Source organism: Primulina huaijiensis, chromosome 6, assembly GCF_012295235.1.
Source record: "Primulina huaijiensis isolate GDHJ02 chromosome 6, ASM1229523v2, whole genome shotgun sequence".
Classification (NCBI taxonomy): domain Eukaryota; kingdom Viridiplantae; phylum Streptophyta; class Magnoliopsida; order Lamiales; family Gesneriaceae; genus Primulina; species Primulina huaijiensis.
The window spans coordinates 17,760,178-17,901,316 of NC_133311.1; the positions used below are offsets into that span (position 1 = coordinate 17,760,178).

At 33.0% G+C, this 141,139-nt stretch overlaps 18 protein-coding genes and 1 pseudogene across 32 annotated transcripts; 9 read left to right on the top strand and 10 right to left on the bottom strand.

Annotated features, from left to right (window-relative positions):
- Positions 1-13,365: 13,365 nt before the first annotated feature.
- On the bottom strand, positions 13,366-15,909 carry LOC140978710 (probable glycosyltransferase At3g07620). Of its 2 annotated transcripts, XM_073443917.1 has the most exons (4): positions 14,847-15,909; positions 14,636-14,763; positions 14,223-14,571; positions 13,373-14,153 (listed from the first exon to the last, which is right to left on the bottom strand). In XM_073443917.1, the coding sequence occupies exons 1-4, from the start codon at positions 15,252-15,254 to the stop codon at positions 13,500-13,502; spliced, it is 1,539 nt and encodes a 512-aa protein (XP_073300018.1). In that variant the 5' UTR covers positions 15,255-15,909; the 3' UTR covers positions 13,373-13,499. The 2 variants fall into 2 exon arrangements, with proteins under 2 accessions (XP_073300017.1, XP_073300018.1); XM_073443916.1 differs by having other exon boundaries at positions 13,366-14,571.
- Positions 15,910-16,477: 568 nt separating this feature from the next.
- LOC140979880 (probable glycosyltransferase At5g03795) lies at positions 16,478-20,815 on the bottom strand. 4 transcript variants are annotated; one of them, XM_073445497.1, is made up of 5 exons: positions 20,423-20,815; positions 18,963-19,852; positions 18,722-18,852; positions 17,697-18,045; positions 16,478-17,299 (listed from the first exon to the last, which is right to left on the bottom strand). In XM_073445497.1, exons 2-5 carry the CDS (start codon positions 19,803-19,805, stop codon positions 16,643-16,645), a joined length of 1,980 nt encoding a protein of 659 aa, XP_073301598.1. In that variant the 5' UTR covers positions 19,806-19,852; positions 20,423-20,815; the 3' UTR covers positions 16,478-16,642. The 4 variants fall into 4 exon arrangements, with proteins under 4 accessions (XP_073301598.1, XP_073301602.1, XP_073301601.1 ...); XM_073445501.1 differs by lacking the exon at positions 20,423-20,815 and adding an exon at positions 20,112-20,397; XM_073445500.1 differs by lacking the exon at positions 20,423-20,815 and adding an exon at positions 20,045-20,397.
- Positions 20,816-21,413: 598 nt separating this feature from the next.
- Positions 21,414-25,357, bottom strand: LOC140979881 (probable glycosyltransferase At3g07620). The gene is made up of 5 exons (XM_073445502.1): positions 25,057-25,357; positions 23,822-24,949; positions 23,592-23,710; positions 23,081-23,429; positions 21,414-22,515 (listed from the first exon to the last, which is right to left on the bottom strand). Exons 2-5 carry the CDS (start codon positions 24,629-24,631, stop codon positions 21,850-21,852), a joined length of 1,944 nt encoding a protein of 647 aa, XP_073301603.1. The 5' UTR covers positions 24,632-24,949; positions 25,057-25,357; the 3' UTR covers positions 21,414-21,849.
- Positions 25,358-26,501: 1,144 nt separating this feature from the next.
- On the bottom strand, positions 26,502-29,345 carry LOC140979330 (probable glycosyltransferase At5g03795). Its single transcript, XM_073444683.1, has 5 exons — positions 29,119-29,345; positions 28,144-28,804; positions 27,912-28,042; positions 27,477-27,825; positions 26,502-27,412 (listed from the first exon to the last, which is right to left on the bottom strand). The coding sequence occupies exons 2-5, from the start codon at positions 28,741-28,743 to the stop codon at positions 26,759-26,761; spliced, it is 1,734 nt and encodes a 577-aa protein (XP_073300784.1). The 5' UTR covers positions 28,744-28,804; positions 29,119-29,345; the 3' UTR covers positions 26,502-26,758.
- Positions 29,346-33,581: 4,236 nt separating this feature from the next.
- Positions 33,582-41,461, top strand: LOC140979147 (carotenoid 9,10(9',10')-cleavage dioxygenase-like; annotated as a pseudogene).
- A 2,348-nt stretch (positions 41,462-43,809) lies between these two features.
- Positions 43,810-47,107, top strand: LOC140978290 (carotenoid 9,10(9',10')-cleavage dioxygenase-like). Of its 2 annotated transcripts, none has more exons than XM_073443195.1 (12): positions 43,810-43,997; positions 44,168-44,308; positions 44,412-44,517; positions 44,867-45,129; positions 45,220-45,399; positions 45,483-45,561; positions 45,641-45,722; positions 45,798-45,860; positions 45,992-46,130; positions 46,230-46,527; positions 46,607-46,824; positions 46,903-47,107. In XM_073443195.1, the coding sequence occupies exons 1-12, from the start codon at positions 43,881-43,883 to the stop codon at positions 47,014-47,016; spliced, it is 1,800 nt and encodes a 599-aa protein (XP_073299296.1). In that variant the 5' UTR covers positions 43,810-43,880; the 3' UTR covers positions 47,017-47,107. The 2 variants fall into 2 exon arrangements, with proteins under 2 accessions (XP_073299296.1, XP_073299297.1); XM_073443196.1 differs by having other exon boundaries at positions 45,641-45,686.
- A 3,273-nt stretch (positions 47,108-50,380) lies between these two features.
- On the bottom strand, positions 50,381-54,235 carry LOC140979884 (uncharacterized). Its single transcript, XM_073445504.1, has 3 exons — positions 53,605-54,235; positions 51,750-52,165; positions 50,381-51,572 (listed from the first exon to the last, which is right to left on the bottom strand). The coding sequence occupies exons 1-3, from the start codon at positions 54,053-54,055 to the stop codon at positions 50,637-50,639; spliced, it is 1,803 nt and encodes a 600-aa protein (XP_073301605.1). The 5' UTR covers positions 54,056-54,235; the 3' UTR covers positions 50,381-50,636.
- Positions 54,236-57,215: 2,980 nt separating this feature from the next.
- LOC140979886 (protein JINGUBANG-like) lies at positions 57,216-59,609 on the top strand. Its single transcript, XM_073445507.1, has 2 exons — positions 57,216-58,620; positions 59,484-59,609. Exons 1-2 carry the CDS (start codon positions 57,243-57,245, stop codon positions 59,486-59,488), a joined length of 1,383 nt encoding a protein of 460 aa, XP_073301608.1. The 5' UTR covers positions 57,216-57,242; the 3' UTR covers positions 59,489-59,609.
- Positions 59,610-59,914: 305 nt separating this feature from the next.
- LOC140979887 (aquaporin TIP4-1) lies at positions 59,915-61,741 on the bottom strand. The gene is made up of 3 exons (XM_073445508.1): positions 61,490-61,741; positions 60,930-61,171; positions 59,915-60,417 (listed from the first exon to the last, which is right to left on the bottom strand). The coding sequence occupies exons 1-3, from the start codon at positions 61,617-61,619 to the stop codon at positions 60,043-60,045; spliced, it is 747 nt and encodes a 248-aa protein (XP_073301609.1). The 5' UTR covers positions 61,620-61,741; the 3' UTR covers positions 59,915-60,042.
- A 12,933-nt stretch (positions 61,742-74,674) lies between these two features.
- Positions 74,675-84,757, top strand: LOC140979888 (lactoylglutathione lyase GLX1-like). Of its 10 annotated transcripts, none has more exons than XM_073445517.1 (14): positions 74,675-74,849; positions 75,350-75,542; positions 75,620-75,744; positions 75,918-75,982; positions 76,151-76,363; positions 76,447-76,494; positions 80,527-80,634; positions 80,778-80,918; positions 81,495-81,599; positions 81,938-82,039; positions 82,399-82,535; positions 82,910-83,073; positions 84,105-84,261; positions 84,339-84,450. In XM_073445517.1, exons 1-9 carry the CDS (start codon positions 74,714-74,716, stop codon positions 81,534-81,536), a joined length of 1,071 nt encoding a protein of 356 aa, XP_073301618.1. In that variant the 5' UTR covers positions 74,675-74,713; the 3' UTR covers positions 81,537-81,599; positions 81,938-82,039; positions 82,399-82,535; positions 82,910-83,073; positions 84,105-84,261; positions 84,339-84,450. The 10 variants fall into 10 exon arrangements, with proteins under 10 accessions (XP_073301618.1, XP_073301619.1, XP_073301610.1 ...); XM_073445518.1 differs by having other exon boundaries at positions 84,187-84,261; XM_073445509.1 differs by having other exon boundaries at positions 84,105-84,757.
- On the bottom strand, positions 81,542-84,750 carry LOC140979148 (VAN3-binding protein; the record flags this gene model as incomplete). Its single annotated transcript, XM_073444488.1, has 8 exons — positions 81,542-81,988; positions 82,074-82,131; positions 82,294-82,343; positions 82,428-82,592; positions 82,788-83,163; positions 83,244-83,320; positions 84,184-84,241; positions 84,337-84,750. Coding segments are annotated over 8 exons (1,392 nt in total), but the record flags the coding sequence as incomplete, so codon positions are not given.
- Positions 84,758-88,714: 3,957 nt separating the features above from the next.
- LOC140979352 (protein NRT1/ PTR FAMILY 1.2-like) lies at positions 88,715-91,526 on the top strand. The gene is made up of 4 exons (XM_073444709.1): positions 88,715-88,928; positions 89,247-89,464; positions 89,754-90,301; positions 90,553-91,526. The coding sequence occupies exons 1-4, from the start codon at positions 88,820-88,822 to the stop codon at positions 91,379-91,381; spliced, it is 1,704 nt and encodes a 567-aa protein (XP_073300810.1). The 5' UTR covers positions 88,715-88,819; the 3' UTR covers positions 91,382-91,526.
- A 4,334-nt stretch (positions 91,527-95,860) lies between these two features.
- LOC140978871 (protein NRT1/ PTR FAMILY 1.2-like) lies at positions 95,861-98,561 on the top strand. The gene is made up of 4 exons (XM_073444110.1): positions 95,861-96,104; positions 96,277-96,494; positions 96,904-97,448; positions 97,681-98,561. The coding sequence occupies exons 1-4, from the start codon at positions 95,999-96,001 to the stop codon at positions 98,507-98,509; spliced, it is 1,698 nt and encodes a 565-aa protein (XP_073300211.1). The 5' UTR covers positions 95,861-95,998; the 3' UTR covers positions 98,510-98,561.
- A 5,084-nt stretch (positions 98,562-103,645) lies between these two features.
- Positions 103,646-106,580, top strand: LOC140979476 (protein NRT1/ PTR FAMILY 1.2-like). The gene is made up of 4 exons (XM_073444880.1): positions 103,646-103,772; positions 104,060-104,277; positions 104,913-105,460; positions 105,678-106,580. The coding sequence occupies exons 1-4, from the start codon at positions 103,667-103,669 to the stop codon at positions 106,504-106,506; spliced, it is 1,701 nt and encodes a 566-aa protein (XP_073300981.1). The 5' UTR covers positions 103,646-103,666; the 3' UTR covers positions 106,507-106,580.
- Positions 106,581-108,512: 1,932 nt separating this feature from the next.
- On the top strand, positions 108,513-110,886 carry LOC140979889 (protein NRT1/ PTR FAMILY 1.2-like). The gene is made up of 4 exons (XM_073445520.1): positions 108,513-108,758; positions 108,902-109,119; positions 109,217-109,764; positions 109,937-110,886. The coding sequence occupies exons 1-4, from the start codon at positions 108,653-108,655 to the stop codon at positions 110,763-110,765; spliced, it is 1,701 nt and encodes a 566-aa protein (XP_073301621.1). The 5' UTR covers positions 108,513-108,652; the 3' UTR covers positions 110,766-110,886.
- Positions 110,846-114,191, bottom strand: LOC140979890 (bark storage protein A). The gene is made up of 5 exons (XM_073445521.1): positions 113,877-114,191; positions 113,732-113,798; positions 112,959-113,115; positions 111,390-111,641; positions 110,846-111,308 (listed from the first exon to the last, which is right to left on the bottom strand). The coding sequence occupies exons 1-5, from the start codon at positions 114,097-114,099 to the stop codon at positions 110,955-110,957; spliced, it is 1,053 nt and encodes a 350-aa protein (XP_073301622.1). The 5' UTR covers positions 114,100-114,191; the 3' UTR covers positions 110,846-110,954.
- Positions 114,192-117,079: 2,888 nt separating this feature from the next.
- LOC140979891 (la protein 1-like) lies at positions 117,080-120,966 on the bottom strand. The gene is made up of 10 exons (XM_073445522.1): positions 120,789-120,966; positions 120,558-120,636; positions 119,928-120,077; positions 119,693-119,835; positions 119,404-119,552; positions 118,515-118,622; positions 118,020-118,431; positions 117,793-117,940; positions 117,445-117,526; positions 117,080-117,350 (listed from the first exon to the last, which is right to left on the bottom strand). The coding sequence occupies exons 1-10, from the start codon at positions 120,840-120,842 to the stop codon at positions 117,248-117,250; spliced, it is 1,428 nt and encodes a 475-aa protein (XP_073301623.1). The 5' UTR covers positions 120,843-120,966; the 3' UTR covers positions 117,080-117,247.
- A 1,063-nt stretch (positions 120,967-122,029) lies between these two features.
- On the bottom strand, positions 122,030-124,434 carry LOC140979947 (BURP domain protein RD22-like). Its single transcript, XM_073445612.1, has 3 exons — positions 124,354-124,434; positions 124,113-124,221; positions 122,030-123,052 (listed from the first exon to the last, which is right to left on the bottom strand). The coding sequence occupies exons 1-3, from the start codon at positions 124,390-124,392 to the stop codon at positions 122,172-122,174; spliced, it is 1,029 nt and encodes a 342-aa protein (XP_073301713.1). The 5' UTR covers positions 124,393-124,434; the 3' UTR covers positions 122,030-122,171.
- A 7,841-nt stretch (positions 124,435-132,275) lies between these two features.
- On the top strand, positions 132,276-135,665 carry LOC140978725 (indole-3-pyruvate monooxygenase YUCCA6-like). The gene is made up of 4 exons (XM_073443938.1): positions 132,276-133,546; positions 134,366-134,614; positions 134,851-134,973; positions 135,062-135,665. Exons 1-4 carry the CDS (start codon positions 132,851-132,853, stop codon positions 135,269-135,271), a joined length of 1,278 nt encoding a protein of 425 aa, XP_073300039.1. The 5' UTR covers positions 132,276-132,850; the 3' UTR covers positions 135,272-135,665.
- Positions 135,666-141,139: the final 5,474 nt, after the last annotated feature.

The window sequence follows — 141,139 nt, forward strand, 5'->3', positions numbered from 1 at the left end:
CTGGCACCTCTGTCACAAGACCAATCGTCTAATCACGCTTTCTATAAATCAATAGAACAAGCATATCAATTCAAATCAATGCATATAATAACAATAAGTATGTGGTTTAGGGAAACTCAAGTTATATCTAACTCGAGTCATTCTCCCGGGTTCGACATTGACTTATACCTTTCTTTCGTAGTCTCGGTCTGAAGCAATATAAGTGCTGAACTCAAGACTGTCTCTGTAAATCTGAAATGACATATCGAGTCAACATTCCATTCACAATTCAATACCTAGTCTGATAAATCTAAAGTTAATTCAAATCAACGGCATAACGGCACAATCCCGATATCTCCGTCAATACAATAGCAACATATATCAATTACAAACCATAACCCATATCCGTTACAATCTGTAATCAATCAATAATCCAAATCTGATCAATTTCAATCGATAAAGTCAGAAAATCATAACAATTCCAAAATCAACTTGTTCTTCGATTCTACGATGTCTAGTATTCCCATAACACATAATAATGGTCAAATAATAATTTCTCCAATATAATAATTTCAAATGATAACAGAACTCAATAAAACTTACATCATTGTGTAGCTCGTGACGAGAGGATCTCAGAACTGTGCTCGGATCTAAATTCTGATAATCAGATCTGGTATAATCAAATTCTAGGCTATGAAAGAGTTTTGAGGAAATCTTGTTGGAGCTCTCGGTTTTCTTTCTATCAAAATTGAAGGGAAATGCAAGGTGTATATAGCCCATTGTATGGTGAAGACAAGTGTCCTCAAATCCCATAATTGCACTTTAAACCTTGAAGTCTTCACTATTTGCAATTTGGTCCTCAATAACTCTTTTTAATTCCATTTCAATCCTAAATGGAATCTAATTCAACATTCCAAAATTCATAAATTAAATAATCTTAGATTAAAATGGTAAAATCTCGGGCCTTACACATACCATAGCTAATGAAAGTTTCAAAGACTGTGATTGCTGGACATGTGGAGCAAGAGGTCATATCTCGACCAATTGTCCAGAAAATGAAAAAAGAGGTATTAAACGTTTCGATCCGACCCCGGATATTGAAGAAGCAGTTTATTACAGATATACCGATTCGAGGATATCGCCTCAGATGAAAGTATATATGAAGAAGAAGAAGAAGTATTAAGTCAGGGAGAATCCGATGGAACAGAATCAGAATTTGAATGAAGTCGAGGTGTTTCGACACGAAACACATGAGGATTTGTCTGGTTTCTTTAGCCAGACAACAATATCTCATAACATGGTTCAAAGAATAATGAAAGAAAATCCTAGTCTTCAGAGATATCAAAGATTCTCTGCAGGACAGGTAGAAAAGTTCTTAGGAAATCTTGGCCTAAGAAACAGAAAGCATCACCGAATCTATAAAGTCTGCAGAAGGGAAATGGCAATCCCAATGGAACTTACTGGAAATAGAATGGAGATGCAATTAATTTCTTCTGAAGAAATTAAGGAAGAATTACAAAAACTCAAGATAGAAGTAGCAAGGACTATATCCTGGAAGATAAAGAGTATGAATTTGTCCGTTGCAAGCCTATCCCAATGAACATAATTGATCAAATGGATATGCAGATTATAATAAAAGAACATTTGGACCTTGGTTTGACCAAAGCAGGAATTTCACCATACAACAGTCCTGGATTTCTTGTAAGAAATCACGGTGAGATAAAAAAAACAAACCAAGACTGGTTATTAATTATCAAGAGATTAATAATATTCTGGAGTTTGATGTGTATTTTATACCTAGTAGAACATCTAATTAGTTGCATACGCAATGCAAAGATATTATCTAAATTCGATTGTAAGTCTGGTTTTGATCAGATTCGGATGGAGGATGAAAGCAAGAAATTCACAGCTTTCTCCACACCACAAGGACATTATATCTGGGAGGTATTACCAATGGGATTGGCTAATTCACCACAGATATTTCAAAGGAAAATGGATAATCTATTTAAAGTTCATGTTTGTCTATATTGACGATGTGTTGATCGCATCTAAAAATATGGAAGAACATTTTAAGCATTTAGAGATTTTCTCTGATGTTTGTAAAAAAGAAAGACTGGTTTTTTCAGAAAAGAAAGCAGTCATTGCTACAAGAAAGATCGAATTTCTTGGAATAAAAATCGATGAGTCTGGAATAAATTTGCAGGATCATATAGTTGAGAAGGTGCAAAATTTTCCAAACGAGTTAAAAGAAAAGAAACAACTTCAAAGTTTTCTGGGAATTGTTAATTTTGCTGGGCTGTTTATTAAAAACCTAGCAAAACACAGGAAAGTGTCCAGTCCATTATTAAATAAATATGCAAGATTTTTATGGACAAAAGAGCACACAGAAGGACTTGTCTATTTAAAGGAGATTTGTAAAAATCTTCCGAAAATGGCTATTCTTCAAGACGAAGATGATCAGGTATTATATACCGATGCCAGTGATCATTGGTGGCTGCAGTTTTAACTAAGCTCACACCAGAAGGAGAACATCCATGCAGATATTGCAGTGGACTCTTCTCAGAATCAAAACTCATAAGATGTCATACCAACGAAAAGGAATTTTATGCGGTAAAAAGAACTTTTAAAAAATGGCCATTATTTTTACTTGCAAAGAAATTTACTTTGAAGGTTGATAATACACAGGTGAAAGCTTTTTTAAGGAATAGAATTGAGTCTAAACCTGAGAATGCTAGATTATTAAGATGGCAAGCTCTATGTCAAAATTATATTTTTGATATTGTTATTATTAAATCTCACGAGAACATTCTTGCAGATTTTTTAACAAGAGATGGACAACATTGAGGTCGATGTTGCTATTAAGATGCAGAGACATTTGAGAGAACACCTTGAAATGCTTCAGACCGAGTTCAACAAGCAAGCCTTAAACGCATAAGTTGCGGGAAGGCTTCAACAAGCAGATAAGAGAATTGTCTTTGATCGAATCACATGATGTTTACAGAAATATACTCAGTTATGGTCTGTAATACAAAAGCCTCTTATCCAAGGCATTGAGAAGCCACTGGTTTCTCAAATGGAGAGTTTTCGAGTACGAGACTCTATACCTGGAGCAGGGGATTCAAATACCCCTAGCGCAAGTGTTAGGTCGGGATCATCTTTAGATGAGTCGGCTAAAACAAAAATTGAGATTTCAGATCCTTGTCGCGAGTCCTCAAGTCAACCCTTCACCTTGGAGATTGAAGAAGGAGAGATCAACCTTAAACCTAAGACTGACTAAGGCAAATCTAAGGTTGATACTAATGAAACTGCAATTTCTCCATTCCAGATTTACCAACAAAATTGAGAGAAATTAAGAACAAGAGTAGGCATTAACCCAGCTACTAATAGGGTTGATGTTTCAGGAAAATATCATAGGATATGGATGAAATCGAATTCATATCCCAAAGAAATCAAGGCATGGTATGAATTTGGGGCTCTTGCATCAATTTATGCTACTTCACCCAGCTTTCCGGAGATTTCAGCATTACCAAAATGGATTCAAAAAGCGGTGCATGAAACTTGGACAAACAATGATTATTTGTCCAGAGGAGATATTCTAAAGTTGTATTTTTTCAGTACAGCACCAGAACCAGCAGGGAAAGGCTCACACGAAGCCTTTCATTTCATCAAGCTAAGGAGGCCATATATGAATGCTCAGAAATTTATCAAGGATCCTCCTACAAACGAAACACCCCTGGTTTCTTCATTTAATGAAGATGACATCTCTACTAGGAGAGCATGTGGATTTTGGGTCTGTCTCACTGAGATGGGCAAAATCAAGTTTCCGTTTAAGTTTTATCATAATTCGGTAAACGGATCATTCCTGTTAAATACAATGACAGGAAAAACTACAAGCTTTGTAGAAGATATATTCGAGAAGAAAAGAAATCTTCTGTGGAACAGCAAGCTGCCAGCAAGCAAAGAGACTCGCTGAAAATTCTGCAATATGGCTCATGTGGGAAGATGGTTGGAACAGATCTGTCCAGAATGCCCCGAACAGAAAGAGCCAGAATTTGGCAAATGCTTCAAACCTCGATCAGACAAGAACCATCTAGCCGAAACAGGACCAAGTGGTGAAGGACTACATGCACGTTTTCCTCGGGTACCTCGAAATCCAAAGATTCCCCGACAAAGTTAAAATGGACATGTGATCAGTCCACTAACAAAAAGAAAAAGCCATCATGTGAGTGGAATGACAAGGACCACCAATAATCGGTGGTAAAGGACAAAGAACATTGTATTCCTATCTTTAAAGATAAAGGAAATCCAATAAACAAACAAGAAATAATTGGACCTAAAATTTACACTATAAATAAGAGTAAATTGGTACCAGTTAACCACAGTAGAACAAAACCTAAAGAAATTTTATTTCACATACTTAAAGGTTTCAAAAAGAAGAATCAAGAAACTCATAGATCAGCTGGAACCTCTTAGATCGATCCATATTCATTTAAAGGAAAAAAGAAACGAGATTTCAGCAGATATAATACAGACGAATATCTAATGGGTATGTCATGAAATAAAAGCCAAAGAAAGATTGATTGCCAGATTATCCATCTAGAAGAAGACAAGAAGAGGGACCAACCACTCAAAGAAAATGGTCCGCATGCAAGCTGTAAAGGTTTATCAAGATTTGAAGTCCGAGTTTCAAATCCGAAGAAGCCTTCTATAAATATAGAAGGAAGAATGAAGTTGAGATCATCGATCATTTCCTCAATTTCTTTCTACAATAAAGATTGTAATATTTTCTTTCAAGTTTATGTGTTTTGCAAGTTCAGCTACTACAAGCAGCTAAGCGAGTTTCTCCTCCTCTACAGGAGGTTACTATGTAATAATAAATGTTTGTGTTTGAATAAAGAAATCTTTGTTCTAGCCCCTCTCATGTATTATTTTCAAAATTTTATCTTTTATTGTACACCCTAAGGTAGGAAATGAATTAGGGTTGTGCTAAGTAATACTGAAGGAATCTGCATCGGTAAACATCGGTTGCGATTGTGTGGTTGGACTGTGAGGAGCAGTCTGTAAAATACGATGGATATAACCCGGTAGCACTCTGGTCAAATGGTAAAAGATTTAATTTATTTTACGAAAGCATGATAGACCTTTAATTTAAAAAGAAAATCAATTATTTAAAAAAATGGATTGAGGGGTATTTTGGGAAATGGGGTATTGAAACCAAACTTGAAAAAAATTGGGTACTGAATCCCAAGTTACCCTTTTTTCTTTTATCATGACTGGCAGGTACATCATACATCACTTCAATCAAGAGAGAACCCAATCTATATATTATATATGAACAGTAGATCGATGAGTTAAGACCATTAAATTGATGATTTTCAAATACCTTAATATAAAAGGCGTAGATGTTTTTCTTGCATGATTTAATATTTTTCTCAATCAAGGGACATGTCAAACTGATGATAGGCTTGGTAATCAATCGCCATAGACTCGTCGTATGCATCGACTTAATTGGGTATCGGCTTGGGCTCTGAGCAGATTGATCGGGTAGTTCGGTCAAGTTCCAGTTCTCAATACTTTTGCAAGAACTCGAACTTTCAGCATAACTAACAATTTCAACAACTAGTAAATTTTATAGTCGGTCAAATTCAACATCAACAAGCATCGTGCAACAGCTTATATTTTCAGCAACTGAAAATTCAGTAGCCAAAATCTAGCATATCACGTCAACATTAAGCTGATGATTCTGATACAAACCCTTAATTGAAGCATTAAACTAGAAATCATGTCAGTTAATGACAAATAACGACCATTAATTGAGGTTAACATTCAGATTTTTCTTATAAATAACACATGAATTTCCGAGTTGATGTTACACAAATTCTGAGCAAATCACCCAAAACTTAGAAGCAATATTTTGAGCCAAGAGTGGTCATTTTCGAGCAGCAGTACAACAGGAAGAAAATAGACCATGTCCAAGTGTCAACCAAAATTATTTTAGCAAATTACAATAAGTGTGTTTTTTATTTTAAGTTTTGATAATCATTTTAAAACCAACCAGCATATATGTATGCATGAGTTTTGAAATCTGTATTTATGAAGCAATGAAAATTGTGAACTAATGGTAGGATGAACATGCCTGATTCTTGTTATTCTTGATTTCTGCAACACCCTTAAAAGATTAAAATGTAAAGAGATTGATATCAGTTAGCTATGAAATTCATAATATGTTCAGTGAAATTCATAATATGTTGTGTGAATAAAATGACATTTGTTATTCCGAATATATGTTGTTTATGTTTTGAATATATATATATATACACAAGATTTCCATTGAAAATTATCTAAATGACTAGAAGGATTTCTTCCATTTACTTAGTGACAACAATATCACTCATCCACTCAAACCCCTGTCAGATAAGAATTTAAAAGAGATCGAATAAGATGAGCATATCCAGTTCTAGGGTTGTTGAAAAAGATTTAATAACTGCTTCTTATTAATTTTTGATTATGTTTTTCCGCTGCGTTTGTTAAGTATTATGTTATTTTTATGTATATCTTGTTTAAAATTTCCGCCCCTGTAAAACAATATTTTCACATACACATAACAATGTCTGTCACTATGTCAGTATTTTCTGGTGCAACGTCAGTGCTCCGAAAAAAAGTCAGAAATTGAAAAATGTCCTAGTTAGCGGACTAAGACCATAAATTGAACATTAGAAAAAAAATGAAAAGCACAGTAAGTTAATAGAACTAAAAATATAATTATTTTTCACATATGTACCGACTTATTTTTAGAATTTAGATTTAGAATATGTGTCATTATAAATATTGAGGATTTACCTGGAAAAAAAAAAAACAAAGAAAGGAAGAAAAAAAAAGCCGAGAATGGGTCCCCCTATACAATGCCAGTACTCACGCCCTCATTTAATTTCAACCCTTTTGATATCTTTCCGGTTTCATCTTTTGAAACCCTTTTACTCTGAACCTCTCTCTTACCATCCTTCATCAGCACTATATTTTAAATATGCAAAATATGTATTTATGATGAGATATAGAGATAAATTAAAAATACGAGTGACATTGATCGACAGATAAAGTATTCAATTATATTTTTGTACAGAATTTATATAATTAGATTAAAGACAATTTAATAAGGGCATAAAAATAGTTTATTCATTTTTTTTTTAAATTTTTCGTTCATTTTTAGCAACTTTATTAATTAATGCTTTGGATCTTGTTGGATATTTCAAGATGCCACCTTAACAGCCCATTAGGTATGCATATATTTAGCTGTATACATTTTTTTCCTGCTGACCCGAACTTTATTTTAGTTCTCTAAATTATCAAATCAAGATCTATACAATCTAATGATTATTCAATGATATAATAATAGGAAAAATTGTATTTATGTTATTATTATTTTTTTCAGTTTGTGATTTTTGTTTTCTAAGTTATCAAATTTCAATTTTGGTCATTCATATTAAGATTTTTGGAAATTTTAGTCATTTATAATTGAAAGTGATGATGTGTGTAGTAGTCATTTGTAATTGAAAGTGCTGATGTGATACAACACACATCATCATCACGTCGGAAAAAAACTAAAAATGCTAAAAACAAATATAGTAGAATACGACTGAAATTTGACGATATAAACGATTAAAATTACCAAAAAAAAAAAAGAAAAAGAAAAGACATTCGAGACAAAAAACAATTTTCTCGATAATATATATAAAATTTATAATGTAACAAATAATCAACTCCTGACGATAGGTTAGATACGGAAGGGGAAAAGAAAATAATTATTTTTTTTGGCACAATAATTTAAGAACTTAAATGCATGTCATTTCATTTGTTTGTTTATGTAGGCTTTGAGAAATATGTTGTCCTTTAGAGATTACTTCGTATCTTTACTACAAAATTTGGAGATTTCCTATGGTTTTTGTTGGTGGAGTATTATTATATGGGGTATAATTTACGCCATGATGTAGTAATTAATTATATGTTCGAATAATTTACGATGTGAAATGATTGATTTATAACTTGTGGATTACCTTTGAGCTGGCCCCAAGAAGCAGCAAAATGGACTTCTTCGAGATTTCAGCAATGGGTCCAATTTATTTTACAGAAAGAATCATATAAAACAGTAATTTTTGGCATCAACTTTATTATTTATTATATAACTTGAATATTTCTGTGCTAAAAGTTGTTATAAATGCCTTGTTGACAGAAATGGAAATTGGTTGAGTAAACAACTGAATATTTTATTTTGCTCGATTTTGACATCTTTCAGATAGAGACCGCAAATCTCATTCTCACACTCAAATCATTTTGATTATTATTATTAAAATATAACAACCTGTATTTTGCATTTTTGTTGAAGGAACATTTTTTTTCAATTTTTTTTATCCGAGTGTTGACTTGATATCAGATATATCAGCAATATTTAGCGTTACTCGGTGTTATTTCAACAATGCGATAAAAGGAAAAAACTAAATTTGAAAAAAAATAAAAATTAGTGGATTAAAAACATAAATCAGTTTGAAAAACTTATTTTGAGATACTCATGATGTATTGGCATTTGAAAATTTTGATGTAAAAAATCTTCACCCACGATAAATAAATACAAGGCTTTGAAATTAATAATGACATATATATTTATTCAAAAATAAATAAAATAATGAGACATATAGCAACTTAGTCAGCATATATAATTCATTAGCAACTTGCACTTAATATTAAACTCAATTGGAATTAATAAATTAAATTTTATGCTCTGGATTGATTATTTAAGGGAAAAAAATATATTTAAATCAAGGATTCAAGATCGTCAATTTAATCGGATTTAGAAGATCGAATGAATTGTTAAATAAGGCCGACATCAGAATATATATTCCCATAAGTGTCGTAACTAAGACCTACTAGGGTTATTTCCTGTGGGGCAAATCCTTTTTTGTTGTTTCTTGGTTTAATCAATTACACTTACACATACCTCATGTTATATCTACTCTTATAAATTGTCTTAAAATTGTTTAAAACTTTGAAGAATCTGTTATACTATTAGATTTTGCTGATTAGAAGTCAGACCGAATTAATTTTGACTAATTAGATGACCAAAACCAGACTAATTAAATTATAGAATCAGTTTCGATATTTTACTGAAAATCTTTTTTTCCCCTAAAAAACAATTATGAGAATGAGTTACACTTGGTGTGGGAGGGGTTCACATGCTCCTGCTTCAAGAAATTTATTTGCGAGACATACAATAATTAAGATTTGTACCCATTAATTAATTTGGACCCGTTCGGTATAAGTCCTATTACTATCTAACATTTTCCCACACCTTACACTGGCTTTAACTCTTGTGTATCCCCAATTATTTTGTTCATAACTCTATTCACATGCCTGTCCCATATATCAGTAAATTCAAATATATCGTGAGAAAAAATAAAAATAAATGTACATAATTTCAATATTTAATATGTCGGTTCGATCGCTCTACCAAGCAGGACAATTATTGTGCATCCAACAATCTTCCTCCCAATAATTGCACTCATTACAATCAATGGCAATCGAACTCGCGATCTTGGCTATGATACCAATTGTAGGACCGAGTGTTTATCGCTTTATCAAAAGCTATAGTTGGTGATAATAGTGTAACTCAAATCTTTTAAACCGCACAGCAGTTCAAGCACCACGATTCGATCACTCTACCAAACAAGTCATGAAAATTATTGCATTTTGGTACTTAATTATTAAATGGTATATATGTACTTGTCATAGCAATTAATTCCTTTATCCTCTCCTTTTCAAAAATGTGTTAAATGCTAGCAAAAAATTTATGAGACTCCGGTAAAGTTCGACGATACTAATTCTTTTTTTGTGCATACGGCATGATGAAATATGTGACTTGGCCGGGTCTCGATCATCGCATTTTGTATGAAAATTTGTAATAATATAGAAATACTATTATCATTTTGTTGTGATTTGGCTGTCTTCAACATTTAAGCCTGGAATTAATACTCGCAGTAGATACATTTTTTAGAATTAGAAGCCAAACATCGATGATGTTTTTAATTAGGAATATTCAAACACATGTATTTCAAATGTTAGAACGATAAGTCGGATGATTATGCCCAGTTTTCTTATATGAACATTAGACATTGAATAAAATTTCTTTTACTAAACAAAAAAAAAAATTAGCCCCAGCTTAAAAATTCTTTCTTTAACGTAGCGGAAACATAAAAATTCTTCCTATTTCTGAATTAATCAATGACAAGATTTTTTCAAAAGAGCAATATTATTATATATATAATATATAGTCACACACACACATACATATATAAATGACACACAGACATATAGCAGAAGTATTTTCATGAAAAAGGCCGTAAACTCCCAAGTTTGACTGCACACACACACACACACACACACACACACACACGTGTATATACTGCTGGCAGAATTTAATTTCTGCTATTTCATCTCTGGCTGTGGGCTTTCATTCTGATCTTACAATGATGAAGGATGCTGCAACAAATAGTTTGAAATAAATACGATGCTTTATCATATATATATATATATATATATATATTATGTATTGTTCAAGTCAACGTCAAAATTTGTGTATTAATACTGCAAGAAATTAATGAACAAAAAATGTAATTACGTCAAAATTTGTGTATCAATACTGCAAGAAATTAATGAACAAAAAATGAACAAAAAAATGTAGTTACGTCAAAATTTGTGTATTAATACTGCAAGAAATTAATGAACAAAAAAATGTAATTAATGTTTGAACATAATATAATCGCAATACCGCGATTATTCCAACGAACCATATGCTCAATACACACACACACACACACAACTATGAATCGAGATGTAATGGGAATTAAAATGATTCAAAATTGTGCTATAAATTATAAGTTTTACATCAGAAATTTAAAATCTTAGAGACGAGGCTGAGGTAGTACTACTGTTTCTTTGTATTTCTGGAAAATACTTAATTCTGTTTTTATCAGAAATACAAACAAATATCTCCATATATTTTCAAATTTCCCATGGAATCATTATTTAATATTTAACTTTCATCCAACATAAATTTAAAAGTTCGAAGATTTTATCATAACATCTATACTATTTTTAAATAATCTTAAAAAAAAAATCAATGGTTTAATAAATTCCGACATTTTCACATTTCAGAAAAAAATATTATAACCAAAAATCTCCATATGTTTCAAAATTATTTCACAACTGTTACTCTTCGTTGCACATCAGATAAAACCTCGAATTAAACAATAGTCTACAAATCACACCGATAAAATATTAGGTTTCAAATCTTGGAAAATATCTCACACAAGAGAGAGGGGCTGTTTGGTACTTGGTTTTGAAAAACATATGGAGTATGGAGTAGTAGTGTAGAGGCCCCCCTACATATTTAATGCGCCCACCGTCTTGTGTGGTAAATGGAACTAATCTCTTTTCTTCATTAAATGCATGCCCAAACTTACTCTCCAATTTACGCCAGACTCGAAGAAAAGGGACCAGTGTTCTCAAAATGGGACCGAAATCACAAATTATGTGTTATTCCTCTAATTTGTTCCCCAAATTTTTTTTTTTAATTCTCTAATTTGTTGACAAACACAAATTAGAGAATTTTAGTTTTATAATGTTTTTATGAATTTAACAAGTGTACCTATGTACGTAGGAACCATAAAACGAATAATATGTACGCGTCTTCTGTTCTCTGATGGAGTCTTATCATTTTTGATTTTTTGTAATGTCATTGTAAGATGTTAATGCTGACTTTTAGAAGTGTCTAAAATCGTACATTTATGTCTTATTGTTATTATTATCAAATCAAGGACAAATTTAAATGCTCTTAAAATCATTTATATTGACTATTATAAATATCTTTTATGCTTATTTATAATGACAATAAAAATGTCGATAAAGTTTATTTATAAAGTTAATTAACTAGACTATTGTGACATGTATAAATGTCTCATATGCTAATTTATAATAACATTGAAAATTGTCACTATTTATTATTTATAAGGGCATTTTGAAATGTCTTTTATATAAAGTTTTCAATCACATATATAAATTTTTATGTATTAGTTTTGTCACGCCTCCGAACCGAGATGAGTGTCACTGATGTTGCTATTAAATATACATTTGGAAAAAAAAAAAAAAAAGCTTCAGAAATTACAAATTTCAGAAATTCGAAAACCAGTCTTTCATTCATAATACTAACATTACTTTGTCATCACAAATTCAAACTAATAACATAAGTCTAACGTAGCGAAATAAGATAATAGAAACTAAACAACAACATTGACATTAATGCTGAATTTTTTCTGCTGAAACTGACAGACTACTGAATTTATCAGTTGCTGAAATTGTTAGTTATCTTGAGTTCGGGTTCTCACAAGCACGATACTATCAATGATAATTCATGTATACAACAAATTAACATGAAAAAAACCAAACACTTTTATAGAAATCAAAATACTAATACATGATTGTCATTGACTCATATTTGTCTATAATTTCCTAATGACTATTTGGGCCAATATTACGAATAAAACACAATTGATAAACTTTTTACTTCTTAATGCCTATACACCAAAAAATAGTACCAGCCAACAACAAAATCTAATAAAATAATAAAAAAAAATCAGCAAACTTGTTTCTACAAGCCCATTCAACCAGCTTATCCATCGTAAAAATCCGATATCCAAAGCTTGTCACCTACAATAACAATTTAGATACTTGCATAAGTAAAATAAAACAATAAAAACACAAAAAGAACAAATAGATAATTAAAATGATTGAATATAATATCAAATGGGTAACAAACTATCTTTATCCAAATGTATATAATAAAAATATTCGTCAACTGCAAATACAATTGATATATGTTTAAACATGTAATAATATAATAAGCATATAAACAAAAACTTATTAAAATGTCGAATTTCACACCAGATGACAAGGCCAAACTATCAATCCTCCAAGTACATCCTCAAACCTTTGTAAAAGATAAGATCTAATAAAACTTTCTTCTCGTTTGAGGTTAACTTATACTTATATTTCACACAAATTTGGTCCCAACATTTGTTTAACTGATAAGTATTTGGATCCATACCATAGAGCACTTCTTTTGCCACAATTTTTGTTGAATCAAATGGACATTGATCAAGACTTAAGCTTCATTCTACATGAAAGTGCAACATATAAGATTTTGTTCAAAACAAATACTTTGGCAAGAAGAATCATAAACAAGAGAAGAAAACATGATGAGCAAATAACGTGGATCTGCATGATTTGTACTTGTAGTTGATGGTCGAGTAAAGATTGTATGTTGTCTTAGTTAGTGTAGGTACTTGAAGATTTGGATTGAATAGAACAACATCTTAGCATCCTGGAGTGGTAAAAAGTGTCTTCGAAGTCCAAAATTGGTTTGTGAAACATATTTGGATTGAAACTTTAATTCTAGTATATTTAGTCGTAATGCATTATATTTGAAAGATTCTGTTATACCATATCGAATGTAGAATCATGTGAAACATATCATATTTTACTGGCTCAACATGCCATAGAAAATGTCTCTGCACCTCTTTCACTCCCTTTTGCATTTCAACATACTTCTCATCAGGTATAGACATCAATATTTTCTTCAAATCCGGAATCTCCCGCTCTAAGACGAAAACGGCGAAGGATTCCCATTCCAAGATTTCAAAAAATGGAGGAACGTAGTTATCAGATATAATGACGGGGACACAATCGAAGAAAATCGACTCCACAACACGAGGGCTATGCACAGCATAACCTCTGGCACATATACAATACTTACTGCTCTTCATGTATGTAGTATAGTTCCTATCACCTTTGACATGAGGTATTCGTCCTAGGATTCTCATGTCCGAATCGTTTCCCCAGTGTTCTAACAACGTTGGACGAACATTTCCATGCATGTAACCGGCAAAGAAGGCAAGAATTGGCCTTTTTAACGACGGTACGCCTCCAATATCATTTAGTGGATTCTTGGCTGATCGAACGTTTACCGTAGGGAGAGAAACGTCCTTGCCTAGGACAAAACCTGCTCTGATATCAGCATTGCAGAGTGCTCTTATGCAATTAAGCATTCGGCCTCTAGTTTCTGCAGGAGCCTGTGGTTTTCTCTTTTGGTCAGCTTTTATTAGTATATATGAAATAGAATTATTACAAGAGAGGTTTACCCAATCGTGGCAAGCAGCCAAGAAATGGTCTTCGCCATTTGTTCGGTTCCAAAAGGGGTGTTTCTGTATAAGCATCTCCACATAGTTCTTCATGAACTCTATTAGGTTGTCTCGACTGTGCGAATGCGGGACGTAAAGCGTTAACTCGAGCTGTCTTGAGCTAAAAGGTATGTAGAATAAATGAGCTTTTGCGGGATCTGTTGTGACAAATTTCTTATTGGATTCCAAGAGCTTCAAGAACCATCCCTCGGACGCGTATATCCCCTCGAGTATGGACTCGTGGAATATTGGTTTTTCCCCTTCCTTGTAGATGTAAACTCTCAGCATCTTATCCATCAACTCATAGCTCCTATATCCAAACCAGTATCAAATATAGAACGAAATAGATACTTTAATTAACAAATTAATCATACATTTTGAACTCAGAAGCGTGTCTATAGAGAGGCGCATAGAGCCCTGAATTATAATTCAATGGTGCGTTTTCTATCTCCGATTTTGCACGAAGAAGCTCCTCGTCAGACGATGAAAACATCCTAGGCATCTGCAGAAAAATTGAACAAAGAACAAAATATAACAAATCCATTAAAATTAAGTGCTACATCATATAGTTTGAACCTTACACACCTTTGGATTTCGGTTTGAGTGACTCTGCAGCAACAGCTCATTCATCTGAGATATTGAAACTGTATTTGTAGCATTTTTTGGACTTCCCTTACTCAAACTAGCACTAGACCTTGAAGAATTATGTGCTAAATTGTACTCGTTTACACCACCATTGGTACCACGAAAATTCCCCTTATTTCTACCTTCCATTGTATGATTCAAAATCTTAATACTATCTGCGGTGTTACCGACCACTGCAAGATTTCCGGTAGATGACAGGGATGACAAAACATTGCCATCTTGAAGCTCGAGAAACCGAAGCAGAACGAGTACTAAACCAAATGCCAATCCAAAAATCCATAACAAACGCCTGATTTCTACCGTACTCCAGCATAAAAATCTAGATCCTTGATCCATAGTCCTGGACATTCCCTTTTCGATAACAAAACTCGGGATGTTTTCTACACATTTACGGAAGCTTTAACTTCCAACCAATCCAGTGTTAGATCACACATTAACTAAACAATATCAAGCCCATTTACAGAAATCAGCTGAATCACGCAAACGATCCGATTGGTTTCTCAAGAGATAAATGGTACAAGTTACACTGCATGAGATTCAAATAGAGCTCAAATACCCACTTTCCTTTTTTCTTGAATTCATTAACGGCAATGCAGAACTGCAAAGACTAAGTGACACAGAGAGGACACCCTATCGTGCTTCAAGATGCGTTCTTGGAGTGACATATTCCAATGATAATCAAAATCTTGGGGCATAGCATGGAATGAGAACAAAGGTATCTTTTAGTCACAATTTTGGCAAAATCTACGGAGCCAATTTGGTACACAGATCATAAATTCCAGGTGATATAAACTTTTTATCTTCATTTTCATTTCTATTTTGTAAGAAACTAAATATACATAAATCCCACAAAAAAAAAAAAAAGTAGCCAAAGCGATCTTGGATCCACGTTCGATCAATGCAGACTTTACTTTTAACATTTACATTGTATGTGCAGGAAAAAAGAGATGGAAAAAAATCAACATTAGCACCTCAAGAAAAAAAGCTATTAGATTGCATGCATGAATTTTTTTTTTTTTTTTTTTTTTTNTATAGACGAGGCTTTGAACTTCCGCAATGAACCATTTTAGGAGTAATACGTAGATGTTAGAAATTTCCTCCCTCATTAATCCTATTATTGCACAATTAACCGCAGACTTTCCATTTATTTAGTTGCTCATTTTTTCAAGCCAGCGAAAGTTCAGATCTTGAACTAGTGGATATGATAGGAGACACAAGTCAAGAAAAGTAGGTAGAATTATTGAATGAAAACGAAGTTTGACGAGAAATCAATCACGCGTCGGTGCATATTAATACATTTGCGTTGGCTCGCCCTTTTGCTAGCTATAGTTTATCTTTTATTAATTTTTTTTGAAAATAATGAAAAATAGTGAGAGCCCACCAGCGGTAGGACTTCTATTTAACATGAACATACGAGTTCAATTCAAATAATAAAAGAAAATCACCAATAATTTTTGGGTTGAAGCAAGCATGATGGGTCTTTGGACACCCTTCACAATAATTATACTTGTTAACCTACGTTTCTACTGTTGCACATCTTCCCAGTTTAGGTATCAAGATTAGAGAAGAGATAAACTAAAGTGGAAAATATATATATATATACCTCAGCCAATTTATCGACACCAAAAGAATTTCGTACCTCCTCCCGATCTTTACAAACTTTCATCTGGGACCAAACTTCTATAACACAAAAATGTACATTTTTTACAGCTTCCAAAATCAGCGAGCACTATCTGTCATGTTCGGAATACTCTATTGTGCCATATTGAATGTAGTATCATGTTAAAAACATCATACTTCATCGGCCTAGAATGCCAAAGAAAATGCTGCTGCACCCGTTTAACCCTCTGCTGCATCAATCGATACCTTGTCTTCGAAATAGACAGAAGTATATTTTTTAAATTTGGTATGTCCTTCTCCAAGACAAAAACAGCAAAGGATTCCCAGTTCAAAGTCTCAAAAAATGGTGGCACAAAATTATCAGATATGATCACCGGAACACACTCGTAGAAGATGGCTTCAACTACTCGGGGACTATTGACTTCATAGCCCTTGGCACATATGCAATATTTGCTGCTTTTCATGTACTGCACATAGGTCATCTCGCCTTTTGCTTTACGCAATGGACCGAAGATTTTCATGTCGGGATCTTTATTTTCCCAGTAATTTAACAAAATGGGACGGAGGTAACCGTGCATGCTACCAGCAAAGAAAGCAAGAATTCGTCTCTGAGAAAATGCTTTGCCTCCTAGTTGTCTGAGTGGATTCTGAGGTGACCGTACATATGTTTCAGGAAGAGAGACGTCTTTTCCGAATCGAAACCCTTCTTTGATATCACTGTTGCATAAAGATCTGATACAATTAGCCATGATATTCCAAGTCTCTGCTGGTGCCTGGAAACACAAATATTTAGTGTAACATTAAACATTCAACTAACTTCCAAACAGTAAATCTCGATTGCTATTGGTAACCCATATTTTGATGCTATTCTACATTACCAATAATAAAAATTAGTTTTAGAATATATAATTACTAACACTGAACAATCCTTCCACAATTTCACCAATTTATAACTCAATGAATCAAACAAGACCTCAGATCTGATACCTACGAGCACTTGGTCCAGTATCGAAAACTATAGGTAATAACAATGGAGCAAGTTCCATCTGTTGAATGTACAACAAGCCAAACACTATATTTTAATTATAATGCCACGTTGATAACCAAATAGAACAGAGGAGGCAATTTTTATTATCCAACATGACTAATTAACTAATATAAGGAACGAACCCAATCATGGCAGGCGACGAGGAAATGGTCAGCTCCGTCTGTTCTATTCCAAGAGTCATACTTTGTCTTGACCGTGTTGACATAATCACTTAACCGTTGTATCAAATTCTTGCGATTATGAGAATTAGGTACATATAACGCTATCTCTAGCTCACGTGAACTGAATGGTAAGTAAAACAAGTGAGCTTTATTCAAGTTTTTTGTAAGGAGTCTTTTGTTTGACTTTAGCTGCTTCATAAACCATCCCTCAGATGCGTATATTCCTTTAAGAGGTGGCTGATGGAATATAGGCCGTTCTCCTTCAGCATAGACGTAAACCTTGAGAACCTGTTCCATCAATTCATAGCTCCTGCAAATGAAAAGTTGGATATATTTCAAAGAGCGTAATTCATAGAATTAGTCAAGCAACTATTGTGGAGGAATTTCCTCAAAGTTTTGCTGTATTCTGAAACTTCTTTTCGCAATCTTAACATATAAAACATTCTTTACAAGTAGACATATTCCTAATGTATGCATCCAAAATGCATTTTACCAAGAGCATCGAAGGAGGCAAATATGTTGGTAAATAAATTGAGCTTTACAACAACAAATACCCCAAGTAAAATTCATTTTAAAGCAATATTAAATAACCCTTGAAAATGTCAACGTACTAAAAAACGACGACTAAGCGGTGAACGGTCGTTCACTGCCCGATTTTTAGAAAGATGGTGCCTCTAGGATTTGTTACTAGATTAATATATATTAAATATTATTTGACATATTTGTCTATCAATTTTTTATCTGATAAAGAAAATAAATATGTCATGAATTTTGAGTTGATTCCGATGTAGTTGAATGATTAATGAAATATGAAGATGAAAATGAAAAATTAGATATTTATTCTAAAAAAAGGCCTAAGCATCTAGCGGGCGGGTGGCTGTCTGCATACCTTTTTTTAGAACACAGGAAAATTCTATATAAGAAATTAAATATCATACAAAACATTGAACTAGTCGAAAATCAATATCTTGGCGGGGTTCAATTACCTTTTGAACGCTGAAAAATTTCTATACAAACTAACATCAAAGTGAGAATCTTTTTCTATGGTTGCGGCATTCTCAATCATGGACTTCGCATTCCGTAATTCTTGGTCAACAGCCGAAGACCATCTTGGCTTCTGCAATCAAATACATGAAAAAAGGGTCGAAGCCACAGAAAATAGATATGGTGTGACCAGTGCAAGAAAACATCTGAGATGGGGAAAAACAATTTGTATGGTATACATACCACAGCCTTGTATGAAGCATAACCACTGAGCAGCATATCGTTCATTTTAGATATGGGTACTACCATACGTTTTGGTTCCTTGACTCGTTCTTTTGTAGCTGGAATGCTGCTGACGGAAGAATCATTCACTAGATTAGAAAGGTCCAGAATCTTGGGACTCTCATTCTTTGTAAGCATATCTTCTGCATCTTTTCCCATTGTAGATGTACTCAGAGCAGAAGAGTTCACATCATTTCTAGAATTTGTTTCCAAATTTTCGGGAGATGTGGAGAAAAATTGCAAATTTGGGGGAGGTGAAGCACCTGGACCCATTACAATATCATTTTTTGGTGAAAAATCACTATCGGAAGTATAGTTTGATACTTGTAGTTCGAACTCTGGAGGATTCTCTTGCTTCAAGCTATTATCTTCAATTACCCCAAGAACTTTTGTATTGTTGTTAAGTTCCAAGAAGTCGTTGGAAGGAAACTCATCTTCGGGATCTAGATCATCATCCAAGGTATCACCAAATTTTTTTATGTTCTCAGGCTCAGAATCACCTTTGGCATTCAAGACTCTACTGACTATTTCATCAGAGGCTTCTGTATCAGTAGATACCAAATCAGCCACATTTACATTGGCTGCATCCAAGACACTATGATAAGTCGAGTTTCTCGAACTATTGTGGTAAATGAATGAATCCTGTCCTACTTCGATTTTTCCTGCAGAAAATAAAGATGATAAACTTTTGAAGTCTTGAAGCTCGAAAAGTTGAGCAAACAAAACCAATGCAAAAGTCACTCCCGCCATCAACAACACACTCTTGACCCTGACCAGGGACATGTACCCAAACTCAATTCCCATGCTAACAGCTCAGATTGATTGGAAACCTAAAACGTTGTCATGAAATTCTGCAGACAAAAATTCAACATGTCAGTAGAAAAAGATTGTCATTATTGCACACAGAATTATCAAATTTGAAATCATCGGGTACCGAGGAAGTGTCTTATAAAGGCTTGGAAGAAATTCTCCTCCATTTATGCTTCTTTTCTAAAAGAAAATTTAAGCAAATTCATTGACGATCATGTTACAAAAGACCTAACTTTGACGTCTAACTTGAGCAGAAAACAAAGGGGATTTAAGGCTTAAAAATCAAAATCATCCACTGACCCTGAACGGTCTTCGCGCTTTTAACCTTTCTCCGGTGATCAAGCAATTAAACAACCAAAATAACAAGAAAATGTTAAATAAAATCAGCAAAAAGATCTTAATCATCTTCCCAGTTCCACAATTGGCACAACCATACAAACATAAACAGAACCTAAAATTCAAGAAATCATGAAAAAAAATTCCCTCTTTACATAAAACAAAACACTCTATGTTTAACGAAACAAACCATGAAAAGAAATCAGTAACTTCAAACTAAACAAAATCGACAACAAATTCAAAGAAAATTATTCTGCATATGATAGAAAGCTTACTAGGTACCAGAGGCCAAAAAATCGACCCCGATGCAAGAAATTATTCGCTGAGTATTTGAACTCCAAGAATTGAAAGCCAAAAGGGATATATAGCTCAAACTCCAGGAAAAATTCAAATGCTTGTAGAACCAAATACAAGAAAGGAAAAGACAGCACAGACTAAAAGGATGCTCTACTTAGACACGCAATTAAACTACTATTAATTACAATTAATTAAGGCTGTAATAATATAATACAGGCAATAATTGAGAAACCATAGACATCAAACATTTGATGATTCCAGAGAAATTTTGTGAACTTTCTTTCCCATTCAGGGCATTATGATCAGTTAATCCCGGGGGTCTTGAAAGTAAACGAGAGCGGTCAGAATTTTTTTTTTTTTTTTTTTTTTTTTTGAGTAAGGTCTGTGGGAATTTTAAATTGCTTTGGATGAAATCTTGTCTTTCGTTCAAAAATTGCCTAATTGATTTTTTAAAAAAATGTCTTATTGTTCATATTTATTTCGTGTGTTGAATATTCAAAATTCTTATTACATTACCGAGCAGTAATTTTGTGTTCTACTTACAAATTTTTTTTCCCTGTCATGGATAAATTGATAAATTTAATAAATAGTAAGTTTTGTTATTAAGAATTATGACTTCAAATACAATATAATGTATATAGTAATATAATAAAAAGAGGATAATTGATACCGTATAGATTTTGAGTTTAATGAATAGATAAACGTTTCATCAATGATTAGAAGCTCATATCTTGTTGCCAACATTTTTCGTGCGATCTTGTGTTGTCTAATGTAATTTACCTTACTAATGTAATTTACAAACTATTATGTTAATTCGAATGTTTACTCATTACATATTAAAAGATAACGGATTCTCACGTCATAAAAAAATAAAATATAACCGAACCTTCTATTCTCCATTAGGTCTGCCAATAGCATATGACCAACCATTTGAATAATGTAAATTGTAAATTACAAGCTACCAATGGCTTCAATAAATTTCTCAATATATATATATTCCTCACCAACCAAATTATTCAAATGGCTTTATAATCCAAGAAAATCCACATCATGTTCTACGGACAGGATAAAAAAATCCCACTTCATTTTTCTCACAAGAAAGTACAGGTATCATATATACATACAGCAGGGAGACAAAATACCCTGTAACTCTCTAACTACTCGGATAATAATCCTAAATATTGGTTGGCACATGTGCAGATGTAGATGTCGTTCATTTACAACGTAGAACAGGTCCTCATTCCACTAAACAAGTTCTCATTTCACCTAATATGTGCCTTTCAGTGTATCCAACCAAGGCTTGATCACCGAAAGCACAGATTTGTTGCTCAAAAGTTGCGTGTTTCTAGCAAGGAATACTTCGCTTGAAGAAGAAGGATCTTTGAGACAATGGTGGTATTCTTGTTCAGCCAGGTCTCATCTGGAACACTCTAGTGTGCCATATAGAATGAAGTATCATATGGAAGATGTCGTACTTGATGGGCGTTTCATGCCAAAGAAAATGTGTCTGTACTTGCTTAACCCTTTGCTGCATCTCAATATATCTCTTTTCGGGGATTGAGAGGAGTATTTTCTTAAGATTTGGAATATCCTTCTCCAAAATGAAAACGGCAAATGACTCCCAATTCAAAGTCTCGAAAAATGGAGGGACATAATTGTCGGATATTATTACAGGAACACACTCATAGAAGATGGCCTCCACGACTCGGGGGGTGTAGGCTTCATAGCCTTTAGCGCTTATGCAGTACTTGCTGCTCTTCATATACTTGGAATAGCTCATTTGACCCTTTACCTTATCTAGCTTACCGGAAATCTTCATGTCGGGATCTTTGTTTTCCCAGTGACTTAACAAAATGGGACGGAGATAACCATGCATTCTCCCGGCAAAGAAAGCAAGGATATGTCTCTCGGAAGGCGGTTTACCTCCGAGATCTTTAAGAGGATTCTCAGACATGCGCACATTGGTTTCAGGTAAAGAGACGTCTTTTCCAAATAGGAATCTTCCTTTGGCATCAGCATTGCACAAAGCTCTAATGCAGTTGGCCATGATCCTGCTTGTCTCAAAGGGTGCCTGAAAGAATAAAGCTAAGGATTGATATACATAATTATTCACGTGAATGTACTGGATAATTACTTATTATTGAGTTTTAAAGAGTATGTACATAAATGATTCCACAAATGTTCATGTGAGCAGTAACCGTACAAAAGTTGTTCCCAATTATTGTTCACGTGAACGATATGATTGTCCGTCTATCAGGATTGCATGTTAAAGTCCATGGTCAATTTACTATTTGTCTGATCTTTGTTTTGAAAATACAAGTTCTTCGATGGAAGGTGAAACATTAGGCCTATACCTCCATACTCTCTATCTCTTTGGTCATGAATACAACATCCTTCAAGATTATTCTTCAAGAAATTTGTGTGTTTCAAGTTGTGACACTTGAATTTAGATTTTCATGTTCAACTCGAGAGGGAGTGGTCGATCAACGTAAATCTGTCATATTGTAAAGTGTCTCTCTCCATTGTACTTATACTAATTTAAAATTTCACATGCAAAAATTCTGATACTGGGGAAACAAAGTAACTCCAATGCTAATTCAGTAAAACATATTTTATAGAATATACAGGAGAATTACCCAGTCGTGGCAGGCTACAAGAAAATGGTCGGCTCCGTCGGTTCTATTCCAAAAACGATACGTTGTTGTGATATTCTGGAGGTAGCTACTCAAATATTGAACCAGGTTCTTCGAACTGTGAGAATCGGGTACATATAAAGCCTTTTCTAACATCCATGAGCTAAAAGGCAAGTAAAATAAATGGGCTTGATCTGCGTTTTTAGTAACAAAATGCTTGTTTTCTTCCAGCTGCTTCATGAACCATCCTTCAGAGGCATATATTCCAGTAAGCGCTGGTTGGTGGAATATAGGCTGTTCTCCTTCAGTATAAATGTAAATTTTGAGAGTCTTCTCCATCAGTTCATAGCTCCTGTAAATGATGATTCAGACTTTTTTTTAATCAAAATAATCACGAAACTCACACAAAATTAACTGGTTACAAAATGGAATCTGGTAACCACGATCAAATATCAATATAAATCAAATCATCCAAGAAAATGAGAAAAAATTACAGTTCATTTTATATATATACCTTAAAAAGGCAGAATAATTGCGATACACATGAGGGTCCCCTTTCCTGATTTGTGCGTTTTCAATCAGTGTTTTTGCTTTATGTAACTGCTGGTCCACCTTGGAAGGCCAGTTTGGTTTCTGAAAACAAATATATCAAGCAAAAGAAAGATAAAAGATTAATAAATTAATGATGGTAGTCTGTGGAATCTTGTTCACAGAGATTGCTCAGATTTTCAAGACTACACATACCATGGGCAGATAAACTAGATAGCTTTGAAGTAACAAGTCGTTCATTGCAGATATTGGCAGTACTTTAGCTGGTGGTCCTTTTAACCTTTCTTTCTTAATTGGGCTGCTAAAGATCGTACTAGAAAGGTTATTCAGTGTTAGACCAGCATCATCAGTTTTCACGTATAATTTTGGCGCATCTTTTCCCATTGAAGATGTATCGGGATTAATAGATTTAATGTTAGTACTGTGATTTGCAGTCACAGACTCTGGAGATTTGAAGGGAGCTGCAGAATATGATGATGGTGCAGAGGGAGGAATAACATTCCCGGACAATAGATGGTTCAATGAAGAATTACTTCTTGTATGATTTGATACTGGTAAATCATAACTGTAATCTCTCCTCTTCTCCGGTGCCAAGGTCTTGTTCTGTATCGGTATCACATCAACTTTGGGCTCATTCATTTTCAAGAAGTCCTCAGATGGAGATCCATCGCCAAGACTAGAAGTTTCATTAGAGTAGTTATTAATATCCGCACTCAAATTATGTTTGCCATCTGCATCATTTCCACTAGAGAACTTTTTCGCATTCAAATCCTCTCGGACCACGCTCATTGTGGAAGAATTTGAACCACTCAAAAGCGCCTGGTTTTCCACACTTTTAAACTCACTAGAAGAACCCCTAGTCGGTAAGTTGCCTCTGTATACTACTTGAGACTTGCCAAAAGATAATAAATATGACAAATACCCATAAGGAAGCTCGAAATACTGAACCAACAGAACAACAGAAAAGGCCAGTGCCATTAGCCAAAGCAGTCTCCTAGCATCCATTAGATAGATATAATAACCTTTGATAGTTAAACTCGAGCAAACGACTAAAAATTAGGAGAGGCCGAATGCCCTTAAAGAATCTCAAGCCATGTTTCCAACTTTCTTGTGGTTGATTTCATTCTAATTCGACAGACAAGTAAAAGCACTACAGTAGAAATCAAATATCGGAAACTGATCCATTAATTCAAGAAACTGAGAGGCGTTCCATAAAGTCAAATCTCAAACATAAACACATGAAATGAAATTACTCGGTCTCCACGGTCTTCCAACCAAGAAATCGAATATTAAATTACCAAACACATTCCTTCGAGATGTCACCTTATGAATTAAACACCAAACGAGTTAAATAACGAAATCCACTGGACCAAAAAATACGCAGCAAATCCCAGAATCACAAAGCCCAAATACTTAAACAAGAAACTTACTCACAAAACCCAGTTCGCAGAGCAAAAGAATAGCTCAAGAAATAAACAAATGACTGAGAAGAAACTGTGGAGTGCATCGATCAAAAGAACCAAAAAAGAAACAATAGGATCACTTGAATGGTTTATTAGTTGTTTAGTCGAGGCTTTTTGACAACCAAGACCAACACGAACCGCTAGAATTAAGCAAGGAATTGAAAATTTTAATAATGGAGATTTAGCATTGGAATAAGTGCTAGCAGCATTAACTGCGAAAGAATTAAAAATACAAACTTGGAGGAATGAAACACGAGAATCAGCATGTGGAGGGGGTGGGAGCGTGCGACTCACAAGATACCCAACTACCTTTTTAATGGGTCTCTATCTAAGTTTGAAGTCCAAAAAATAACACCAAAATTTTTCTACCGATAAATGGTAGATAAATTTTATGATATTGATATCTAATTCGACTCAAATCATATTATATTTTTTATGTTAAAAATATTATTTTTAATTAGATATATATATCGAGAATATTTGTCTCACATATATAAATTTTGAAACCGTGTCACAAAAAAGCCTACAAAAAACACTATTTTTCTTTATTTATCATAATACATAATTGTCTATATTTTTTTCCCTAATAAAGCACTTAATTAAATAAACTCTGCTAAATAATAGCTTTTCAAGAAATTTATTTTGCATTCAAATCGATGCCATTGCTTTTGAATTATTCAGGATAAATGTATTTTTAGCATGGTTTTGGAAAAACAATTAGAAGCATGGTGAAACATCGACATCACACATTTAAATATATTTCTCTCAAAACTTAACCACAGAAAGCATATTCAATTTTCGATATGATTTAATTAACCTTTTTGGCAAAATAATAAGAGAAAAACTTGTGTGAGACAGTTTCACGGATCGTATTTTATGAGACGGATCTCTTTCATTCATGAAAAAATATTACTTTTTATATTAAGAGTATTACTTTTTATTGTGAATATCGGTAGGGTTGACCCGTCTCACAGATAAAGATTCGTGAGACCGTCTCTCAAAGAGCTACTCGAATAATAAATATACATAATAAATTTATGAACAAAACCATAACTTTTATATTTGAGAAATGAAGGAATCCTTCAGGGAAAGAGTTTTAGATCACTTGAAGATACAATCTAAAAATTCTAGTATGTTTATTTCATCAAAAAGATCATATTGATCATTTGGTAATGCAGCGAATCAAATCACGTACTTTATAGGTAAATACTTTAAAGTTAACAAATAATATTTCCAATTCAAAAATTTTATTTTTTGAAAAACGAAATCATCAAAATTAAAATTAAATAAATTTAACTAGAAATAAAGGAAATCTAATTAGGTCTCTCCTCGTCTCAAACTCACCACTCGTTTTGACTTGATAGAGTCTCAGAGAAGAAGCATAGGCCTCAGGTAAATCTGTTAATGATCCTTCCAAATGTTCTGCCTTTTCAATTGATTAATGCCATAATTGAAAAATGTAATGTCACAACATTAAGCTCATCATTCCACAAAATTTGGTCCTAAATACAATGAAAAGTTCAACAATATGTAGCATACATTTTGGGCAAAAAAACGATATTCTATTGCATTTTTATGAAATACATGAACCATATTAATTCGAAATTTTTCTATAAAACAGACGGTCTCGGCTCATCGGCGCCGCGCACCAAAAGCTTGTTGTGTCAGTTCAAAGTGGCGGTATTCGGAACACCCTATTGTACCATAGTGAATGAAGTATCATATGAAAAATGTCATATTTCACAGGTGAATTGTGCCAAAGAAAATGCTTCTTCACCTGGTTAACTCTTTGCTGCATCACAACATACCTCTTTTCCGGTATAGACAGCAGTGTGTTCTTCAGATCTGGGATATCCTTTTCGAACACGAAAACAGCGAAAGAATCCCACTTCAAGATCTCGAAGAACGGAGGCACGAAGTTGTCTGATATAATCACGGGCACGCATCCGTGTATAAGGGCTTCCACCACTCGGGGGCTGTTGACTTCATACCCTTTGGCACATATGCAGTACTTGCTGTTTCTCATGTGCTGAACGTAGCTAGCCTTTTTCATCCTTCCAAAGATTTTCATGTCCGGATCTTTATTTTCCCAGTGTTTTAGTAACACTGGTCGAACATAACCATGCATTTGGCCCGCGAAAAAGGCGAGGAATTTTCGTCGGGAAGGAGACTTGCCCTCGAATTCTTTTGACGGATTCTGAGGGGAATGGACATATGTTTCGGGCAGAGACACGTCCTTCCCGAATTGAAAGCTTTCCTTCGTATCAGCGTTGCATAAAGCCCTTATGCAGTTAGCCATATGCTTCTTCGTCTCCGCCGGAGCCTGAAAAAATTAACTTCTTCTCATAAACTACATAAACAACTATGAAAAATTCAAGTCGACATACCCAGTCATGGCAAGCAACTAGAAAATGATCCTCCCCATTTGTTCGATTCCAGAAAGGATATCTGCCCTTGATTGTGTCGAGGTAGTTTTTCAGATATTGGACTATTTCATGAAAAGAATGAGAATCCGGCACATAGACATAGTCCACCAACAACTGAGAGCTAAATGGTAAGTAAAATAAGTGGGCTTCTCCCGGATTTGTGGTTATGTATCGGTTGCTTGCTTGCAGGAGTTTCATGAACCATCCCTCAGAAGCATATATTCCCTTCAACCTCGGTTGGTGAAACACCGGTCTTTTTCCGTCCCTGTAGACGTAAATCTTGAGCTTCTGTTCCATCAATTCATAGCTCCTGCACCAGCAACCAATATGATCAGTTGTTACTTTTACAGTCTCCCTGGAAACATTTGGCAACGAGATAATTGTACTAGGAGCTACCTTACAAATGTTGAAAGATTTCGATAAATAGGGCCGTACAAGCCAGGGTGATCCCTTATTATAGATGTGTTTTCAATCTGGAATCGAGCATCGAGTAACTCTTGATCAGCAGATGAAGACCACACAGGTCTCTGGAATAAGATTCAACCTCACATATTAAACCTTGTCCTGGGAAAATGACTATTTTTAAACAAAATGCACAAATTATACACCAAATTATGACTGAAATTACCTTGGAAAAAGACGAGACACGACTGTGAAGCAACATCTCATACATCTCAGATATAGATAAGACCGAAGCCATGGCCTTCTCAGGCATCTCCTTTTGAGGTGGACTATTATCCATGGCTGAGTTTTGACTTCCTTGAAAGTTGTTGGTTTCATTAACCTTCAGTGTCGAGCTTACAGGACTATATGATTGCAAAGTGACCGATTCCGGTGGTGAAACAACGTTTCTTGGATTCCTCAAGGCATCGGATTCTTCCCTATAAGTAACAGATGGACTGATATCGGAAACACTTTCCAATGTATCAATCGCCCTTTCCGGAGCTAACCCAATGTGTTTTCCTATTGTCTCAATAGTTGCATTATGGTACATTTCCAACGCACTTTCTGGCATAAAATTTTCCTTGAGTCCTGAATCTCCATTATCTCCTCCATTTGTATCATAAAAAATCAAGACAGACTTCCCAGCAGATAACAAGGATAACAAGCTATTCCTATATGGTAGCTCAAAGTGTTGGATCACTAAAACGGAGACAAGAACCAATCCAATCAGCAACACTATTTTCCTGGTTTCCAGTCTACAGGTATACGGAAAACCGTAGCCCATTTCTATGAATCGAGAAACTAACCGAAACCGGCTCGCTAGTCGCCGATGAAATCTACTGGTCCTGCAATATTCCGAAAACCAAATCAAAACAAGGCGTTATTTGAACGGAGAGAACTTTTCAAACCAATTCACGTGTACCTTTTTTATGATCAAAAGTTTTAAGCTAGTCACATGTAACTCACATAAATTCATCACCATTACCAAGACGAGTCTTGAAATGATTAAAACCGAAAAAGACACCCGCAGTATGAGCAAACTCCCAACAAATTAAACAAACGACAACAATAAGGAAAACCAAAAGATCAAACAAAACCCATATGTATATATGTAAAGAAACTGACTGTTCTCAAATAACATGATTGAAAGACGAATTACCCTCAACAACATAAGATTCTGGAACTCGCTTCTTCCCCAGATCTTCAGAACCCAAAATGTATTTTCCGAAAGGAACCAAAAAAGTCGAAGAAAAGCCTTCCAATGTGTGTGTTGCGTGTGAGAGTTGATATTTGGCTTGTCATGCATGGCGGCCGAGTTCTGGTGGCTTACAAGTGTGAGTATAATGCGGTCATTTCTTACAGGTTCAAGCTTCTCGTTGGCTAGTTTTTGGCCTTCTCCTTTCGTTCACATGATGATATAATATATCAAGGCAATTGTATCCATGAAATTTACCATTTTCCAAATATTTGGTAAATTATAGAATTACTATTGTTAGATTATATTATTGTTGGTACTCTCACGGGTTTTGCTTTAACGTCAATTTTTTGTTTCCTAATTAGCTGAGTAATTTATGGCATTAGTTTCGTAGTAAATCATAATTATTTGGTTACTTGAAATAAACACTTCACGAATACCAGTCCATAGCAACAATTTAGTTGACTCAAACATAAATAACGAGTTTATCATTGAAATTATCGAAGTTGAATCCATACATTTCTATCTCGAATAGGTCATATGTGAAACGATTCAACTGGTACAAATCTAGAGCAAAAAAAAAAATATTTTTTCATGAGTCTGATTGGACAGAAGGTTCTTCTCACAAAATTAATCAATGAGATAGTACCATATAAGCTTTTGCAATTAATTTTAAAAAAAATTAAATTCGATAAATAAAATCAAACCGAACTAATCTACGTCGGACTCAATTCCAACGAAAGAAATAGTTCGTTTTTTATATTAAAAAATGGTTTCGCACTAAATTAAATAATGAAAATAATTATTAATATTCCAAATTACTCAATTTAATTTATTTGATAAAAATGAAAACATGAATTACGAATCGACGTGAGTTTCACAACTCATATGACAGTGTTCTGATTCAAAGATGGGTGATTTTAGATGACTCTGACTTTCAGTTAAATCAATTAAATGAAATGACATCTTCTTGCGATTTTTCAATAAATACAGCGATTTATATGTTACTTCTAGAGACACTTTTACAAAATTTGTTGAATTAGCAACGATTTTGTAAAAACATCGTTATTTTAGCGACAGTTTTATCAATCAGCCTTATGATATGATAATATATTTCAAATAAAATATTTATATATCCAAGAAAATAATACTGAATTAAAAAAAATCATATTTTTTTATATTAATATAATCTATATGGATCGGTTTATTTTTATCCAAAACTTGAATCAAACTAATTTTTCGATTCGGTGAATATTAAATCAATCTATCCATGATCCACTGAAAATCGAACCAAACCATGCGATTTGATTTGGTTTTACAGTTTGATTCTGTTTTGTTCAATATCTGAACAGTTTTAAGTGTTTGGCGTCTGCATCTGATAATTGATGTAAAACCATTGTATTTTGTTTGAACATCGTGCTTAAGATATTTTTAAAAAGAAAAAAGAAAAGAAACAAATGTTTCGAATGTGATTTATTGTATTTTTTTAAAACATAATATTTAGTGCATTTAATTTTTAAATATTTGTGCAGACAAAACTGGTTTAAGCAAAATGTGATACAATTTGGAGCACAACAGATGATTTCGTCATGCCCCAAACATTATCCTCAAGTGTCATTGCTATAGCCTATACCTATACATGATATCCTCCTTTGTCTAATCTACTAGTTGTATATATTATAAGTAAAACATGACACTAGATTATAGGTAACACAAATAAAGAATGCATGTATCCGAGTAGTAACATATATGTGTAGTAGTAATTAGAATGGCCAATGACGGAGTCAAGTTTTTATTTCTACTCGGGTTATAATTTTCTAAACCATGGTTGAGTTAATATTGACAAATAGAGCTTCCGGGCTATAGGAAAATAAGACAAAATTTTATGTATAAAAAATATCGAAAAAACAAATCACCCGAGCGGGAGCAACACATGACTCCGTCCGAATGGGTATATTACAAAGGTGATCGATCGAACAAATTAATGCTCGATATTGCTGCTACGTATCATAAAGAATATGTAGCATGTTAAGTTAATAAGTCGATGAACACCATTTCTATCATATTTTATGGCAAAAAAAAGGCATCAAGGTTACAACCATAGCACGACAATAAGAGTGATGTAGTCAAATAAACATTTTAACTGAATTAGGAAGATCCATGTACTTGTTGGATATTAGAGTTCGGATGTGCCGATGTTGCTCCTACGACCCTCAAAGAGAAAATGTAATGGATCATCACACATTTCACTAACAAAATGTTAGAAACGCATAGATTAACCCAACGAAAACTTTCCAATATTCAAGTCGATGTTACCCCAACAGAGAACAAATCAAAAGAGCTTGAATAGGCAAATGATAAAATTGGTTTATTTATGGGCTTTTGGAGTGCTTTACGGGCTTGGACGTGCTTAATGGACTTTGATATGAATTTGGACATGTCTACAATGGATATCGAGTAGTAATTAAATTTAGAGAAAATAATTTTTTTTTCCTGTAACTTTACTATTATTTGTGTTTCAGTTCACTAAATTTTCAATTTTTGTCTCCGTGCATTATTATTTTTTTATTTTTGACTATTTTTATCCATTTACTCTCGTAGTGATCAATTTTCTATTCTAACCAAGCAGTAGAAAAATCTGGTGTAACGAAAAAATCTGAGATCTCTTGATTTATTGTACACTAAGATGCTAACTAAAATCTGAATCATTATTTACCTATATATTTAATTGCATTTACATCTCCAACTAATAAAGTAAAAGGAGGAAAAAATGAGTCTTTCCCCACCAAACCTCCATGTAACCAAGACCAATTATTTGACCCACAAAACCAGACGGAGGAGGCACCGAACGGATGGAGGAGATATACGAGACGAAGGAGAGAAAAAGAAAGTGTCATTTAACTTGAAGAAAAATGTCTTCTATTTCTGGTTTTGGTTCGCTGCATTGTAACTGTGGCACAAGAGCCCAACTGTGTGACTCTTGGACAAATGACAACCTCGAAAGAAGGTTTCACTGATGCCTGTACTGGTAGGCAATTTTTTTTCATTCAATGCCTCAAACAGATTTATTTTTTCAAACATTGTGAAGGCTGTAAATTTTTTGTAGCTTATGCTCGTTTAATGTTTTCGATTTTTTGGCAGAGGGCGGCTGCATTTCAAATGCAGGGTTTCGATTTTATTTTTGTGGCTTACGTTGATTTCAATTATTTTGTGGCTTCATTTGATCGACTCGTGACTTCTAAGGCTGAATAATATGGTGCCAAAGCAGTGGCGGAGCAACAGGCAATGACACCCACACGCGTGTCCAATTTTTTTTTTAAAAAAATTATATGTAAATTTTATATAATTTTATATTAATATGATTTTAGTTCGGGTAAATCAATTTAAAATATTAAAAAATTGTAGAATTTAAAATTCTAGCTGAACCGTATTTTTGGCTCGGCCACTTGACCTAAGAAATCGAGGATCCTTATATAGGTCTTGGTCAAAAGCTAAAAGAAATGATAATTTATGAAAAATTGTGAAATGTAATATAAATAAATGCAATAAAAATCCTCAGTTTTTCATTCGCATCATATTTGTTTTCGGCTAAAATTGTCCACTCCGAGAAGCAAATAGATCAAAATAATTGTAAATTAAAAGATAATGTATTGAAATCAAAAAAATAAAAAAGTTAGTGAACTGAAACCCAAAAATAATAAAATTACTTGACAAAAAAATTCCCTTAAATTTATTTTATTGGGACAAGCAATGACATTGGACTATTACTTGTGACAAAACAAGTAATAAAATCAAACAGAATGCAAATTCATACAAAATTAACTATAAAATACAAGTATATATGCATGCATGTTTGTATACATGAATGTTGTACGTAAATATGTACGTATATACTTTACAAATTGGTGCACTGCTTACTAATATATATGATCGGCATTATGACACCGAGGAAATATGACAAAAAATTAGCAAAAAACAAAGTCACAATCATAAGTCCCTACTTGACAATTCAGAGTGAAATAAAAAATAATCTATGTTTCTACTATATAATTTATTATTTGAGATAATCTTTTCTTTAAATATATTTTTTTTATTAAGATTCTGTGAAATATTTAATTAAGGATTTTGTCTTTCTAGATATGTGATATTTATGATAAGGATTTTATGATATGTTATCATTGTTTAAAAAGATTTTATTTCTATTAAAACTGTTGTTTTCCTATATTGTAAGATTCGTTTTGGAGATAAACCTACGAGATAAGGAAGCTAAAAAGAAAAACCTTGCTATTTCGCCATTTCACGAAATTGACATCAATATGGTGAAAAACACGTTTTTTTCCAGCAGATATTCTACAACATCCTGAGGACTAAAACAGACCAACCAAATATATTTGCTTTCATTTATTTTTAGTATATATTATTATTGTATGCCATCAATCCTCACGGTTCATTCGCCTTTCTATCCACAAAAGGAAAATGCTTCAAGCTCCGTGATTCAAGTGAGCTGCTCCTTGCAAAGGCCTCGGCTTACTCCAAAATATGCTGTCCATTCCCAACTTTCACTCGCATCACCTGTCAGTTTGAAGGTAAACAGACCATACTATATTTAGTATTGTAACAGAGAGATCAATCCCACGCGCTGCACTTTGAAAATATTTTTTACTATATTTAGTATTGTAAACCGAGAGATCAATCCCACGCGCTGCACTTGTAAAAATTTCGCTATTGAGATATTATTTTGTTGGCTACTGAAGTCTGAACTTGTGTTTCGGGAATAAATTAAGGGAAAATCACATATACTACTTCTGGAAAATTCCTAGTTTGCTGATAATCCCTATGTGATTCCAAATAAAAAGCACAAGCATCATAAATCATGATTTAATCAAATAAATTATCTTAATAGCGAAATTGCCCCTAAGTAAATAAATTTTTTGGACTACTTTTAAGGGTATTTTAGACATTTTTCCTCGTAAAAAAATGAATATTCGCAACTATCAGCGCGTGTAATACAAAACATAGAGGGAATGATGTGTACACTACATATCTGGAATCACAATGGTTTAACAGCTCAAAAACATTTCATAAGGGTAATTGATCGACGATTTCGATTGAGAATAAATCTATCAAGCAGATTAAGTCAAGTAATAATAATTAGATGATGAGTCAATGTATCGTACCCACATATATCGATGTTTAAATACTAGAATATGAATTATTTTTTCTAATTTAGACTAATCAAATTAAAGTGAGATGAGATAATCACATAATTAGGGATAAAAATTTTAAATAAGCACAAATAAAATCCGTAAATATCTATAAGATTTGGGCTAAACACGGGATTTCTCAAGGGTGATACATAGAATTTCCACATAAATTAATATGATTGGATATATACATTGATTTAGCTGATATTTGCAATCTTGAACTTACAATCTTGAAAGAGTTTGCTCAACAGAACTGGTTCCCCGTTATCCATAATCTTGAACGAACTGTCAAGGAAGCTTAACTGAAGTTGTTGGATGCATTCGTTGATTTAACGTTCGAGTTTGTTGATCAGCCGTTACTCCCATCTCAGGTACTTTATGAATCATGCTAATTAATTCAAGAAATAAGAAAATATACACGTAAAAAATACAAATTGTTTTTAGTAAACACATTTTCTCGCTGGCCAGAGTAATTTTTCTCCGGTGGAAGAGATCGGAGCCGCTATCGAAGTGATCGGCGCAGTTTCTGGGACGATACCGGATGATTTTACTGAGGGTGTTTATATCAGAAACGGTAATTATAATTAATTCATTCCGGGATTGGATTTAGACTGCTGCTGTTCCCAATTTAGGACAAATAATTAATAATCACTACTTTTTTTTGTCCATTTTCAACGTTTGGAAAATTCTCCCCACTTGGCCAGATAGGGGCACACATGTGAAAAAAATACTTAATCGTGTTTTTACAAAGTTGAAAACTATTCCATCACGCAATAATACTAATGATTTTATAAAAAAATATCTTCATTAAAAAGTTAATAAATCAAATTACTTTCTAAATAAACATAAAATAACCAAAAAATTCAAAAACCATTTGTCAAAAACTGAAGCAACAAAACGAAATTTTAATCAAGTGTTTTCTTCATACGTCTCCAACAAATACGAAAACACACTTGTAAATAATAGTTATCTTCAAACGGTCACATTTTACTACTTGATTATTTTATCCAGGAATATTTCTCTCTATCTATCCGCTCTTTCGCGTAGTATATGATCCTCATATTTATAGGCACGATTTTCCCTAGAATTGTTTCTTTGACTAGATACTTACAAATCATGGTAAGATAGATTTTATAAGGAAATAAATATTTTTAAGCATATCAAATAACAATGAAGTTAATCTCTATAAAATTCTAGAAAGATAAAAATTTTAATCAAATATTTAACAAAATCTTATCAATAAAGAAAAGATAATTTAAACAATAAATTATATCTTGGATTCAAGAATTAATTTTCTTTTTATGTCGTCATCTATGAAAAATATTAATTTTTATACTAAAAGTATTAATTTTTATTATAAATATGGTCATTATTGACATGAATCACAAAGAAAGATCCGTAAAACCGTATGTACGGATCTAAAAGTTGACAAGACAATGTCAAAATCCATATTAATTAGTAAAATTCAATTCATTGAACAAATTATTGTTTTATTTTGAAGTGGTTCATTTAATAATTAATAATTAGTACTTAAAAAGTGACCCAGCTAGTGGACACATTTTTCCTGAAAAATGTTAAAATATCTAACAAAGTGAGTAAAATAATCATCTTAAGCATAATTTGGTACACTGGATAAGAGATATTGATAAATAATCCTCTTTATCTCACGTTTAGTATCTTTTTAGAAAAATCATGATATAATATCATGGGCATGTGATAAATAATTTTATACAATGATAAAATATCCCTTTTATGATATATGATAATTTTAATTTAATGATAAAAAACACCACAAATGACTTAATTGCCCTCAATATATAAAAATCATAAACCTTATCAAATATTTTTATTTTTTTTATATATTATGAAAATAATGGTGTTTTGAACTCGAGATAATTATATAAATGATTTTTATAAATCTCAATAAAATTATTAGTATCACTCGAGTAACCTTAAAAATTGATATTTGACTTGACTCACAAAATTAAGGGCTCAATTATCCTATTTATATAATATATAAAATTAGGTAAAAATAAATAAATCATGCAAGCACTGTCGGCTCATGAACATATAATAAATTGCAAAACCTTGTGTGAGACGGTATCAAGGGTCGTATTTTGTGAGACAGGTTTCTTATTTGGGTCATCCATGAAAAACTATTACTTTTTATGCTAAAAGTATTACTTTTTATTGTGAATATCGGTAGGGTTGACACGTCTCACAGATAAATATTCGTGAGACCGTCTCACAAGAGACCTATTCATGATAAATATGAACTCAAGCAACAACTTTGAAATTATAAAATTTATTATGATAAGGTAAATTTTGTCATTACAATCTAATAAATAAATTTAATTACTCATATTAAAATCATACCAAACATTAAATATAATATCATACATCTTATTTATCCTTAACTTATCTTTATATTATATATCACATGTTTATCATATCATGTCTACCAAACTATGCTTTAATTGCTAAGACAACATTATATATTTCTCTCGTCTATGTCGATTGTAACGTCGTTGTTTCGATAAAAAAACTAAAATCTAAAAAAAAAAATTCAACTTATTAAGAATAAAAATCAAAGCAAGCAACTTATATTACTATTTTTAATCTATGACATGCATGCAGGATCAAACCCTATTCATGGAGGACTAAAATCCACATCCTCCATTTTCGGGGAATCAAGCAATATATGGGTAGAAGGAGAAGGGATGATCCATGCTTTATACTTCAAAAAACAAAGGGATGGCACCTGGCTTACCATATATAACAACAAATACATCGAGACAGACTCGTTAAGAATAGAAAGACAGAACCAGCAGCAGAAGCAGAAGCCTGAGTTTCTCCCATCCGTCGAAGGGGATTCGACCGCTGTGTTGGCTTGTTTCCTTCTGAACTCGATTAGGTTTGGCTCCGGTGTCAGGAACTTCAGCAACACTAATGTTTTCGAGCACGCTGGGAAGTACTATTCGATCACCGAAACTGATTTATTTGGGCCACTAGAAATTGATATTAACACGTTGCAAACGTTGGGGACTTGGGACGTTCTTAGAGATGCTTGGAATAGAACCTTCACAAGTCATCCTAAGGTATGTTTTGACTCTTTTCGAACATTATATATTTGAGCCAATTTCAAACCCAAATTAATTTAATTTCATCTAATCAAGCTCACGAGCACGGGCGGAGCCACGGGTGTACCTGGGCTGTAGACCGGGTGCTATTTTTTTTTTTTAAAAAAAAATTTGTATTAAGTTAAACTAAATGACTTTCTAGCCCAAACATATCTATAAATAAAAGAAGCCCAACGAATCTTGACTTGGATCCATTTCATTCAACTTCATGATAGTACCTTAAATGATGAAAACATTCAAGAAACGAAATTGTAATTAGATTTGTCTTGTTCCCAATCACTCAAATCCTCAACCTTAAACCAATTTTCCCATGTACACTCACTATATATTTATACAAAGTTGGGTCAAATCATCACCTCAAATCTTATGTTTTTTTCGAGTTTTGAAATCTCGCCAATTCATTGTATCATTGCAATCAATTCCAATTTATAAATGCATCCGTATCAATTTTGAGCTGACCTCGTCTTATTATATTTGAACTCATAGTTTTGCCCGGAACTTGCTTCATTTCCTACTTATGCTTAGTTATGGTTTGGAACCAAAAGAATATTTTAAATGGTTCAACATTGATTATAAGATTTATACTATCAGTAAGAAGGAGCACCTCATTGAATATGAAATGCATCATTTGAGGTGTCAGCTATAACATTATGAGCTCGATATATTTTTTCACAAGAATTCTTAGAAAATATCAACTATATCATAATTGCGATTTGTGCCGAGAGTTGTTTGAAACAAAAAAGTTGTAACCTTATAATCTGATAGGTATTGAGAGAGATAGTTTGTTTAAATATTGACTAAGATTATGTAACTAATAAATATTATACTTTAAATAATAATAAATCACATATTCACTAATATGGGTATGTATGTTCAGCTCATCTTTTTATCTTTTATTAGTTAAGAAATATTTAGATATAATCATTTTATTTAAGCTTCATAAATTGCTTTGCAAGGTGATGGAGATATAAAATATTACAATGTCAAAGTTTTGGCCGAAGTTTTCAAATTTTACGAGTTTCATAGCAAAAATATTGAAGATCTTGTTAATGAGAAACGTTTTTAGATTACAATGAATATGTATCTTCTTATTTTAATTGTCATATATTATTTTATTTTTCGTTAAAAATTTCAGCACGGATAGACTTAAAATCCTGGCACCGCCATTGCTCACGAGCATAATGAGTCATAACTTGAACAAGAAATATTTATTTAAGATATATAGCTCCATAATTAAGTTTGAACCAAACAAGACAAATTGTCGTCCTAGCTGAACTCGGGCTCAAATACTTTATTTTTTAAGTTTTGAGCTTGAACTCAAATAAGAACCTTGATATAAAAAAAAATGTCTTGAAAATTAATGGATTCCCGCGAGGGCATATTTAAAGATCAGACAATTATTGTGACAAATTCATTTTGATAGCCAGCTATAGAGTATATATAAATTCATTTTCAAGTTCGAGCTCGTAGATTTGAACCACTTTGAACATACGTGAGACGACTAAAAGATTCAAATAATTAGATATTTTGATGTAAAATAAAATAGAATTTGGTGATAGAGAGCCCCAGGGACACGGGAGCTTGTGACATTCGGGATTGATGCCGAGGAACCTTATTTTAAACTAGGTGTAATCTCAGGTATATATGATTTATCTTCTTTTTTAAAAAAAATTTCTTTTTTGGCTCCTTCTTTACATGATATTCGATTTCATTATTAATTGAAATTGAACTAACAGATAATTTTTTAATTAAAAAACATTTCATCAGCTGATGGGAAAAAGCTCAATCATAAAGTTGATCTCAAATTTCGAAGGTGCTCACTAATCCATGACATAGGGGTTACTCAGAGGTAATATTGTGTATACATCTATTTCTATCAAATCTTGGACTCTTAGTAAGATAATAGTGAACTTGAATAATAATTTTTTTTTCAAGTTTTATATTTGATTGTCTGAAATTGAATTTCCGGATCCACGTTTTGTATTTCAAGAAATTGATCCGTGGAGATCACAAAAAGAATAATATTACGAGGTTGATTATATTTGTACGTCGTTCATCCATTTTTTTCCCAGGTACAATGTCATTTTGGATTTTCCCACGATTATAGACTTAAACCGACTCTTTATGGGAGGATCGTAAGTGATCTTGATTTATATTTATACATAGTTCAGCTTTTAATTGATTAAATGAATCACTGGAACCTAATTTTTTGGGAATGCATTTAAATTATGTAGGATCATAAAATTGGAAAAAGATAAATTTGCTAGGATTGGAGTAATGCCTCGTTACGGGGACGCCGATTCCGTTCGTTGGTTTGCGGTGGAACCATGTTCTATGTTTAATATCATCAACTGTTACGAGGAAGGTGACGAGGTATTTTTATATAAATATGTAGATTTCATGTTTTTCATGTATTTACCATCTATATATCTTTTGTTTTTTTGATATATAAGAAATTGGAAAAAAAAAAAGGAAAAAGTGTTGAAAGATTTCCTGCATGGTTAAATATCGCTACACAAAATAATTCAAATTCGCATAGTTAATAAATATGCATCGCGTGAGTGGAACCGTGCGTGCGTTATCAAATAGAAAACACGGATTGATTGAGTTTGAAAAAACAGGTGATTGTGATGGGATGCAGAGCTCCGGATTCTATAATTCCAGGCCCCGATTTGGGCATGGACAAATCCGACTGGTTTTCCAGGGGATTTAGGCTCGAAAATTCAACTGAGAAAAAAGACGACGGAAAGGAAGAGGAATTTGGATTTCTCGTCGGTCGGCCTTATGAATGGAGATTGAACACCAAGACAGGAGAAGTAAAACAAAGATATCTTGTTGAGCCTTAGTTCTCCATGGATTTTCCTTTCATCAACGACAAATTTACAGGGATCAACAATAAATACGGGTACACACAAGTTGTCCATTCGACTGCTAGCGCTGCTTCAGGTACACAAGTTTCTAAAGTATGTAATATTTTAATTTTTTTTTTCAAAAAATAACATGATTTTTGTTGCAGCAATTGCCAAGTATGGAGGGCTGGCCAAATTGTCTTTTGAAGAGAAAAATCTCGGGCCTTTTGAGGTAAATTATATCGGTCTTTTTAGATGTTTGATTTCTCCAATTCCTGGATTTTTTAAATAAGTTTTCCAAGTAGGCCGAGCAAAAAGGAGAAGAATATATAAAGGCGGAGTACCACATGTTTCCAGAAAACACCTTCTGCAGTGGATCCGCCTTCATAACCAAACTGGGCGTTGGCGCAGTTGAAGAAGACGATGGCTGGCTCATCACTTTTGTGCATAACGAAGACACCGATATATCTCAGGTGCATGACTACGTAATAATTTTAAAGAAAAAATGTCAAATCAAATCCTATAAGTTAGTCATGTTTTTTTTTAAAAAAAATTCTTTTCCTAACTTGTTAATCGAGTCTTAGTTCTGTAACTTTGTTTTTCGTTAGTTTATACTCTTATTTCGTCGGAGTCTTGATATATCGGACGTAAGCGAGAAACAGGACAATTTTGATGATTAAATATATAATTTTCCAAAATTTTAAAATATAGTTTTTCAGTATAATTATGTTGGTCCATTGAATAATTAGGTTCTGTATAAAACTGATACTTTTATTTAGTTTTTAAGTATAATTAGGTTGGTCCATTGAATAAAATAGAATCTTATTTTCTTTGATTTTAAATGTTAATCGGTCTTGTATCTATATTGCGAGTTTTTAAATTAATATTTTTTTTCAATTTAATTTTCAGGTGTACATTATCGATGCAAAGAATTTCACAAGTGAGCCAGTTGCAAAAATTACATTACCTTGCAGGGTGCCATATGGATTTCATGGAGCTTTCCTACCAGCAATTCAGCCCGTCTGAAAAACAAAATAGCACCACCCATGAAAATTTTAATTATTGTGCTTACAAATTCTCTGAACTCTCTTTTTTGTCAATGCATAAACTATAATATAAGGCATTGTTTGGTGTGTATGATAAGGGGTGATTGATTTTTAATCCTCCACATATCATGTGTTTGGTGTGCATGATAAAGATTGTGATAGACCCGTTCAGCCCGCACCGGCCCACGTTGTATGCTTTATTATCCTCTTGTTGGTGGCTATATAATCTTTTGGGTGAGAAGGGATAATGTTTGATTAATTTAAATTTTTCTTTAATATTCTAAAGTTTAAAATAATTATAAATTCAAAAAATTTAATAATATTTAAATATAATTTTTAATTTGACTAATATTCTAAATAATTTAATTATTATTGATCATATTTTTATTATTATATTATTTTTAACTGTAATATTATAATTGTTATTAATCATTATTTAATATTTAAATTTGTATTAATATTTTAATTATTACAATAAATGCATATTTATGTTATTATCAAATTTTAATTATTTTCTATAATATTAATCGTTTTTTAGTTTTTTTGAAATTGAAATTAATGAAAATCTAATAATTAATATAATATTTTAATTTTATTTATAATTTTTTAAATCAATTATTTCTAAAATTTTTATTTATTTATTCAATCATTTTAAAAATATATTACTAATTAATATATGATGGGGGCATTTTAGTAAATAATTAACAAAAATAATCAAACAAGTTAAAATCTTGTCAAATATCATATAATTTATCATAATGTGTTATTTATCCTTACTTTTTATTTTCTAATCACTCTTCTTATATATCATTTACTTATCCTATCACACGAACCAAACGGTGCCTAAGAGGAGCTCGTAAATTACTATGGTAATAATTGAACATGCATATTTCAGTTATGATGAAAATCACCACCGTTGTTGTCTTGTATGCATTAAATAAACCATCGAACTAACATAATAACATGCAACCACGCTAGTAAGATACTATGCACTGAGTAAACCTTATGCGACAGACTTGTCGGAGAAAATGTTGGTAGGGACAGACCCAGACCTATATTATAAAATCTGTGGCAAGCGTCTTGGATCCCCAAATTTTGGGGGCACCAATAATTTTTTTTTAAAAAAATTATTATAGAACAATATAATTAACTCATGAGTTCATCCAATAAAAAATGATTGGCAAAAACTTGTGTGACACTGTTCGAAACTCATATTCGATCAACTATATTACAAGAAATACTAAATAGACGGACTATGTTACCGATCAAGAAAAAAATGGTTGAGAAAATTGATTAAGCAATCTTAATCAATACTCCCGCTTCCAAAATTGCGAAACGAGCAATATTCAAGTGACTATGTACTGATTCAAAAGATGAATTTCATATTTTGTCTGGATGATCTTAGCTTTATTAGTATTTGCTTATGACATATCGTTTTGGATGATATATTGTCTATCTTTTGATTTATAGAATTCATATTATTTATATTATCATATTTATCGATAGAAATCTATATAAATATCAAACTTTAATGAAACTATATTTTTTTGCTTGTCTTAGACCTCAAAAATCTCATGTCTGACACTGAAAAAGATTAATTAAGTGTTGACCTACTCCCACAAATACAGACGCATTGAGGGACTTCATATGTGAATTTTGTCTATTACAGGTCGATATGGAACAAAAAAAGATTCCCTATTGAGAAAGAATATATGCCTACAACAATTTGACTCTGGTCTAACATTACAACAATTAATTATTTTTTTATGGAACCAATCTAAAATATTTACGATGTAAGCATATAGTAAGCATTAATATATTATTTCGATGCTTAATTGTCTGGTTAGCGCTTGGCTTTTTGACTTCTTTCAATTTATTATGTTTTTGCAATTTTGATTATTAGTCCTTAATTGGATTAATTGTGGTTTTTCAAAGAGTTTGATTTGTAAACGTATAGAAAAGAGAGATACGAAATTGAATGTTTAATTTGTTTTAATAAAGATGGATGATTTACATTTTGTATATAATCTCTAAAAAAAAAAGTAATATAGCAAATTTAGGATAAAAAGTAAATTAAAAAATTAGATGTAAATATAAAGATAGTAGTTTCAATTGGAAGGCGGTATGGAAAAAATATTTATTTGTCTCTTTTAGGGCAATATTTTAAGCTTTGTTTTTTTTAAAAAAAATTTATGAAATCTCATTTATATTTCAAAATAAAAAATAATTGATCGTTAAAAAAAATAATATAGAAGATTGATTATAATTTATTAGTTTAAAATTTGACCAATGAAATAAATTTATTACTCATAATCGACCCCTAAAAGCCAAAAGACATTGCAAGCATCTTTACTTTGGCATAATAATAAATAAATGCACTTGAGACTTGAGACTTCAATGGCCAAATCCTTTGAAAATTTCGTTTGGAAGTTTCTTCACATATAAGGGAGAACACAGCTTCCTTGTTCGATTAAAATTGACAAAACAATGGTGGTTGCTTCAAGCTATGCATTTCAAGTGAGCTGTTCTTTGCACAGGCATTCACTATCTCCAAAATATGATGCCCATTCCGGAGCTTCACTCTCATATTCTCTCGGCTTTAAGGTGATTAAAACCATACTTGTTTTCTTGAAACGGAATTTTGTGTCACATAGCAATCTCAGCACGACGTTTAAAATTATATATATATATATATACAATTTTGATATGCTGTTGTGTTCCAGTCACCTAATGTACAATTTTTATATGATATGTAAATTTGTATTTTTGAACAGACATTAATCTTGAAAGCGTTACAACGAATTCCCGTTTTCCATATTGTTGAGAGAACTGTGAAGGAAGCTTCACTGAGGCTGTTGGATGGCTTTGTTGATTTAGCGTTTGAGTTTGTCGATCAGCCATTGTTGCCGTCTCAGGTACTTCACAAATCATGCAAAATCCAAGAACTCAGAGGATTTTTTTTTTTCTTCCGTTTTTTGGGTTTACGGTAATAGATACAAATTTTCTATTTATTTACAGAGTAATTTTGCTCCTGTTGAAGAGATAGGAACGGCAGAACAGGTGACTGACGCGCTTACCGGGACGATACCGGATGATTTTACCGAGGGTGTTTACATCAGAAACGGTAACCTTATCCAAGTTTTGTTTGACACGAAAACGTTAGATTGGATTCTTGCAGTTGTTTTTTGAATGTTACTTGGAGGCATCATCTGTTTTCGTTGATGATGCCAAGAACTAGTTATGTAGTAATCACGACAAATTTGGATGATCTTCTGGAGAAATCAATGACCCTTTTTAAATCAGACAAACTATGAGAATGCATTCTTGTTTGATATAGAATAAACTTATCATAAGATCCAAAACAAAAGAATAGTTCACATCGGCCTGTCAAGTTCTTAAAAACATGGTTTATTTACTTGTATTGTTATTATTTTTTCCTTGTCCTTTTATAGTAATGATGTTTTCCATTTCAGGACCAAATCCTTTATTTGGAGGTTTAAAATTGACTAATTCTATTTTCGGAAAATCGAGTCACACGTGGATAGAAGGAGAGGGAATGCTCCATGCCTTGCATGTCTTTAAAGACAGCATCAATGGCAGATGGAACATATCTTACAATAGCAGGCATGTTTATACGGACACGTTCAAGCTGGAAATGAAAACAAGAAAACCATTATTTCTTCCTGCTATAGAAGGGGATTCTGCTGCAGTATTATCAGCTTATCTATTGAATTGGGTAGGCCAATCGTGTAAAAAAATTGTAGCAAAATTTCTTATTTTCCCCGGCTTACTGAACTTACTGTTGCTCTTTGATCATCCTTGCTAGTTGAGTTTTGGCTTGGTTGATAAATATCTGAGCAACACCAATATATTTGAGCATTCGGGGAAGGTGTACTCGGTTACTGACAATCATATACCTCAAGAAATTGATCCTTTAACATTGGAAACTAAAGGAAATAGGGACATCAATGGAAGTTGGAACAGGCCATTCACTAGTCACCCTAAGGTAGGTCCTTAACCCATTACCGAGCATTAAGAAATCTTTTATGACTTCTTTTTATGGGTCTGAGTCAACTTTTGGTGACACAGAAAGCTCCAGATACAGGAGAGCTTGTTGTAATGGGAATCCATCCAAAAAAACCACACTTTGAACTTGGAGTGGTTTCAGGTATGAATATCAGAAGCCTGAATTCTCGTACCGCTCGTGTCTGGTTAATGAAATTTCTTAAAGAATTTCTTCCTTTCAGCTGATGGAAAGAGATTACTGCACAAGGTGGATCTGAAGCTAAAAAGGTGTTGCCTTTGCCATGAAATAGGCATAACGAAAAAGTAATACTTTTTTGCCCGAAAATCTTCATCATCACTAGAAATTGAATTGATGCTTTGCATTTATAATTTCTTCAGGTATAATGTGATCATGGATTTTCCTCTGACCATAGACGTAAATCGCCTGATAACTGGAGGACCGTAAGTGTTTCCTTCAGTTTGGTCGAAAAAAATCTTTCTTCTTACATTATTCACAGTTCATATAAATTGAATCCAAGGCTTTTTAAATATCTTTATGCTACCTTTTATTCTAAATTTTGGTGTATATTTAGGTTGATAAAATACGATAAAGAAGGATATGCACAGATTGGAGTAATGCCACGTTATGGAGATTCAGAATCTGTGCAGTGGTTCAAAGTTGAACCAAGCTGCACGTTTCACATTGTCAATTGTTATGAGCGTGGTGATGAAGTAATCAGCCACACTTAATCACACGTAGAACTTTATACATTTTCTCGATTTTCGGGATCAAATAACAAGGTCTATATTTTTTATATATTCGGGAAACAGGTCGTTGTTTTGGCCTGTAGAGCTTCCACTTCGATCATACCAGGTCCTGACTTCGGTTTGAACAAATTTGCGTGGTTTTCCAAAGGTTTTAAGCAGATAGAACGCTCAGAAGGTGAATCGTTTTTCTCCAGAGTTTATGAATGGAGGCTAGATATGATAACTGGAGAAGTGACAGAGAGGAATCTCACTGGAACTGAATATTCTATGGATTTTCCTACAATAAATGAAAAATTCATCGGTATCAAAAATGAGTTTGGATACACACAGGTGGTCGACTCAAATGCTAGCTCCATATCAGGTAACAGTAAGTTATTTTCATAATTTTCTCCTTTTCGAGTATACTATAAGATTAATTGGTTTGTAATATTTGTTCTCAGGCATGGCAAAGTATGGAGCACTAGCAAAGCTTAAATTCAAGGATAGGAAACTTGAACTTTCGAATCAGCATGAGGGATTTGTAGAAGTTGAATATCACAAGTTCCCAGATAACACATTTTGCTCCGGAGCTGCTTTTGTGGCCAAATCTTGTGGTCTTACAGAGGATGATGGCTGGATAATTTCATACGTGCACGACGAAACTACTGATACGTCTCAAGTAAGGCTCTTTCAACAATAAATTTCTGAGTTTCGAGTGAATATTCTTCCCTTTAATCAGTAAATTGATTTTGTAAAGGTGTATATAGTTGATGCAAAGAAATTCTCCGAAGAACCGGTTGCGAAGATCTCTCTCCCTAGAAGAGTTCCTTATGGATTCCATGGAACTTTTGTGCCTGTATACTCACGATGATCACCATATCATATGAAAAAAACCCTTCATTGTTAAATTCTAAATCCATCGTAAATAACATTGATATTTTGTTGTTATGGTCACACGTTATGAATCTCTTGTCAAGGGCTGCTTATTGTGAATTTGAGGCTCGTTATATTGGGTTTGAGGCGCGTTACATCTTTGAGAATTATCTCGTTTATTAAAACTAAACTAGAATCAAAGATAATTATTAGATCGGAGGTATCAATCGGCATATATAACTCAATAAAAGATAATAGTTAGATCCTAATTCAGTAGCAACATCTCAATCACAGTCGCAGTGAGTGATCACGTGTAAGACACATGATATTCGCCTCTCAGATACTTGCAAGGTAATACATGTATACCTGATATAAATTGAATGTGAAAAAAAATTGAACTTTTTTTTTCCTTAAAATGTTTAGATGGAAAATCTGAAAGAATTTTGGAAACTTTAATGTCATTATTGTTAATGAAGAAATGATGACGATGTTCGAAATGATCGACTGATGCAAATTTAATTCATTTTAACTACACCCTGAATTAGCAAAACTTTTTTCTTTTCTTTACTTTTTTTCTGTTTGGATTTTTTGTATTGATGCATAAATTAAGTTGAAGCAAAATAGGATCACATATTTATGTACATACACACTCCTCAGTTTAAAACACAATATTAATATATAAGAAAATAAGGAGAAATGTTAGGACTTTTGGGCCACAATAAATATTCAGGTTGAGAGAACAATTGAAATATAACATTTGAATTTGTATATTGTTTAAAATATTGAAATTATACCGTTAGAATCAGTACTTATAATTTTTTGGTAAAACGAGAAATGTTTGGTCTTACAACAATAATTATATTAATTGATGCATAAAAAGATAATTTGGTGGGGTATTATTAAAAAAAATTGATCGAGTATAAAAAAATAATATTCACCTTAAATTTTTCTATCATCACCATATGAATTTGTGACTTTGTTCATTACATACAGTTAGGGGTGAGCAAGATTTCGGTTAAACCAAATTAACCGATCGAAACGAGCCAATTCGGAAATTCGGTTCTGTTATTTCGGAAATTCGTTTTTAAAATTAAAAAAATTCGGTTATATCGGTTAATTCGGTTCGGTTACGGTTTTCAAAATTTTGAAATCGGTTAACCGAATTAACTGATATAATAAATACTATTATTTAATAAATTTTTATTATTCATCAATTTTTATATATATTTTAATTTTTAATTTTAAAATCACCTTAATTATAATCTATGATCTCGTTCTCACTTCTCTATTCTTTATTTGTGTAGACAGTAGTGTTTAAGAAAAATTACATATATAATTAAAGTTAAATCACAAATTTTTTTTAAAACTAATCGGTTAATTTGGTTACCGACCGAATTAATCGATTTTAATTCAGTTCGGTTTTCATCGGTTATGAAAATTAATTCGGTCGGTTTGGTTATGGCTAATTCGGTTCGGTTACGAATGCTCACCCCTATATAAAGTTTGTGAAATTTCTACCATTTTTATCTTCAGCTTGTAAGTCAATGTAATTCGTAGCATATATAACATTGAGAACGACTGCTTAGTCGTCCATTGTCCAAAGTTAATTATCATGCAAGTCAATGCAATTTGTAACATTGAATACGGAAGGCATGATGTTATTTTTGAGGTGTTTTTCTAAGGCTAGCATGAAATTTTCTAGAAAAACCTTGATATAATCCCTTTGAAAAACAGATCAATAAAGAAAAGGAAAAAAATTAAATATGGGAATTTGAATTTTTTATGTATACAAACTCTCATAACTTCACTTGGGCTTTTTCTTTTTCTTTTTTATTGCTTAATTTATAATGTTAGGCGAGCTTGTAAATTGGTATGGAGATAATTGAAGATGGAATTTCGGTGGTTGGTCAAATCTCTTACCAATAATGAGTTTGATCGCTTGGGCTTTTTGACTTCTCTCGATTAATGTGTTTGGATCATTCTATGCTACACTTAAAAGATATTTTTCTCTTTATAATATGGTCAAATGTTAACGTTTAGATCATTAAAACATATGTTAATAGACTCACATGATTTAATAGTATTAGAATAGCGAGGTAAACACTTTGGTAAAAACTTGTGTGAGACGGTCTCACGGGTCGTATTTTGTGATATGAATATCTTATTTGGGTCATCCATGAAAAAGTATTACTTTTTATTGTGAATATCGGTAGGGTTAACCCGTCTCACAGATAAAAATTCATGAGATCGTCTCACAAGAGACCTACTCAAATACTTTAGCATAACATAAACTAAGCTCATGTGTCTAAACTCTAAAATAATGAAGTGGAGAATCAATTTATTCTATTTCTGTAACTCTCTGATGACTTGTAAAGAAGATGGAAGATTTAAACTATGACCTCAAAATCGACGGCTATGGTTTTGAGACCGACGCTTTCAATTCCCACGAAAGTGGATGAAATCGTACGGTTCACAATATAATCAGGCAAATAAACGAGGAGTGATAATTACTCTCTAATTTTTGTTAACTATGCTTTATCTTTAATTTTTATAGTATATATTGACAATGATACGTTTTTATTAATTATTCTATTTTGAGTAAATTTATTAATGATGATCTAAGTTCCTAAAATAAGTTACTTAAAACATTAAATTTTAAAAATATGCAAAAATTAACAAAGAAAAAATAACAAATATAATTCATTAAACTAATTGTTACTTTTTTTTTATTGTTTTTACCAATTTGTTACTTCTATTTTTTTTTCTTATTTTAATATTTCAAATCAAGTTTTTTTTTACTCTTATATTTTAATATTATATTCCATATATTCTTATATTTTTATTATAACTTAAAAAATTAAAATTTTTAATTAATCACGTTATCTTATAAAAAGAAGGCATTTATATTTTAAAACAAAATTTTATTTGTGAAGATAGTTAATATATTTTTGTGTAAATAATTAAAAATGACCAAAGTGTACATCTACATCGATCAAATGAATATTGTTCACAATATATCTTTAATTTATTAAAATTATATCATTTATCATTAGACTTTTGTAAAAATATATAATATAAAATAACAAAAAATATTTTTAATTTAAAATTTAAATTCACCTCAAAAATCGATTCTGGAATGGAAGGCGCGTCTCTGAAGTCTGAAATCGGCTCTGAATACTTGGAGGCCGAGCTCTCCGCTTGGGGAGCTTTGGGTCGTGGATTGGACGTTTAATTTTTTGTTCAAATCTGCCAACTTGGGGGCTTTTATATTGTTTTTACCATTTCCTGTATCTCCCTAGATGATGTACATTTATGATTCATACATCGACTCTAAGATGTACCTAGAAGACGATATATTCATTAAACAGGGATGGGATAGAGATCTGAGATGTACCCAGATTTACAGCACATACTAATCAAGAATGCAATAGGAACTGCAATTAATTTGGCCTAAACCGAATCAATTAACCCCCCGACAAAAGTTGCTAACGATCATCTAACGATATAGAGAACTTATTTTCTACAGAATAAACTCTCCCCACGCTCTCAAATAGCTGCTTACTCGTTATTCTACGCCAATTCTCCTCTTTAAAATTATTGTTTTTTGAATCTTATTATCTAGTATAAATGGTAGCCTTGATCAGAGCTATCGACATCCGAATTACTACTGCTATACCTCCCGTTTTTCATCGTTCTCAGTTCTTCAACTCGACTTGTACTACTCTTTGGGCTTTCATCTTTCGTCTTTTTCAGCTTAAATTTCCTCCATTTGTACTTATTATGCCAATGTCGTACCAGCAGGAAACAAAGTCCAACAAATAGCACAACCGTTGATCCTCCTCCAAAAAAAATCAGTTCCAACAATACCCATTGTGTCCCCCTTCCTTCCGGCATGGTCGTCCAAACGGCAGCTATATATGCTGCTATCATAAAAATGGAACTCGCCCACATAATCTTGTGTGTCACACTGAGTAGTTGCATCATGTTTTTTCGGGTGAAGGGGATGATGCTCACAAGAACGTTGACAACTCCAAGCGAAAGGAACAGGGCCACGATATTACACGCGAGAAAGACCTTAAAACCAGCTCGGTTTCCTCTTAACGTGATCCCTGTTCGTTGGTCGAATCCACCTGGAGGGTTGATCCCTGCTGCGAACGTCACGGTTGCAATTAAAACCGCTACAATGGTGATAGTTTTTCGGGCATTTCTTACGCCCTCGTTCTGTAGGTCCAACTTTTTTCTCCGTTGGCGGCTCGGCCTGTGCTGATGGTGGCGTGGGGATTGATATTCTGGACTTTTGTTAGGCCAAGACATTGTTTTATGCCGACTAGTTCTTTCATCTACATTTATCATCGTGGATTCCGCAACTTGTTGGATGTCAATCAAACCAGGAGACAATTGGTCACATCTCTTAGCTCCAGCTTCTATCAGTGCTGGTACAATAGCCAGCAAACCGGAATGGCTCGCATCAGCTTCAATGACATCTAGAGCCGTATATCCCTTTCCGTTTAGGGCATTTACGTCGACACCAATTTTTAGCAGGTGTGTGACCATCTGAAATTAAATTTAACCAACAAAAAGCCTTATTATCAAGGCTTCAGATAGCAAACTTTCAAGTACAAGGCAGCAAAAGAAAAACAGAGAACTTCTCTCGGTTTGTAATGACCCTCGAGTTAAAATCTTTATTCGAATACCAAAAAGAGTACACAAAAAAGGAGAAAAGGGTCTTACAGCAGTGAGTTTTCCCGCGGTACCCAAGTGCAGAACAGTATTCCCATCAGAATCTTGCAGGTTCAGAAGTCTACTCATGCTGAGTGTTTCTGTCAAGTGCCTAACAACCTCGTACTGATTGTTCTTAACTCCAAGATGCAGAATGGATTCCCCACTATGCGTTGTCATCTCAGTATATTCAAGATTGAAAGAAAGAATCTCGTTGATCACGTTCATTCTCCCTCGGATTACCGCCCAATGAAGGGGCGTCCGGCCCTGGATGTCTTGTACTAAGCAGAGATCAGAATCCACCTGCAGGAATTCTCTTGTTATCTGTAAGTGGCCCTTGCTGCATGACAGATGCAGCGGCGTGCACCCGCGCGAGTTCTTTTTCCAGGCCAAATCCGGACAGGCCTTCAGGATTTCCTTCACTATTTCTGAACAATTAACACCAATTTTCGTAGGAAAACATGAGTATGAGGGGGAAAAAAAAACCCATCGATTTAAATTGGTTTAAAATCAACAAAATCGAAAAATGTATTTGCAACATATATGTAACATTTTTTGTCGCAAGAAATTTCATAGTGGTGAATAATTTGTTTGATTGATTCTAGAAGTAAAATGATAATGCTATGTGTTTGGTTCACATAAAATAGGATGATTGCAGTAACTGGCTTTTATCATTTTCTTATATCTATTTATTTTCCTTTTTTTTTTTTGAAGATTTATACTCTGTACTTAATGTACAATGTCATATATTCTAATGTTAAATTTTATGATACTTGTATGTATTTGATATCTCTTTAAATTTAAATTTTTTTTTTACACAAATTAACATTTTAACTTGGAAAAAAATACAAATCTTAAACTCGATCATCCTAAAAAATCAAACCAAACCTAAAAATCTTGTTTTGATTTCTGATTGAACGGTTGTTTCCCCAAGTTACCCGAAAATGGATTAATTGGAAATCTTTCTTTCATGTTTTATATTGTTTAAATATATTTATATAGGTTTGTGTACTTGAAAAAATAAACTTATTTAGTTATTATATTCTTGAAAAATTTATTGGTTTATGTAGTATTTTTTATAGTGTTATTTAGCTTCATTAAAAATATATATAACAATTATTGTTATTATTATTATGAAAAGTCAAGTCAATCCAAACTCGGCCCCGATGAAACTATTTTTAAATGTTACCGGACTTTATTTGTCCGGTTCCGGATTGTGGGGGTAGTGATATCGGATGCCGATCACAAACAAATAATCAAAAATTGTATATAAATCCGTTTTCGAGCAACCTAATATGATTTAACGTTGATGTTGGAACCAATCGGACCGGTTCCGGATTGAACTGGATTAATCGGACCGGTTCCGCATTAATCCATATCCAATCTGATAATCGATAAGCATCCCTAATTTTAATTGGACGTGATACTTTTGTAAGCTGCCTTAAAATATAATTAGAAGAAATCAGAAAAATAAGTTTTACAAATATAGGATATTTTACTGTGTGAATATTTACATTATTTTTAATAATAATTTTTTAAAAAAATTATTACATAGAAATATATTATAACTTTAAGAAATATAATTTATTTTATTACAATTTATTCACAAATTTGACCCAAAAAATGCCGAAAATTAACCAAAGAGTGATAATTGAACTTCTTGATGATTAGGTCAACATGATTTCTCCGTTATAGAAGTGATTAAATTCAGCCACACAAATCCAATCATTGCCTCTCCAAGTCAATGGATGCATAATAATCTAAAGAAATTAACTAATAAGACGCATTTAAACAAAAACGGAATCATGTTCGAACATTTGAACGTCTACTTTTCTTCAATTAAGCTTAAACTTCACCTACAGGTTACCTGTAAATCCAGATGAAGCAGCAATATGCAGAGAATTAGTATCCATATCCATTTCCAGCATCAGAAGTTGCCGAGAATTCGGAAAATGCTTAACTATGTCAATCTTTCCCTTTTCACATGCCGCGAAAAACGCACTCTGCATTCGGGAATTCACTTTATAAACAATCCATGGATCGGTTTCTAGGATCAGTTTCACAATTTCCAGGTGCCCTTGTCTGCATGCTTCATGGAGAGGAGTCTCCAGGTCTGCATTTTCCATGGAAACCACGTCAGGGCACCGATTTAGTACCTCTTTTGCATATTCCACGTACCCGAATCTTGCGGATAAGTGCAAGATTGTGTTCAGGGATCCGGGGACTGTTTGCCTGACGATTGTTTCATCTTGTTCAATTCGTTCTCGTAGCGTGGAAACGTCACCCTTCGTTACTGATTCCTGAAGCCAACGATCCATGAAAAATTATATGAATTTCAGGAGCTTTGGCAATGGCCTGATGAAAATTCTTTAGAGCTGATTGCATTTTATTTCCTGGCTTTTGGAGACATATGTATTAATTTTTTTCAATGACCAGTGACAACTAGGAAGGTTCGTGAAGGAAATTGTGTCGGAAACGCAACACGCTAAAAAAGTCTTTTTAAAATTTCTAGTTAATATGTTTAAAAATTGGATTTGAAGTTTAAATATTTGTCTTTTTTTTTGGGTGATTTTCAGTGTGAAAAGGGGTTTTTTTTTAGGCATATGGAAACTTTTCTCCATATACAAGTTGGTGGTATCGTTGTCAATCGGGGTGTAGCCACCAGCTTTGACAATGTGATGAATATTTGATGTATTAATAAAAATCGGGAATCTTTTTTTCTCATATTTCTATCAACTACATTAAATGTTTGGTACGTACAACACCATGCACACAAATTAAAAATACAGGATGTGTGTGTGTGTGTGTGTGTGTGTGTGTGTGTGTGAGTGTGAGAATACATATTTATGTATATGGATACATAAATATACAAATATATATTTGTGTTTTCCAAAACATCATACTGATCTCTAGTTTTTTTTTTTTTTTTTTAAATTTTTTTTGGAGAGTTTGTTGCACTTAGATCTCGATTATAAGACATCGTCTCAAATATGAAAATTTAGTGCAATATAAGCTATAAATTATCGATGATCTCTTGAAAAATTTTAATATCTTGTATTTTGTACATCTTTCTGGTAATGTATCTAATAGTCCCTTGGACATACCCATTGACAACACCATGGCCCAAGAAGTTGTAAGAACGTGGGCTGAAAATAAAGAGGCGTACTATGAAGAAATTATTGTCAATTATTCTCGGAACTTAGAAATACCAATGAAATTGAGAAGAGTAAGTCTTTTGTGAGATGGTCTCACGAATTTTTATATGTGAGACGGGTCAACCCTATCGATATTCACAATAAAAAGTAATACTCTTAGCATAAAAAAATAATATTTTTTATGGATAACCCAAATAAGATATTCGTCTCCCAAAATACACCCCGTGAGACCGTCTCACACAATTTTTTGCCAATTGGGAAAGCTCCAGAAGCACAGGAATTAGAAACAAAGCAAGCCAACCATTTGGGTGATGAAAGGGTAAGGACTCGTAAAGCTCGACGTTGGATGGAGGATTACGTTCCCAACAGTAGCATGTTAAGATATCATAGAATTTTAAGAATTGCTAATTACTTCTTAGAAAGCTATATGAATATGGGTTTGTCATTTGGAGAACAGAAAGTACAAGAATTTTTTTGCATTCTCTATCCCTATATTATCGTCTCTCGTTATGTTTTTTACTTTCTATTCTACATATTTCTGGTTATTCTTCATTCGATTCTTGAAACTTAGTTAGATTGAAATAGTTGGACAAATAAAAAAAAGTGTATTCCCGATTACATGCATTAATATACAATATTTATGATTTATATTAGATCGATTTATGTAAGTATTTCGAGTATATGCACTATTGTACAATTATAATAGGTTTTTTTTTTATATAAAATAGTTTTTTTAGTTCACGAACTTGATCAATTTTGGATTTTGATTTACTATATTTTCAAAGTTTGATTTTAGTATACTAACCTTTAATTTTCAGTTATTTTAGTTTAATTGTTGATGTGATATCGAAAAATACTGACATGACTCAAGAAAATATTGACGTAGTATCGAAATTATTGACTTTTCGGATGTCACATAATCAAATGAACCAAAATAGTCAAAAATTAAAAATTAATGTACTAAAATCAAACTTTGAAACAAACAAAATTCAAAATTGGACAAGTTAATTGACCAAAAAATTTATTTTTTCCTATTTTTTTGTTTTTGCGCAAAATAAAAAAAATACAAAAGATATAATTGGTATATACAAAATAATTATCTGAGAGGTATTTACCCACTTTTGGAATATCATGGCTCAGCCATGCATATGCATAGTGGCCTAATCTCATAATATATACATTAGTAGTTGTTGTACAAATTAAGTTCATGGTAGGTATATGTATATGTTTCATCTTCAACACATCTATCGTGGACACTTACGTAAGTACTGTGCTGAGTTGATGTCCACCTAATGATATCATGTAATTGTACATCTAATAGGTGGACGTCACATCGTCGATGCTCACATAAATATCTATTGTAGGTGTCAAGAAGAAAAATTATATATATATATATATATTGAGTTTTGATATGTTGAGCACTCATTGTGGATATTTATGTAAGTACCCGCTGAGGTGACGTGTGTTTTTGAGTTTCTAACAACATGATACATATGTTGATGATTTATAATATATTTGACACTAAGATTTCAAATTTGTATTTAAATCATCTAAGTTCGAGACATAATTGTAATACAAAAAATACGCATATATTTTGGACAGACTATATATATGTACACACACGTACCTACCAACTGTATTTATGAGAATGTAAGTATTGCTAAGCATTGGGTCGACGAAGAAATGGGGGGAATTAACTTAAGCAACCAAATATAAAATGGTCGGTCCCATTATCATTTAATATATAACCCCAAATTAAATTCTTTAGCTAACTTTCAATAATTAATTAATGCGCCACCGATCGATCGATCGATCTACCTTCTCGCTTACTTTGTATTTGCCACAGCTTTTATGAGAAACCTTATTTTGAATTTAATTTTGGTTCAACTAATATAGTAATATACCAGTACGTTATGATTGTTAGGCCCTGTGCAGCACTTATTAATTAATCATATACACCATTTTTTAAAATAATAAGGTCATTTTCGCCAAATATTTTTTTACAAAAGGTTACTTATTAGTTTGTTATTTAATTCAACACATGACATAATCATTTATTATATAGAATTTAAATTATTTCCTCAAACAAATCCAATGACAATTATAATAATTTATGAAATCATCAGATTTTATTAAGATGATTTGAATTTTATTCTGGAGTTAGATAGAGCTGATTGTAAAACTGGTAATAATTTTTTATTTTATTTTTATCACATGATTTCCAACTTTAATTTTCTTGGAAAATTACTTTTTATTTTGAATATTTTTAATTATATTTGGAATATTGGAATAATGTATATATCCCCCTATTTAAATAATGAAAAACAGTTGTATTCCCCGAATTCATACTATGGAGTCCCGTTACCGGAGAAGCTCTACTCTGAGCAATTACTTCTCCGCAGAAGAAGAACACATAACAGCAACAATGCAATCCCCGCCTCGCCTCTCCGCCGATTCCCGCCCTAACGATTACGAGCACCACCACGATAATCTCCTCTTCAGCCCATCCAGATCCCCCCCGCACGCCGCAAATATGTACTCAATTCTACCTCCCCCAAGCCCCGAATCCCCCTGGACACTCTCCCCTCACCAAACTCCGTCCCCCTCGCTTCTCTATCACTGCATCGCCACCCTTCACCGCCAAGAAGGCGCAATTTTCTCCATTGCATCCGCCAGGGGTTTAGTCTTCACAGGCTCGGAGAGCCGCCGCATACGAGCATGGAGACAGCCGGACTGCACGGAGAGGGGATACTTAGAAGCAAGTTATGGCGAGATTCGTGCCATTTTAGCTCATGGAAACACACTCTTCACTTCGCATAAAGATGATAGGGTTCGTGTATGGAATACAACGTCCGTTTCAGAAAATTTTCAGGCGAAGAAGATCGCCACCCTGCCGAAAAGGGGTTTATTTCTTTTCTTCAACAAATCGAGCCACCATAAGCACAAGGATCGCATTTCTTGCATGGCCTATAACCATGCGGAAGGGGTTTTGTACACGGGTTCACTGGATAGAACGATCAAAGCTTGGAGAATTTCTGATAATCTCTGTGTCGATTCTTTTACAGCACACGAAGATTTTATAAACTCAATTGTAGTCAAGCAAGACGACGGATGCGTCTTCAGCTGTTCCTCCGATGGCTCTGTTAAAATATGGCGGCGAGTATATGGACAGAGCTCGCATACTCTAACAATGACGTTGAAATTCCAGCCATCACCTGTCAACGCACTGGCTTTAAGCATATCACCGAGCTCATGCTTCCTTTACTCAGGTTCTTCGGACGGATTCATCAACTTCTGGGAGAAGGAAAAAACGTCCGGAAGATTCAACCATGGAGGGTTCCTGCAAGGCCATAGATTCTCAGTTCTGTGTTTAGTCGCGAAAGAGAAATTAGTGTTCAGTGGTTCAGAGGACACCACAATCAGAGTCTGGAGAAGGGAAGAAGGAAGCTGTTTCCATGAATGCCTGGCGGTTCTGGATGCACACAGGGGGCCAGTCAAGTGCTTGGCGGTGTCTCTGGAAATAGAAAAAGTCATGGTGATGGGTTTCTTGTTGTACAGTGCTGGATTGGATCAAACATTCAAGGTCTGGAGGATCAAGATTTTGCCTGAAGAAAAAGAGTGCACACAGGACCTGATGGTGGAGCCTATGGATCCAAAGAATGTCGTAGAGTCGTTTGAAATGAATCCTGTCTTATCTCCTTCTTGGGTAATGGAAAAGAAGCTACAAGGTAATCACCCTTTTCGTTAGATCAGCTCCAACTTCAAATCCCATTTTAATTTAAATTTTTTGATGAATCTTTGTTAAATTCATTGGTCCACCCACGTTATTAGTCATCAAAATTGCTGTTGTTATAGATAACGAGATTTAGATCGTATACTTAATTAGTGGCAAGCAAAAAATTAATGTGTTTCATTCTTTTCATGGCTTATTATATTATTATTTTCGTTTTCAGCTTTCAAGGATATATATATATATATATAAGCCTATAATGTAATTTTATGAAAAGATATTTTGAGACCATGTTTGAGATCTACGACACTAGTACAGGGGCAATTTCTTGGATCATGTGCTTAAGATTGTGACGCGTGAATGTTAACGTTATCTGAAAGTATTATCTTCATGTATATATATGTTCAGTGGTCATTGTGTTATCAATTTTTTTTATACAGATTTAAGCATAGATCAAATATATTTTGATCAATTATATCGTTTGATTCGATGATATTCTTATTATAGAATCTCATTGAATTACAACAAATATTTTTTCGCATCTAAAAAAAAAAACTTCAGATGATTAGATAGCCCGTGCATACTCGAATGAGAACCTCCCATCGTTGTCTCATTAAAACAAATATTGAATGTGGAAAGCTACATCTTTAACGGCGCAGTAGGTCAGGGTAGATGCAATTATCGGGAGATTTGTGTGTTAGATAGTATCTAGCTGTATATGGTTGTTGTAGATATTAAATTTCTTCCATGCATTCATTTTTTGTTTGGGTATGAGAATTGGTTGCTCTATTTTCCTGCGTCTGTGAAATTTGATATATTTGGATTACTTGAATAATTTAAAACGTTTAATATACCCCATAGAATGAGCTTTGGCTTTTGCTCAACAATCAATTAAGATTGCGCTTGAATGGAAAGATTTTATTTGATCAGAGCTGTCTCGAAGTTCTTAGAAAGATGAGGCTGAATAATTATGAGACACAAAACGCATAGGACCTTTATACTATAAGATAGAGAAGCATGATGCGTGTTTGGTGTGTGTAACTATATATATATATATATATATATATATATAGTGAAACTTTTCTTTTCTTTTCTTTTCTCTCCTTTTCATTTTTTTGGGTTTTTTTTTGTGTTGGGGAAAGTTGTTATCTCAATTTAAATTTAAGATTTTGTTGTCAGATGAGTTATAATCTATTATCGAGAATGGTATATTTGTGTGTATAATTGTAACATAACACCTAAATTCCACAGTAATGGCTTAAACCTTAATGTCTTTGCTGATTAAGCTTGGATAAATAAATACACGGCACTTCATTTAACATAAATATCCATACATAATGCAGAAAACTTGCAAATTAAATTGCTTAGCATTTCAATTTGGACACACACTAAGTTGGTCAATAATCAACACACCAGATTATCAGAACTCATCATCCACCGACAATGGAACATGGGATTTATCAATGAAGAAGTTCTCGTATATGTAACCAGCGAGCCCACCTCCAATCAGCGGCCCAACCCAATAAACCCAGTGATCTGTCCAATCTCCGCTAATCAAGGCCGGCCCAAAAGATCTAGCAGGGTTCATAGAGGCCCCAGAGAACGGTCCGCCGGCCATAATGTTGGCCCCAACGACAAGACCAGTTAGAAATGAACCCAGCCCATCAAGGCTCCCCTTCTTGGGGTCCACCAAGGTAGCATACACGGTGAATAACAGGCTAAATGTCAAAATAATCTCCATGATTACACCTTGCAAGAACCCCACTCCACTTGCTAGCGAATGAATTGGTGTCGTCTGCAATTTTGTCAAAGTTTATTTTATATTATCTTGAAAAATATACATATTACATGGGGTAGTTTAGTTTTTATTTCTATTATCTGAGTTCTAGACATCTTCTCTGTTCACAAGTGGGGTTGTCAAATTAGATTTGATTATTGAATTATTTAGTCATTTATTAAAATTTTGTCATAAAAAAAAAATATGGGGACGATTTAGATTTCATTGATCAAGACTGATTCAGATTAAAGAAGTGTTGCGCATGCGTGGAAGATGTAATATGGCCACAAAATAAGTCAGCATATTACCTGTTCATGTACAAACAAACGCCCGCAAGAATGTATTATTGAAAGCATCGTTGGGCCCTATTAAACCACTTTTTTAAGCTCAAATGATTCTTTTTAGGATTATTTCGATTACGTGTTACAATTGAATCTCGAACTGATACGATCGGGACGTGATTTTTAATGATATATCTTGAACAAGGAGATGGAAAGTAAAAATTAAAGATACCGATTATTTAAACTTACCAGTCCTCCAGTGAGATAATTGAGCAAAGCACAAGCTGCCACAGACGCTAATAACTGATCGATCCAGTAGAAGATCGATCTAATTATGGTGATGTGGCCGCCAGCGCAAAGCCCGATGGTGACGGCTGGGTTGAGATGTCCGCCGGAGATGCGGAGACCGGCGGAGATCATCACCCCCACCACCAGAGCATGTGCCATTGCCACAAAGAACAGCCCAACCAGCGGATCTCCGTTCAGCTTAGCTGGTAAACAATTACGTTAGAAAAATAGCAGTCCATCAGTAGTAATTATACTATTATTTTATCAAAATTATATGAAACTGAAAACCAAGGGAACTCGAAATAATAATTGACAAAAAAAAAAATTTAAAACAGTTTTCCGATGCTAAAAGTAGTGCTAGCTAGTTGCTTCGATGTGGAGATTAAATTTTAAAATGATTATATTATATTAATGGAGTTAATAGATAATTCATATAAGTTATATATTCTAATTTAATTTTATGTCCAGATTATTATATATAAAATATGAAGAAATAAAATATTTTGACGACGAGTAATTACCGACGGCCATGGAGGAGCCGACACCGACGAAGACGAAAAGGAAAGTGCAAATGAACTCGACAACGAGGGCTTGGAGGCAGTCTGGTTTGAAGATCTCCCCGCCACTGCCTAAAGCTATCTTCCGGGCCATTTTCGCAAACGTTGTAATTTTAAGAAATTTAATTTAAATGTTTTAGGACACTAAATTCCTTGGTTTCCCCGAGTATTTGATGCGGGTATTTATAGGACAAAATAAGCTAGGAATCTTTTGTATGGGAGAAGGTGGTGTCTACTAAAATAAATGAATAAGCATCCATCCATCAACTTGGAGAGATGCATGTCACGGGCCATCGTTTGTTTCTAAGGTGTGCAGTCCCGTATCTGGTCACGAAAATTCTGGCACCTCATTTCAAATTTAAAATTTTAATATCAGATTGACTATAAATCGTCGATATTTCTAATTAAGGTATTTTTCTTATGATATACAAATTCATTGATCTTTTGTAATATTTATATGGATTGTAATAATATTCAAGTAACCAAATATAAAATCATTTTCATAAAACATATGTAATAAAATGACACCAAAATCGTATCATCATTTCTCACTGGAAAATTAGCTGCAATATATATTGTATATTGTAAGAAGAAAAGGCACATAAATGTCCAATAAAGCATAAGTAACTTTCAAGAAATGTATGTTCACAAAAAAATAAAATCAAATCAAGAGATGTATATATTTTAATATATCGACATACATATGTAAATGCATAGACACGCAACATTGAGTAAATTATTGTCGACTATTTTCTGATTTCATCAAATGAGACTTGAAGAAAGTCAGAGAAATACTTTCATATTTAGAATACTCGATTAATATTTTTCTTTCTTCACAAAAACAAAAAACAAAAATACATACACACGTTTGTAGTAGAGTTGTCAAAACCGACCATGGTCAACCTGCAACCCATCACAACCCGTCATTTGGGCAGGTTGAGAAAGAAGGACAACACGCTAATTTTTAGTTATATTTGACGTGTTGAGCAGGTTAACCCGTAATCCACCACAACTCGTCATTTGATGGAGTGAAACGAGTTAGGAAATTGACAACCCAGCTCAACCCGCTTGTTTGGCGGGACTGAGAAGCACTGCCTCATTTTGAAAATTCTGATTTGTAGTCCATGCTGTGCTTGAAAAAATAGAAACCGTGGTGGATTTAATGATGGCGAATCATTAAAATGGCCCAGCATTTTCAATGGTGTACAAAAATTAGAGAAGATATTAATGTTGAATAATTTCGTTTCCGATGTAATTTAATCTCTTTTAATCGTGAATAGTCGATTCCTAATGATTGAAATAAAAAAAGGAAGTTCATTTATTTATTTATTTATTTATTTATTTTTTTGAAGGAGAAGTTCATTTATATTATAAACCACAAACAATACAAAAGTCTGAGTTGGTTTTATATAATGGGTATGTTCTGTCTTCTTCGGAAAAAATATTATAATATATTATCATATATGACTTTTAAAAATTATTCGTTATGTTTCGATGGCCTAGTTGACATTAGAATAGATTAATTTTGAATATTCAATTTTTTTTTCTTATTTTTTTTTTTTTGTGACAACATGGCAGTCTAGTAATACAGCGTCCAACCATTGACTTTAAGAATAGGTCTCTTGTAAAACGGTCTCACAAATCTTTATCTGTGAGACGGGTCAACTCTACCGATATTCACAATAAAAAGTAATACTCTTAGCATAAAAAGTAATACTTTTTCATGAATGACCCAAATAAAAGATACGTCTCACAAAATACAACCCATGAGACCGTCTCACACAAGTTTTTGTCTGACTTTAAATTAATTAAATGGCTATAAATTCATAATTTTATTTTGTTGGACGTACCTCAATTTTAAATACTTGAATACGGAATCATTACGTTAAAATGCATGCCTTTGAATATAATAAGATCCAGTTTAAGTGTCGTTACATAAAAAAATGATTTTATTTATATTTTATGTCTAGTTAACTTATCTTAAGCAAATATGACATCGACGCTCTATATATCTAGACCATAACATATATACACACGATTGATATGTAATAATTATGTATGTTATATAAAATAATCAAAATATATACGATTTAAAATATTTGAATTACAATATTATTATTAATTATAATTTTATGATAAATCAACAAATGATCGGTGTTATATACACATTTTTTTTGGTAATTTGTTCTTGAAATACTTTCTCTTCCTTCAATGATGCACATTAAATTTAGATATAAAAAAATTTCATTGTATATTACCATTGGCCAGTACTTTTGACTTAACGTATATAACTTGATGACGACGCCCAGCAGTACCAACCCTATATTACGATACTTCTTTTTCAAAATTTGATTGAATTAACAAGAATAAATTAACTGGTCCAGCTTAATTTTTTTGTTGCCGTAGTTTTCATATCATTTCATTATTAAAGTCATCTTTGCTAATATAATAGGTTCTAGCTAGGGATAAGATCAACATTATCTTCCTCAGCTTTTCAATATATNTCCAACTAAATATTGTTTATGAGAAAATATTGATTTTTATGTCGAAAATAATATTTTTCATTATAAATATAGATCGATTAATTTATTTTACGGATATGAATATATGAAATCGTTTCATTACATATTTCTTCGAATGATTTTAAATTTTGGATGATTTTCGCTTCAGTCCAAATTGGATTGTGACAACCATAATAATTCACGGACAAAAAGTACACCCCTTTGATATAAAAATAGGATTTAGTTGTCCTTCTTGTGTTTCTTTCAATCATTCTAGTTACTTGTCGTCGGAGCCATTGCTTTAGTTGAAAATGGTCTGCCCACCGTTCATTGGTGTGGACACATACGCCAATCCAAAGATCAAAATTATATCGGGTGAAGCATAAAATCATTTTCTCAAGACTTTATGTAGACATATATACGAATGTAAATAAATAACACTAACATGAATTTGTCACAAAGATGCATAGCCACGACTCTTAGTGAATTATTGGTAGATTTAAATCCATCTGATCGATCATTCCACCAACGTGATTTTCCAAAGTAAAAGGATTCTTGCCTATTGTTCCACTTAATTAAGATGCAAACAATGTATCATTCCTCATTCTACGGATTTATTAAATATATATTTATGTTAAAATATTGATGATCATGATGTATGGGCTTTTAATTAAATAATTTGCATTCTATAATTTCAAAAATCCTAGTCATTCCCACGATCCATTTATTTGTCAACTCCCAGTTGTTCCATCTGCCTAAAATGTGCTAAACCATATGCTTTCCACTTCATAAACTGAATATTTAATACCAAACACATCCTTTTGCTTTTATTTTTTTTTATTTTTAAATGACATTTGTTAGTTATTGGTGTTGAGTTGTAATAATTGTCTTTGTTAGAACAGCTATCGAAACGTGGTAATTAAACTTATGCACGATTTAAAAAAATTAAATTTAATTTGTTACAAATCAGCTTTAATTTTGACAAAGATGTAAGCCTTATGTTCTACTGCTAGAAAACAAACCCCTCGATAACTGAAAACAACCACAATACAATGTTATTATGCATAAAAATTGAGTTAGAGATTTTCCTAACTCAACTCACTTAATTTGGTTGATGGGTTGACCAACTCAACGGGTTCAATTCAATTCGTATTGACTACTTTATATGTTACCGAGTTTTATGTCTAATTTTTAAAAACAGAGAATCTATAACGCTATTAATTTTACATAAGATGTTTTTTTTACTTTTTATATTTTTTTGTGAGATGTGGTGATAAATTAGCCCCCACAAAAATACTTGACAAACCTCAACTATATGATCAAGGTATTAGTATGCTAGTATATATGTGCATTCAAGTCGATCAAATTTGCATAAACTTTTGTACTTTATTTAATTATCCAGCATCTCTTTTGATGGTAATTAATTTCATTCATATCTACACACTTGATGCACGAGCAGAGTATTAAGACCAAAACGTAAAAATAGTTCAACTTATTAAAGATCTTGGATCGATGCACAAGATTTCATTATTATTAATTGATAATGAATAGCATGCTCAACGGACGGTTATGTTGGTCTCACTTGTGGTAATTCGAGATAATAAAACTCGAAAATAAAGAATAAATTGGACACCGAGATTTAAGTGGAAAACTCCTAAAAATTATTAGGGTAAAAACCACGGACAAGATGAAAAGAATTTCCACTATAATATTTTGTGGTGTACAACCCACTCACTGTGTTTTCAAAGAGAACACACACTCTCTTAATACAGGAGAACAAACACCTCACAAATATTATAGAACTAAGCACTCAAATGCTATTCGATGAGAGAAAACTCGAAGAAGAGATGATTTCAGAATGAAGCTCTGTTTATAGAACTTCCTGTCAGTGTGAAAACGCGTTAAAAACGCGTTCCGTCTGAACGCATCCAACCGCGTATAAAACGCGTTCCTTTCTATCTGAGTCACAAATGCCAACCTTTGTTGACTCGTCCATTTAATGCTCATATTGCCGACATTTCTCCCACTTGGAGATTTGATTGAGAATCAAACACATCTTCACACATCCTTTCAATCTTGTCATTCCCTGCTGCTTACGTTTCTGCTAGACCACTTCAGGATTTACACCACTCAAACTTATCAGTGTTCACTGGCTTGGTCAGAAAATCAGCTATGTTATCCTTTGTATGTATCTTTTGCATATCCACACTACCTTCTTCTACTACTTCTCGAACAAAGTGAAATTGAACTCCAATGTGTTTCATCATGGAATGAAAGGCTGGATTCCTTGCGATGTGCAAGGCACTCTAACTGTCACAAAACAAAGGAACATTCTCTTGTTTGTGCCCGATCTCCTCCAATAACCTTTTAATCCATATTGCTTCCTTGCAAGCTTGAGTAGCTGCCATATATTCTGCCTCTGTTGTAGATAACGCCACAACTGCCTGCAGTTTTGAAACCCAACTTAATGCTCTTTCTGCAAGTGTAAACACATAACCAATAGTAGATTTCCTCTTATCAGGATCACCTGCATAATCTGAATCGACATAGCCCCTGAGTGTAAAATCCGATCCTCCATAACATAATACAGCATTCGAGGTACCCTTAATGTATCTAAGGATCCTCTTGACAGTGCTCCAATGCTCTCGTCCAGGATTCGCCATATACCGACTAACTGTTCCCACTACTTGAGCAATGTCCGGTCTTGTACATATCATGGCGAACATCAAACTTCCCAGTGCTGATGCATATGGTACACGAGACATCTCAATCCTCTCTGCTTCACTGTTAGGACACAGCTCGGATGATAACTTGAAGTTAACAGGAAGAGGGGGCGAAATTGACTTACTATCTTGCATGTTGAAGCGTTGCAAGACTTTCTTCAAATAATTTTTCTGAGAAAGCCAAATCTTTCTGTTACTTCTGTCTCGGTGAACTTGCATCCCTAGAATTTTGTTTGCCGGTCTCAAGTCCTTCATATCAAATTCCCTGGCCAACTGTGCCTTCAATCCTTGGATATGATCTTTGTTGGGGCCTACTACCAACATGTCATCCACATACAACAGCAAAATAATATAATCATCACCAGCCCTCTTGAAATACGTACAAGGGTCTGCACTCAGTCTGTTGTATCCAAGGCTCATGATATAGGAATCAAATCTCTTGTACCAACACTTCGGCGCCTGTTTGAGACCGTACAGAGATTTGTTCAACCTGCAAACCAAGTTCTCTTTGCCTTTTTCCGCAAAACCTTCTGGCTGGAACATATAGATTTCTTCTTCAAGATCTCCATAAAGAAACGTCGTTTTCACATCTAGCTGTTCTAGATGTAGGTCAAACACCGCACACAATGTCAGCAACACTCTGACTGTTGTAAGCCGAACCACATGAGAAAATATCTCATTGAAGTCAATGCCTTCTTTCTGAGCATACCCTTTTACCACCAATCTAGCACGATACCGCTCCACTTGGTTATTACCATCACGCTTGATCTTATAGACTCATCTGTTTCCAATGGCTTTTCTTCCTTGTGGTAGTGTAACAAGATCCCAAGTTTGATTCCTATCTAATGCTTCCAATTCTTCTTGCATTGCTATCATCCATAAGGATATATCCCAGCTTTGAGTAGCTTAGTGAAAACTCGATGGCTCACCATCCTCTGATAATAGACAATATGCAATATTGCTTTCAGTGACATAATCTGAAAGCCAACCTGGTGGTCTTCTGTCTCGAGTTGACTGCCTCACATTGGAAACTTCAGACTCAACTTGTTCTTGTTCTTCGTGCTCTGGTACTGCTTCACAAGAAACTTGACCTTCGTCCGTCTTATTTTCTACCTGAAATATAGTAGTTTCTGAATTTGGTGTGCCTTTGTCTCCCTTTACTTTATCTTCTTCGAAGATAACATCCCTGCTGATGACAAGCTTGTGAACAGTATGATCCCACAAGCAAAACCCCTTTACTCCATCAGCATATCCCAAGAAGATACATTTTCTGGATTTAGAATCCAACTTCGATCTTTCTTGCTCATTGTACAGAACGTACACCAGACTTCCAAATGTATGCAAATGAGAATAATCTGTCGGCTTCCCAGTCCATATCTCCATCGAAGTCTTCAGATCAATCGCCATTGAAGGAGAACGATTGATAATATAACAAACTGTTTTGACTGCTTCTGCCCAAAATGACTTTTCTAGACCTGCAGTCCTCAACATAGCTCTTGTTCTGTCCAACAAGGTTCTGTTCATCCGCTCCGCCGCTCCATTCTGTTGAGGTGTGTAAGCCGTTGTGAACTGTCTTTTGATGCCCTCATGTTGAGAAAATGCATCAATCTCGTCACTGGTATATTCTCCTCCATTGTCAGGCCTCAAACACTTGATTTTCTTTTCTGAATCAAGTTCAACCCGCGCTTTGAAATCTTTGAAGATCTGGAAAGCATCTGATTTCTTCTTGATTGGATACACCCAACATCTCCTAGAGAAATCATCAATGAACGAGACAAAGTATCTCGCTCCGCCTAGGGATACAACCGGTGCTTGCCAATAGGGATGGCAATTTCATCCGAACCCGTTGGAGGATCCGATACCCGACCCGAATAGAAGAGGGTATGGAGGGATTTTTAGACCCGATTAAATAATTGGGTAATTGGGTATGGGGATTTTCGGGTTCGGGTATGGAGGCGGGTTTGATATAATCCGACCCACACCCGACCCGAATACCCGTTTAAATTAATATATATATATATATATATATATATAGCGTGAATAATTTTTTTTATTGTTCATTTAAATAATTTTTTAAATATTCATAACTTCATTGAAACAATTTAAATTTGAAAAAATTCAATTGTATATGATAATTGGGTATTTGGGTAGGGTATGGGTATCCGATAACCCGATGGGTATGGGGATGGGGATGAAATTCAATACCCGATGGGTATGGGTATGGGTATGAGTATGAATTTAATAAATGGGTATGAGGATGGATGTATGAAATCCGACCCATACCCTACCCATTGCCATCCCTACTTGCCAAACATCCGAATGAATCAGCTCCAATATGCTTTTGCTTCTGGCAGTAGAAGTGCCAAACTTTAATCTGTGTTGTTTATTGGTAACACAATGCTTACAAAAAGGTAATGACACTTTTGTAAGTCCCGGCAGCAGCTTCCGTTCTAAGAGAATTTTCAACCCCCGTTCTGACATATGCCCGAGCTTTCTATGCCATAACACTGTTAATTCTTCTCCTGAACCATTTGATGCAACAGCTATTTCTGTCTCTTTGTGTGTTTCTCCCAAAAGTACATACAGATTTGCAGTAACCTTTTCCCCCTTCATAACCACAAGCGCCTTTCACAATTTTCATGATCTCGTTCTCGATACGAGTTTTGCACCCGATGTCATCCAATTGCCCCAAGGACAGAAGATTTTTCGTCAGTCCCTTCACATGTCGTACCTCTTGTATGGTGCGAATGGTGCCATCAAACATTTTAATTTTGATAGTACCGACCCCAGCAATTTCCAAGGCATGATCATTTCCCATGAATACAGATCCTCCTGAGACTGGTTCATAATGATCAAACCATTCTCTCCGAGACGTCATGTGCCACGTCGCTCCTGAATTCATAATCCATGTGTCACAAAATTTGTGTCTGCCTTCTGCAACTGTTGTCGCTTCGCTGAATAAAATTTCACCACTGCCTGAAGTACTGGCCACATTTCCTTGAGAACTCTTCTCGATACTCGTACACTCTTTCTTGAAGTGCCCTTTACCGTCACATTTAAAGCAGTAAATATTTTTTTTCTTACTTCTCGATTTTGATCTACCTCGTCTTTGGCTCCCACTGGAGTCACGGTCCATAAATCTTCCTCTTATCATTGGTAAAGCCTCTGCCTGCTTCGATGTTACCAACATATCTTCCTTATTCTTGCACCGGCTTTCTTCTCCGAGAACCGCAGTTAAGACATCTTCGAATCTTAGAAAGCCCATAAGAATATTGTTGGTAATGTTGATGATAAGTTGATCATATGAATCTGGTAGACTTTGAAGTAGAAGCTCCGCACGTTCATTTTCCACTATTTTATGCCCGATGGAAGTGAGTTGGGCAAATAGAGTATTTAGTATGTTGATATGGTCGGTCATCGATGAGGATTCCGCTATCCGAAGAGTATAAAGCCTTCTTTTAGGAAAATCATGTTATGTAGCGATTTGACCTCGTACATCTTTGTCAGAGTATCCCAGATAACTTTGGCTGTTTTTATCATAGAGATACTTGACAAAACTTCGTCTGCTATAGCCAAATGTAGATTGGCAACAGCGTTGTCATTCATCTCATTCCACTTTCCATCATTTATAATCTCCATCGGTCTATCTCCAATAGCCGCCAAGCAATTCTCCTTTCTTAAAACTGCTTGTATCTTTATTTTCCACAGCATAAAATTGCTTCCATTGAACTTTGCTATCTTGTACCTTCCCGTCATTATGTCTACAACAATTTTAGTAGACTGGACAAAATAATACCGCCTTAAATAAAAATCTCAAAAAATCTTTTCTGATGTGGAAGATCAGTCTAGGCTGCAACCACAGAGCATACTCAGAATTTTAAGAAATTTTAAACCAAGGCTCTGATACCACTTGTTGGTCCCACTTGCGGTAATTCGAGATAATAAAACCCAAAAATAAAGAATAAACTGGACATCGAGATTTACGTGGAAAATCCCTAAAAATTATTATGATAAAAACCATGGGCAAGATGAAAAGAATTTCCACTATAATATTTTGTGGTGTACAACCCACTCACTGTGTTTCCAAAGAGAACACACACTCTCTTAATACAGGAGAACAAACACCTCACAAATATTATAGAACTAAGCACTCAAATGTTATTAGATGAGAGAAAACTCGAAAAAGGGATGATTTCAGAATGAAGGAATGAAGCTCTGTTTATAGAACTTCCTGTCAGTGTGAAAACGCGTTAAAAACGCGTTCCGTCTGAACGCATCCTACCGCGTATAAAACGCGTTCCTTTCTATCTGAGTCAAAAATGCCAACCTTTGTTGACTCGTCCATTTAATGCTCATATTGCCAACAGGTTCAACCTGCAACAGGACCGGAACCGTTGAACCGTCCGTTTAAAAACCGATGAACATGCTTTTTAGAACTGAAACTGAATCCGAAACCATCTCAAACCACGTAGAAAGTGGTATGGGCTGGTTTTGTTTAAAAAAAAGGGAATTGATTTGGTTCCCGACCGATTCCACTAAGTATTTAAACAGATAAAAAGAAAATTAGTCATTGCCCTATGCATCAGTTGCAGAGTCCAACAGCTTTAATTACAAATTGCAAGAATTGCAGACTTACCCCCATTTTGGGGGCCAATCTCTCATTTATTTTAATTGTATTTTGGTCCAATTTTATTTATTTTTAATAAATAAACGTTCATTTATTAGTTGTCACAAATACTACCAATTCTTTCAAAATTTATAAAGTTTACTTCAATTATTCAATTCAATTGCCTCTCCAAATTTTTAATTTTTTCCCACCATATAAATTTTTTTTTTGCCTATTAAAAATCATCAACTATCTTTTGTGATGATATCTTCTTTCGAGTCATAGTGTCGTGGTGCTCATAAAAGTATTGTTAATATGAACATGATTCCATAGTTTGGAGGAAATTTGAACTTCGATAATTATGATGGTAAAGATTATATGGCCAAGACAATGAAGAACATTTGGGCGACGACTCGATCGGGACAGCTATCGTGCTCGATATTAGGGCACCTAGCCGTGCAAAATGAAGCATAGTTTGTGATAAATTCGAAATCCATCAAAAACAAGGTACTAATGATCTTGTTTCAATTTGTAAACTATGCAAAACTTATCATGCATGTGAAATGGCCACCACCGGAACATTCAAAAAACAATTGATCAAAAAATATAATTTTGATGAACAAACTATGCAACCACGTGATAGATAACCAACTCAACGACAATTAAATCTTAAAACTGTGTCAAATTTTGTAATAACTGTTGAAATTTTTCGTATGGCTCTTATTAGATTTTTGGTTAGATGTCAATAGCATTTTATTATTTGTGAGCATGATGGTTTTATCAAATTTACCACCACTATCCAACCATATTTTCTTAATGTTTTTAGATATACACTTAGGAAATGTTGTCTTGAAATTTATAAGGAATATAAAAAAATCATTAGTTAATCATCTTTCGAAAATTCAGTACAGGGTTAGTTTGACAAATTATATTTAGACTAAAATTAAAAATAAATCGTATCGTGTGATTATATGTTATTGGATTGATGATACTTCAAGTTTACAAAAAAGAATTTTAGCTTTGAAAATTTAGATTTGGTTACACAATTGCTAGATATGTCATAAATATTTGTAGACATTATGATCATATTGAGAATAAATTAATGTCTGTCACATTAGATAATGACAATAATGCTGCGATAAGATAATTAATGAACATTCTCAAACCGATGTTAAATGGTGAATTATTTCATGTTAGATTCACATGTCATATAATTAATTTTTGCGTTAAATATTGTTTCCATAATAATAATTGTAATGTGATAGAAAAATTCAAATGTTATGATAATTGATGCGTCCAAAAAGATATGGTAAATAGTTTAAACAATTTTGTGGAAGTAATGGTGTTAGACATAAAATGTTTCCTGCTTTCATTGAAACTCGCTGTGATTCTCTTTATCATTTGTTTAATATAATATTATTATATAAAGATTTACTCAATCCTTTTTATAATTTTATTGCTACATATTCTTTTCAACTTGAAAAAATTGATTGAGATTTTATTATTTAATGTACTGCTTTATTATAAACATTAAATATGCAACTGGAAGATTTTCTGACATTTATTATCCCATCACTCCCTTTTTCATTCATCTTATTTTAAATATTTTTTAATAAATTTTGTTAAATATAGAGATGATGAGATTTTGTCACAATTTGTTATAAGCATGGAAGATAAATTTAAAAAATATAGAGAAGTAATCTCACTTGTGCATTGTCTAGCAACTTTAGTGGCTGGAGAAGTGTGTTGACGATCAGAGGACGTCTGCGATGCAATATCTTCAGGAAAATGTTTCGATTGTATTATAGTAAACATGGATCGGAAGAGCAAGAGTTGGAAGAAACTTCAGTTAAGAAATCAATCAGGATTAACTTTCTACATACTTTAAGATACTATAGTACTTGGAGATCGTAGATACAAAATTTGTTCAGAATCGCTTGTCATACTTTTATTACTACAAGATTGATTTTCACGATGAAAAGAAAAGGATGACAAATATCATCGATGAATTTGCGAGCCTATAAAGTAGAAGAAGAATATTCTAAAAATATGTTTATTAATTATGATGAAAATTAAGATGTACTTTTTTTTCAAAAAGTTAATTATTATTTTAAATTTCAATTTCAATTAATGAATATTTTTTTATTATTATTTGCAATTTTAAATATAATATGGTGGAATTGTTGGATGAATGAATTAAAATTAACCAAGGAAAATCAAGAAAGACTCGAACGAAAATAACATAAGAAAAGAAGGGAGGCACTCAAAAAGGAGCGCCAAAAGTGCTTTCTGGAATTTCCAAGCACCGGTTGACCCTCGACGCTCCAACTACAGTCCATGAATTTCCCAGACAAAATATAGAGCGCTGGTGCGCCAAAAATTTAGCGTAGGTGTGCTTCAAGCCCTGTTTCACGAAACATGGGCTCTGAACCGGCCCGATGATACAGAACTAGATTCCAGAACCATGGAAACGTTAAACATGCCTAAATTAATGAATCACACCTATATGCTTACTATCTTTATCGTAGGGATGACAATTTTTCCCACGAGTTTGGGAGCCCGCGAGGAAAACTCGAAAATGGGATGGGGACCCCCGATTTTTCGGGGATGAGTTCAGGAATTTTAAAAAGTCCCCGAAGTCGTTTGGGACAGATATGAGATTATTATCTCCATCTCCGAACCTGCCCCGAAAATAATATNTTTAGTTTGAGAAAATCCTCAAACCCGCCCTCTTCTTGTCCCATTAATATTTTTAAAACTGAGATGGGGGCGGGGATAAGAATTTGATCCCACCGATTTCGGAGAAAAGCAGGGATCGAGGCAGGTATGGGTATATGGATGAACTTCGAGGGCGATGATGAAAATGACAATCATGCCCCCACCCCGTCCCGTCTCATTGTCATCTCTATAACTTTACCCATCATCTAAGATTTGACCTTACTGCAATTCACTAAAGGCGTCGACAATAACAAAATGTACAGACTAAACAGACAAAAAATATATAATGAAATTATAATTAAATAGCATTATATATATAGACAAAAAATATACCTTTAATAAGATAAAATTAAATACACATATATATATATATATATGTATGTACATATATATATATATATCATTTTTTTCAGTATATTGTAATAATATTTTTGTAGTAAAAGCGGAATCTTAGTATCACAGATAGCCCAATTGCAGTATTGGGATAACATGATTCAGAGCCCAATCTATCACGACCTAGGACTGTAGACCTTCTAGATTTTAAATGAAGTGAATTAAATGGAGCGACCCGACCCGGGTTTTGTGTTCTGTATAAACAAGCGAAACTGAATAACTGCCACAAGACTGAAGACGAACTCAAATGGCTTTCCAAATCTGCTCCGCTCAATTTTATTCTCATCTCTACAAATTTTCGTTTTCTAATCACAAATACAATGGATTTTATGCTTCTGCCGTAAACCAATCTCGTAGAATCGCCCTTCTTCAGCTCGGCACTGGTACGCATTCGCAATTTCGGGAATTTCTTGGATTTATATATGCTTGTAACGCTTGAAGAAAAAGTGGTTCCGATATCATTCGAAATTTTGTTTTTTTCCTTTGTTTTTGTTTTAGAATGCATTTTATGCTGGAGTTGAAATGTGATTGCTTTGTACTTATGTTCATCCGAGCATAGTAGAGTAAAAAGATTAGGGTTGTTGCTGCTTTTGCATTTGTTTAACTAGTTTTCGTTTTTTAAAATTGAAAGATAATGTTGCTTCAGTCGTCACATGATAGGAGATAGTTATTAGGTTTTTGTGGCTCGGTGAATGAATGAATAGATTGTTTCAGCAAATTGTTTGTTTTATATAAGCTTGGACAGTTCTTTTGCCATTTCGACTGTCTAACTATGAAATCATGAACTTCATAAGTTCCTACGTTGTTCTAGTAAGAAGAAAGTTGTGGAATGAGTGGCTAACTTAAATAACATTATTTAATGGTGAAGTTTTTTCCCTGTCAGGGTTACTTGCCACAAATGCTCCAAAATTGTTGAGAACTGAGGATAATAAACTGGAGATTAGGACTCCGATGTGGGAAATTGCTAAAGCAGCCACGTCTCTAAATGAGGAAAATGTTCTCGAGTGGACAAAAACTGACAATAGAAGATTGCTCCATGTTGTCTTTCGTGTTGGAAATCTGGATAAGACCATAAAGTATGCTTTCTGATATCATATATGTCGTAAATTAAGTTTCAGCTTTGTTTTTGTTAAATTCTGTAACATGAGTGCAGATTCTACTCTGAATGTTTGGGCATGAAAGTGTTGAGGAAACGAGATATACCCGAGGATGGATATTCAAATGCTTTTCTTGGATATGGGCCTGAAGAATCACATTTTTCTATGGAACTTACCTACAGTATGTTCTTTACTGTTTCCCTATTCATTAGCTCCTACAACCTAGATATGCTCGATCAGTCGGGCTCCTCACCCGAGGATCCCTCCCTCTCTCGTACCTCATAAATCCAGAATTTTTCTGAACTTCCATATTGCATTTGCCTGCTGATTTTTTTTTACTTTGTGTGCTTCTAGATTATGGTGTGGACAATTACGAGGTTGGAACTGGATTTGGACATTTCGGCATAGCAGTTGAAAATGTAAGTGAAATGTGTAGCATGCAACAACGCTGCACTAAATTCTAACATCTAAAGGAAGCATCATCTCGTGGTGTGGTATACATCACCATCTAATGCTTTCATGTTTTAGCATACTTTTAAAATATGTTAAAATTTACCTGGCTTTCATGTTTTGAACTTTCTCTGTAGGTTGCCAAAACAGTTGATCTAGTAAAATTCAAGGGGGGCAGAGTGACACAGGATCCTGGTCAGGACAAAGATGGGAGTACATTTATTGCCTCTGTTGAAGATCCAGATGGTTATACATGTGAGCTTATAGAGAGAAGGCCTACTCTTGAGCCCCTATGTCAAGTAATGCTTCGAGTTGGCGATCTTGACCGTTCTATTGATTTTTACAAAACGGTAAATTGTTGTTTGAATTATATTGAATTTGAATTGAATTATTATATGAACTACTGAATTCTTATCGTACATGACTAAGTAAGGCTTTTGGAATGGAGCTTCTTCGGAAAAGAGACAACCCTGAGTACAAAGTGAGTTGATATCTTCTTACTTTAAATGATGTCCCGTCTGCAGCATGCAAATCTTGTATTATCATGTCTGAAAGAAATCGAGCAATAGCCATGAAATTGAGAAAAACTCAAAAGGATCTTATTGCTTTCACGACTCACTAATTATAATACAGGATGCTTAAATAAATAGACTAAGTGGGCTAGGGTATTACTACAATTATGGATTGTACAATCAACTATTGATATACCTCAATCTCAAAAAAAAAAAGAAAAAAGAAAAGTAAAGATCCAAATAAATCTTTCTATTATTTACAATATATCTTTCTACTTTTCTACACCCTCACTCAAGTTGGTGCATAGATATTACTCATGCTTAACTTGTAAATAAATAATTCAAATTTTGGCTTGAAATGTGTCTTTGTCAACATCTCAACAATCTGTTGTTCTGTGGTGACAAAAGACATGCAGATTACTCCAGTTTTCATGTTCTCCTTATTGAAGTGTTTCTCCATTTCAATATGTTTAGTCTTATCATGTTGGACTGGGTTGTCTGTGATGTTTATGGCAGATATGTTATCACAATACAACATAAGCTCTTGGTTTAACTCTTCAAATGCTCTTTTAATCCATAATATCTCACAAACGCCATTTTCCATAGGTCTAAACTCAGCTTTTGTACTACTTCGTGCCTTAACATCATGTTTTTTACTTCGCCATGTAATGAGATTTCCCCATACAAAGGTACAATAACCCGTGGTAGATCTCTTATCAGAGATAGACCCAGCCCAATCTGCATCAATGAAACCTTCCACACTTCTTTGATCACTCTTTTTGAAAAACAAACACTTACCTGGAGAACTTTTCAAATATCTCAAAATCTTGCACACAGCTTCCATGTGTTCCTCATACGGAGCATGCATGAATTGGCTAATTATATTTACAATATAAGCAATATCAGGTCTTGTATAGGAGATATAAATTAGTATTCCTACAAGACGTTGATATCGATCCTTATCTACTGGAAATCCCTTTGTAATTTCTCATAATTTTGTATTAGGATCCATGAGTGTATCACTTGGCTTGCAAGCTTCCATGTGTTCCTCATACGGAGCATGCATGAATTGGCTAACTACACTTACAATATAAGCAATATCAGGTCTTGTATAGGATATATAAATGAGTATTCCTGCAAGAGGTTGATATTGATCCTTATCTGTTGGAAATCCCTTGTAATTTATCCTAATTTTTTATTAGGATCCATGGGTGTATCACTTGGCTTGCAACTACTCATTCTAGTTTCTCCCAGTAAGTTTAAGACGTATTTTCTTTGCGACATTGAAATTGCCCTTTTTGATATGGCTACCTCCATTCCCAGGAATTAACATAATGATCCTAAGTCCTTAATTACGAATTCAGCTGCAAAATTTTTTTTCAACCTTTTGATCTCCTCAAAATCATTCCCAGTGAGTATTATGTCATTCACATAAACAATTAAGACTACAACTTTACCACCATCTCTATGTTTTACAAATGTTGTATGGCTGGCTGCCCTTATTTATATCCTTTTTTCTTAACAAACCTGGTGAAATTTTCAAACCAGGCACGTGGAGATTGCTTCATTCCATAAAAGGATTTTTTAAGTTTTCAAACTTTATCTTCAGATCCAGGTGGAACAGCTATGTAGACATCTTCTTCCAAATCTCCATTGAGAAAAACATTTTTTAGATCCAATTGATGTAATGGCCACTCCAAAATAACATCAAGAGAGAGTAGGATTTGAATGGTGTTTAATTTCGAAAAAGGTGCAAAAGTCTCTAGGTAATCCACTCCATAAGTTTGTGTGAATCATTTTGCCAATAATCTTGCTTTGTATCTTTCCAGATTCCATCTGAGTTATACAGGACTGTAAATACCCACTTGCAACTGACTACCAGTTTATTTTTGGGTAAATGAACCAGCTCCATGTTTCATTCTTTGTTAAAGCATTCATCTTTTCAAGAACAGCATTCTTCCATCAGGAACTTTCAGCAGAGCATCCTGCATAGACTTTGGTATGCCCACACTTGACAAATGTGAGATAAAAGCTAAGTGTGACAGGACATATGGTTACATGAAACAAAATCCGAAAGGGGATATTGGGTACAGGCCCTAGTTCCTTTCCTAAGTGCAATTGGCAAATCAATTATACCTGGATTTTCAGATTATGTGCTGCCTGCATTTGTGTCAACAGTTTCTATACTTTTTGGATCTGGTTTCAGGTTGGACTCTTGATCATGCGGAAGAGTGAATGTTTCCCTTTTATTTTGAAGATTTTTGCCTCTGGTGTAAACATGTCCAAACCTTCTACCATTGTCCAGATTAGTCTCACTTATATTCATGTTTGGGTTGCCGTTTTTATCACCTTGAATAGGTGGATTTGCTCCTTCTAGACTAGGCAGTGGAAAATTAGCATAAAAGTCATTTTTGGACTCGGTGGTCTTCTCGTTCTCATGTTCAAGCATCAACTCTCCAAAAGGTATTCCCTCCCTGAAGAGTGGTGTTAAAAAAATTGTGATTCAAAGAAAGTCACGTCCAAGGTTACAAAATATTTTCCAAATTTTGGATTGAAACATTTATGCGTCTTTTGATCACAGTTTGATTGGTTGAATGACCAGGGCTTCCAGTTACATAGATTCCCATGCAACTCCCAGCAAGTTTCTGTTGTATATCGCGGAGCATTGCAATGTTCACACAACTCTTTCTCCCTTCTTATTCTGCCAGCCTTTCAGTTGAGAAGTATTCCGCTATTTTTTTTTAAATTAATGCAGAAGTTTCAGGTTTATGTGGACCCTTCTCACTCATCATCACCTTCCTTCAACCTTCTTCACGCCTTACTTTAGCAAATACAACGCGAATAGATGGCATGGAACTCTTCCAAGAATTCTGACCCTGACTTCATCCAGATTTGTATTCTAATCAGCCAAGAATTCAAAGACTCGATCATTCTCCAATCGTTCCAGGAAACGGACAGTATGAGTTTGGCAAGACCATTTGTTATCATAACTCTTGCCACAGAGCCATAACTTTGTTGTAGTACTCGATCACCTTGTTCGGTTTGCCACAATCCCGTCTTCAAATCAAATATTTGTGCAGAGTTTTCCAGATCAGAGTATGTTTCTTTTACAGGATCTCATACATCTTTCGCTGTGGGAAGAAACAAATAAGTTTTCCCGATCGACGCCTCCATTGAATTAATTAACCAGACAATTACAAAGGAATTTTCAGCCTTCCAATTCTTCCAGGTTGCTTATGTTTTGGCTGGTTCTTTTGTCTTGCCAGAGAGAGAGCCGTACTTTCCATTACCTTCAATTATTATGAGTTTGATATATAGATTGTGTCCATTCTATGTAATTTCTTCCCATTCAATTTGTGAACGGTTAATTGAATGGGCATGTTGTCCATCCCACTCGGATTTACAGACTCAGACGACGGAGGTGGTGTTTGTGTGTTTGTGGAATCTGTGTCTGACGAGGAACTTGAGGCCATCACAGAATTGTTATTAGATGGCAGGGAAAGAAATTATCAGGCTAGGGTAAACCCTAGCTCTAATACCATGAAAGAAATAGAGCAGTAGCCATGAAGTTGAGAAAAACTCAAAAGATTTTATTGTTTTCACGACACACTAATTACAATACAATATGCTTAAATAAATAGACTAAATGGGCTAGCATAGTCCTACAATTATGGGCTATATAATCAACTAATTGATACGCTTCGATCTTAAAAAAAATAAGAAACGATCCAAATAAATCTTTCTATTATTTACAATGTATCTTTTTACTTTTCTATGATATCCACTTGAATATTTTCTTTTTGGCCTTCTAATTTGTGTTTCCATTCGCATAATCATCGGAATATTCTTGTGTCTCATACTAATAATAACTTTTCCTTGATTAGAAACAAATGCTTTCAATTTAGTCTAAAATGTAGCTCAAATCTTTGTATGTGTCTCTGTTTTGTGATGCCACAAACTATGATCATCATTAACCTTAGTTTTTATATTATTGTATTTAGTATACAAATGCCGTGATGGGCTACGGTCCTGAAGATAGAAATGCAGTTCTGGTACTAACATATAATTATGGCGTACAAGAATACAACAAAGGAAAAGGTTATGCTCAGGTAGATTGGTCGACTTAACCTTCATTATATTAGATTGATGTCACACAGCTGCCAAGGAATCTTATTAGATTTGTCTAACTATACCAAAATCCTTTGACACTGTACTTTATGTCATAATCATAAAAAGTGCACATATTCAACAGATTGCTATCGGCACAGACAATGTATATAAGACTGCTGAGGCAATTAAAATTTGTGGAGGTGAAATCATTCGTGAACCTGGACCTTTGCCAGGTATAAATACCAAGATCGCCATTTGCTTGGATCCTGATGGATGGAAGACGGTATGCCTTTCACTTATGAGATATGTTGTGTGTGAATAAAAATTTGTTTTTCCATCGTGGCATTATATCTAAATTTTAGATGATGAGAAGCATAAAAGTTCTGTTTGTTCATTAAGTTTGAATGTGAAATTTGTTCATATAAGAGAGTGAATGGTAGTAAATTAACATCTGTCGGTACTCTGCCTAGTAGGACTTAGATATGAGGTGTTTGCTTGGACTAAATATATCGGGCTTCAATTTGACGACGAGATGCTTTGCACAGACTTATAGTTCAAACTACCTCGTTTATATTCTTCATCCTTAAAACTGTACTACTTATTTTTTCAGTAATCAAGCAGATTGTTCGGTGATTTTTTGTAGAAGATTTTGGGAAAATAGTGATGCGAGACAGATATAAAAATCTAAGTAATATTCTTGAACTTTACCCAGACAAGGTGGGACCAAATAGATCTCACGTGTTTTTAATTTGAGGGACATAACTTCGATGTTACGTATTCAGACAATGGCAAGACTTGTTTTGACTGATATTTTATGTTTCATATATCTCTTCATTCTGTTCTGTATTTGTCATTGCAGGTCTTTGTTGATAATATTGATTTGCTGAAGGAACTAGAATGACTGGAAAATTCTCTTCATTTCACACATTTCTCTATGTGAAATCCTCCACGAGACTAATATTCAGTTACTTATTAGCTCATCTCATTTTGTTCAGATTGGCTTTTGAAGCAATACAGATGATCAATTTATAAACATCGTTGATTATCACCCCTTAGTGTGTCTTCCTTGATCATCTTATTTTCAGAGGCCAAAGAAACTATATTTTTTTTTTGGAAAACATGATCCATTTGTTTTGCAGCTCATTATTCTCGCTCGAAATCATTTCATATTCATATTCATGCGCAACAAACTTTGAATCCCTTCAATCCACATCTGCTTGTCCTCTTTATTTCTGCATTCGAATTCGATTATCCTGTCAGCAGTTTGTAATGAAAAGTATGCCATCTTTTCTTTACCCTCAGTATCCCGCCCGGGCCAAGCTGGGACGTCGCTATATATACCAGATACTATACCTGCAGCAGGAAAAGTATAGTTCAGGGTAAAGTGATGGAGAATTAGAACATGTATTCACCTGTATCTTGGAATTTGTTTCCATACATTTCTTTTTCTTCATGAATGTTCCTCCCATGTGCTTGCTTTTCATTTTAGCCACTATCTGTTTCATTTCACACTTCAGTAAGTGCAGAAGGAAACAAAAGTCTAGAATCAGAGTAGCATATTGTTTTTGATGGTTTGAAATATTTTGTAAAACCATAAGTTTTCTACTCTGAGGAAGATAAAATGCATCAGTCTTGCCCCTGGTATCTTGTTTGTTTACCTGGCAATTTGAATTAATGTTGAAGGAGACTTGTTTCCAGTGGAGATCTCCTGCATCAACGATCACAATGGTTAAGATAATTGTTTTATAATATCTCTGTCTTAGGCTAAAAGTTGTTCCACCCAGATGATCACCTTTCCTCGTGCGCTTAAGAAGTTCCCCCCCTTTGGTAGCAAAACTCAGTGCTGCTGAGATGTTCGAATCCTTGCTGCTCCTGGCATTTTCCTCAGTCAGAGCTACTGGTGCAGTTCCATGTTCTTTACACAACCTCGTTCTCAGTGTTGCAACACCTCTTAGGGCTGTACTATTACATATGACTTATTAGTATTCAATATAAGAGAGTAAATCGAATTGTGCCATGATTCTAGTTGTATAATCCTGCAAACTGCATAGTTTTATTCAGATAAAATATGATCAGTTCGTCTATTAAGATTTCTAATCAGATAAAAAAGAAGAAAAGATATAATTGTCTTTCTTTAATTAACAATTGATACCTGTAGCAGCTCCAGCAGTTAGTGTCATGATATCGCCATTGGTCCTCGAATTAATTGCTGAATTCACAGCTGACAAGATTTGTCCATGATCTGCTCCCATTTCCCCTGCTATTTCTATGCAGTGGGATGCAACTAAAGCCGCTGCAGATGCAATTGCAGTCGATGTAATGGAGGACTTCTTATGTTTGGTGCTTGACTTTTCTGGAGTCGTCACCAATGAGGCTGTAAGAGCGGCCACAGCAGCAGCAACCCCTGCCACCGAAACTGCAGCATGCAATTGAGCATTGTGAGCTCTATTCTCTTGCCTTTTCCTCTCCTTTTGATCTTTTATCCATCTACCCATTGTTTTTTTCTTCATTATGCTTTGGTAGAGCCCCTACAATAATAGCAATGAGTGTGGTTACTTGTCTGAAGTTTCTAATGTTGTCACTAATTTATTTGACCTGAAGTTAATGCCCCATTCTTTATCAACTGCTGATAAGAAAGTAATTCTAAGTTGCGAGATTGATGCAGTAGAAATAATTCCAACACATGTTGAGCAGATTGTGAACACGCTGTAACTGTGTTACATGCAAGTGATTAATATTTCAAACCAATCTAATTAGTAGAAAACGTTTGTCATTATTTGGGTCTTGATTTCATTATAGTTAGATTTTGCATGAAAGATGCAATATCTGGTGGTGAAGTTTTAAGTACTTTATACAGCTTGAGTAAATCCTCTGTTGTTAATAATAATTTATTTGTGTACTTTGTGCGTGAATTTGTGTTGTCCCATCATACTCGCATTGCATTTCTACATTAAACTTAGGTTGTATTTTGATTGAAGGATTTGAGGATTCGTTTGGATTAATGAATTTGATTTGGAGAAAGATTTGGGTTATGGTTTCAACTGACACTCATCTTGAAAAATTCACCACAATTATTATTGAACTCGCATAACTTAATATGAAATTTCAATTTTGTCCGTTCAAGCAAGTCAAAGAATTTAAATCAAAAGATTTGAAAATCTTTCGTCTCAAATTCTTCAATCCAAATATAACTTGAGTGGATTGAAGCATTTGAAATCCCTTTTTATAGACACGATACTTTTGTTGCTTAAATTTCAAATTCATTTTCCATCCTAATAAGTTTGAAATATGTTGATTTTAAACTATGATTTGAAAAATTCTCCCAAATTCAAATACCTCTATCCAAATTCACAGTGTATTACTGAAGCCACTAAATTGTTATGATCTAGATATAGGCATTTGTTTCTTGTTTTTAGACATTCTTATTGATATCAATATCTTGAGACTAATATCATATATGATTGATCAGAAAAGTTTTCAGTTGCATCAGTCGACCCTGATATTGAATTTCACGTATTGAGTGGCTCTAAGGTAATTTACCTTCATATCAGCACTTCCTCTCGGAGACACTGGAGGACTCTCTGAAACCAATAATGGCTGATTCTGCTGCAATAAGTTCGCACCAGGTGAAAGTAGGAACAAAAATGTACGCTGTGTATTTGGTATCTATGCTGTGAAACAGAAAGTTTTGGTGTGCATACAGAAAGCAAAGAGCTTCCATGATCAGCTTGAGGAGCCTCATTACGAGGACACGTTGGTGGCTCATTGGCTAGTTTCTTTGCATCGTGCATATCACAAAGAACCTTTGATAATTCGACTGCAGAGAGGCTCCATGATCTAGCCAAGAATTCCATTGATTCAGTAGGGGTTTCTGGTAGCGGGCATGTGACAGGTAACCAATCTGCAGCAGTATCTTCTTCTATGTTCTCGAGCTTATCCAACCTGCATTTAGTTCCTTGGGGATTCTCCGACACTGCATAAGGAAGAAACCCGTGTAAATTTTTCTCTCGGCTAGTTTTTGCCAAAATGAAAACGAAAACTTGATGAAACTTACTTTTTGGTGTATTAGTTTGTAACTTGGTCAATTGCTGATGAAAAGGATAATTGTGTGCTATTTATAGATGGGAAATTTCTTAAAATGAGTAAAAATAAAAAGAAAGATTCCAGGTATGCGGGTACAATATTTGGAGCTACATACGAAAGGTTCCACATAAAGTTCAATAAACTTTGTATCCAACTTGTGAATGTCTGCATTGATTTCCCCTTTCTTTTCTGCTTTATATGTGCATAAAAGGCTAAAGTTGTTATTTTCTTGAGCGGCGGGTTCATTATTATCAGGGATCTTTTTACACCATTATCATCTGTTTCAAGTTTACAATANACCATTATATATTAGATTGTTATCGGGTGTTATATTATGAAATATATCACAATATTAATACACTCTTGATGTTGTAGAAGATTTAAAATGAAATCTAATCAATATAACCAAATCACTCAAGATTTAAAGGTTTGTGTGGCAAGTGCATATTGAGTTATGACTGAATCCAAAGACACAAATAAATCCTGATTCCAAGGTGCACCTAAGCCATATACTTCAATTTTTTGTTTTTCAAGATTCCAAGGTGCGAAGGTATCCAATCCATGCTATGATATCTTAATAATATATAGTCGACATGATTTCGATGATCATGATAATAGGCATTGTGCACGAGTGGGAGTGCAAGTTTGCTTTATGTCTAATCATCGTGTTTTAATAAATCTATGCTGTACTAATCAGAAGGTCCACATACCATCACTAGCCGCTAATGTATCCTGTTATTCCTGCTCTACTTTTACCTTCAAATTAAATTAAATTAGGGCTAATTACATATTAATTTCTAATTGTACTCAAAATAAAGTTACCCCCTTATTTTCATTTATGTATTATATTCATATTTAAACTCGTGTGATCTTTTACTTGTATTTGGATTGAATGATTTAAGGCTGTGTTTAGAAGAGGGAATTTGATTTATAATGAAAGAAGAATCTATTTTAAATGTGGATTTGAAATGACATTCATCTTGGATGTATTTTAAATTTATCATAATTAATATTGTACCGGCATAGATTTGAAAAGTCCACTCAACATAAATTCATCAAATCAATCAAATTAATTTAAAATTCATATAGTGCAATCTAAGTGTATCTGATTTCAAATTCATTGAGTATCTTTGACTCAAAATCAAATTGAAGGATTTGAAATATTTTACTTTGCTTCGATTTCAAATTTATTCAACGAGTTAATCATTTGAAATCTATTCATTTTAAAACCTTTGATTTAAAATCATGGCAAGAATCCAAACTCTTTTATCCAAACAAAACCTATATCTTTTATAAAAAATTAATGGCGCAACCACACATGTTAACAGAACACATAGGTAGGTGTTCGAGGAACCAGACACAAACAACCCACCCATAGGCTGCATGTGTGAGCTCTATTTTCCCAAGACAAAAACTTGTGTGAGACGGTCTCATGGGTCGTATTTTGTGAAACGGATCTCTTATTTGGGTCATCCATGAAAAAATATTACTTTTTATTGTGAATATCGGTAAGGTTGACCTGTCTCACAGATAAAAATTCGTGAGACCGTTTCACAAGAGACCTACTCTTTCTTCAAAATGGGACTGCATATAATTTGATTTTATCTTAAATTTAAGATTATATGCATTTCAACCCAAAAATAAAATTATCCATTTTTTCTTATAAAATTAGATTTCTTATCAATTTAGGTTATTTATCGATACTTTATATTATTTTATTTAATATCTAATTTTAATATGTTTATATTGCGAGTTTATAGATTTTATAAATACAAATCACTCAGTACCTCGATAAAATGCACAAGTATTTACTGTTTACATAGGGAACTCTGCCTGATTCAGCATCCTTTATAAAAACACTCTAATACTGCTTGTTAACAAAGAAATCGACAAGTTTTAATCATTTTTCAACCACTAACTAGTAGTAATAGTGATGCCATATTATGCCTAAGATATCCAATATCGTTCTTTTAAGGCCACTAAGTAGTATATACATCTTTTTTTAGTTATTTTATTTCATTTATTTTGTTGGTCGTGATTCAAATTTCTTTGACAAAACTATGAAGTGAAGTGCTCAAATTAATCTACTGGGAAAATGAATAATAAATATTTTCTCCAAAATTGAATTAAATCTGTTTTGTACAATTTTTTAAAAAATAGCTAAATAATTAAAATGCAAGAGAAAAAACCCATTAAGTGAACCATAAATAATGTAGTGGAGAGGGCATATTCCGATGTTCTATGCGCCACCGTCCATTTCAAAATAAATAAAGTGTGGGCCCACACTTTATGAGAATGTTCGAGATGACACATCATGGAACATAGAATATATCAAAAAATTTATCTGAAAATACTTAAATGTGTTTTTTGGTGTAAATTAACTATTAGAATAATTAAATTGTAAATACATGAATAGCTAAAAATTAATTTAAATTACAAAAATTTATGATGAAATCAATATTACGGTCTTTGGATATTCATAGTAGACAAATATTCACGAATGAGCAGCTTTAAAATAAAAAAAATTACGGGGAGTATTACTAGAGAGAGTTATCGACCAATGGATCAAGATAATATATGCCAATCATTTGTTGAGATTTTTTTTTGATGATGATGGAAGTTATAGTCGTTATTTTTCAATATATAATGGGTAAACTCTCATGCTAACGTAATAATATACAAATCACACTAGTCATGTAAACTGCATTGAGCAAATATGTGTGTCATGCTCATCCGAAAAATAATGATAAGAGAAACAAAATCATTATTCAAGAATTCACCTATTCTATCAATTCGAATATTTTTCGGATGAGCAATAGAAATAAAATCATTAGTCAAGCATTCATCTATTCTAACAACTCGAATATTCAAGGGCCGTTTGTTGAGATTATTAAATCCATCTACATTTAACAAAAGTAAACATAAAGAATGTATAACACGATTATTCATAAATAGTGTGCATAATTAATTTGGATTATTATTATTTTTATTATTCCTTTTTTTCTAAAAATCTTCTAAGGCTAATAATACAATATATTAATGCTTTAATTTCTAATAAACTTCAAGTGTTAGTACCAAAATGACTTCCAACGTACGAATCATAACAAATCACACTACAAAATTGACTCGTGACACCGTCTTACATGAGTTTTTGTGATAGAAAGTTATTTGTATAATTGACATCTAAAAATCTCTTAATTTGTGTGGGGAAAAAAATTTATATAAAATTGAGATAGAGATAATATTAAATAATACCAGTAAATGTACACATGTACGGCTAATATATACATATGCATTCTCTCTCTCTCTCTCTTTTTTTTTTTTTACATTATAATATTCTATCCGTATATATTCATTCGAAATTTCAATTATACAAACATTTAAATTTTACTCTTATTTCATGAGTGTTTATATAAATTGTTTGTTATATTTTCAATAATTAGTTAATTACAATGCCTAGAATTAAATTAGGGTACATTAGTAAAATAGTAGAAAAATATTATTGAATATCATACATGTCTATATATTTGGGACTAACAAAATAATAAATATAAATTATATAATTGCGATGTGAGAAGTAGATTTTTTCTACTTTTATGTAATATATAAAAGTTTGGATTGAATAGTTAAAAATAATAATAATAATAATAATAATAATAATAATAATAATAATAATAATAATGAGATTTCCTACATTAAATACAACCCTAAGTTTCCTATAGGGAGTAATTTATGAATTTTATGTATCGGGAGAAACATTAAATTTATCATTAAAAAAACGCAAAAGAATATTTAAAAATTTCCAAATGAAGCGTAATCACATTTTATATAGAAATCTAATATATTGAAAATTGAATTTCATATTTGATTTATACATTATATAATATAATTGGTGTGACTATCAAATAAAGAGAAATTGACAGGGCCTGCAAATTTATGAAACAAAAACTCATTTTATATTTAATATTTTAGTCAAACATGCATTGCACACAAGTCCTCAATGGTTTACATCTATTTGCTTAACTCTGATTTCCTCTGAATCCCCGCCTTTATTATTATTTTGTTTGTTTATGTAAAAAAATACATAACCTGTGCTCTGTAATGGAAGAAGAAAGGGAAGAGCCACTTCTGGAGTTGGGGAGTCGTACTAATGGTGGTGGTGATGATGATATCGACAAGGGTGGCTTCAGAACTTTGCCATTTATCCTTGGTAAGTATCAGTAGTGTTGTATTTTCTGTATCTGTAACTTGTCGAGTGAGCACATTAATTTCTGTTTCTTGATTGAAACTTGACATTATTTCACTAGATGAATCACTGGGAATTTGTTCCGGTTTTGACTCAAACATATATTTAATTTACAGAAGACTTGATGTAATTGGAATTACCTTGAATTTTTTGAGACGAGATCAAATAAGGGAAACTACTCAATGGAAATAAAGGGATGACTTTATCCCCTCATTTATATTTATGGATAGTAATTTTGAAGTTTTACTTGATTTTTTTTTATCGTATATACATTAATGATAGGGGCCGAAGGATTGGAGAAGATGGCAACGTTTGGGCTGAGTCCAAATATGACACTTTATTTGATGGGAAAGTATCATATGGGAATGACCACTGCATCTAATGTATTGTTTCTTTGGTCGTCAGCAACAAATTTTATGCCAATTATCTGGGCTATCATTGCAGATTCTTTCTTAGGCCAGTTTTATGCCATCGGATTTGGAACCATAATTTGCTTTCTGGTAATTTATTTATTTATCTTTCTTGTTTAGTACCTACTTAGTTGGTATGAACAAAATTCGATTTTTTTTTCATTGGATGCCTTGAAAAACTGGTGAGAAAGTGAAAGTTGAAAATACTTGTGTTTTTCTGAACTTGATCATAGATGAAACTTTGATTTGGATTTTTTAAGGCTTTTATTGTCTCCTGTCATTGATTGTTATTATATCTTCTTACAAGGGGAACGGTGTGAAACATCCAATTTTTAAATAATTTCAGTGAACTAAATGCTTGTTTGATATACTACTGCAGGGTTCAATTCTTCTGTGGTCCACTACGGTAATCCCAAATGCGAAGCCGCCTCCATGCGATGAATCCAGTACACATTGCTGCTCCCCGACATTTCCCCAGTTTGTGTTCCTGTGCAGCTCGCTCGGTCTAATTTCCATTGGAGCTGGAGGAATCCGATCCTCGTGTTTAGCCTTTGGTGCAAATCAACTCAGAACAACAAATTTCAAGAAGAATTCATGTGTAAAAGATAGCTATTTCACCTGGTACTATGCGTCCTACAGTTTCTCCGTCCTCGTTGCCTTAACATGTATCGTTTACATTCAAGACAACATGGGATGGAGAGTTGGTTTTGCCGTCCCCGCCTTGCTGTTGTTGCTTGCCGTTTTTGTGTTCTTATCGGCTTCCTTATGGTACATCAAACCGGAGAGTAAAACAAACTTAGTAACGAATTTTGTTAAAGTTGCCGTAGCTTCTTGCAGAAATCGGCATTTCAAACTCTCTGATATGACAGATGTCGTGTATCATCACAAGAACGGCTCATCGGATATTCCTCCCAGTCGGAAACTCAGGTGTGTGAGATTCAGAGTGATGAGATTTATCATTTTGTCCCTCAAGCGCTGAGCTAATGAATGAGTGAGTAAGGGGTGGATCCAGGGATTCTTTGGAGGGGTATAATAAGGGGTGGATCCAGGGATTCTTTGGAGGGGTATAATCAATGAAATTGAAGTGCGAAACTTTTGAAGTTTTGAAAATATTAACACATGAAATTTTAAATTCACCTAAAACTAACCTTGCTGGACTTTATTTTGAATGTTTTCAGGTTTCTTAACAAGGCTTGCATGGTTAAAGATCCACAGCACGACACAACGGCAAATGGGTTCGCTACAAATTCGTGGAATCTCTGCACGGTAGATCAGGTTGAGGAGCTCAAATCGCTACTAAGAGTAATCCCGATATGGTCTTCAGGAATGATCATGTATGTAAATGTTTGTCAGGCCTCGTTCACAGTACTGCAGGCCGCATCAATGAACCGAAAATTATCATCTTTTGAGTTTCCTGCTGCCTCATTTAGCGCATTGACGGTCCTATCTGCCATTATATGGATTATTCTCTATGATCGTGTGTTTCTTCCATTAGCATCCACAGTCAGGGGGCGGCCGGTTCGGATCAGTTCTAAAACAAGAATGGGATTTGGGATATTTCTCTCATTTATTGCCATGTTGGTTACAGCGGCAGTAGAAAGCATTCGGCGAACAGTGGACGCTGCCAACATGTCAGCATTGTGGCTGGTGCCACAATATAGTCTCACAGGCTTCGCAGAGGCCTTGAACGCTATCGCACAAAACGAGTTCTATTTTTCCGAACTTCCGAGAAGTATGTGGAGCATAGCTGCAACAATGAATGGGATTGGGATGGCTTTGGCGAATTTGGTTGCAAGTTTTATACTGAATTGTGTTGATATGATCTCGAAAGAAGGCGGGCACGAGAGCTGGATTTCAAACGATATTGACAAGGGTCACTATGATTATTACTACTTGGTTCTTGCGGGGTTGAGTATGGCTAATATGGTGTATTTCCTTGTTTGTAGCAGTGCTTATGGTCCATTGAAAGGGGAACGAAATCTTGCAGAAGAAGAGGATGAGTTCTGAGTCTTGTTTCCCAGAATTTAAATCTTATATTCTGGCAGTTGAAACTGGTAAATAATGTAGTTAAAATACAGAAGGATATCTTTGGTATGAGTATGACATACTTTTATCCGCATAGGCTGCATATGTGAGCTATAGTTCCCCAATATCGGACATTATAAATTTTATTTTATCTTAAATTTTAAATTATACTCATTTCAACCCAAAATTTCTTCTAAAACTAGATTTATATATTCACAAAAACTTTGTGAGACGGTCTCACGGATTAATTTCGTAAGTCGAATATCTTATTTGAGTCATCCATGAAAAAGTATTACTTTTTATGCTAGGAGTATTACTTTTTATTGTGAATATCGGTAGGGTTGACCCGTCTCACAGATAAAAATTCGTGAGACCGTCTCAGAAGAGACTTACTCATCTATATTTAACTAGCCTAACAATTCTTTTCAGTACTAACTTGATCCAACCATGCATATGAGCTATGAATCGATCATGACCTTCTATTTGATCTCAACAAGCATCGTCCAAGTGCATCCAAATGTGAATAGTAATCAATAGATGTGGAGTCAATAAATTTTTATTTTTATTTTTAACTCATATATATTAATAAATGTCAACTTTTAGGGCATTGCCGTAGGGGGTAACATCGGATTATTTGTACAAAAATATTTCATCTGTTTTTGTTTAGTGCATGTTTAGTACGTTAAAATAAGGCGAGAATGGAATAGACATTTCCAACATTCATTCTTATTAACATTCTCCTATTACTTTCATCACATTTTTTATTATATATTTATAATATGAGCGTTGAACATTTTTTTAGTTTGAGGAAATTTGAAAATGTATATTTGTTTATTCGTGATTGTGGTCTTTTATACGTGTTTTAGTCTGATATCTTTATTTTAGTCAAGCAACTACGAATCCAGTCAGGGCATAGCAAAAGTAAATGTTTATCGATATTTAAAATAGTTATTGTTTTGATTTGTATGTGATGATAATATATATTTTTTTTTTTGCATTTGTTTGACATGTTTATATATTTTATAGTAGGTCTTTTGTAAGACGGTCTCACGAATCTTATCTGTAAGACGGGTCAATCCTACCGATATTCACAATAAAAAGTAATACTCTTAGCATAAAAAGTAATATTTTTTCATGGATGACCCAAATAAGATATCAGTCTCACAAAATACCACCCGTGAGACTGTCTCACACAAGTTTGTAACTAGTAGTTCAATGAGATGATGCTCAATGTTTAATTAACAGGTAAACAACAAAAAATATAATAAATATAAAAATGACAATGGTTTTTAATAATTTTTCACTATCAAAACAATGGTTTTTCACATTTGTGAAACATCTTATAAATATTGTGTCCCTAAAAAAGACTAACAATTTTTTATCGGGCAAAAACTTGTGTGAGACGGTCTCACGGGTCGTATTTGTGAGACGGATCTTTTATTTGGGTCATCCATGAAAAAGTATTACTTTTTATGCTAAGAGTATTACTTTTTATTGAGAATATGAGTAGGGTTGACCCGTCTCACAGATTAAGATCCGTGAGACGGTCTCACATGAGACCCACTCATTTTATCGTTGTTTTTCACGTTAAAAACAACAGACGGTTTAACAACGCTATATTCTACAAAGTTTTTTTCCTCGTAGGCAACAATTTTTATCCATTGTTTATGAGTTTTTTACACTTGCCATTCCACAACACATCATTCCTATTTTGTCATATAACATTTTAACTATAATTTCAACCTCACCATCACTTCTTGTGGACACGACCAAACTCCACCGATCAACAAAAGATCTCACATCCCCCAAGGGAAGAAAGACACCACACATTAATGACATAAGAACAAGAAAGCAAAACATGGAATTGATCTTCTGATTCATTATGGCAAAGGGGACACCACTTAGTCACATTTACCCAACGAAGTTTTAGTGCTCGCATTGTAGGAAGGCAGAATGAGTGCCCTCCACATAAAATTTCGGATTTTTGCTGGGATTTTCATGGACCAAACAGATTTCCAATTGATCCCCGAACTTTTTTGGGGTGCCAAATGATTTCTATGAGAGAGCTTTGTATCCACTCTTCATGGTATAAACCCCCCCTATTATCATCAAGACACAACCAATCGTCCTCACAATCATATCGGCTTAAAAGAATGGATAGTATTAGCCATTGATCTCGATCACTGGAAAGATCCTCGACGATACCGATATCTCAAGACCCATTCGCAGTGCTTCTCAATGAGTCCACAGTAGGGTTTTTTAGCCCGGGGGACACACTGATTCATATACGGGTTATTTTTGTTCGACAACCACGGGGTATTCCAGATCTTAACGTTCCGACTCGACCCGATTGGTGTCCAGACCCTTGTCTAAGAAGTCCTTGAGTGTCCATAAACATTATGATATCATTCATAACATAAAAAATTATTATAAAAAGTAATTTAAAAGTTAAATTTTAATCTAATATATCGAATTCACAAAAAAATTCATGTAATACCAATTTTTTTTAATATTTATGCTCGCATAGCGTGTGAAAGATGATAATTATCATAATGTCATTAAAGTTTAGGGGCTTAGAAAATTTGGTGTCATGGTTTGTTTTCTGATAAACCAAAAATATTATTTTTTCGAATTATAAATTATATATTTTATTGAATTTTATTATACATATTTTAGCAAATTTTCATCTTATTTAAATCTATCATATCCTAACAAATACTTTTTTTTTAATCTTTATCTATAGTTTTGAAGTTTTTTAACATAATATCTCGAAATTCAAAAAAAAATATTTAATATCAAATTTTTTTAATATGTATGCAAGTGAGCAATAGTGCTAAATATTTATCGTCAAAATCCTTATTAAAAATCACCTCTAGAATTCTTAATCTTATTATAATCTCCAAAATCTTTTATATAAACATTACTTGTCGATATAAATATTATAATAAATTTATATGTATAAAACGGGTAGGATGATCTTGTAATCTAGTTATTATTATCGATATAAATATTATAATAAATTTATATGTATAAAACGGGTAGGATGATCTTGTAATCTAGTTATTATTATAAGAGTGATTCTACATGTACATCCATATTTGTACATCAATTTGTATAACACAAAAAATTCAATGCAAAAATTCAATTTGTTAAAATTTCACTATATATGGAATACAAAATCTCGCGATATAACACTAAAATCTCGCGATATAACACTAAAATCTCGCGATATAATGGTTGTGAATATCGTTGTAACGATATATGGAATACAAAATCTCGCGATATAACACTAAAATTTCGCGATATAATGGTTATGAATATCGTTGTAACGATATATTGGTTGTACCTTTAACATTATTCTTATTATAACTAGCATATCTTTACATGCGATATATGCATACATATTAAACTTTTTTAACATTAAATAATGTTTTTTTGAAACGTTATTAAAGGTGATATGATAATTTAAAATTTTAAAAGTATTGATAAAGATAAATAAATATTTTATTGACATATGATAGATATATAGATTATATCAAAACTGGAAAATTTTAAAATATTTTTCCAAAATTTTATTTATGTTATAGATTATATGATCATTTAAAAATTTAAAAGTATAGATAAAAATAAAGGAATATTTTATTGAGATGATAGTCTAAATAAAGAAAAAATTTAATAAAATAGATTTTTACGATTTTTTAATTAAATGAAGATAAAGTATTTTTTTTAATTTCATAGAGAAGATTTTTGGTTTATAAAAAATTATACAATAACATCAAAATTAATTATTCTAGATTTCTATATTATAATATGATATATAGATATTCAATGAGAGATGAACTCTGGTCTCATTTAAAATATTCCAGATTTTCTTTTCCAAGATTTCCCTTTTTATCACTCTTTATATTTTTATAAAAACACTCGAATAAAAAATTACTCCGACCAATTATATTGTACATAACAAATTTAATAAACCACATCCTATGCCAATAATCAAGTATGAACAGTATACGAAGAATGAGTGACATTTATGTTCACCAAATGTAGTTTTTTTTTTTTTTGTACGAGGAAACTTGTAAATTTTATTTAAAAAAATCATCACATACAAGTTTGTCAAACAATAACGAAAATCACTAGTCATCCAAAAAGAAGGTTAAGCAGAGAAAATAGAAAAATTTGCCAAAGTTTGTGCCATCGCCATTCGCCTCTCCCCATTTCTGGCGCAATGGTTCCTTTATCCTCGAGGCTGATGTGACCTTTTGACTACTTTCACAGCGAATCTGTCGTTATATAAAAAATCAATATATTAAATATCAAATTTCACATTAAATTTCATGTCGCGTGGCAAAGAACATAGTAGATCAGTGCAAGTATGCTTGATGACCACACAATAAAACCAAATTCTAAGGGCCTCCAGGTTTGGAAGACACACGTACAATCCAAAAGGTCCACATCTGTTCATGTTATTTACACTTGTACTCCACATAAAAGATCCATGTCTCCTCCATCGCTGTCACCATGGATTTGCATCATATTTAACACTATTTCTCGTGCTTGTATAAAACACACACATCTGTGTGATCAGAAATAGAGAAGAAAATGATCGAGGAAGAGGGAGAAGTGGTGCCTCTTCTGGAGTTGAGGAGTCGTAACAATGAGGTCGATAATAACAAGGGTGGCTTCAGAACTTTGCCCTTTATCATTGGTACACTAGCTAGTTTCTGTTTCTTGATTGATACTTGAGATTATTTCAGTAGATAATCACTGGGAAATTTGTTCTGGTTTTGACTCAAAAATGGGATTAAAGGGATGATATTTGTGTCAATTGATTTGAAGTTTTACTTCTTCTTTTTTATTATTATAATAAATTATGACAGGGACTGAAGGATTGGAGAAGATGGCAACGTTTGGGCTGAGTCCAAATATGACAGTTTATTTGATGGGACAGTATCATATGGGAATGACCACTGCGTCAAATGTATTGTTTTTTTGGTCGTCAGCAACAAATTTCATGCCAATTATCTGGGCTATCGTTGCAGATTCTTTCTTGGGCCAGTTTTATGCCATCGGAGTTGGATCCATGATTTGCTTTGTGGTATTTTTTTTATTTCTTTTTTATATATAAGAAATCACTTCTTGTTTAGTGCTGTTTGGTAATTTCCGTTCGAGACTATGGAACATAGTCGGCCTGTTTCGCAGAATCTAAATTCATCTGTCAAATGCGATTAGATAAGTTGACTTTTGAAATCCTTCTCTCATATATTTTTTTTCCCAAATCTAAATTCATTTGTCAAATGCAATTCCTTAGGCTGTGGGAAAATTTCAGCCTTCGAGTCACACAATAACTTGTAAATTTTTACTTTTTTTTTGTGCCGCACGTCAATGTTTAACATTGCATTGGAAACGTGAAGGATTCAGTTTTTTTTTATAATTTCAGTGTTGCATACATGAATTTGATATAGTATTTCTAGTAAATGCTTGTTTGATCAAATATACCCCTGTAGGGACTTGTTCATTTGTGGTTAACTACGGTAATCCCAAATGCGAAACCGCCTCCGTGCGATGAATCCGCCCATTTATGCTCCCCCTCGATCCCCCAGTTTGTCTTCTTGTGCGGCTCGCTCGGCCTAATTTCCATCGGAGCTGGAGGAGTCCGATCCTCGGCGTTAGCCTTCGGTGCAAATCAACTCCGAAAAGGGAATTTCAAGAAGAATTTATGCGTAAAAGATAGCTATTTCAGCTGGTACTATGTGTCCTACACTTTCTCCATCCTCATTGCCTTCACATGTGTCATTTACATTCAAGACAACTTGGGATGGAGCGTTGGTTTCGCCGTCCCCGCGTTGCTGATGTTGCTTGCCGTTTTTGTCTACTTCTCGGCTTCCTCATGGTACATCAATCCGGATAGTAAAACAAGCTTCGTAACAAATTTTGTAAAGGTCGTCGTAGCTTCTTATAGAAACCGGCATGTCAAACTGTCTGATAAAACAGATGTCTTGTATCATCGCAAGAACGGCTCGTCAAAAATTCCTCCCAGTCGGAAGCTCAGGTGAATGACATTCAGAGTGATGAGATTTATAAATTTTTCCCTCTTTCATGTGCCGAGCTAATAGACGAGCGAGTCACGGGTGGATCCAGGGATTCTTGGGAGGGGGATAATCAACGAAATTAAAGTGCGAAACTTTTGAACTATTGGACGAGTTAACTCATGAAATTTTAAATTCACCTAAAACTGGATCAAACCTCGCTGAAAGCCAGAACTTTATGTTGAATGTTTTCAGGTTTCTTAACAAGGCTTGCGTAGTTAAAGATCCACAGTGGGACATAACAGCAAATGGGATCGCTACAAATTCTAGTAATCTGTGCACTGTAGATCAAGTCGAGGAGCTCAAGTCACTACTTCGAGTGATCCCGATATGGTCTTCAGGAATGATCATGTTTGTAAACGTAAGCCAGCCCTCATTTCTAGTACTCCAAGCCGCATCAATGGACAGAAAAATATCGTCTTTTGAGTTTCCTGCGGCCTCTTTTGGCATATTTACGGTCCTATCGGTCATAATATGGGTCATTCTCTACGACCGTGTGTTTCTTCCCTTAGCATCCAGAGTCAGGGGGCGGCGCGTTGGAATCACTTCTAGAACGAGAATGGGATTCGGGATATTTCTCTCATTTATTGCCATGCTGGTTACAGCTGCTGTCGAAAGCAAACGGCGAACCGTAGTTGCTGCCAACATGTCAGCAATGTGGCTCATACCACAATATTGCCTCACAGGCTTTGCAGAGGCCTCGAACGCTATCGCACAAAACGAGTTCTATTTTTCGGAACTTCCGAGAAGTATGTGGTGTATAGCTGCAACACTGAATGGGATTGGACTGGCTTTGGCGAATTTGGTTGCGAGTTTTATACTGAATTGTGTCGATGTGATCTCAAAAGAAGGCGAGCGCGAGAGCTGGATTTCGAACGATATTGATAAGGGTCACTATGATTATTACTACTTGGTTCTTGCGGGGTTGAGTATGGCTAATATGGTGTATTTTCTTGTTTGTAGCAGTGCTTATGGTCCATTGAAAGGGGAAAGAAATCTTGCAGAAGAGGACGACGAGTTCTGAGTCTTGTTTCCCAGAATTTGTTTCCTTTAATTCTAGCGGTGGTTTTTTTTTTTTTTTTTTTTTTTTTTTTTTTTTTTTTTTTTNTTATCTTTTGTACCAGAATCTGACCCCAGTTCTAATACTGCTGTCGGTTCCAACTAAAGGGTAAAATCGGAACTGAGCCGCTTGGATATCGTCATGGTTCCCGTTTTTTAGCGTTCCGGATAAGTTTTTACTAGAGATGGCAAAATACAACACGACCCGTCAATCTGACACGACACGACACAACACGAAAAAATCAGGTTCGGGTTAGAGTTTTCGGGTCGAGTTCGGGTTGGGTGGGTTTAGGTTAGTGTCAGGTTAGACGGGTTTCAGGTTGGGTCGCGGGTTGACACGAAAACTTTAAAATATTACTTATATTTTTATATATTATATGTTTGAACAAAATTTATTGTATATTTATATGATAAATTTTCATCATTTAATATTTATTTTGTATATTTTTTATTTTTTTAACAATTGTTTATTTGATTTAGTAAATATATTTTTAATTTTATACAATTAAACTTTCAAATTTAAATTGAAAATGTTGTTATTATGTGTTTAAATTAAAATATTATTATTTTTTTCATTAATTTTTAAAAAAAATAAATAAAATTCGGGTTAGGCGGGTTAGACGGGTTGAGTCGAGTTAGACGAGTTCGTGTTCGGGTTAGGAGTTTTGAGATTCGTTTGGGTTCGGGTTGAAAAATAACAATAATAATCTGCGGGTTGACTTGAAACCCGATCCACCCGACCCGATTGACACCCCTAGTTTTTACCTGTTATTATACTGGTTTGAACATATTCATTTAAATTTAAAAAAAAAGAAGAAGAATAATGATAAAATACGTGGGAAAGTAAATCTAATTTGTTTACAAATTAATATAATATTTAGTTTATTTAAAAAGAAATTAAAATACGGGGAAATTTAATTTATATGGATCAAATAATTTATTGCATAATTTAACGGAGAAATTTATAAAATAATTTTGGTCATCTGTTTTTAAAAAAAATGATTTTCTCAAATCATTTGAGGTGATCATTTTCTTAAAAAATAAAATAGTCAAAATTAAAAAATAAAATAGTCATATACTTGAGGTCGTTTATTAAAAAATAGTTGATCAATATTTAAAAATATAATAGCTCTAATTTAACATGTCCATATATATATCACAAACTCTTAAAAATTAAGATTAATTTATGGTTCCTGGTTTCTTCACTGTTTCAGTTCCTTCTTGTAAAAATCGCAACTGAACCGTAAGCTCAAGGTTCTGGTTTTGAAATCGAACCGGTTTCGATTCCGATTTTTTAAAGGTGATTTTGGTTTCGGTTCCATAGTTCCTACTAACCGTGATTAGCTTTATTTTCTACATTATTTCCAATATATAAATTAGATATCTTTTTTTATATAAATTCATGAATAGTTATAAATACTTATCCATAAATATTATACATTGATCTTTCTCGTTCATAACAATCATACTACAAAATATTTAGAATTCTTGGACCAGGCTAAAGGTAGTATTTTAGTTGATAAAATAAGTAAGTATTTGACTTATAATCGTGAGTTTAATTCCCCTATCAACATTTTTTCGGGCTCGTCGGATGCGGTTTCCCTGGATAACGTTCAAACTACTGTTTTAGCTCGAGAGTTTACCTAATACGCAAACATAGATAATGGTTGCGAGTTTCTACGTCATAAAAAAATTAAAAAATTCTTGGACCAACAAAAAATCACACACATAGGCAAACGATTTAGGTAAAGAGCTGAGATGTTTATATCATATGGTATGTTTGGTGATTAATTAATTGAATTTAATCAAATTAGTTTTTCTATTGTAGACTTATTTTGCACTCATTAATATGCATATTTGGTTTTAATTTGAAACATTCATTTAACGACGTACGAACATTTTTTGTTCGTTACAGGGGATGCCCTTTCCCAGGGCCCCGCTTTGGAGGAGACCATTCATTTTTAAAAAATTATTATTGTCAGCAGTTTTGAATTTGATTCATAAGGTAGCAGATTTAACTGTGATGAAAAAAATTTATCAAAGGATGTATAGATTGTTGAAAATTTTTGAAATTTTATTTGAGAACAAAAATGAGTCGAGAAAGATTGAATTGTTTAGCGATCGTCTGCATGAAAAAATATATATATTGGAGAATATTTTATACGATGATATAATTGATGACTTTGCTTCAAAAAACGGAAGAAGAATATATTTTAATTAATATTGACTGTTGAATAAATTATTTTGAGAAATTATGTAAAATATTTTTTCTTATGTGTAGTTCATTCAATTACATATTTTGGTTTATTTTGATCTGATCCATATTTGTAGTGAAAAATAATATGAGTTGGGTTGAGTCAGATATATACATAACAAAATTGACACATGAGACGATTTCACATTAGTTTTGTGACAAAAACATATTTTTTAAAAAAAATTTGGTGTCAAATATATCACAATCAATAAACCAAAATTTTAACTTAAATTGTTTAATTTATTAAAGCAAAGACCGGATCCCTTTTTTAATTATTAAAAATATGACATGCGTGTATTATATGGTAAATCGTTGTAGGTCTCTTATCAGAATGTCTCACGAATATTTATCTGTGAGACGGTCAACCCTACCGATATTCACAATAAAAAGTNTCATTAATTTTTAAAAAAAATAAATAAAATTCGGGTTAGGCGGGTTAGACGGGTTGAGTCGAGTTAGACGAGTTCGTGTTCGGGTTAGGAGTTTTGAGATTCGTTTGGGTTCGGGTTGAAAAATAACAATAATAATCTGCGGGTTGACTTGAAACCCGATCCACCCGACCCGATTGACACCCCTAGTTTTTACCTGTTATTATACTGGTTTGAACATATTCATTTAAATTTAAAAAAAAAGAAGAAGAATAATGATAAAATACGTGGGAAAGTAAATCTAATTTGTTTACAAATTAATATAATATTTAGTTTATTTAAAAAGAAATTAAAATACGGGGAAATTTAATTTATATGGATCAAATAATTTATTGCATAATTTAACGGAGAAATTTATAAAATAATTTTGGTCATCTGTTTTTAAAAAAAATGATTTTCTCAAATCATTTGAGGTGATCATTTTCTTAAAAAATAAAATAGTCAAAATTAAAAAATAAAATAGTCATATACTTGAGGTCGTTTATTAAAAAATAGTTGATCAATATTTAAAAATATAATAGCTCTAATTTAACATGTCCATATATATATCACAAACTCTTAAAAATTAAGATTAATTTATGGTTCCTGGTTTCTTCACTGTTTCAGTTCCTTCTTGTAAAAATCGCAACTGAACCGTAAGCTCAAGGTTCTGGTTTTGAAATCGAACCGGTTTCGATTCCGATTTTTTAAAGGTGATTTTGGTTTCGGTTCCATAGTTCCTACTAACCGTGATTAGCTTTATTTTCTACATTATTTCCAATATATAAATTAGATATCTTTTTTTATATAAATTCATGAATAGTTATAAATACTTATCCATAAATATTATACATTGATCTTTCTCGTTCATAACAATCATACTACAAAATATTTAGAATTCTTGGACCAGGCTAAAGGTAGTATTTTAGTTGATAAAATAAGTAAGTATTTGACTTATAATCGTGAGTTTAATTCCCCTATCAACATTTTTTCGGGCTCGTCGGATGCGGTTTCCCTGGATAACGTTCAAACTACTGTTTTAGCTCGAGAGTTTACCTAATACGCAAACATAGATAATGGTTGCGAGTTTCTACGTCATAAAAAAATTAAAAAATTCTTGGACCAACAAAAAATCACACACATAGGCAAACGATTTAGGTAAAGAGCTGAGATGTTTATATCATATGGTATGTTTGGTGATTAATTAATTGAATTTAATCAAATTAGTTTTTCTATTGTAGACTTATTTTGCACTCATTAATATGCATATTTGGTTTTAATTTGAAACATTCATTTAACGACGTACGAACATTTTTTGTTCGTTACAGGGGATGCCCTTTCCCAGGGCCCCGCTTTGGAGGAGACCATTCATTTTTAAAAAATTATTATTGTCAGCAGTTTTGAATTTGATTCATAAGGTAGCAGATTTAACTGTGATGAAAAAAATTTATCAAAGGATGTATAGATTGTTGAAAATTTTTGAAATTTTATTTGAGAACAAAAATGAGTCGAGAAAGATTGAATTGTTTAGCGATCGTCTGCATGAAAAAATATATATATTGGAGAATATTTTATACGATGATATAATTGATGACTTTGCTTCAAAAAACGGAAGAAGAATATATTTTAATTAATATTGACTGTTGAATAAATTATTTTGAGAAATTATGTAAAATATTTTTTCTTATGTGTAGTTCATTCAATTACATATTTTGGTTTATTTTGATCTGATCCATATTTGTAGTGAAAAATAATATGAGTTGGGTTGAGTCAGATATATACATAACAAAATTGACACATGAGACGATTTCACATTAGTTTTGTGACAAAAACATATTTTTTAAAAAAAATTTGGTGTCAAATATATCACAATCAATAAACCAAAATTTTAACTTAAATTGTTTAATTTATTAAAGCAAAGACCGGATCCCTTTTTTAATTATTAAAAATATGACATGCGTGTATTATATGGTAAATCGTTGTAGGTCTCTTATCAGAATGTCTCACGAATATTTATCTGTGAGACGGTCAACCCTACCGATATTCACAATAAAAAGTAATACTCTTAGCATAAAAAGTAATACTTTTTCATGGATGACCCAAATAAAAAATATGTCATACAAAATATGACCAGTAAGACCGTCTCACACAATTTTTTACCGAATCGTTAACCGAAATAAAAAAATAATCATAATAAAATTTGAATATGAGAAATTTTTCTCGTATTTCAATATTTTAAAAAAAAAATCGAGCGAACCGATACAAATACAATCACCCGAAAAAATAAAAATTATATTTATATAGGATAAATCCAATTTGCACTGAATCCGAGGAAGCATCCAGGGAATGTTGCAAATCGGTAAAAACCTCCATTTTGTTATATTTTGTTACATTTATTTGGTTTTAATAATATTTAATTAAAAAACCCCATTTAATCGGGAATTCAGAAATAGAGAAGAAAATGATCGAAGAAGAAGGAGAAGTGGTGCCTCTTTTGGAGTTGGGGAGTCGTAAAAATGAAGCTGATAATAACAAGGGTGGCTTCAGAACGTTGCCCTTTATCATTGGTAGGTATCAGTGCCGTATCTACTGATTAAAACCCCTAAAATTTATTTAATTTAATTTAATAATCATATATATATATAGAACTGTTCAAAAATTGTTTTTTTTGTTGGCTTTTCTGTATCTGTTTTTTTTTCGAGTATGCACATTGATTTCTGTTTCTTGATTGAAATTTCTGGAATTTGTTCTGGTTTTTGACTCAACATATATAAGGAAAACTACTCAATGAAGGTTAAAATTTCGAATTTTTTGGCTGTCATTGATTTGAAGTTTTGCTAATAAATTATGACAGGGGCTGAAGGATTGGAGAAGCTGGCCACATATGGACTGACTCCTAATATGACAGTTTATTTGATGGGAAAGTATCATATGGGAATGACCACTGCGTCAAATGTGTTGTTTTTTTGGTCGTCAGCAACAAATTTTATGCCAATTATATGGGCTATCATTGCAGATTCTTTCTTGGGCCAGTTTTATGCCATCGGGGTTGGATCTATAATTTGCTTTATGGTATTTTTTATTTCTTTTTCTTTTTTTAAAAAAGGAAAACTTCTTGTTTTTTGCCTATTTAGTACTTGATAAGAAAATTATGAACAAAATTTGAAACCTTTTTCCATTCGACACTATGGAACATATTCGGCCTATTGCAGAAAGATCAAAATACTCTGTTTTTTTTTACTGCTGTCATCATCATCATCATCTCTTAGGGGAATGGAGTCGATCTCAGTCGAGTTTTATTTAATATTTAAGGCTACATTTGGCTGGGAGGCTTTCAAATAAAACCATTTCAGATCAAAGATTTAAGTTCATCCAACTTGTTTGTCACTTTTGAAATCCATAAATTTGAAATAATCTCGTGACATTTTTAACTTGTTTATTAAACAAAATGGAGTTATTTGAAATCCCTTTTTTAAAATTGTTTTTTTTTCCCAAATGCAACCTTTCTTTTTGTGTGGGGAAATTTCAGCCTTGGAGTCACCCAGTAAAATGATGTACTCGTTAAAATATTTTTTGTGCTGCACGTTAATGTTTATAGAATTGGAAAAGTGAAGGGTTCAACTTTATATAATTTCATTGTTACTTGTATAAATTTGACCCAGTGTTTGATCAAGTAAATGCTTGTTTGATCAAATATATTCCTCCAGGGAATGATTCTTTTGTGGTTAACTACGGTAATCACAAATGCGAAACCGCCTCCATGCGATGAATCCAGCACCCATTGCTGCTCCCCCACGGTCCCCCAGTTTGCGTTCCTGTGCAGTTCTCTTGGCTTAATGTCCATCGGAGCTGGGGGAGTCCGATCCTCGTCTTTAGCCTTCGGTGCAAATCAACTCCGGAAAGGAATTTTCAAGAAGGCTTCATGTGTCAAAGATAGCTATTTCAGCTGGTACTATATGTTCACCACTGTCTCCGTCCTTCTTGCCTACACATGTGTCGTTTACATTCAAGACAACTTGGGATGGAGAGTTGGTTTCGCCATCCCCGCGTTGCTGATGTTGCTTGCCGTTTTTGTGTTCTTCTCTGCTTCCTCATGGTATATCAAACCGGATTATAAAACAAGCTTGCTAAAGAATTTGGTAAAGGTCGTCGTAGCTTCTTATAGAAACCGGCATCTGAAACTGTCTGATAGAACAGATGTCTTGTATCATCACAACAACGGATCGTCAAATATTCCTCCCAGTCGGAAGCTCAGGTGAATGAGATTCAGAATGATTAGATTTATCCTTTTCCCCTTTTTCATGCGCTAAGCTAATAGATGATCAAGTCAGGGGTGGATCCAGGGATTCTTGGGAAGGGGATAACCAACGAAATTAAAGTGCTAAACTTTTGAACTATTGAACGAGTTAACACGTGAAATTTTAAATTCGCCTAAAACTGGATTTGCTGAACTTTATGCTGAATGTTTTCAGGTTTCTTAACAAGGCTTGCATAGTCAAAGATCCACAGTGCGACACAACAGCAAATGAGATGGCTACAAATTCGTGTAATCCGTGCACGGTAGATCAAGTCGAGGAGCTCAAATCACTACTACGAGTGATCCCGATCTGGTTTTCAGGAATGATCATGTTTGTAAACGTATGCCAACCCTCATTTCCAGTACTCCAGGCCGCGTCAATGAACAGAAAAATATCATCTTTTGAGTTTCCTGCAGCCTCATTTAGCACATTGGCGTTGCTATCCATCATAATATCGGTCATACTCTACGACCGTGTATTTCTTCCATTAGCATCCAGAGTCAGGGGGAGTCACGTTCGAATCAGCACTAAAACAAGAATGGGATTCGGGATATTTCTCACATTTACTGCCATGCTGGTTACAGCTGCAGTCGAAAGCATCCGACGAACAGTAGTTGCTGCTAACATGTCAGCGATGTGGCTGGTGCCACAGTATTGCCTTACAGGCTTTGCAGAGGCCTTAAACGTTATCGCACAAAACGAGTTCTACTTTTCGGAACTTCCGAGAAGTATGTGGAGTATAGCAGCAACACTGAATGGGATTGGATTGGCTTTGGCGAATTTGGTTGCGAGTTTTATACTGAATTGTGTCGATGTCATCTCGAAAGAAGGCGGGCACGGGAGCTGGATTTCGAACGACATTGATAAGGGTCGCTATGATTATTACTACTTGGTTCTTGCGGGGTTGAGTATGGCTAATATGGTGTATTTTATTGTTTGTAGCAGTGTTTACGGTCCACTGAAAGGGGAAATAAATCTTGCAGAACAAGAGGATGAGTTCTGAGTCTTGTTTTCCAGAATTTGTCTTTAATTCTGGTAGTGGTAAATAATGTAATGATATGGGCTTCACTTTTTACATTCACCCCCTTATATTAACCAAACATCTTCAAATTATAATATGTCGAGGGAGGTGATGTCAAATACACAAAGTGTCGGGACCGTGAATGCAAATTATCTGTATTTATTTCTGGTTTAGGAATCAACTCATTAATAATAATATCCAAATTTTATTTTATCTTTTATACATTATTTCCATAATATATATATATATATATATATATATATAAATTCATGAATAGTCAGTCGTAAATAGGATTATCCAATGGTATGCATGGATCTTTCTCGTTCAAAATAAATCACACTACTCAAGAATATTAAGAATGTTGTGAAAAAGTAAAAATTTATAGTAAAAAGTAAAAATTTCAAACTCTCAAAATTATCACACTACACACTTTATAATATTTTTCTCTCAACTCAATTGTGATTTTCTTTACAAATGAGAGATCTATTTATAGAAAATCTTTACAGATAATCCAAAAATAAATTACATCATTACATTCATCATCACACACAAATTTCAATATTTAACACTTAATTTTACCTAACTTTCAACATTCAAATATTCAATATTAAAATATTAATTTTCAACAAAGAATAATTATTGGATTTCCTCAAAAAATAAATAAACAAATTCTTGGACCGACGAAAACTTATCCACGTAAGCCTGCAATTTATGTAAAGGGCTTAGATGTTAATATCATATTTTGGCCAGCAATAAATTGAATTTATTAGGTGGTTTGAATGAATATTTGAAAATTTAATTTAATTAAATTCAATTTATTGCTTATATATATATATATATATATATTACGGATTTTAATATATTAGTAATATTATAAAATATAATCTTTTAGAAGAATTTGAAGAGTTTAACACTACGAAGAAATTTAAAGAATTTAGTTGAGCTTTTNATGTAATCTTTTGATTTATAATTTTCAATTTTTATATGTTTTATTAATTATTTAAGACTTTTTTTAAAAAATAAAAGAATTTTTTGTATCAATAATGATAAAATAGAAAATTTCTCAATAAAAAAGTGACAAAAATATTGCGTACAATTTGAATATGATACAACTCTAAATCGAAAAAAATAAATAATTTCAAATGTTCAATAATACTTATTTATTCGATATAAAAAAGATCATATTTAACAACAATAATGTCTAAATCATAAAAAGCAAATGGTTTCAAATATACAATATTATTTATGTTAATATATCACAATATTTAATTGTTTTAATTTTTATTCGAGCATTTGTCGCTTTATCAAAAATATAACCGATGGTAACAGTACAACACAAATCACTTAAACCGTAGTACCATATTTTGATTGCTCTACATAGAAGAGATAATTATTGCACCCAACAATATTTCTCTCAATAATTACACTTTTTTGCAATCAATGAGAATCGAGCTCGTGACTTTGGATTTGATATCAATTGTAAGACCGAACATTTGTTGCTTTACCAAAAATTATAGTTGATGGTAACAGTGTAACTCAAAATTTTAAACCTTACAGCAGTTTAAACATCACGTTTCGATTATTCTACCCAACAAATATAATTATTACACTCATCAACAATGTGTAACATAGTGTTATATGCTAGAATATATAAATACAAGAATACCTAACTTTTATTCCTAATTATACACACGTCATATGATTAAAAAAAGAAGTTACTTATACAAATATTTTAATTAATAATTATATAATCTATATTTTGTTTCAAACATCATCATCATTATCATTATTACTATTATCATTTTGAAAAGTTCTCATATATTGTTACGTATCAGAGTATAATATGTATATATAAAATTAGCGTATCGAAAAAGAACAAGTCGAGAGCAGGGGGCCTGCTGGGATATGTTCACAACCGTACTTCCATAAGACAAGATTCGTCTCATCAATCGCTTTCATGATGCTTCTTTTTATCATGGATTTTGCTACTTAAACCTACCTCTGAGAGAAAGAGGAGGCTGGAGCAGGTGCTGGGGTTGCTTGCTACTTATATCTAACTCTGAATCTCCCCTGAATCCCCGTCTATATTTTCAAAAACACATGTATATGTTTCTGTAACTCAAAAACGATGGAAGAAGAAGGAGAAGAGCCACTTCTGGAGTTGGGGAGTCGTACTAATGGTGATGATGATGATTACAACAAGGGTGGCTTCAGAACTTTGCCACTTATCATTGGTAAGTAATTGTTTTCTTTAAACTGTTACTTGTCCTGATTTAAATTTTACTTTATTTCACTGCATAATAGCAAACAAATTCAGGGTTGTATTGTATTGTGGCAATTCATTTGAAGTTTTACTTCGTGTAAATTATAATATCAGGGGCTGACGGATTGGAGAAAATGGCAACATTTGGCGTGACTCCAAATATGACCGTTTATTTGATGGGAAAATATCATATGGGAATTACTGATGTATCAAATTTAATGTTTCTTTGGTCGTCAGCAACAAATTTTATGCCAATCATCTGGGCAATCGTTTCAGACTCTTTCTTGGGCCAGTTCTATACCATTGGATTTGGATCCACAATTTGCTTTGTGGTAAACATATGTGAAACATTCCATTTTAAATAATTTCAGTTATTTATTTGATTCATTCTTTGAATTAAATACTTGTTTGATCGAATAATAACTGCAGGGATTGATTCTTCTGTGGGCAACTACCATAATCCCGTATGCGAAACCGCCCCCGTCAGATGAATCCAGCGCCCTCTGCTGCTCCGTCATTGTCCCCCAATTTGTGTTCCTGTGCAGCGCGCTTGGCCTAATCTCCATTGGATCTGGAGGAGTCCGATCCTCGTCGTTAGCCTTCGGTGCAAATCAACTCCGAAAAGGGAATCTCAAGATGACATCATGTGTAAAAGACAGCTATTTCGGCTGGTACTATGTGTCCTACACTTTCTCCGTCCTCGTTGCCTACACATGTGTAGTTTACATTCAAGACAACTTGGGATGGAGAGTTGGTTTTGCAGTCCCCGCCTTGTTGATGTTGCTTGCTGTTTTTTTGTTCTTCTCTGCTTCCTTATGGTACATCAAACCGGATAGTAAAACTAGCTTAGTAACCGATTTGATCAAGGTCGTCGTAGCCTCTTACAGAAACCGGCATTTCAAACTGTCCGATAGAACCGATGTCGTGTACCATCACAACAACGGCTCATCTAATATTCCTCCCAGCAGGAAGCTCAGGTGTGTGAGATTCAGAGTGACAAAGTCATTTTTCCCTCTTTCATGTGCTGTGCTAAATACATGAGGGGATAACTATGAAATTAAAGAGCGAAAAGGAAAAGTTACTATGAAATTTCAAATTCACCTGAACCTGGATCAAAGCCTTGCTGAATTTTGTTTTGAATGTTTTCAGATTTCTTAACAAGGCTTGCATAGTTGAAGATCCACATTACGGCACAACGGCGAATGGGGTTGCTTCAAATTCGTGGACTCTCTGCACCGTGGATCAAGTGGAGGAGCTCAAATCACTACTGCGAGTACTCCCGATATGGTCTTCGGGAATGATCATGTATGTGAACATATGCCAGACCTCATTTGCAGTACTCCAAGCCGCATCAATGAACCGAAAAATATCATCTTTTGAATTTCCTGCGGCCTCATTCACCACATTTACTGCCCTATCCGTCATAATATGGGTCATTCTCTATGATCGTGTGTTTCTTCCATTGGCATCCCGAGTCAGGGGGCGGCGGGTTCGAATCAGTACTAAAACAAGAATGGGGTTTGGGATATTTCTCTCATTTATCTCTATGTTGGTTACAGCAGCCGTCGAAAGCATCCGGAGAGCAGTACCTGCGGCCAACATGTCAGCAATATGGCTGTTGCCACAATATTGCCTCACAGGCTTTGCGGAGGCCTCAAATGTTATTGCGCAAAGTGAATTCTATTTTTCGGAACTTCCGAGAAGTATGTGGAGTATAGCTGCATCAATGAACGGGATTGGACTGGCTGTGGCGAATTTGGTTGCGAGTTTTATACTGAATTCTATCGATATGATTTCTAAAGCAGGTGGGCAAGAGAGCTGGATTTCGAACGATATCGATAAGGGTCACTATGATTATTACTACTTGATTCTTGCGGGTTTGAGTATGGCGAATATGGTGTATTTTCTTGTTTGTAGTAGTGCTTATGGTCCATTGAAAGGGGAAAGAAATCTTGCAGAAGAAGAGAAGGGCCCCTAGCCTTACTTTCCAGAATTTGTATCTTAAATTAAATTCTGGCAGTGGTAGATTAATTATATTAAAGTAAATATATCGCTGTATACTCGAGAAAAGAACACAGATTTTCCATTGAATTATTGCACCACAAGTTTCGTCGATCAGATTGAAACTTGAAATCAAACAAACGATCATCCAAATTACAGGAATCACTCAGATAACTTTAGACTTCCCCAATAACTCAACAAATGCCACCACCACCGCGACAGAGTTGTTAGCCGCCAATGGAGCGAACAAGTCGGCCTCATTGGAATTGTCTGAGCCGCCACCGGCCAGGTCCGAGAGTGCCCGAAAAGTGATGAATGGCACCCTTTGCTGGTAAGCAATCAAAGCCACGGCTGCACTCTCCATATCCACGGGGCTGATTTCAAATTTTTCGTACAAAAAGGTTCTGTACGCAGCATTGTCCAAATAAATGCTGGCACTTGTTCCTCTTTCTACTCTAGTTACTTTGGGAGGGGAAGACAAGCATATTGTTGAATTGATGCACTTCTCCAAATCCAAACCCTGAACAGAATCGCACTAGTAAACACAATCGATCTTATTTTAAAAAAAAAAAGAAGACAGAGTATATAAAAATTGTGTTACCTTTAGTTGTTTGGAGAGTTTATAGTAAGTGGAATCAACAGGAACCCAGAAAGCATGTTGCCTTTCTTCTGGTGTGCCGTCGACTGGGAAGATTTCTTCTGGTTGGTACCAAACGTTATTTAGTAGATTATCGTTATTCTTACACATGCTTACATTTGTTGCATAATCTGCAAACTTTATGTAACCGATGTCTCTCGTGTAGTCGCCATTCGCTTCGAGGGGCAACTCGTCTTCGGGACCGTTCCCGTATCTCTGCGAGATTTTAACCAAAAGATCAAGCTCATCATTCATCAAGCGGAGTAAACTGATTTATTAATATAAAAATATATAATTGTGAAACTAACTTAAAAGAATTAAAATTTATATATATTTTTAAAAAATAACAATAACAAAAATATGTGATTAATTTTTTCGAGATACAGAAAATAAATTAGAGTTGTTTTTACTTTGTTGATAATTAGAATATAAAATAAGAGTGTTTAAAAATCAAATTAAACCGAGTTAAACCAAATCACCAACATAAAAAATAATAATAATAATTGAGAAAAATTATTGTTTTATGATTTTTTTTAAATATATTAAAACTAAAATGATCGATCTTTCATTTTCCTCTTGTCAAATTAATATTATTACTTTGAAAATTACTATTTTTTTATTTAGTTTGTTGTAATCATTAATATTTTTCATTATGTATTTTTAAATCTAACAAAATAAAAAAAATTTACATGTTTGGTTAGCAAGTTGGTGCATTTATTATTTCAAATAATTGTCTTTTTCCACTTTATGATATTTTTTAAAAAAATTAATTAAATAATCCAATTTAAAAATAATATGTTAAATCATTGAAAAAAAAGACATTAACAAATATTATATTTAAATATTTGAGGGTATTTATGTCATTTGAATTAAAAAATTCGGAAAAGCATGGCCAAATACATTGCAGGCGCGTGCAACTAACACTTCCAATGGAAGGGGCTCTTAGCTTATTTTTCCAAAAGTAGTTTACTTAATAGCTAATTAATTTTTTATAAAAAGTCTTGTGTTAGATAAGAATTTCACGAGGGATCGAAATGATATTAAATAATATGTTCTCTTATAAGAATATTTTTGTTATTAAAAACTAGTACGAGAATCACTTATTTATTTTCAAACATTTCTTACTTATAATTTTTTCTCATCTTTTCGTAATCTATAAATATAATTATTTCTACACAAACATTTTTTTTTTTAAACACTCACTTAATCCTCCGACTGGGTCTACACGGAAAGAAGGGGTGTGTTTATGTATATTTTACTCTTTTTCAGCTTGGAATATAAAATATAGGGATCGTTTCTTCTCATATAGCATAGATTACATCAAATCCACGCAAAATATTTGCAACAATTAAATATAATTCCTTAATCACCATCATATTAATTATCAAAACTTGTTTTATAATTCAAGTTGACTAACTCGCAAGCTGCATTAAATAAAAGAAGTTTACTTGAAAAATAATTATATATTGTCACATCACGTACAGTATATTATATTCACTGAAATTAAAAATATAATTGGCTTGGTGGACTTACCTGCCAACTCCAAAGAGCCGAATGAGACCAATACTTGGGAATGGCAACGTCTCCGATATTAAGTGATGGATTTACGTTCCCAGCTATTCCGTAATGCACGATTCCTTTCACTTTGAATAAACTCAGCAATAGCTGTGTAGTGATGCCTGCGTTTAACTACATACGTAACAAAGATATGGTTAGTACCATCTGCGATATAGCCCGAGGTTTAACACTACACGTCGAAAGGTAGCGATCGTGGGTTTTCACGTCTTTAAAAAAAATTATGTTCATTAATAGTTGCGTGAAGTATAACATTTTTGTTGATGTTAATTTAAGTTAATCCGAATTGTACGTAATTTGACATTTAGATAGCGGGGAAACTAGGCAACTGTTTATTTGTCATTCCTATAATATATCCGATCACGATACATACTTCTTCCAGGCCGCCAATATTGTCTCATATATATGTCAAAAGAATTATGGAATATAGATATATAAAAACTTTAATATCAGACGAAAATATATAGTTTTTGAGCTAAATTTCAAAGCATACAAATGCATCTTAATCAGGGTAAATTTTTATTGGTTTTTTAGTGGTTTCAGTGTTAAAGTTTTAATTCTTTTAGTATTTTCTCATCCAAGTGCTAAATGTGATGTCGGATATTGCTGATATGTCCCTTAGTTTTTTGCACCGGAACTGCAAGTCTCGAAAACTTAATTACGTGACAAACCCAAAACCAATCAAGATATTTGCAAATTATCCTGCTCAACGACACAACTAAATAATCAGNATGGCAAGTCCAGTCATAACAGACACAACTTTTACTCCACCAATCGTTCCAAATCGAAACCTCCTCCCTGTAGATCAAAGAAAATTCTTCAAGTTCGTGAACGTTGTCGTCTAGAAACAAAAGCTTGCAAAATTTGTGCATATACCTGCAAAATCAATGGTGAGATTTGTAGGTTCGTAACTCGGATGTTGCAGAAAAGGGCTCAGCTCAAACAAGTTTGGAATCACTATTCCAAGATAAGGCCCGTTCTTGTTAGCATTCAAGATTACTTTTAGTGTATTTCCATGTATTTCGCAGATTGCAAAATTTGGGACGAATGCCAAGAAACTGAGTAAAGCTAGAGATGTTAAAAACTTGGTATTCGACATTTACGATTGTACGAGTTTAGGGACAGACTGTATATTTGGTGAGGAAGGATGCAAACTCCATTACTTATATAGATGAAAGAAGCTTAATTACTTCGCTAGTTTGAATCGATTAAAAAAAAATCAAATGAAAATTCGAATATTCCAAGTTGATGTCAGCGTGTAAATATATTAATCAAAGTCATATCTGTTCGATAAAATATTGCATGCTATTTTATTTTTACGCTTATGTGCAAACTTTTCTCCCAAGGCTTGCCCGTGACCGTGTCACGATCACTCGTTCTATGTTGCACCAAACACTCTCGGATATGAACATATTATATAAAACGCATCGAAAATAACATTTTCGATATAACATAGACCATAGTCCATTAAGTGTCACGATTGGTTTTGAACACGAGGAAAGAAAATTGCCAAACTAAAACAAAAAAACAAAAAAAAAACATTATATATGTCGTTCATAATTCATCGTTAAAGACGAGGGAAAAAAAAATTATATCTGTCATAAATTTTCTAGAGAATTTTATTTCTAAAAATAAAATGAACATATATGTGGTTATTCAAATCAAATCATTAACAAATTGGCACATTTTTTCATTGCATATGCATATTAATAATTGTACTGTTCTTACAAAAGAAATAAATGCTCCATAATATAAAAACAAAACATATTACCACGTTTTCTATATGTATCCTTCTCAATTTTTTTGGAAGGAAACGGTCTTGTCTGGATTGAGGAGCACCACTCGTTCTTTTTTTCTTTTTATCTATGTATTTTTCAAAATGGGAAAAATGTGTATATATTTAAATTTTCCAAAAAAAATGTATTTATAATTTCAACAAACTATTAAATTTCTTATTGATTTCTTGAAAACAGATTTGACGAGTATCCTTTAGAAAAACTTTACATATTTCAATTGACGACCCGGAAAACATTTAATTGGTTATGATAATATATAAAATATAATTACAAAAAGTTATTTTAAAATAAAATTAGTTTTTAAAAACATTTTTAGATGATAAATTACATTGGCCAAAAACCTGAAATAATTAATTGTTTAATTAAATTTTGAAATTGAAGCCTTTTTTTTCCCAAAATAAACTGAAAATATATCTGCAGAGCATATAATCTCTTTCGTGGGAGTAAGTTAAAAACATGGATTGGAAAATTTAAAAAATATCAACACGCGAAAAAGGCCGGAGAAAACTCCACCATACATTTGTTATCCATCTCACTTGTCGGCAGGCCAGGCCCATTGCTCACGTGCTTATGTCAGCTTTGCACCCGGACACTCGAAGTGTATACACCACTATTCAAGAATTTTGCATATCAAAATTAAGTTATTTACAAATCTTGCTACTGTATAATTTTGAAATTATATAAGGTTTTAAAATTAGAATAGATATCTTGTAAGACAGTCTTACATATCTATATATGTGAGATTGGTCGATGCACTCCATAAATGAAATGAAACTTAATACTTTTAACGTAAAATATGATACTTTTCACGGAGTGGGTAGAGTTGAAGTTTCATCTCACAATATTGAAGAGACGATCTTAAAGGAGTTTTTATATTAAAATTATTCAATATCTATTATTAACATTGTTTACCAACATATANGTCGACTTTTATTTAAATAACTATATTTTATAGTAATTTTTTATTAAGTGGACTTTTTTAAATAAAATATTTATAAAAAAAATATATTTATCATCAACACATATAAATGAAATCAATTTAAAAATATTTAAATCAACTATTAAAATAGATCTTAAAATGTCAAATTAAAATTTAAAGAAATTTAAATTATAATTTATGAAGAAACTTAATTTATTTATTTTTTTAATATCAATTACTGAGATCATATTGTTAATTTGAAATCAATTTTATTAACTGTGACTTTCCCATAAAAAAATAATTATAATAACTGTGAGTAGATAAAGTTTTTTATAAAGTAACTAAAATTACATCCGGCCGTACCAACTTGAGTGAATTTCCCAACCAAACATAACGTGTCTTTATATAATTGGCTTTCCTAAAAAAAATATGGGACCCCGTTTTTAAAAAGAACAAAAATCGCATTGTCCGCTGATGCTTACAAAAAATAAATAAAGCATTGCAAAACCTGCAAATAACCAAAGGGGAGTTTTGCTCTATTTCTGCAAATGTATTCCCATATTCACATTAACACAAAAATCCGCATGAAATTCTATCTTGGTTTAAATTTGTGAGACGTATCTCTTGTCCAACCTATGAAAATATTATTTTTTATATTAAGAGTATTACTTTTCACTTCATATATGAATCGAGTCGACTCATTTCACAAATATATATAAGTGATATCGTTTCATATTAGACTTATTCTCATATTAATTTTGAAAGTTCTTTTTTCCTTAAGTTATTTAAAACAAAAACAAAAACAAAAACAATGTATATCATCGTGTTGAAGTCTTCCATTTCATTTATCTTTTCTTTTCCCTGATTTCCTTTTTACAAAAACTACAAGAAAAAAAAATCTTATAAATTAGTATATGTTAGGTTTTGATCATCTGATTGATCAAAATTTTGTCCAAGTATAATAAATTAGTTTTTTTTTCCCAGAATTGGTTCGTTTTGCACCAAATTCTCAATTTCAACCAAATGTCATGTTGTTTCTAATTAAAATTACATAACTCGATATGAAAATCTACTTCAATTTTGTTTGTCCACACAATTCAATAGATTTGAAATTCAACGTCCCAAATAATCAATCCGGACACAACCTAATGTTGCACTTCGATGATATGATTTGATTTGGAGGGAATGAGTTACATCTTCATAATTAATAAATTGATGGATTTGAAATACACTAACAAAAATTAATCCAAGCAACCTATAAATTTCCCCACGATCCACAGTTGAAAACAAACCCTTGGTCATTTCAAAAACAAACGTTTGTTAAACAAGAACCACAATAAAATGGGTCATGCATGCAAAACCTAGAGAAACCGGTTACTCCTCTGGACTATAAGGAAAGGGAAAGCATAATTTATGTATTACAAAATAGCAGCAACCGACAAGTTCATGGATCATACACGCAAAGGTTAAAAACAGCAGCTATATAAATCGGACACAAAATTGTTAAACAAGAACCACAATAAAATGGCTCGTCAAACTTTTCGAACTTTATTGGGACGATTTGTCGAGTCATTCTCTCTCGAACGGGGATGCTTTCCACCAAAATTTCTACCGCCTCTCTTGTGCTTTCCTCCCCTGTTAAACATCAAGAATATTATAACTAGATGGATACAGTGTCGACCTGGTGAACTAAAATTTATATGTGCGACCAATTTAAGAGCATAAATACCTCCTGTGGTTGCCCTGGTGATTGTCATGATGCCTACCCTGCTTCTCCCGTAGCAAACTCCAGTATTCTTTCTCGGCATCACCTATCGTCAAAGAATATTGAAAAATGCAAAAATAATGTTACCAGAGATCCAAGTTGGCAACCCAACAACAATTTGTTAGATAAAGTTGTGTTAAAAAAAAAGGAAATTCCTGTGTCATGGCATGTAAGATGAAGATTAAAATACGGATTACTGGCGAGTTATGATGATAGAAAAGATTTAACTGTCATACGGTAACTCGCAAGACCATATCTTCTACGGGTGACTAAAATAATAATTTAGATAAAATGAAAGGGGTTGACACAAACCAGTTAAGGGGTCAAGAATAGCAATGAAATTTTTCACTATCAGACCACCCTTCTCAGAAATGGCAGCAGCAGCACGTGCTTTATGAACAGCTTCAGCATCTTCAAACCTTATATATCCCGAATCACTTTTAAACTGGAAATCAACAAACTATATAGAAGAAAGCAGAAGTTATATGCATGCCAATGAATAGGAAAACAAAATAAAAATATTTAGAATTTTTTAATACCTTAACATTACCAAACTTATTGAAAATTAGTTTTAGGTCCTCTCTTAAAACAACATCTTGGTCATCCTTGTAAGCTTCGATGTTGGTTCTTTCTTCATGGGGTCCTTGGTCTTCCTTATCATCTGTTATGCCTGAAGATTTTTCAGATTTTTGGACAACAGTCTCTGCACCAGTCTCATCCACCTCCTCCCCTACACTCTCTGCATTTTCTTCATCATTCACCATATCTTTAACATCTGCCAAGATATCTAATCCGGTATCTCCAGATGTATTTAATGCCAAAGCTTGGTCGCTATCTTTTTCAGGCGCATCTACATTATCACTCATGGACTTGTGATTACCATTAAGTTCCAAATCATCTCCAGCAGTGATGCTCTTCAATCTAAATGCAACAATTAAGCCTTGGGGATAACTGTCACAACAATAGTTTCAGATAAGAACAACAGTACGAGAAATATAAGAGCCCGTGCTACAAATTATTTAGCAAGTACTCACTCCGGTTCCGCATCAGCATTGGTGTTGTCTTTATTATTTGAACCTTTTTGGGGCCGAGACTTTGCCACTTCTATCCCTTGCTTAGCCCTCACTTCATCGAAGTCCTTTCTGTGTCATCAGGTAAGGAGAACATCATAACGAGTCTAATCAATTGGGATTGGAGCAATGCAAAAACCATCCTTATGGGCTTCAAGATAAATGAGGTTCAATTTTAGAAAACACACAGAAAATAACTAGTTTTAAGGGGAAGTGGGTATCAGGAAGATATGGCTCACACAAGGAACCAAACACAAGGAAGTCTTCTTTACGGCTGAGCAAGAGGTCAACCACTACAGCAAATGTAAAAGGGAAAAAAGGAACCGAAATAAGATTGTGCAAATATCTATTCCACGATTTGATGCATGCCATTCATTGCCTGATATGTGATTAATGTTTTATATCAAAAAGTCAGTATAAGATTGCAATTCGCTCGCATGCAGATATAAACCAATCCAGTACACAAAACATAAAATCTTTTAATCATGTTCGTGTCAGTGTGCCGGGGCATAAAATTTGGATAATACCAAATGCAATCAAGCATGAAAAATAAAATAGCATGCAATGCTTTCAAGGCTGTCAAAGAATGTTGTTCGACGCAAGCCACAAACCACATGCTACAAGAAGAATTGATGAAGTTGGAGTACATAAGAGAAAATAAGTATGTGCTCTACCCCGCCAACCCTCGACCAATGTCTACCAATGAGAAAACTCCTAGTTGGAGAGAACATCTCTTCAAATCTTAACATAATCGGAACATAAATATAACAATTTTTTAACTCAAAACAGTGAGACTATACAATACAACTCAAATCAAACGAGAAATATATGTGCTTGACCGTTCCATACTTACTTTGGTTTCAACTCTAACTCTGCCCCTGAATAATTCAAGTTTTGTTTCAAAATGTTTGCGGCATCTTCATCATTAGAAAACTCAATCAGCGCAGTTCCGCAAAACAACCTATTGTCAGCAACATGACGAGGTAACCTCACACTATTAACCTGGCATAGATTAGTAACCAGAAGTTACAGGTTTTAACCGATCTTATAAGGTTAAATCAGAAACCGCACAATAGAGGCTTGAAGTAAACGACTGTAATCCGCAAAATTCAAACTGGAAATTTAGCTGTGGTAAGAGATACCTTAGCATATTGGCCAAAGAAAGCCTCCACATCCTCAAGCTTCACGTCATACTCCAGTGGTGAGGCAGCGATTGTTCTAACATCTGCTTGCTTCATGAGCTCCTCTGCCTTCTCGAGCTCAATAATCCGACCAACCTTCTCCCCTTTAAGAGGAAATATGAGAGAAAAATAATGTAAGTGCATGAAAACATTTCACCCAAGCATCTAACATCCTAATACGTATGAAGTAACTAACCATCTTCTGAAACTTTAAGGAATGTGGAGGTCTTTAAAGTTTCCGCAACTGCCATGACGGTGTCATCTGCTACATCTTCTGGTTTCACCTCTCCCAAGCCCAAATGACCTCTCATTCGCGAGAATGAGATAATCAATGCCAAACTCACCACTGGCTTCTAGTTAAGAAAATGAATTTGTAGTATACCATAAAATCAATAACAGCACCATTTTATATAGTTTACCAAATCAAAAAACGTGTACCGTCCCTCCCTGGCCTAAACTAAGTTATATCAAAGCCCGTGATTGTTTTGGCCAAAAAATATCTAGATTACAACCACGAGAAAGACATTCCTTGTTTATTGATAATGTAAGCAGTTTATACGAGGAAAAGAACAGCATGAAAAGGATTTTTAACAGACCACTGAAAATATTTTCCTTTCTCTTTCATTTTCTTGTGCGGGTAAATAAATTACAAGTTCACTATGCTTTACCTATGCATAAGCATATGTAGTAATAAACTATCAAACTTATAGTTTTATTATAACTATTGGACAGGAAAACAAAATTATCATAGCATATCAAGCTGTGAGCAACCACATGCACGATGTAGTAACACAAGAACTAACTGCATAAACAAGGAAAAGGATACTCCCATCTTCACTTTCAGAGATGGTTTTCTTCATAAAAGCATCTCTCGGAAGATTACTGTCACTGAAATAGAACTCTACCTGAAAGTCAACAGAAAAAATATAGAATTCACAACTAGCACGTAAAAATTGAAAAAAAATTCTTCCCTTTTTTATCATCCAAAACCCAAAAACTAAATAAATAAATGGTAAACATCAAGCAAGAAAAGCAAAGGTGTAGCGACGATTTCAACCTGGCGAATTACTTTCTTTGCTGTTTCTTCGTCCAACGACGCCGTCGGCTCCATCGATGCAGAGCTAATTGCGGAGAGACTGGAGTGGAATAGGTATAGCGGACGATCAATTTCGGGAACTTGAGGTTTTAAAAATCTCGAAGAGTTTAGGGCTATTGCGGCTTGAGATTATTCCAATTATTTTCGTGTTTTTGTATGGACATGCCAAAATGCTTGGTGAAGGAATGGGCTTAAAATAAGCCCAATTCAACTTTTTTTTAAAAACAATAAGCCCAACTCAATTTTTATTTTCGTTTATTTTATTTCTTGCATAGATGGTGATTGGGGACCGATGGGTTGTAATGTGCTCGATACGATACGATGAGCTCTAGTCATCGTAAGTGTAATGTCTTGACTCTTGATTCTAGATCTAGTGGTCTAAATTGATTTGGTCATCTGATGTCTACATAAAAAAAATATTAACATTGGGCCGTTAGATCAAAGCATGGATACATTTCTTTGATATATGCTAACGCTTCATAAACTGCATATGAATTATTTACCTCCATCTCAACTATATAAATTTCATTTTTTTCAAGTTTGTCGCAAATATATAGTCCACTTTTTACATTTACTTGTTTTTTTCTTTATTTTACTAATACATCACTATTAATTAGGTCGTGGAAAACATAAAACCTTTTTTTAATGCATTAAATACAGATAAAATGATAAGTTTGTATGTAAATTTGTTTTCCCAATTATTCTCTCAAAATGTGTGAAAAACAAAAAAGACTATATATTTGGAAGAAAGAGAATATAATAAATCAGATATAATTAAATACTAGTTATTTTTACATTTGAATTGAAGTTTGAACTTTTTGAAAATGAATTAAATAGAACAAGACATGAAATTTGAATTCGATTTATTCGTACTTAATTGTGCTCAATCAATCAATCAAATGTTGGAATTTCTGTTTGAGATTGTTAAATTGTTCGTTTGAATTTGAATATATTTATAAAAATTAACTAATATCTTAAAACTATCTGAAGAAATAATTAACCTTGTGCCCCATTTTTCTTTTGGAGTTTTGTGCCCTTTTTCTAATGTTATTTCTATGGTTACATGTAATTCGGTATTAATTAATATCAACTTTAAAATTATTATTTTCCTAAATTAAGTAAATACTCTTAGATTTATCATCTTTTACACATAACGCCAAGTGTACGTCAAAATTACATGCAAGAACGTACACTAGAATCCATGCATGCAATTCCATAATATATATATAATAATACAACAAGTCCATACTTCAAAGTACCTTCTAATAAAGGAACTGGAAATATGAGAAAATGATTGTTATTTGGCATATTAATTAAGTTGGATCCGAGCCTGCGTCCGGACCACTAATTCTTAGGAACCCACACAACATGATCCGAAGGAAGAAAATGGCAAACCGGAACAGACCCTGGATTCACCTTCAGCACCTGAAAAGCCAAGTGTTTTGGGTTCCACGCCGTTGTGTCCATGTGGCACACCGCCACTGCCTCCTTCTTCAACCCATCAGCCGTCACCATCGATACCTCGTAAGCTACTGTGGTTTCTGTCTTGTGGCAATAGAAAACTGCGTACGCATAAGCCTGTTTGTGGCAAGCCACCACCGCCTTTCCCGGCCTCGACATTTTCTTGACCCCCACAATACTGTACTCTTTCAGTTTATCTCCATTTTCTGCGTTTGTAGATATTGCCTCCACGCGTTCTCCAATCTTTGAGGTGCTGAAATCGATCATGGACTCCAAAGAGGTTGCACAAAACTTCTCTTCTCCTTTAATGGTTGTTTCATCCTCACATTCTTGGATCGTTTTCTTCATAATCTCAGCTTCTTTTGAGTTTGGGTTCACCGATAACTCACTGAATATCTCTGGCAACTTGTCAGACGAGAAGGGTATTGAGTCAGCAACTTTGCGAGGCAAAACTGTGGCGCCATTCTCAGTTTTGTAGAAATTCAGGTTCATTTTTTTTCCCGGAGTCAAGTCTTTTTGTAAGAAGAAAAGGGCTACGTTGGGGTCATCGTGTAGCTGAGTTTCAGTGGCGGCATACAGGTAAACAAATGGGTTTACACCTGGACTGACACCGACATAAACGGGTTTACCCGTCTTGGTGCGTGTTCCGACGGTTACGCCTCCTTTGCCCACACCTACGTATGTGCTGTGGCCGGGTTTGCCAGTATGGACCCCGACACCGCCGTGGCCGACGTTCACAGCAGTGCTCTTATCTTCCCCCCATTCTGAGGACGAAATAAAGAAAATGTATTAATACGAGTTCGTCTTTCTGTTTTTTTGAAAATATATGTATATTTTTTATGGATTATAATTACATATCACGTGATAGAATATATGTACAATGACCTACGGATACGTAACATTAAAATGTGATATACATTGTATTAAAATATACTATAATAACATTATTTTATATAATATTTCTTCTATTTTCCCCATAAATGAGGATAGAGCTTGTTGTCTGAATCCCTAAAACAAAGTCACGGATTATGTAAAATAATTAGAACGTAGGATACTCATGGGTTATCTGGAAAAATCCATCTTTCCCTTTTACACGTAACTATATATATAAAAACGTATATCATTTTTTATATATCGCAAATTCATTTACTGTACACATTTTTATAAACAACGACATGACATTCACTTATAAGAAATAATAAAATATAAAAAATTTGTATATTCTATGAATGTCTCATAATCAATGCTCACATATATATTGGCAGCATATCGAAATTGATCCAACAATTATCTCTTAGTATATACAAAATATTTTTTTAAAAATGAAATAATAAAGGTCGAAATGTCAAAGTTTGACCAGACGTCAAAGTTGATTGGTTCTAGCCTTCAACGGAGGAATTTGGGCCACGAGCCCACTGATAAAATTTATTGTGTTTTTGTCAGATTGGGCTCCAAATACTGTCGGTAAAATTCATGGCCAAAACTGTTTTAACAAATAAGATATATATATTAATAAGATCTGTTTCATACTTAAAATAAAAATATTTTAATTAATAAAAGATGGACTAACAAAGTATATATATAAATACTATAAAACTCAAGTGAAAATTAAATAAACATGTATACTAGGTACCAAACCATACCTATACGTATACTCAAATGTGCATGTTGATCATGGCTATAAGAAGCAGCCATTAATTCTCACTTAATTAATTCTTTTTTTCCCGGGTATATAAATTATATATTCACACAATAATGTGGGAAATTATTGCTCAAATTTGAAATTATTAATGGAGTTTTCTTTAACTGAAGTAATATTCATACCCGCGGGATAGAGGAGATCTTTGACAGCCTTAGGCATAGGAGAATTTGGAAGCACGGAATTCCAGTAAATCTCTGAAGGCAAAGCTGCGTGGCTTCCTATTAATGCCACCTAATTAATCAAAACCCAGAAAATATATATTAAATATTAATAATTTAAATATTCGATATTATATATGTATATATAAAAAAAAAAAAAGAATGGCTGAATGTGGTTGATTCATTTATACTAGTGTTCACTTACAGAAAGAAATGCTAAAATGAAGTAGAAGTTGAAATTCATGACTGAAATTCAAGTTTGGTGCTGAAAACTATGATGGGAAGTGATCAATGTAGTTGAACTATTTATAGCTGAAGTGGGCTTATATTGACCACTTGATCGATCATTAATTACCAAAAAAATGTATTTAAAAAAAAATATCTATATTTAACTTTTATCGTTTTATCAAAACTATAGTGGGTTAAAACGGAGATAACTCAAATCTTTTAAATCATGCAACAGTTCAATAATCATGTTTTGGTTACTCTAATCAGTATGAAAAATTACTGCATCCAAAAATACATAATATCATTTATGAATGACATATAGTTTAATGTTTAGAATAATTCTTCAAATTTTTTGAAGAAGAAAGTTAAACCGGGTTTGATAAATTGTTTTTGAATCTAATTATAAAAAATTGCCTGTACAACAGTGATCAGTACTGAGTGAAAAAGGAACACATCGCCAACTAATTAAACTTATTGATACTTTAATGGGTGCAATGCCTCAACCGTATTTGGTTCGCCATAATTGAAGGCAAATTAGATTTATTTTAGGTATTTAAAAATTATGTATAATTTCGGACAAAATCAATTAGTGGTTGTTGTCTAGTTTATGATGTGAAGTATTCAAGCAATTATGATTGTTGGGGAAACGTGGCAAGAAAGTAGATCAACCCTAAACAAACAACTACTGTATTTAATTTATTTGGGTATAATTTTAAGGATATACTAATAAAAAAATATATAGTGAAAGTAGAGGAAGATGAGAGGATTTACAAAAATACGACAATCTGTCGTATATTTTGTGTATTTGATACTCACGGTCTCTTGACACCAAAACTTGAGATGTGTGTGTAAATAACTCAAACCTAATACTTTTAGTTAGTATATGAAAACTTGTAGTTATAATGTATATTTGGAGATAGATTTTCAACTAGTCTAATTTTAACCTCATTTAAAAAAAACCACCAAAATTATTTCACAAAAACTCCTTACGAACATAATTTTGTGAAACAAATCTTCTACCTAATCCGACTCATTAAAAATATTACTTTTCACTTCAGATATGAATCGAGTTATTTGATGGCTCCTTAAAAAATATATATGCTTTTTTGGTCAGGCTGATCAGAATATAAATAATTAATTGATAAATTTCCACTTTGATTCGATTGCTATTTTTTACAAAATTCCGAATCAATTTTAAAGATATAAAGCAAACAAAAAATAAAAACCCACAAAATGGCAATTAAATCTAAGTTGAAATTCTGTGGTCAGGTGGTTGGGGGGTAACTGGACCAAATCAATTCTCAGTATTTTTTTTTTATGTTTCACTTTGGATCGTATTTTGTCGACCGGATCGGTTTAGAGTGAATTTTCGAATTTCCACTTATATAGTATAAATAAATAAATAAATAGTTTATTGGGTTTATTCTACAATCTTAATATATATTAGTTGTCCCACATCGGTTGGATAAAAATACCTAGAAGTTGTATATATGGGCTTGGACAATCCTCTCCCTTTGAGCTAGCTTTTGGAGTTGAGTTAGATCCAAGTTCCAATCTTAACCATATATAATTGTATATGTTGCTGATCCATCGTGTTCGTCTTTTTACTTACCAGTGAGATGTCGAGATTATCACCTAATGAAAATGGATCAAGTATAATCTTGTAGGTTACAATAGCCCAATATAATCTAAACGGCCGCGAAGAAAAAAAAAAGGGTCCACATTTTTTTCAATAGCTTAAGTTAGTGTGACAATACAGGAGAGGACATACTATACAGGACTGGCTGTACAAACAACATCGACATGTGATTTATTTTGGCATCCTTTGAAGTTAAAAGATGAGATAATGATATTAAGATAAATAATCAAATATAATAAAGAAATAAATAATGATAGATAATATAGTATTTGATTTGTTTGATAAATAATAGTTAATTTGATTTGATTGATTAAATTTGAGATAAAATGACAAATTACCATTTTATCATTTTAATAATTAATAAAATATTGATAATATTATCTATGAAGTGTAATATTGTAATTTAAATTCAATAATTTTCTTGATGTAAGATAAAAATAAGTGGATGGAAAAATAATATAACAAAATAAACATGATAAATTATAATAATGAGTATGTCTAATGTGAGACCGTCTCACGGATCTTAATATGTGAGATGAGTAAACTCTACCCATATTCACAATAAAAAGTAATACTATTAGCATAAAATGTAATATTTTTTCATGGATAACCCAAATAAGAGATTCGTCTCACAAATACGACCCGTGAGACCGTCTCACACAAGTTTTTGTCATAATTATAAATTATCAAGGAATTAATTATGTATAACTTCAAACTGTGTTTCATGTATAATTTATCTAAAATACATTTAAAAAAAAACTCTCCATCGACTTGTATTAGATATAATTATTTGTAAATATAATTAGTTAATTTAGTTCATTATTAGTTAGTCATTGAATCCAATTACATCTCTTTTTTTTTATTACACTTGAAAAGAAAAAATATAATCTTTTATGTAACTTTGAGTGTACATGTGACTGACATGACTCAAAATAAAAATGGTTCCCCTCCTTGATATAGAATTAAAAGCAAAAAGTTGGGCAACTCTTTCGCAAATTTGGAAACTCTTCTTTCCAAAATGCTCCTAAGCGGCGCACTATTACTTTCACTTTCATTTATCAAAAGCCTACAACTCTAATCTTATATATATAGTAAATTTATTTAAAATATAACTACAATAGTCAATAGAGTAATATATATATTTTTTTTATTAATTTTGTGTTTTCTTAATGAAAATAGCATAATTGTGGGGAAGTGGTATTTTATGGAAGAAAATTTCGATATGTCTTAAATACTAGATTTTTATGGGTTTTTTTTTACTTAAAAATATGATATGAAGCTAGGTATAACATGAATCATAGTGGTTATAGACTTATGGTAAGTTGTTACCTACAGTAATAATTCCGAGCACACCTCTTTTCATTAAAATTCCTCAAATCCTCAGTTTTTCCATCTGTGAAGCCTGACTGACCTCTCTTTTTAATTTATAGTGTTATTTCGTTGGAGCACTGACGTGATATCAGAAAAATACTGATTTGACAACGAAAAATTGTTTATGTATCATGCAAGATGTCAACATTTGGACGAAATAAAAGTAAAAATAAAAAAAAAACAAAATTACTGGACTAATACTGTACTTTGGCAGATAAGATGACAAAAACAGAAACTGAATGACTTAAAAGAACTAAATTAGTCATTTTCCCACTTGTTTATTTAGATGTGAACTGAAAGCATAGTGATCAATTTAATCGTTGGCAAATTTAATATTGCAACAAATTTTGGATTTAGTTAGAGCATTAGACTCAGTCAAGTTTTTAGGATTCGAATAAATGGGTCGAATCGAGGTCAATTACTCACATTCAAACTCGGATTTTTTCCAAAATACATTCAAACTGGACTTATTATCATAATTTATTTTTACATTGTACATTTATTTTCTTTTATTTTAGTATATTTGTAAATTACATATTTTATTTTATAAGTAAAACTAAATCCTATTTAGTCTCTGTATTATCATCATCTCTCAAATCCGACTACAACTTAACGTGTCTTATGCCAGAAATATAGAGTTTGTCAAACTCGAGCTCAAATAACTCGTTATTTATTCAAGTTAATATCGATCTTTAATATTTATTATTCAATCGAATTCGACCTTAAGTTCGAGTATAATTTATTTAATTGAAATGCAATTGATATCACATAAATTGGACTCAAACTCCATCACGCACCCTTAACCTAAAATATATTATATTTTGAATACCTAAAATATATTATATCATAACCTTAAGGTGAGAAAATAAATTAAATTTGCCCTCATAAATATTTATTTATTTTTGTTGTCTTTCTTGTTTATCCATCATCACTATCAACACCAAAAAGCTCCGCCACCTTTACGGCGGTGTGGAGGATACTCATTCGGGCGGCGGGAGGGGTTTGATTATTTTATAAAATAAAAGGTCGGGGGTTATTAATTTATAATTAAAATTTGCTAGTACATGGTATCTTCCTAAGTTTGCAATTTTAAGATAATTGTAAACAATCTCGGGACGAGCCATTTGTTGGAAAAAAGAGGAGCCCAATACTATTCTCAATTATTTTATTATTTTGTTGCTATTTCTTAACTAGCAATATGTTACGCTAACAATTGAGTTGAGTGGCCACTAGTATGAAATCATTACAATTTTGATATTGTAAATTGTATATTTTTTTATTTTGATCATGTTATTGATTAATTTAAACTCTTATTCGACTAATTTGAAATTATTAATGTTAGTCTTTTTTTAGTTGAGTGCTAACGTGATATCGAAAAATGATGACATGCAGACGAGCACTGCTAATGCAACCAACAATCACACGTCAACATAATGGTGAAAACATAGTAAAATTGAGGGAAAAGCGTAAGTTAATGGGATTTAAATAATGAATTGATCAATGACACGACTTAAAACGAAAAATGTGTAAATTACACTATCAAATTTAATTTCTTTCGGTACTAATCATGCGAGAAAAATAATTATAGCTCTACATATCACAAAAGAAAATTTGAGAAGAAATCAAACAAAAAAAATATTCTAATTATAAGATTAGCACATAAAAAAACATGGCAGATAAAATAATATCATCATGTCATTAGAATCATTAGTAAAAGATTAGTTGTACACTTAAATTATTCTAACACTGTACAAAATTTATGAAATAATTAATACTGTAATAAAATTTGGCACATGATATATCTTTTATATAATTTATTTTTGGAGATTGCGCAAACACGATGAGTTGATTTCGACTTTTTGGAAAGGCAAAGTGATCAAATGATTTAAATTATTACTTTTCTACATTGTGAATCGATTAACTTATTAGTATACTGATAATCTGATATTAATTACTTTAAAGGAAGATTAATGTGTGTACAGCAATAAAAGTGCTTTAATTAATCACGAGATACTTAATCCCTAATCACGCCTTATCACTCATCTAAGAGCCAAGAACCATAATTAAGTTTTAAAATTTTCATTAAAAATATAGGGAATATCAAAGTTTGAGGTATCAAAAAATGTAAATATCACTGAGGTGGTGTCCTGATATGCGTGTGTGATAGAATTTTGATATGCTGCACATATATTGTGAGCACCTGTGTCGACCACTGTTGATGTAAAATCCACATATTGAATATTATAAAAATATATCAAAATTATATATCTATCAGATGAATATATATGCACATACATACATATACAATCATTAAATTACATGATACAATAACTGTTGAATTTTCCTCATCGTTAGTATTATAAGAATTTATATCAATTTTTTACATGTATTTATTTTAAAAAATAATATTCCCTCCATCCCAATTATATGTGATTCATTTCTTTGATCGGTTATCCCAAATATATTATCTAGTTTATATATTTAGTACAACTTTTTCTTATTTATTTTTATTACTATTATACCTCTGTTGACTAGTCTTGAAAAACTTGTAAATATTTTTTGAATAAATTAAATAATATTAATAAAAAAATTTGTAAATTTTGTTTTTTCAATATTTTTTTGATATTTGCTAAAAAAAATAAGTTTATATATTTGAAACGGATATCCATGATTTCATCTCAATTAATATAATTTCTTGGAACTTGTAATAATCTTCCGAGGTTTATATAAACCGGGAGGTAATGGTGAATATACAAATCCTTAGTGGAAGGAGAAAGACAGTAAAAGGTGAGTTGATACGGGCCCAGCCCAATATAAAGAGGACAGTCCAACCCATTGCCAAAAACACCTGGCCCTCTCAACCAAAGCACTAAATATTAACTCATTCAAAAAAAAAAGGGCTAAAATATTAATTTGTTTTTTTAGTGGTTAATTATATCAAATATTTTTGCCTAATATATGACTTCATATAGTGACATTTCTTGAATATAGTAAATTATACATGAATGGTTATATAATACCATATAAAGATGGATTTAAAAATTGCGTAGTTTAATACGAAAAGTTCAGTTTATTTATCTCTCAGATATGTTACATATAAATTATTCGACTGTCGATCCATCGCCGTCGTATCGAAAGAACCTTTTCATCTGGAATATTTAAGTCAAGTTTAGTTAATGATCACAACTGCTTAAATTAACTTCTCACATTAAACATTAATGCATAGGGTTTTCCACCTTAGGGGATCATTTTACTCTTCTCTTCGCTAAATGTAAATTATTGAATACTAAAAGTGTGTTTGGATGCTTAAAATTTGGATTTGGATTTGAACGTAGAATTAGATTTGGAATTGGATTTGAAAATCTATGGAATTAGAATTCCATCTCGTGTTTGTTTGAAATTTAAAAATTATATTTAGAATTCATTTCTTGTTTGAAAAAAAAATTGAATTTGGAAATTTAAAATTTTAAAAAAAATAACTTTAATTATCTTTTACGTAAATCAATATTTAAAACAAATTATCCACATTATTAAAAAATTGAAAATTTAAAATTAATTTTATCATTATTTTTCTCTATATAATTTCAATTATATATTTGTGTTAAACTACATAAACTCATATAATTAATTAACTACTCTTAATGAACCCAAAATGAAATGATTAAAATAAATTAGTCAAACCTTTCAAAAAAAAATAATAATCAAACATAACATCTAAATATTCAAATTTAAATTATACGAAATAAATTATTTCAAAATTAAATATTCAACAATAACTTAATTTTATAAATCAAAAATAAATTGTTATTGAATAAAGAGATATACAATATTCATGACAACTATATATATAGATCTCAAGAATAAAATATGCAAAATAAAAAATAAATAAATTTGTCATTTAATCCAACTATAACATATAAGGGGGTGTTTGGTAGGGTTGATAATATGGGTTTATTTTTTTTAATTCACCTTATCCCTCATTTGGTACGCGTGATTATTTAACCAAGTCAATCCCTCCTATGAATGATTAGGTTATATTAGATAGGTTAAGATAATATCTCCTCACCCCCTATGATTATTTATCCTACTTTTAATCCTTCCTACTTTTCCAATTTTACCTTTCTCCTAAATTCAAACTCACCACCACTTCCTTCCACCGACCGTCCACGGGCAACATCCGCCAAAGGCCGACCACCGCCGCCGGCAACCGCTGGCCGCCGCCGACCATCTCAGCCGACCGCCGCCGCCGTCGTCGCTTCCGGCCAGCCACTGACAACCTCCGCCGACCACCGCTGCCGTCTCCGGCCGACCGCCGTCTCCGCCGGACCGCCGCCGCCGGAGTGGAAGAAGAAAAACAAAAAAAGAAAGGGCAATTTTGTCATTTCATCAAAATATTCAAAATTATCTCACACTTAAAAATCATACCAAACATAATACAATTTTACATTATATATTATATTTCTATCATAATCATTTCTTTTATCATTTACATACTAATCATTAGTTTATTTTATCCTCCAAACCAAACGCAGCCTAAAGATATTGGTAGGATAATATTTAAAATTTTTTGTTATGGATATTTTTTTTAGGTTTATTCAAATCCAAATCTCATCAAATCCGATCAGTTTTGAGAATATTTGTTTATACATAATGAAATCCAGTCAAATCCCTTAAAATCCAATTGTATTTTTAAAATTAAATTAAAAAATAATTTTTTAGTTCACTAACTTGTTAAATTTTAATCCATAAAATTTTTAAAATTTTATTTTGAAAGACTAATTTTTTTTTTTTTTGACAATAACGGACTTAGTATTAGACAAGTCAATTTCTAATAATGTGTATATATATGTACCTCCGCAAGAGTTACAACTTGTTGTTTACTGCTGAACCTCTGGGTTCTCTCTTCTCTATTTCTCACATACACCTTCATCCCTTGAAAAACTCATTAATTTTCACGTCACTCTCGAGCTCATCTTTGAACAGGCTTTAAATGCGTAATATTATGGAATGAGTGATTGAATGCTGATGAGCCCCATAGCCTCCGCTCCCACCTCCTATTTTGTCTCAGACTGAAAATAATTAATCCGATCTTACAAGTGGATAAGAATTTCTTGTAATCAGATCTCCACTTCTTCAGGATTTCTACTCATACTTAATCATGTTGGCGGATTAAAGAGAATTAAGGCGGATATATTAGACTTATCCCTATGATTCATCGACTATTCTCCGCATCAACTGCACCCTTTTTCAACCCCTCTCACTCCGAATGTCACTCTTCTCTATCCACAGAATCTTTGAACAAGTAGCTGCAGTGAAGTTTACACAGTTGGATAGCGCAGTTATTTCTGTTCATTTTTTTCTGGATTATTTTTTTAACCGCGTGATTGTTCTTGATTCCTGAATCTTGATTGTTGATCATAATAAATCACCGAGATAAGCTAGTTCTGGTTCGTTATTAGTTATCATGGATGATTTCTTAAGGGAAATAGAGGGAAAAACGGCTAATGATCCTTGTAGAAATAGAGATTTCGGAAGCACGAGATGGGTTCCAGGACCTGTGATCGTCGGTGCCGGGCCTTCCGGCCTGGCTGCAGCTGCTTGCTTGAAAGAAAAAGGCGTTCCATCTCTAGTTCTTGAGAGATCCAACTGCATAGCTTCCTTGTGGCAACTTAAAACCTATGATCGCCTGAAACTCCATTTACCGAAGCAATTTTGCGAGCTTCCTCTCATGTCTTTCCCGCAAGATTTCCCAACCTACCCTACTAAACAACAGTTCGTCCAGTACTTAGAAGCCTATGCAAAGAGGTTCGAAATCAGTCCTATTTTCAATCAGAGGGTGGTGAGTGCTGAGTTTGATCGGAATCTTGGGTTTTGGAAGGTGAAAACAGCGATGGCAGCAGAAGGGGCAGCAGAGGAGCAGGCGGAGTACGTGTCCCGGTGGCTGATAGTGGCGACGGGGGAGAATGCGGAGGCAGTGGTGCCGAAAATGGAAGGTACGGAGGTGTTTTGTGGAGATGTGGTGCACACGAGTAGGTACAAGAATGGAGGAGTTTATAAAGGGAAAAAAGTGCTTGTTGTTGGATGTGGGAACTCTGGAATGGAGGTGTGTTTGGATCTCTGCCATCATAATGCCAGCCCTTCACTTGTTGTGAGAGATACAGTAAGATTTTTTTTAATTAACTTGTGTGTGTGTGTGTGTGATTTCAATATTTGTCATTTGAATTTTTTCTGGCATTTTCTATGTTGTTTTTCATTTGAAAGATCTGGTTAGTTTGGAGAAAACAAGGCAAAACCCAAGATTCTTGAATATTTTTTCAGCATTAATTTGTTTTTTCTCATATGTATTGAGTAAATGAAGAACTGTTTATTTGCATGGAAAATTGACAGTATGATAATAGTGGAGTTTATGGCTGTATTGTGCGAGTGGGAGAAACTTTATTCTCAAGTTATAATGCTAACAGTCTCAAATATTTTTCTTCCTCTACACACTTCTTTTTAACTTTTCCCCCTTAATAAATAGAAAAGGAAAGTGAAACCCTAATTCGTAAAATCTTGCGAATTTCATTTTTCATTTTGATATTTATGATTAATTATATTGAGTAAACGCATTAATCACATTTATAATCCGCCCATGACTCCTCTTTTAGGTGCAGAAAGGAAACAACCTCCATGTTTTCGCTTTCTTGGGATTCTCAAATCTCTAGCATGCGCAACAATGTGTCAATGTTGGCTCGAATTTTAAATAATTTGTTCACATTATATATTACTCTCTCTTTTGGCTAGCTCAAATTAAGGGTTTTAATCAAGACGTTTAGAGAAACTATAATTTTCTTGTAAATTTTACAAGTAAATCTTTCTACATTAGTTCTTGATCATTTCTTTAATTTATGCTTTCCATAATTTATTTTTGTACATGCATTTATTTTTTTAGTTCAGAGTTCCTTATTTTGTTAATGACTTTGCATTGTGCTATCATTAGGTCCACGTTCTACCACAAGAGATGCTGGGAAGATCAACTTTCGGGTTGTCCATGTGGTTGCTAAAGTGGCTACCTATTCAACTTGTCGACCATTTTTTGTTGAATGTTTCATGGCTCATGTTCGGCAATACAAGCCGGTTAGGGTTGGACCGGCCTCAACTAGGCCCACTCGAGCTAAAGAACCTAACAGGAAAGACACCGGTGTTAGACGTTGGAACCCTTGATAAGATTAAAACTGGAGACATCAAGGTACAACTCCCTTAATGAATCATTGATTTGCTTTGCATTCGTTAAGTGCGTGGCAATTTTTTGTCCAACCAAAATCACCTTTTTTGTCCAAACAATTACAAAGAAAAAGGGTTTCTATATATGGTTGAGATCTGATATGCACCGGAGATTCCATACATTACTTGATTAGTTTTACCATCTTTGGTTCGGTATTTTCGATATAAAGATCTTGTGCTGATTTTTTCTTTAATGTATAGGTATTTCCCAGCATTCGGAGACTTGGACATCGATCTGTCGAATTTGTGAATGGAAAAAGAGAGAGTTTTGATGCAATAATCCTAGCGACTGGTTACAAAAGCAACGTACCATCTTGGCTAAAGGTACTGTGAACTAATTTATCATGTAATCTATCGCTTTTGTAATTAGTACCGTGTACTCTAAAAACTAATCTATTCATCATTTGGACAGGAAAATGAAATGTTTTCAGACAAAGATGGCCTCCCAAAAAGGTCATTTCCCAATGGATGGAAAGGCGAATGTGGGCTATACGCCGTGGGGTTCACAAAACGCGGCCTTCTCGGGGCATCCATGGATGCCAGGAACATCGCAGATGACATTGCAAGTTGTTGGAAGGAAGAAGCAAAGCATCTCTCCCGGCCATTTCATGGCCATATTTAATGCAAAAGAGTAATTTTTGCTGATATCGTACTAGTTACTATTATAGATTCACGTCTGATTAATGGAGAAATTTTGGGTTGGCACCAGAAGTATATTCAACATCTGGATATGGAGGGAAATCGAAACACGGATCGAAGAAGGAAGGATTGAAAATTTTTACCAGTGATCTCCATTGATTATGCCCAAAAAAAAAAAAGGAGGGTTTTACAGTGTACAAGGCTCTTTTAGGCTTGTAGTGTATAGATGTTGTACATTATCGATTATCCCTAATTATTAGGTACTTGACTTTTAGTTTGTAGGGTTAATTCTTGGCACATGTATGTATTGGCAGTTGGTGTGTTTAATTTGCTCCATGTTTCATTAGTGAAGAAATCTATATATATATAATTTTGGTACCAAACTTTCCCCATCTTGTTTTTATTATTCTTACATTATAAACACACACACACACAGACACACAACAATTAAGCAATACACGCGTCAATATATATACACAGACAACGATTAAGCAATGCACACGTCAATATATAGATATATATATATATCGTTGTGAAAAGTNCAAAATGATATATGATGACTGCCTCATTTAGTGCAATTTTTATGGCTTCTGCCATTGAAATGATTACATTCTCCAGCACTAGATTTTGGACCACAAATATTAAATATAAACTGCGCATAATTGACTTTAATTAACGGAGAAAGGTTTTAAATGTCTATATTATCACTAAATTCTTCGTGTCAGTGGTTGCAGGCTTGCAATACCTGGGAAACGGATCCCCTGCCACAGCAGGGGGTCCGTGGGAGCAGCACAATCAATTCTTTTATATTTTTATCTAATTTTCTTCTAATTATTTGGCTCCCAATTTTTTGTTTTATTTTATTAATTTATTATTATTATTGTTTTACTTAGACAGTATGTGTTGGAAACCCATCATCGAACACGTATAATGTGGATCAAACTTGTTATTAATTTATTGTATTTAATATGTAATAAAAAAGTAATTTTTTTGGTCAAAGTCTTTGAAATCGAGATTGAAACAAGCCAAAAAACTTATCGATAAAATGAAAATTTGACGAGTTGTAGTTCAAATATTAAAATCAAAACTAAGATTGATATGAAATTTGATAGCCTAGATGAGGGTTGAAAGTTTTAGGTGGGATATTTTTTGGTTGAATATACTGAGAAAATTGGATACAACAAAAAAATTGATAGAAAAAAAATTGACAAGACAAAAAAAAGAGAAGAAAATAAAAAATTAAAATATTGAAAACCCAATTTTTTAAAAAATAATTAGAAAATAAAAAGGCCAAAAAAATTTATATACATAAAAAAAAATTGATTGTGACTCTCTCCCACAGCAAAGAAGAAAAAAAGATTAAAAAATAAATGAAATAAAAAGCCCGAAAATAAAAATATATATTAAAATATTTTTTAAAAAAAAACCAACAAAAAAATTTGATTTTGCGTGGAGTACGTTTTACTCCACAGCACCCATTGCTGTGGGGATCCCCACGGCAGGATACCTTCTTTAGTTATTATATATATATTTTTTACATGCTGACCTAAAATCTGACACATCATTTATCTATTTTCGATGACAGGACGATATTTTTCAATGTCATGTTTGTATTTTTAAGTGTTATATAAGTATTTTTAGTTGTCACATCAGTATGTGTACCAAACTAGTATAAAATTATAAATTAATGTATCAAAATCAAAATTTGAAAACTTGATAGATCAAAACAAAAAATCAGATAAGTTAATGAAAAAATATATATTTTCCCTAATCTTATTCCTCTGTAAAATTTTAGCGTATATAAAATTTGAAACTGGCATCATACATATCCTGATTTAATTACATGCATTCAAATTCATGGTCATAGTTTTTTGAGATAAAAATATCTAGTAATTTCATTAGTCACCAATCCATTCCCAAACCCCTACCATCTATCAAACCAATGATTGAAAAGAAAAATCTAATGTATTTAACACAATATATATATATATATATATATATATAAATTAATTAATATTTCTAATATGGTGTCTTTTTTGTTTTTTATGTGTAGAGGTCGAGTTGTCATTCCTTAACTAGAATGAAAATTGCTACGACGTTACCTTTCGGTTAAAGTCAAATTCTATTGAATGATAGCCATTCAATGTGCTTTCTTCAGATTCTAATCATGTTCATAAATTAATTGAATTGTTTAAATTTCTTTGCTAGCTAGGTGTTTCTTGAATGATATTTTCCGACGATTAGAAGAGTATTACTTTTTATATATATGAAAAAAAAAATTCGAGAAATCTAAACAAAATGATTGTTACATGATTTGTTTTACTTCAATGTGTATAATAATTTTTAGAATCTTTCAATATTTAAACCATATAATTAAATCCAATATTCATGTAGAGTTGGTACTCTTGCTAGTTTCGTGTGTGTATATATATATATATATATATATATGCATGCTTTTATTTCCAAAACTAAAAACTAGTACATAACAATCATGACTATAATATGCATGCTTGTACCTTGTGAAATTATCTATAATCAGTAATAATTATGTGTATCATATAAATATTGTCTCGAATTTTATAATATATGTACGAGTGTTGTAGTCAAATGTTTCCAACACGTCACAACAACATAATAAAATTACGGTGCTTTGTCTTTGCAAATTCTCCAGAAAATTCTTTTTTGTATTTATTGTCTCGCTTCTCTGGCACATTCAACCTACACATTTGTTGTGCATCAATTATTCTTCAATATATATAGACTTGTGTTGATATTTATAGAATTCTTTGAATATGTTCATACAGGATAAGGAAAATAGTTTTTCATTAGGAAACAATTTTTTAAAATATTTAAAATAAAAACTATAAATTAAGAAATTCAATATATTCTATAAAGACAAATTTTTTATGCAAAATCTTATCAAAAAGTGAAAATATTTAGGAGATAGATTTTTCTCTTTCAAGCATGTCTCCTCTTAACTTGTAATGAAAATAAAGGGCGAAAATTAAATGGGTATTTCTTAAGAAATGCATATTAATTATTATATATTAAGGGAGTAAATTATAGGCATCTGAATCCTCTAAAATCAAATACATGTGTACTTGGGGAAATGAATCTGAAATTTATCGATTTCGATAATAATTTTTGATTAACAATGAAACAATAAAAAAAAATTTAATTCATATTTTACTTTATGCATTAGTTACTCAAAATAGAAAGAATTTCAATTGATTATATTATTTATTGAATTCGAAATCCATTATAGTTAACGTGAAATACTATATAAACATGCAAATAGTTCATTTGAAGTTTGTGATTTTGATTATCTAAAAGAGTAGGTTTCTTGTGAGACGGTCTCACGAATTTTTATCTGTGAGACGGGTCAACCCTACCGATATTCACAATAAAAAGTAATATTCTTCGCATAAAAAGTAATACTGAATGACCCAAATAAGATATCTGTTTCACAAAATACGACTCGTGAGACACAAGTTTTTGCCTATCTGAAAAAACAAATATATATTTAAAATCTATAGATTTGAAATTCATCGATCCAAACGAGATGATTTTCCAAGAAAGTATGACTTTAAATAACTTTACAGCATGTCAATATTGTCTAGCGTACGTACGTAAATCGTAATGCATGGTATATATTTCATTACAATATAAATCGATCATTCTCATTAAATATATTGAGATAATGAATACATTTATGATCTGTACCAAGAACTAACATATTTATAGTGTAAGAGAGTTAATTGGATTTTCTGTGATGCTGGTTTTGGATATTCCTTTATACTGTACTTGGATTTCATTATATAGTTACACGACCTTCGAGGATGTATTCGAATCCAATAAGTTAGATTTAGATTTAGATTTAGATTTAGATCACACGTACAAGTGTCCGCCTAACTAGCTAGCTATATTGTCAAGCCGACGACTTAACTGTACCTGATCGACATATTGGCCACTTGAGCTCGGCCGCATCTTGTCCGGATTACGGCTTGATGCTCGGGATCTCGACCGCAATAATGCACTCATGTCGTCGAAGATTTGGTTGAGAACCCGTAATTTTGTTGACTCGATTGATTAAATGACTTCATATTTGATTGATATTGTTTACTTCTCATTTATATGTATATTAAGTTTTGTACATATTGTTTTTTCAATTTTCGATGTTACGTCATTACTCCGACAAAACAGAAAATTTAAATAATAGATGGTAAAACTCAAAATTAATGGGGAAAAAATATTCTGGAATGAATAATTAGTTAATAATATCTATGGTGGAAGTACTCGTACTTTGACAGGAATGGATTGTAAACCACTAGTAGTGGTCCTGGGCTCTGTGTATACGATCCACAAGCTATGATGAGGCTCTGTATTTATTTATTTATTTATTTATTTATTTATTTTATGAAAACCAAACCAAAGATCAACCCTTTTTTCGTACGTACACATGGTGCACATGCATCAGTCCTCCATTTTTATATATACTTTTCGAAAATTAGCCTTTTCATTAATGAAATTCTTTTGTGGTCCTAAAATATTTATTATCTTGGTACCCGCGGAATAATGAGAATTTTAGAATTACATGGATCAAAACTCAAATCTAATTATTTAATTCTCAAGATATAGTATTTTTTTTATCATTTTTTTAATTAAAAAAAAGTAACANTGTTATTTGTCAATGGTGAATTGAATGATTGGGGTTAATTGTTGTTATGATGGTTTATTTAAAGAATATTATGTGTCATAAATGATCGTTTGCCCGAGAATATATACTAAAGAGTTGCCATTTTTTGCCATAACCAAGGATATTAGGGTATTTACGCGAAGTTGCCAAATACCCTAAATTTTATTTATTTAATTTTCAAATAAAACAGTCATTTTTTCCTTTCCCAGTATATTTGAATTTTCATAGCATTTTGAGTGTTTTTTTAAATTCTTTTAGCTGTTTTTTTTTTTTTACAGGAAAGAATCTAAAGTGATTTTGTGTTTTCAAAGAATCTAAAGTGATTTTAACACAAAACAATTGAGCAAAAGTAAGTAAAAATTAGTACATGTCCAACTAGTTTTGGACCCAAAGCCCACCAAAGAGCACTAAGATCGATCTACTACCCTATTGATAGGGTGTCACGCCTTCTTTTTTGGAATTTATTTCGAAAATTGTAAATTCACATTCTAATAGGACAAAAACTTGTGTGAGAAGATCTCATGGGTCGTATTTTGTTAGACAGATCTCTTATTTGGGTCATCCATTAAAAAATATTACTTTTTATTGTGAATATCGGTAGGGTTGACACGTCTCACAGATAAAGATTCGTGAGACCGTCTCACAAGAGACCTACTCATATATTATATTCATAAATCAAATATCAAAGACGGATTTCTTGTTGTGATTTTTTTTATATAAAATAAAAGAACAAGTATTAAATGTTTGGGTACGGGAAACATGTAACTAATATCCTTTTACTATATTAATCAGTCTATATATCTTGGCAAGATCCATACTAACCAAAAAACAAATANAGGAGAGAAAATTGTTATTTCATTTTGTATGTTTGGATGCGATTTTGATTAACATGGAAATGACATGAGTGTTAATCATATTTCTTTGATAAATTGAGTTTAGTCATGTATTTTTTTTTAAAAAAATATGTCGATTTTAGTCATTTTCAACGAGAGTCCTGATGTGACACTACACACATGAGCATCACGTCGGAGTCATGTAGATAAATCTGACATTGGATTAAGATTAAAATTTGACAGCATAGAGGTTTTGAATCATAAAGTGACATATATATAGAATCGAAATTGCGATAATTTTCCTAGTTGATAATATATTCCC

What these genes read in the sequence shown, in the direction of transcription:
- LOC140978710 (XM_073443916.1), bottom strand. Translation starts at nt 15,254, where the DNA reads ATGTCCAGGACTATGGATCAAGGATCTAGATTTTTATGCTGGAGTACG. An exon ending in ACTCAAACCGAAATCCAAAG is followed by an intron (nt 14,764 to 14,846) that starts GTGTGTAAGGTT and finishes ATTTTTCTGCAG; the next exon opens with ATGCCTAGGATGTTTTCATC. An exon ending in CACGCTTCTGAGTTCAAAAT is followed by an intron (nt 14,572 to 14,635) that starts GTATGATTAATT and finishes GTTTGGATATAG; the next exon opens with GAGCTATGAGTTGATGGATA.
- LOC140979880 (XM_073445497.1), bottom strand. Translation starts at nt 19,805, where the DNA reads ATGGGAATTGAGTTTGGGTACATGTCCCTGGTCAGGGTCAAGAGTGTG. An exon ending in ATGCTTCATACAAGGCTGTG is followed by an intron (nt 18,853 to 18,962) that starts GTATGTATACCA and finishes ATTTGATTGCAG; the next exon opens with AAGCCAAGATGGTCTTCGGC. An exon ending in TCGTCGCCTGCCATGATTGG is followed by an intron (nt 17,300 to 17,696) that starts GTTCGTTCCTTA and finishes TTGTGTTTCCAG; the next exon opens with GCACCAGCAGAGACTTGGAA.
- LOC140979881 (XM_073445502.1), bottom strand. Translation starts at nt 24,631, where the DNA reads ATGGATGCTAGGAGACTGCTTTGGCTAATGGCACTGGCCTTTTCTGTT. An exon ending in AATTATTCTGCCTTTTTAAG is followed by an intron (nt 23,430 to 23,591) that starts GTATATATATAA and finishes CATCATTTACAG; the next exon opens with GAGCTATGAACTGATGGAGA. An exon ending in TTGTAGCCTGCCACGACTGG is followed by an intron (nt 22,516 to 23,080) that starts GTAATTCTCCTG and finishes TTATTCTTTCAG; the next exon opens with GCACCCTTTGAGACAAGCAG.
- LOC140979330 (XM_073444683.1), bottom strand. Translation starts at nt 28,743, where the DNA reads ATGGGCTACGGTTTTCCGTATACCTGTAGACTGGAAACCAGGAAAATA. An exon ending in GTGTCTCGTCTTTTTCCAAG is followed by an intron (nt 28,043 to 28,143) that starts GTAATTTCAGTC and finishes ATCTTATTCCAG; the next exon opens with AGACCTGTGTGGTCTTCATC. An exon ending in TAGTTGCTTGCCATGACTGG is followed by an intron (nt 27,413 to 27,476) that starts GTATGTCGACTT and finishes TAATTTTTTCAG; the next exon opens with GCTCCGGCGGAGACGAAGAA.
- LOC140978290 (XM_073443195.1), top strand. Translation starts at nt 43,881, where the DNA reads ATGGTGGTTGCTTCAAGCTATGCATTTCAAGTGAGCTGTTCTTTGCAC. An exon ending in AGCCATTGTTGCCGTCTCAG is followed by an intron (nt 44,309 to 44,411) that starts GTACTTCACAAA and finishes ATTTATTTACAG; the next exon opens with AGTAATTTTGCTCCTGTTGA. An exon ending in AAATGCTAGCTCCATATCAG is followed by an intron (nt 46,528 to 46,606) that starts GTAACAGTAAGT and finishes ATTTGTTCTCAG; the next exon opens with GCATGGCAAAGTATGGAGCA.
- LOC140979884 (XM_073445504.1), bottom strand. Translation starts at nt 54,055, where the DNA reads ATGGATCGTTGGCTTCAGGAATCAGTAACGAAGGGTGACGTTTCCACG. An exon ending in TGCTTCATCTGGATTTACAG is followed by an intron (nt 52,166 to 53,604) that starts GTAACCTGTAGG and finishes TTAATTGTTCAG; the next exon opens with AAATAGTGAAGGAAATCCTG. An exon ending in CCGCGGGAAAACTCACTGCT is followed by an intron (nt 51,573 to 51,749) that starts GTAAGACCCTTT and finishes ATTTAATTTCAG; the next exon opens with ATGGTCACACACCTGCTAAA.
- LOC140979886 (XM_073445507.1), top strand. Translation starts at nt 57,243, where the DNA reads ATGGAGTCCCGTTACCGGAGAAGCTCTACTCTGAGCAATTACTTCTCC.
- LOC140979887 (XM_073445508.1), bottom strand. Translation starts at nt 61,619, where the DNA reads ATGGCCCGGAAGATAGCTTTAGGCAGTGGCGGGGAGATCTTCAAACCA. An exon ending in CGGCTCCTCCATGGCCGTCG is followed by an intron (nt 61,172 to 61,489) that starts GTAATTACTCGT and finishes ATTGTTTACCAG; the next exon opens with CTAAGCTGAACGGAGATCCG. An exon ending in ATTATCTCACTGGAGGACTG is followed by an intron (nt 60,418 to 60,929) that starts GTAAGTTTAAAT and finishes ACAAAATTGCAG; the next exon opens with ACGACACCAATTCATTCGCT.
- LOC140979888 (XM_073445509.1), top strand. Translation starts at nt 74,714, where the DNA reads ATGGCTTTCCAAATCTGCTCCGCTCAATTTTATTCTCATCTCTACAAA. An exon ending in AATCTGGATAAGACCATAAA is followed by an intron (nt 75,543 to 75,619) that starts GTATGCTTTCTG and finishes ACATGAGTGCAG; the next exon opens with ATTCTACTCTGAATGTTTGG. An exon ending in TTCTATGGAACTTACCTACA is followed by an intron (nt 75,745 to 75,917) that starts GTATGTTCTTTA and finishes GTGTGCTTCTAG; the next exon opens with ATTATGGTGTGGACAATTAC.
- LOC140979352 (XM_073444709.1), top strand. Translation starts at nt 88,820, where the DNA reads ATGGAAGAAGAAAGGGAAGAGCCACTTCTGGAGTTGGGGAGTCGTACT. An exon ending in AACTTTGCCATTTATCCTTG is followed by an intron (nt 88,929 to 89,246) that starts GTAAGTATCAGT and finishes CATTAATGATAG; the next exon opens with GGGCCGAAGGATTGGAGAAG. An exon ending in CCTCCCAGTCGGAAACTCAG is followed by an intron (nt 90,302 to 90,552) that starts GTGTGTGAGATT and finishes GAATGTTTTCAG; the next exon opens with GTTTCTTAACAAGGCTTGCA.
- LOC140978871 (XM_073444110.1), top strand. Translation starts at nt 95,999, where the DNA reads ATGATCGAGGAAGAGGGAGAAGTGGTGCCTCTTCTGGAGTTGAGGAGT. An exon ending in AACTTTGCCCTTTATCATTG is followed by an intron (nt 96,105 to 96,276) that starts GTACACTAGCTA and finishes AAATTATGACAG; the next exon opens with GGACTGAAGGATTGGAGAAG. An exon ending in CCTCCCAGTCGGAAGCTCAG is followed by an intron (nt 97,449 to 97,680) that starts GTGAATGACATT and finishes GAATGTTTTCAG; the next exon opens with GTTTCTTAACAAGGCTTGCG.
- LOC140979476 (XM_073444880.1), top strand. Translation starts at nt 103,667, where the DNA reads ATGATCGAAGAAGAAGGAGAAGTGGTGCCTCTTTTGGAGTTGGGGAGT. An exon ending in AACGTTGCCCTTTATCATTG is followed by an intron (nt 103,773 to 104,059) that starts GTAGGTATCAGT and finishes AAATTATGACAG; the next exon opens with GGGCTGAAGGATTGGAGAAG. An exon ending in CCTCCCAGTCGGAAGCTCAG is followed by an intron (nt 105,461 to 105,677) that starts GTGAATGAGATT and finishes GAATGTTTTCAG; the next exon opens with GTTTCTTAACAAGGCTTGCA.
- LOC140979889 (XM_073445520.1), top strand. Translation starts at nt 108,653, where the DNA reads ATGGAAGAAGAAGGAGAAGAGCCACTTCTGGAGTTGGGGAGTCGTACT. An exon ending in AACTTTGCCACTTATCATTG is followed by an intron (nt 108,759 to 108,901) that starts GTAAGTAATTGT and finishes TTATAATATCAG; the next exon opens with GGGCTGACGGATTGGAGAAA. An exon ending in CCTCCCAGCAGGAAGCTCAG is followed by an intron (nt 109,765 to 109,936) that starts GTGTGTGAGATT and finishes GAATGTTTTCAG; the next exon opens with ATTTCTTAACAAGGCTTGCA.
- LOC140979890 (XM_073445521.1), bottom strand. Translation starts at nt 114,099, where the DNA reads ATGTCGAATACCAAGTTTTTAACATCTCTAGCTTTACTCAGTTTCTTG. An exon ending in TCTCACCATTGATTTTGCAG is followed by an intron (nt 113,799 to 113,876) that starts GTATATGCACAA and finishes TTTGATCTACAG; the next exon opens with GGAGGAGGTTTCGATTTGGA. An exon ending in AACTCTCCAAACAACTAAAG is followed by an intron (nt 111,309 to 111,389) that starts GTAACACAATTT and finishes GATTCTGTTCAG; the next exon opens with GGTTTGGATTTGGAGAAGTG.
- LOC140979891 (XM_073445522.1), bottom strand. Translation starts at nt 120,842, where the DNA reads ATGGAGCCGACGGCGTCGTTGGACGAAGAAACAGCAAAGAAAGTAATT. An exon ending in GAGTTAGAGTTGAAACCAAA is followed by an intron (nt 118,623 to 119,403) that starts GTAAGTATGGAA and finishes CTGATGACACAG; the next exon opens with AAAGGACTTCGATGAAGTGA. An exon ending in CACCAGGGCAACCACAGGAG is followed by an intron (nt 117,351 to 117,444) that starts GTATTTATGCTC and finishes GATGTTTAACAG; the next exon opens with GGGAGGAAAGCACAAGAGAG.
- LOC140979947 (XM_073445612.1), bottom strand. Translation starts at nt 124,392, where the DNA reads ATGAATTTCAACTTCTACTTCATTTTAGCATTTCTTTCT. An exon ending in TCATTTTAGCATTTCTTTCT is followed by an intron (nt 124,222 to 124,353) that starts GTAAGTGAACAC and finishes TTGATTAATTAG; the next exon opens with GTGGCATTAATAGGAAGCCA. An exon ending in AGATCTCCTCTATCCCGCGG is followed by an intron (nt 123,053 to 124,112) that starts GTATGAATATTA and finishes TTTCGTCCTCAG; the next exon opens with AATGGGGGGAAGATAAGAGC.
- LOC140978725 (XM_073443938.1), top strand. Translation starts at nt 132,851, where the DNA reads ATGGATGATTTCTTAAGGGAAATAGAGGGAAAAACGGCTAATGATCCT. An exon ending in CACTTGTTGTGAGAGATACA is followed by an intron (nt 133,547 to 134,365) that starts GTAAGATTTTTT and finishes TGCTATCATTAG; the next exon opens with GTCCACGTTCTACCACAAGA. An exon ending in ACGTACCATCTTGGCTAAAG is followed by an intron (nt 134,974 to 135,061) that starts GTACTGTGAACT and finishes TCATTTGGACAG; the next exon opens with GAAAATGAAATGTTTTCAGA.